The sequence below is a fragment of the Lynx rufus genome, unplaced genomic scaffold, assembly GCF_022079265.1.
Source record: "Lynx rufus isolate CCGP_SWC_20201006 ecotype Redwood Valley unplaced genomic scaffold, mLynRuf1.p SCAF_3, whole genome shotgun sequence".
Classification (NCBI taxonomy): Eukaryota; Metazoa; Chordata; class Mammalia; order Carnivora; family Felidae; genus Lynx; species Lynx rufus.
The window spans coordinates 152758964-152863639 of NW_025814845.1; the positions used below are offsets into that span (position 1 = coordinate 152758964).

Here is a 104676-nt window from a genome sequence, read left to right on the forward strand (position 1 = left end):
TCAATTTAATTCAGAATAGGGTGTGAAAACTAAATTGCTAAGTGCCAGCTGTTTAAAAATAATAGTTTTTTAAATAATGAAAAAGGAATATCGTTTCTACCTTTTTATCTCTTGAAAAAAGGAGAAGGTGGTGTCACTGTCAATAAAAGTAAAATGAGGAAAGCTATTGTCTATAGTATCAATGAGCAGAGCTGGAAGATAGACAGGACTAGCTGGGAGGTAGAGAAAACTGAGGCTTGAACACAGAATCTTAAGAGTGTGGGTGACGGACATCTAAGATGCTCCTGACACAGCTCTTGAACTGAAAAACACAGGATCAGCAAGACCCTGACTTCAATGACCCAGAATTACAAATGACTAGCTCCCCTCCTCAAAGTCACTGAAAATATACGGCACTTTCAGACATCACATGCATTCAGAGAAAGAGCAAGAGATGCTTAAGTTAGGTCACTTAATGGTATCTCTTGCCTCAAAAGAATCCAACCAACACTATTTCCATTTTTGTTTTAAAGCTCAATATTCCAATTGATAGTAATTTGTGCTAATAGCAATGTGTTTGTCTTTAATGCAGATTTATCTTTAAGCAGGTTAAAAGGGCTACAGTGACTAACACACTTGAATACAAATTAAAGCAAATTTCCTTCTTCCTAATGCTTGAATATAGATTATACTTCGGAAGTATTGATAAGGAAGACTGGGGATAGAAGGCAGGTAGGAAGGTCTTGAGGAATGTAGCATTAGAGGAATAGGCCAGATGGAGAGTGTGTGTACCTGGGCAGGGCTCAGGGTATCTCCTAGAAAGAAGTATACCAAGTGATTACTGAGAGATCTAAGTCAATTTTCCCCACCATAAAAGTATAGTCAAAACTGAGACACTAGATTAATATGAAGTGTACCAGATCAGCTCTTGTTGGCTAATGTGTTGCCCTTATTATTCATAATATTATTTATATGAGATGTAGTGTGAGTTTAGAACAATCCAATTTACAACCTCTTAGATAATAGCTCTTCTAAAATTCTGGATTTCCTGTGTAGGAGATTCATATTTTTTACATGCATTTTTAAACCCATATACTTTGATTCTTATAAGTTGAAACACAGGTATAAAGAAAATCTTTAAATGGCATTTTAAGGCAAATCTGTTGACTCTATAACATAGTAATATCATTTCAGAATGCCTACCAAGAAGATAAAATTCTATAGCTAGCAAAATTTGAGTCCATAGTAGATATGGAAGGGGGGGGGGACTTATTCTGCCTCTAATGATATTTACACACTAGTCCTTTGATATATGATAATATCCCAGGTTATGAAAGTTTTTATATAATTTACATATTCCCAAAAGGTATTTGCTTTCAATTACTAAAATCATTTTGACTACATATCTTTAAAACTAGGCAATTTAACTACAAAACAAAGCAGAATTTTCTTGATGGACCTATGGTTATCTATAGTTTGAATCTCCTTCGTAAGGTCTCTGATAGGTTAATAAGAGGAATTAGAATGGAAAGTTAATATATTTATCCTAAAACACCTTTTGTTTGATTGTTTCTTGAATATATATTATGAAATTGCAAACATTTGATCACTCTTGATGAACAAAACCAGCAATTTCACACAGTTCAGGATAATACTATCCAACTATGATGACATAGTATAAATCTCTTTAAATTGTTCTTTCTGAGAATCAGGCTATCTAACAAAGGATTTTCTGCTGAGAGGACCATAATAACCTAACACACAACACTAACAAAACAAGACAAAATAAAGGCTTACCAAAAAAATTAAAAAAAAAAAAGTTCACATTAAATAAATTTAAGCTTCAGGTATCACAATATTATAGAGAACAAAATAACTCAGAACTATTATTAGTTGTAGACACATATATTTATATAAACAATCCCCTAAATTCACTATCAGATTAAAATACAGTAAAGTCAGTATTTTCTTGAACAATTTTAAATTAGAAGAAACAGCTTCCATAGCTCTTCCAAATAAAAAAAATAAGACAATTTAATAGCTTTTGAGTGTCAAATGAACTCTTCTTTCTGGGTTTCGGAGAAAGCAGTGGTAGTGGTATTATCTTTATCATACCAAAGTAAATGTCTAAACTGCAGTCACTCCTTCACATATGCAATACTTTGAAACTTCAATGAAGAAATAAAACTCAAAAATAAAATTTGGCATTTGAAAACAGAAGCAGAAAAGTTGTTTGAAGTTGGTGTTAAAGACATGTGAAATGGAGTAATTCTAGAGAAGTTAGTTTTTTAAAAAGATGAATGATAAAGAATTCAGATTTACTCTGATAAGGTAGAAATAGCACCTAATGACAAAAGAACTTCCAGACTAATATTTTCAAATCAGAGACCCCTTTTTATAATTAAAAAATAATTTTAAGTTCACATATTAAAAAAATACAGTATTTTCAAGTACATATTCACCTCAGTTCAATGCAAAGAACTTTTTTGTTGATCTTGTTCCAGAAATATAGAATCATTTCCTATTAAATGTTTCTGCTGACAAGAGTAGTTAGGGAAAAACTATGTGAGGCAGGGGCTAACTAAGGGAGTGAAGGAAGACAACTCTAAACGTCCTTTTCAAAACTGGGGAGGGGAGAAGTAGGTAGAAAAATGGTGGATGGATAAATATAAATTAAATCACACTAGGATTATCTGCTTTATCTTCTAGAATATCCTATTATCAAAACCCAGAAAATCTTCAATGAAATGTTTGGACCTCAGATTCAAGTTTAACAAGTGTAATAACAAAACATGCAGAGCCAGAGAACTGAAAATAAAGGTCTGGTGTTTGTTGCTGTTGTTGTTGTTTTTCTTTACAGGCAATCAAAATAACACTGTAATATAGCTGTGTCTGAATGAGAGAAGCTAGTCATCTCATTTAATTTCTGAAAGCCAGGAAAGTTGATCCATTGGACTGACCAAAGACAAGGAATCAAGTATAGCCAAAGACATCACACCATCTTCCAACATCAACCTTCCATTATTCTTCTCTACCTAGCCAACACCAAACCCAATACCTGGATTATAAATCTATAGACCAATGTGTTCAACAGATTGATATGAGCTAATGCAGACAATCAGAGAGAGGCAGTGATCTCTAAAAGTAACAAGTAACTTCCTTTGCTCTTCCCTTGTTCTCAGAGAGCACAATTAAATCTGTAAGAGAACTCTGCTGAGACATGGAACTAATGCAATCTCTATTTTATTAGACAGTTAAGGAGGCTTTATGAAAACATCTTCTGCATAGCCAGAAAAAAAAAACATTTATCTCTAACATTTTAAAGTAGGACAATGCTCATGGCAATCTGGCAATTACACTTATTCAATGAATCTAAGAACATTTAAGAATAATTGTTAAACAGAAAAATTTCAATCCACTTCTCGAAATTCCTTTTACATTTGATAATTATATTAATGTTGGTAAAAGCCAAGGGCTTTTTAATTAGCTATATGGGCCAGTGCTATCACCGCTTTGCTCACTAATTTTATCATGAATACATTTTGTTTAAAGTTAAGGCTAAATAGCTATATTCATATTTAAGAGAACAAAGACCACAGAATTTTGTCATTTTTCTCCTATATATCAGTTTTAAGGTGCTTATGTTAGTGCTTTAGGAGACTTTTCCTATGGAAAAAAAAAAAGGTCGTGTCAATTATTTGTAACCTTTCTTTTATTTTTATTATCTGTAATATAATTTCCTCCTTAAAATTACTCAAAATTATAAGTGGAAAACAAAGTTAATAACATAACTGAATCCTAGCAATTTAAGCATAGATTTCATTAACAGTACTGGCTGAACTAGTAAATATAGTTCATGGGAAGAATAACAAGAATAAAAGTAAGCCAGAATAATGATTACAAAATGGTCAAGCGACACCCAAATTACAGGCAGGTGGAATTTGAGACACTACCTAAACTAGTCCCTTGTTTCTTCACATCTATTCACAGATGATAAAACCTGAGGTCCCAAGAGGTAAAATTCTAGTTACAAAGCTCACTGAAAACAGAGGCAATACTAGAAACCAGGTCTCCTGACTCAAAATTCTGTGGTATTTAAAAAATAACATAAGGTATTTTTACTAAGCATTAGGGAAAGAAATCTGCCAATTCTGAAAAGAGAAAATTATGAAGCTCTAAAGCTTTTTAAGTCAATAAGCACAAGACAATTAAAGAAATATTTGCAAGTTAGCAATATAAACAAGGTGACATATAACAAAAACACCAGGGCTACAACAACAATAAAGTAGTTCACCCTACTTCACGAAATATAAAATAATAAGTTTAAAAATATCACTGTCTTATAAATACTAATATTACTAGTAAGTGGTAATCATCAAAATAATGGAACACCGAATCTTCAAAATCTGAATTATTACAAGGTAAAAAACTTATTTATCAGGAAAAACTGGTAACAGTAGCCAATAAAATGAAAATAAATTAACAGCAATGCTAGCATACCAATGAAAATGTCCAAGAAAGGACATAATAGATTTCCTGAGATAAATAATTATTAAAAAAATAATAATCTGAAGGGAACTATTCTTTAATGCATTTATATAGATGGAACTACTTTCTTTTATAGGATGTAATGTTGTACTGCTGTGGGATTTGACTAAAATATAAGTGAAACTTTACTTTCTTTTATCTTTATGGCAACAAAATTTTACTTTCTAATTAGAGATCACAGAATAGGAAATATGCTTATTAACTTAGTATATTACATCTTTGTGAATCCAATAGAAACGTCTAAGAAATGGCTGGTTTTAGGTAGACCTTAGTATTTTCTATCCTAGAAGATTTTGGATCCTGGGAGAAAATTATAATCCTATTTCAGTTTGACTATTAAAGAAGTATAGGATTAAAATTAAATTAGAAAAAAGTCCCAGGAGACTGTTTACAGTCAGATGAAGGGTACGGGATGCTTAGTCTCCCTATTCCTTTCCCTAAACCCATACAACTGGAACAAAAAAAGAGAATTAGTTAAATTATGAAGAGATGTCAACATAATTCTTTTCATATAAAATAGAAATGATACAAGAATAATGTATAAATGTGGCTACTAGGAAATAAATGAATATAAACACTTTTTCTTATTTTAGTCAGTTGTAAAAAGGTATAAAAGAAATTAAAAGAAGCATGAGTTCCTTTGTAAATCTAGGTTCCATAAAAATGCTCTTTTGTGTGTTGATGTGTGGAAAAGAATGGAGAAATCCTTACTTTATGTAGGTTTAAAAAAATTATATATACAAACATACAATTAAGATAATTTTAAATAACTTAAAATTTCAAGTTTTGCCATGATGAATATCAGCAAGTTACAGCTATTACCTTTTTAAAACTTGTTCTTAATCAGAAATAGGCACATGAAAGTCCTCAAAGAAAAGTTAAAGGGCCTACACTCTTCTTTGTATTTTTCTTACAAGTTTCAGTGAAGTCAAGCTCATGTACTTACATAATTCCATCAAAAGAATAATATAATGGAGATTGACCTGCAAATTTAATTGTATACAATTTGAGAGCACACACTGGCTATATATATACTCAAGAGCTAGCACAGTTTCAGGACATACCTACTCTTGAAAAAGAACCTCATTTTCAAAAAGTTAATTGGATTGTTGATTTAAAGATTGTACCAAATTGTATCAAGATTGTACTGGTCTAATTGCCTATTTTGTTGTTGTTGCTAAATACTACTGAAGACCATATCCTTGTTTTCTACAACCCCCAAATTCTAACAAAAACAATATCAGAGCAATTTATAGATTAGAGAGCATGATAATACATGTTATCTCATTTGTTCCTTACAACCAAAGTCCAGTGAGGTAGGTTTGGGGCTCAACAATTAACTTATCCTCATTTTACACTGAAGAAATTGAGACTAAATGACCTGTCCTGTTCACATCATAATTATGGGTCTCTGAATTCCAAGCCTAAAGGGATTTTCACTGCACTAGATGATGAAAATCATCCAAGTGATAATACAGGAATATACCTTTGGCATGTCAAAAGCAGTACAAATATCATCATAATGAAATTTTGGTCTGTTACTGTTTTCTAAGCTCTGGCCACCATTTTCTAAAAACATTTTAAGTAGTTCCTTTTATATCACAGGGATATAGCCTCAACTAAGATAGGTATAATTTGTTATATCCAGCTCTTATCACAAAGAAACTAATGAGGTAGGCTAAAATGTAGGAAATTTTTCTAATTTAAAAAGATTTTTAGAATTTTCATACATTTGCTCTAAGAAGCAGCAGAAAAAGAAAATCACTACTAATAAAGGTTTACTTGAATATTTGTTTACCCAACTAGTATACAAAGATTTAATTTCACATAAAGCAACAAGAGCTTAAATACTTCTAAGAATTGGTGTCACCTTTTAAAATTAATATCAAGTTTTGGTACAAGCTTATGTAAATATTTCTTGTGTAAGTTATGTATTTATTACTTGCCACATGTTATTCTGGTAAAGCAGAGACTTCATTTCATTCAGTTTAAATTTAGATACTTCAAATTCCTTTGAGGTGAGATTCTCACTACTAAGGGTAAATGTGAGTTGCATAACATGAGTTGTTCATTCGTAAATATTTATTGAAAAACCTACTCTGTACTTAGCCCTGTGCTAGTTGTTATTAATCAATTGTTCTTTCAAACCAATTATTGTTTTGAGCTTAGTATGATCTTTTGCTTTAATTATTGAATAAATTAAACACAGTATTGCTAAAATCAAAGTACTTTTTGAAAGCTCTTGATTATATATTAACATCTTGGAGAAACTATTATTTTCGCAGTTGTCAGCTGAACAAATAAAATACTAAACATTATCACATGCCAATCAAAACACAAATTAAAGTTAAACATATGGTAAGAAAGCTGTCTCGACTTGTTCAAGTTGGTTTAAGGGAACTGAGACTTTGAAATTGCTGGTTTGCTATAGTTCTTTAACAGTTTCTTAAAAATATTTCTTAATTTAAAGCACCAGTTTGATAAATAACCTGACCCAAACTAAATACTGTTATTTAAAACAATGGACTGATGATATTAAGTAAATTTCATGGAGCAAAATTAAGATACTGAAAGTAAATGAAAGATCAATATAGCATTTACATATATGCCAACAGGGAGTTTAACAAACAAGAGAAATGAATATATAAAAATCAGGAAGCACAAAAATTAAGATTTTCATAGGGATGTGCACTTAACTGTCTACACTTGGCCTACTTGCACAAGAAAATCAATTAACATTTTGGCAATTGATAATATAATGCAGATGGCGATGGATGACAACATCTTTGAGCTCAAACTGGTACCTTCTATTTTAACTTCTTATTTTTGTTTCTGAATGTTTGTTTTGGTCTTCTCATGCTGTTCTCAGGAGAGATTCTCAGAAAAAAGCCTTATGAATTATTGATTTATTGTATAAATGAGTTGTTCTAAGTCTGGCCTTCAGAGAAACGGTTTACTAATTGTCAGTTATGAGGGAATTTCAAATTCTGCGTATCTTGAGTATGAACTCCAGCTCCAAGGAGAAACACAATAAAGACAGAGGAAAAAGAAAAACACTTTGGGGCTAAATGTTCAAATATGTCCTATAAAGAGTCAATAATAAACAATAAGATATATGTACTTTGAAAGAAATATGATATACAAATTATTATCAGAAAACTGACTTTTTTTGCATGATGAAGCCTTTTTTTCAACACCTAATTTCTTGGTATTTTTGTTTTAAAGGAGAGAGAAAAAAGTACACATAAATTAAACATATGTCAAGGAATGTACAATAGTAGCCCTCAAATCTCTTAAATCCTTAATCTTAATCCTTTATATTTCATAATGCTTTACAGTTTTCAAAGAGCTTTTGTATGATTTTTCATTTGATCCCTATTCGACAACTTTGTGAGGTAGGTACTTCTCCTCTATCTTCATTTATAAACAAGGGAACTGAGGCTCAGAGCAGTTTACTTGTTAAAGGTAAAAAACTGGCATATGGCAAAGCCAGGCCTCTCTAGAGTCTAGAACATTTTTCAAAGTATGATTCTTGCATTACCTGCATTAAGAATTATGTGTGATATTTTTAGAACTCAGGTTTTAAAGTCCTACCACCTTTGACTTACTGAATAAGAAACTTTAGGAGTGGGGCCCCAGATTCCACATTTTATAATGGAAAATAAAATGGAGAACAATTGCATATCAGGTAATGATATATAAAAGCACAATATTGAGTCTGCCTAGATATTCATGTGATATCATATGATGCCATCAGATCACTATCAGGGGGCAAGTTAGTTCAAAACAATCTGCAGTCTGGCTGCAGATTAGAATAAAACATAGAAAACTTAAAAAAAAAAAAAAACCTACAAATTCTCCTCTGAAAGAGAGGAAGGTGTTGGGCATCAGAGGTTCCCCAAGTGATTCTTGTCTAGTTAGGGCTGAGGACCACTTGTTTAAATACACTTTACTATAAAACACATCCACCATTTTCCAGAATTTTTCTTTCCCTTCTGGTCAATTTCATGCCTAATAAAGTTCACGGTTTTATTGTAAATTATTTAAACATTACACAACAGAATGTCAAACATTTTTGAATTGATATTGGTAAGACTAAAAGATACTTCACAGCAAGACTAATCATGCTTCATTTAGTTACAATGGTTTCCAAATACCTCAAATTAATCACCACTTTGGACTTAAGTTATATATATTTCAACTGTAAGGAAAGAATGATCCAGAATCTGAAAATAAGAATCTGGGGGCAGAAAGCTGTAGTCTAGTGGCTCCTGGGCAATGCAAATGCAGACAATCAACTCACTGTTAGGAGGGGCCTGGTGGCTTTGGCAAGATCACATCTCACTGTAGAAAAATACAACAATGAATGTAGAGAAAACATTTTGCCATTTTGTAATTGTGGTTCCCACAAAAAAAAGCTTATAATGTGTGATGCTTATCTTATTACATGCCTCCACGGAACAGATCTGAACATGAAGTTCTCTATGAATCAATACTACTACATGGAAAAAGGTGGCTACAAATTAAACTTTTTCCACCATGCATATGGTTAAGTTATAAAAACACAGCCAGTAAAAGTAATATTTACAAAAGTAATAAAGACAGCACAATCACAGGGGAAAAAAGATCCATCTCTGTTTTTATTCCATTGCTAATCCTAATCCTGTGTGTCTCTGGATGAAGATTATTTTGATAGAATTTTAAAAGAGCCTTCAATAGACTATTCAGTTTCTTCTGTTGATCTTATATCTTATTAGCTAAAATACCCTTGCTGATTTATCAAATTCTCCTACAGTTTAAAAACACAGTTCTTTTTCACTTAGTGGAAATAAAACTACAAAGTCCAACTATTCATCTGAGAAATAAACCTTGCATAGAAAATTTCCTTAATTCTGAAATTTTGTTTTATTAATACAACTACCAGAATGTTATCTCACAACTAGTTGATATCATATGAAAGTTTGCTACAAAGCAGTCACCACACATTTAGGATTTTTCTAAATATAAAATAAGTAGGCTTATAAAAATGCTTACCAGACAAATAATCTCTTCATAACCTAGAAATAAGAATTATTTATGTGATGACATAATTATTAGCATTTTTGATGCCTTGATGTTCTAAGGTTGATGCAATATAAAAAGCAAAAATTTACTTTCCCAATGGACACAATCTGCACCTGACTGAAAGCATGGTAACGGTTGAGTTACAGCAATCAGTCATGCAAAGGCAAAGAATAAAATCTGCTTTTTAAACAGCACAAGTTCTCCATCTTAGGACAATTTAAGCACTGGTTCCATCTTCTTCAATAACCCGATTCATGCTGGTACCATGTGTGATGTGAGTCATAGGATTACTACTGAGATCTCTGATGCTGCTATGCCGTGACTGTTCATTGAGCCGATGAGAACTACTGTGTCTGGAGTGATCGGTCAGTCGTGATGTGCTGCCATGAGGGAGCCTCTCTTCCATTCCTCTGTAACTGCAGGGTGTATACCTAACACAGAAGAGTTTATTTTGAAGTAGGTAAGACAACACACTAGAAAATAAAACTAAAAATCTCATGAAAACGTCTCATTAAGCAAAATGATTAGGAAACGAACCAGTGAAAAAGTAACCATCAATTTTTGATGATTTATAGTAATTTCAAAAAGTAGACATTCACACGGCTAACCTGAAAGGGGAAAAACCCATCTCATTAAATTCAGAATGAAGGTCTTACTCCTTGCACAGGGACAGATATTAAGGTTAAACAGAGCTGGCTGTTACAGAGCTATGCTAAGCATGGATACTTTGCTCATTCAAATGGGAGAGGAGGAACAATGATAGAAGCAACATGGCCTTGTCCCAGGGAGTCTATGAGGGTGGTTATAATCAGTAGTACAACAAAACAAATTTTATTGAAAGACTAGGGTTGGAAGAGGGAGCATATGAAATTAGAGGACAAATTAGTGTAACCTAAAAATAAAAAGGTGAATGAATTGGTAAGCAATGATGACGGTTATGTGCCGACAGCTTCTTTCCACATAGCCCAGCTAATGGCTGAAGAGCTACCTGTAAATGTCTTAATTACTTTTCATTAGGGCTTGAGGCTGTGAACATCTATTTCATAGAAGCTACATTTACTTAAATATTCTAGTAACATCCTCTGAACATTTGTAGCTATATTCCAGACGAAGCAAATTCTTCCCTTACACCTAGCCCAAGACCCAGCTTTTGAGTAGTACAATGTATGCTAACTGAGCTACACTGGTTAGTGCAGGCAGGCAGTCTTCTCTCCATCACTGTGCTTATCTTGAAAGGCAACAGTGGGAACATCAAAGATAAGAAAACACACACACACACACACACACACACACACACACACACACACACACCTCTTAAAGTATTTAATTTAGTAAAACAAAGCTCAAAGAAAATGTAACTGCATATAATTTATAATTTTAATATATACTAAATTTTACTTCAATACCTCTAAAATTAAAAAGGATTCAGCAGGACATTCCATCTTAAAATAGTCAGCAAAAGAACGAATCCTGAGCAGCTGAAGATCTACTGGCTGTCAAAAATCATTCCTTTGTCATTCCTTCATAATAATTACAAATTTCATGATTCAGTAAGAATCATTTATAAAATTTAAAGATTTTAAAGACTGATTCATACACTAGTGAGGTGATTTAGTTTTATAGAAGTGCTTATCAAATAAAGTTTTCATCAGATCACAGAGTTTAACAATTGAGAAGTCCTTTTATTTATTTTTATTTTTTAAAGATTTTATTTTTAAGTAATCTCTATATCCAACTCACAAGCTGGAGAGTCATATGTTCCATCTACTGAGCCAGCCAGGCACTCCAGAAGTCCTTTTAAAATGATAAAAAGAAAGCATGTCTTTTGCTTCCAGTTTGAATAAAGCAAAAAAGAAAATATGAAAATGAAACGATGCATTGCGGCAACTGAGTGGCTTAGTTGGTTGAGCATCCCACTCTTAATTTCAGCTCAGGTCATGGTCCCAGGGTCATGGGATCCAGCCCCTGTATTGGGCTCTGTGCTCAGTATGGAGCAGGCTTAAAATCCTCTCTTTCTCCCTCTGCCCCTCTCCTGCTCTCTCTCTCACTCAAAAGAAAAGGAAAAAGAAAAAGAAAGAGAAAGAGGAAGAAAAAGAAAAAAAGAAAAAGAAAAGGAATGAAAAGATGAATTTTAAATATTTAAAAAGCTTCTTATGCTAACAGGTAAAAAAGCATTTAATTCTTATCTATTAAAAGATATTTCACATTCAGGGCAAACAGTTTTAACTTTGATTTGCATGTTTGGGTAAAATAATTACATTGTTTACAAATGAAAATATTTCAGAATGAGCTTGTTATTCTAGTTAATAATTATTATTTGACATCATGATTATTGTCCTAAATCAAGTGAAAGATTATTTCCAAATATAATTTGCCAGCTAACTGGAGATCTTTCACCTCTCAAATGATTTCATAAGCATCTATTTCAAATGAATTGGCAAACAAAAAAAGCAAAGTATGATGCAGTGCTTAATAAATGATATCAAAGTAGTTAAAAAATGAAAACCAACCATTATTTAAAAATATGAATTGAGTATTTTCTAAAATAAAACTAAATCTTTGAGTTTACCAAATAAGACTCAAAGAATACATTTTTCATAGAAAAAGTTACCATACTGAGTTCTTTTGTCTATTTAAGTGAAATATAAGGCTATCCATGAAATTCTAGAATATGAACAACCTGCCCATGGATAATTAGGAATCAACTACACAGAAAAATAAATTTAATTATAGTGTTTCATCTCAATTGTATATATAGGAATTACCAAGTTTATTTATCTTTTGCCAGTCATTTAAAAAACTGTAACCATCTACTCTAACACACAATATAAAAATGTACATTAATTTTAATATAAACTTAGGCAAAATAATTAATTTGGTTAATTTGCTGAAAAGATAATAAGGTATATTTCCAAAGTCAAAATGAGAGAAACTTAAAGATGATTTATTCTTTTTGGTTCTCTAAACTAGTTGCTACCATTTATATAAATAATTGAATTCATTTGGGTTTAACCAGTATCTCATTATTCATTCTCTAGCTTTCCCTTGTCACCCTCTCATGTCACCTACTTATCACCACATCATTCATTTCCAAACCTCAACCTACTTACTCTTCCACTTCCTTTTCTACCCATCCTCTAATCCAACAATACTTATAATACACATAATAACAATTACTTATTCTTTGAAGCTGACATACATGTGTAGGTGTATTTACTTCAGGCTATTTTATTTCGTGGAGCACTGAGATCAATAAGTATCCATCAAGGAGTCTACACTAGAGTGAATATGGAGAAGCAGGTAGGTGTGTGTGTGTGTGATCTCATAGTCAAGATACCATGAGATGATGAGAAAGTGATGGCCAAAAGATAGTGTTAACATGTAAACTTAAAAACTGACAGTTAAGAAAGAAATCTCTATGAGATGATTTTTGTAATTATGAAAACCCCTATTTAGACTTTTAGGTTCAAGATGGCCTTGGAATCTTTCAGATCTGCTATTTTAAAGTTTTTACTTATTTATTTTTGAGAGAGAGAAAGAGAGCACAAGTGGGGGAAAGGCAGAGAGTGAGGGGGACAGAGGATCTGAAGTAGGCTCTGGGTGGACAGCAGAGGGCCTGACGTGGGGCTCGAACCCACGAACTGTGAGATCATGACCTGAGCTGAAGGCAGACACTTAACCGACTGAGCCACAAAGGCTCCCCCAGATCTGCTATTAAGTTCTGGCTATGGCAGAGGGCCTTGCAGTATGAATATTCGTGTACCACACACAACACCCTTAGTAGACTGTTGTTTTAGTTTTGGGCCCTAAATTCCTGGGAAATGTGACCCTTCGCTTCCCTTCCTTTCCCTCCCTCCCTCCCTCATTCATTCATTCATTCATTCATTCATTCACTCATTCACACATTCAAAGTAATCTTTACCGCGGGGCTCAAACTCATGATACTGAGCTCAGCATGCTCCACTGACGAAGCCAGCCAGGTGCCCCTAAATGCCCACATTCTTTCTTTCTTTTCTTTCTTTCTTTCCTTTTCTCTTTTCTTTCTTTCTTTCTTTCTTTCTTTCTTTCTTTCTTTCTTTCTTTGTTTTTTTAAAAACAATTTAAGTGTTTATTTATTTTTGAGAAAGAGAGACACAGAGCAGGGGAGGGGCAGAGAGAGAGGGAGACACAGAATCCGAAGCAGGCTCCAAGCTCTGAGCTGTCAGCACAGAGCTAGTCATGGGGCTCAAACTCACAAACAGTGAGATTATGACCTGAGCTGAAGTCGGATGCTTAACTAAGCCACCCAGGTGCCCCGCCTACATTATTTCTAAAGTCATCTATTCAACAGATTTATCTCGATAGATATAGATAGACAGACAGATACAGGAAGATAGATATAGAAGATAGAGATATATGCCTAGAACTGTGCTAGGTACTGTGGGGAAATACAGAAATGTCTGTCATCTAGTTCTCATTCTCTAGAAGTTACACATTTAGCTGAGGAAAGACTGCTGTATGGAAAATAGGTCATACCATAAAAATGATTAAAAAGCAATTAACTGCCATGGACATGGGAATTAAGCAGGCCTTAAAGGATGGGTATGATTTTGATTAAGCACAGAGGTAGGAAAGGCCATTACAGGAAGTCATAATCTATCCTCTGGTTCTCATGACAGTATACTTTTATAGATTCTTTCATATGCCAATAAGCTCTTTCTTTGATTCACATCTTGGCTATTCTTCTTGTATTATTATTACTGTGAGTATTTATTAAGGTCTTGTTCTTGGTCTGTTCTTTTTTTTTTATTATGTTTCAAGTAATTCTATCTCACAATTTTAATTATCAACTACCTTTTTTTTCTTTTTAATTTAAATTCAAGTTAGTTAACATACAGTGTAGTATTGGCTTCAGGAGTAGAACCCAGTGATTCATCATTTAAATATAACACCCAGTGCTCATCCCAACAAGTGTCTTCCTTAATGCCCATCACCTATCTAGCCCATCCATTCCCCCACTCACCTCCCCTCCAGCAATCTTCAGTTTGTTCTCTGTGGTTGAGTCTCTTATGGCTTGCCTCCCTCTCTGTTTTTATCTTATTTTTGCTTCCCTTCCCCTATGTTCATCTGTTTTCTTTCTTAAATTCCACATATGAGTGAAATCATATGCTATTTGTCTTTCTCTGACTTATTTCACTTAGCATAATATATTCTGGTTCCATTCACAATGTTGCAAATGGCAAGATTTCATTCTTTTTGATGGCCACGTAATATTCCAGTGTATATACATACTACATCTTTATCCATTCATTAGTTGATAGACATTTGGGCTCTTTCCATAATTTGGCTATTGTTGATAGTGCTGCTATAAACATTGGTATGCATGTGTCCCTTCCAATCAGCACTTCAAATTGGTTTTTATTTTTAAACATTTTTTAAAAGTTTACCTATTAATTTTGAGAGAGACAGAGACAGTGCCAGTGAGGGAGGGGCAGAGAGAGGAGAGAGAGAATTCCATGCAGGCTCTGCACTGTGAGCACAGAGCCTGATGTGGGGCTCAAACTCATGAAACTGTGAGTGACCTGAGCCAAAACCAAGAGTCAGATGCTTAACCGACTGAGCCACCCAGGTGCCCCAAATTAGCAATTTTGTATCCTTTGGATAAATATCTGGTAGTACAATTGCTGGGTCGGGTACTTCTATTTTTAATTTTTTGACAAAAAGAAGTAAAAAGCATACAAATTGGCATAGAAGAAGTCAAATTTTCCCTATTCACATATAACATGACACTCTGAAAATCCAAGACTCCACCAAAACACTGCTAGAACTGATATGTGAATTCAGCGAAGTCAGAGGATAGAAAATCAATGTACAGAAATCAGTTGCATTTCTATACACCGATAATTAAGCAACAGAAAGAAAAATCAAGGAATCAATCCCATTTACAATTGCACCAAAAACCCTAAGATACCTAGGAATAAAGCTAACCAGAGGTAAAAGATCTGTACACTGAAAACTATAGGAAGCTTATGAAAGAAATCAAAGACGACACAAAGAGATGGAAAAACATTCTATTCTCATGGATTAGAAAAACAAATATTGTTAAAATGTCAACTACCTTAATGATTATAAATGTCCTTACCTAAGTTCCAGTTCCATTCAGATTAGAGAGACTGAATACCCTATATTTATTTGCCTTCAGAAATTCTCTACTCAGTATCAACTTATTTATTATTACCATTCATTCACCTTCCATATTTCCTCTAATGTTCTATAATGTCAATTGTCTCTAACAATCACTGTTTTAATTATATGTTGGCTTGCACTGTTATGTAATTGGCTCCTAGGTATATGTCTTCTCTTTCTTATAAGATTATGCTCCTAGAATGCAGAAATTAGCTTTCTTCTATATATCCCTTTACACACAGAATGCCACATGCATAGGAGGTGTGTTATAAATAATTGTTCATTCCTTATTGAAAAGGATGAGGCTAATAATGTCCAATGTCAAATAATACTGATAGTTCATAGAGGGTAATGTTGACAAAACATATTCTAAAAGACTCTCAGATCCCCTCCCTCCTGATGAGTATCTTAAGATAGGACCCATAAATTACTGCAGAAACTTCTCAACTGTGATTACTTACAATCTCCTCTTCTCCTATGCTGTTGCCAAAGTAATCTTTCTTAAACACAAATCTGATTTTATTATCCCCAGGCTCCAAATCCAACTATTAAAGAATAGTTTCTTATTGCTGTCAGGAAAAAAATCCAAATTTCTCAGCATGTTTCATCTGCCCAAGTGTACAAACTATGCTCTAGCCGTACTCTGGTACCTAACTGCCTGCTTGACCTCCTTGCCTCCACATATGCTATTTTCCTGTCTTTAATTTCAGCTGCCTCCTCTGCATCCTATTCCAAGTAGAAATGCTATCTTGTTTGTGGGGTTTTCTCTGACTTTCTATAATAAGTTAAATGTTTTTCTTCTCTGGGATTTCAAAGCATTTTGTATATGATTTTATTATACCCATTAAAGTGTATTATAACCGATTGTTTACTCTTCTGTCTTCCATCTGTATGTCCTTAACACTTAGAAGAGCACTTCTCTCATACGAGTGTTGAACGCAAGGAAAAAAGCAAAAAAGTGAAAGGATCTTTGAATGTGGTTAAAACAGGTCATTGGTGATGTTAGAAAGTACAGTTTAAGTGGGTAAGAAGAAAAAAAAAGACTGGATATATAAGAAATGAAATATTCAAAATATTCATTTAAAAAATTTGGCACGAAAAGAAAAAAGCAATGGATAAAAGATAGAAAAAATATCACAAAGACACTGCTATTTTTTTTTTAAACACAGAGTAGCGGACCAAGTTAAAAGGCAAAAGAAAGCAAGTTGAAAGAAAAAACCAGAGGTTTAAAAAGAGTACATATAAGAATCGTGACCTATGCTCAGAGGACAGAGAAGACTTGGAGAAAGGCTGGAATGAGATTGAAGGATATAACACAGTTGTAGAAACAGGTATTTTATTTATTTATTAAAAAAAATTTTTTTTTGAATTTAAAAAAGTTTTAAAAGTTTGTTTATTTATTTAGAACACAAGCAGGGGAGGGGCAGAGAAAGATAATTTCAAGCAGGCTCCGAGCTGTCAGCACAGAGCTCAATGCAGGGCTTGAATCACGAACCACAAAATGAACCATCTGAACTGAAATCAAGAGTCAGATGATTAACCAACTGAGCCACCCAGGGGCTTAAACTGTCTTAAAGTGAGCATAGCCTGCTTTCCATTTCAGGCATTAGAATTTTCATTCTTTCAGTTTCCTAAACTAGAAATCTTAAAAACACAAAAAACAAAACCAAATAAACAAAAGATCTTTTGGCACATTTCTTCTATCCAGCTGTTATTAATGTGTAATCAACTACTATCATTTCTTCTTTCTACATATTTTTCAAATCAGCTCTTCCTCTCTTCCCACTGCAACTACTCTCCTAATATAAGCCTTCATCAACTCCCAACCGAATTATTGAAAAGCTCCTAAGAAGTTTCTTTTTTTTTAAATTTGTGTTGTTTTAAATGTTTATGTATTTTTGAGAGAGAGAGAGAGAGAGAGTACACGTGCATGAGTGGGGCAGGGGCACAGAGAGAGGGAGCAGAAGATCCAAAGCCAGTTATGCGCTGAGAGCGGAGAGCCCAATGCAGGGCTCGAACTCACAAACCATGAGATCATGATCTGAGTCCAAGTCGGAGCTTAACCAACTGAGCCACCCAGGCCCCAGGTCCTAAGAAGTTTCTAATTCTGGTGTCTCCATCATCTAATTTGAAAAAACACATCCAGCCTTCTCTCAAAGATTCTCTGTGAAGCTATCTGACCCTTTCCCCGACCAGATTCACTCCCTCCTCCATGCCACTACTGCTCCTACAAAATGGGTTGGCAAACTGGCTCAGTGGCCAACTCTGGCTCTTCCTATTTCTATAAATAAAGCTTAATTGAAAAACAAATAAATAAAAGGAAAAGCTGTTTCCATTTGACTGTACACATTTTCTATGGCTACTTTCATGCTACAACAGAAATGAATAGTTGCAACAGAGACCGTGTGCTCAACCCACAAAGCCTAAAATATGTACTAAGTGGCTTTTTATAGAAAAAGTTTGCCAAGTTCTGTACTCTGCCATCATACTTATATTTTACTTTACTTGTTCATTTACAGTAACAGAAGTTGATATCAGGTATCTACTGAGATAAGCACTGTTCCAAGCAATTACCCATATTATCTCATTTACTCTTTACAACATTCCTAAAGGGGCAGATAGTTCTATTTCCATTGTACAAATGAGGAAACCGAGGATTTTCATTCCAGACCTCATGTTTTTAACTACAGCACTAATACTGACTACACTATCTTTCTTGAGCTTATTAAGAACAAAGATTATACCTAAATCATCTTATTCCCAGAGTCTAGCATAGTGTTTAACATAGTATATGCATTCTGTAATTGCTTGCTAAATATATCTTACTAAAATATCCACTTTCACCCTGACCTTCTCCCTGCTCAAAACCCTTCAATGCCTCCATTATTTGCTTACTGCATCAGGTCTAAATTCTAAACTCCTCTGAGCGGCTTTAAGTCTGATGGACATAATCCAGGGCAACCGTACCTAGCAAAGTTTAAAAGCTTAATAATGTCCAACTTCTAGGAATTTTATGGTTTCAGGTCTCACATTAGGTCTTTCACCCATTTTGAATTTATTTTTGTGTATGGTGTAAGAAAGTGGTCCAGTTTCATTCTTTTGCCTATTACAAAAAGTCCAGTTTTCCCAACACCATTTGTTGAAGAGACTGTCTGTTCTCCATTGTATATTCTTGCCTCCTTTGTCATAGATCAATTGACCACATATGTGTGGGTTTATTTTTGGACTATCGATGTGTCTATTTTTGTCCTAGTACCATCTTGTTTTGATTACTACAGCTTTATAGTATATTGTGAAATCTGGGATTATGCTACCTACAACTTTGTTCTTCCTTCTCAAGACTGCTTTGGTTATTCAGAACTTTTGTGATTCCACTCAAATTTTAGGATTATTTGATCTAGTTCTGTGAAAACTGCTGTTGGTATTTTAACAAAGATTGCATTAAATCTGTAGATTGTTTTGGGTAGTATGGACATTTTAATAATATTGGTTCTTCCAAAACTTAATCATGGAATATTTTTCCATTTGTTATGTCCTCTTTAATTTATTTCATCAATGTTATATAGTTTTCAGAATATAGGTCTTTTGCCTCTTTGATTTATTCTTAGGTATTTAATTATTTTTGGTGCAGTTGTAAATGCGATTTTTTTAAATTTCTCTTTCTGCTACTTCATTATTAATGTAAAGAAATGCAATAGATTTCTGTATATTAATTTTCTATCCTGTGACTTTACTGAATTCATTTATCAGTTCTTACAGTTTTCTGGTGGAGTCTTTAGGGTTTTCTCTATATACCATCATGTCATCTGCACATAGTGTTAAGTTTTATTCTTCAGTACCAATTTGGATGTTTTGAACATAGGCCAGAGAAACATTTTTCTAGATCTGTCTCCTCAGGCAAGGGAAACAAAAGCAAAATTAAACTATTGGGACTACACCAAAATAAAAAGCTTTTGCACAGTGAAGGAAACTGTCAATAAGCAACAAGGCAACCTACTGAGTGGGAGAAGATATTTGCAAATGATATATCCAATAAGGAGTTAGTATCTAAAATATATCAAGAACTTACACAAGTCAATACCAGAAAAACGAATAATCCAATTAAAAAATGAACAGAGGACCTGATTAGACATTTTCCCAAAGAAGATACATAGATGGCCACCAGACACATGAAAAGATGCTCAACATCACTAATCATCAGGGAAATACAAATCAAAACCATGAGATATCACTACATGCCTGTCAGAATGACTAAAATAAAAAAGGCACAAAATAACAAATGTTGGTGCAGATGTAGAGAAAAAGGAACCTTAGTGCATTATTGGTGGGAATGCAAACTGGTGCAGCTACTGTGGAAAACGGTATGGAGGTTCCCCACAAAATGTAAAATAGAATTACTGTATGATCCAGTAATCCCACTAGTGGGTATTTACCAAAAGAAAATGAAAACACGAGTTTGAAAAGATACATGCACCCTTATGTTTACTGCAGCGTTATTTACAATAGTTAAGATATGGAAGCAACCCAAATGTCCACCCATATATGAATGGATAAATAAGATGTGGTATATAGGGGCGCCTGGGTGGCTCAGTCGGTTAAGTGTCTGACTTTGGCTCAGGTCATGATCTCATGGTTCATGGGTTCAATGCCCAAGTTGGACTCTGTGCTGACAGCTCCAAGCCTGGAGCATGCTTCGGATTCTGTTGTCTCCCTCTCTTTCTCTCTGTCCCTTCCCTGCTCATGCTCCGTCTCTCTCTCTCTCTCTCTCTCTCAAAAATGAATAAACTTAAAAAAAAAAAAAAAAAAAAGAAGATGTGGTATATATAAAAAAGGGAATACGGGCACCTGGGTGGCTCAGTTGGTTAAGCATCCAACTCTTGATATTGGCTCAGGTCATGATCTCATTTGTGGGATCAAGCCCCATGTCAGTCTCCATGCAGAGTGTAGAGCCTACTTGGGATTCATTTTCTCTCTCTCTCTCTCTCTCTCTCTCTCTCTTCTCCCGCTCAACTTTCCTCTCTCTCTCTCAAAATAAATAAATAAACTTTAAAAAATAAAAGGGGGTAGCATTACTCTCAGCCATAAAAAAGATCTTGCCATCGGTGACAACATGGATAAACCTAGAGGGTATAATGCTAAGTAAAATAAGTCAGACAGAAAAAGACAAATACCATATGATTTCACTCACATTACATTTGGAATTTAAGAAGCAAAATAAATGAACAAAGAAAAAAAGAGACAAAAAAAGATTCTTAAATTCTTTAAGATGGGTGAAACAGATAAATGGGATTAAGACTATAGTTTTTATGATGAGCACTGAATAATGTATAGAACTGTTGAATCATTATATTGTATACCTGAAAGTAATATAACACTCTATGTTAATTATACTTCAATTAAAATTTTTTTTAAAAAATACAAATGATGTCCAACTTCTATTTCAGATTTGGCTACTCTTCATTCTTAAGATGTGTGACTAATTCAACTTATGAAATAAACTAATCTTCCAAAAAAACTCACCTGCCATCACGGGATCTGTGGAGACTGCCGTGGTAGCTGCTTACTTTGCTGTGGACACTCCCTGCTTTGCTTCTCTGATCATCCACCATAGCAAGCTGGGTTGAAGAAGCATGTGTGGATGTTCCTTGAGTGGAAGTTCCCCTTGATTTTCTTATAATAGGAGTATTTGGATCCCTCAGGAGAGACTGAGCAAAATCAGGTTCCTGTAGTACCTGTCGGCTCTCATTCACTATCCTAGAAAACAAAATACTAAGTTTAAGATACAGACTAACATTCCCATAGACCAATAAACAACACTTTTGTGACATACTGACATTATTCTTGAAATTAATTGCTCTTCAAATAATGTCTTTAGCAGAGATATAAGGTAACATCGTTGACAGAGGAAAGAATACAACAAAAATCCCTATCAATCTGTACTCTAAAGTGGTATGATGGAAAGAGGCCTGCATCAAAATAAGGAAATCAGGATTTTAGTTCAATAAATACACGATCTTAAGCAAGTCATTATTCCCTTTCCTTCATTTTTGTCATCTATGAAATGAAGCTATACAATTTTATCATTTCTAAAAGGTTCCTTTCAATTAAAGAAGTTTATAATTCTAGGAGTGCCTGGGTGGCTCAGTCAGTTAAGTGTCCAACTCTTGATGTCAGCTCAGGTTATGATCTCACAGTCTGTGAGGCAGAGGAGCACAGAGCCTGCTTGGGATATTCTCTCTCTCTCTCTCTCTCTCTCTCTCTCTCAAAATAAATAAATAAATAAATAAACTTAAAAAAAAGGAAATTTGATTCTCAATCACACTGAAATATTATAAAAGATTTTATAATAAAGTAGAGAAATTTGTTCTTGCATGGTTTATGGATGTATCAGAGGCCTCATTGAACACAGCTATTTTTTGAACTTGTAAGTTCCAACAGTTGTTTTCAGGCTACAAGTTGGTTTTATGGTAAAGCAGTTGTTCAGTGCTAGATTAAACATGATTGGTCATAATTAAACAAAACATATGAAAAATTAAGTGAACATAAAATTAACTACCGGATATATTAAAGCCTTAAGGAAAAAAAAACTAAGGAGATGAATTACTGTCAAGAGCAAAAGTTTTTAACTGCTATGGAAAGGTTAAAAACATTTATTTATGATGATAAACAAAGCAGTAATTAAACTGATAAGAAGAGCCAGTGAAATAGTTGCAAAGATCAGTGTCAGTTTATGTAAACAAGCAACTATGAGAATCAGGCATTTAAATTAAAATTAGATAAACAATTTCATGAAAAAAACAAAACTCTAACATATAAAGATTGGATCATACATTAACAAAGTGCATATATTCTAGGGGCGCCTGTGTGGCTCAGTCAGTTAAGCGTCCGACTTCAACTTAGGTCATGATCTCGCAGTTCATGGGTTCGAGCTGTGGGGCTCGAGCCATGGGTTCATGTGGGGCTCTGTGCTGATAGCTCAGAGCCTGGAGCCTGATTTGGATTCTGTGTGTCCCCCTCTGTCTCCCCCATCCCTTGCTCATGCTCGGTCTCTCTCTCTCTCTCTCAAAATAAAAATGAATAAAATTAAAAAAAATGAAAATGAATAAAAATTTTTTTAAAAGAGTGCATATATTCTAAGTTTTCAGATTACAAAAGGATTGTTGTTACTGTTACTGTTTTAGCAGTGAGGTAAAAGGGCTAAAGGAAGGCAAATATCTGTTGAGTACCCACACTGTGCCAGGTATTTTACATACACTCTCCTTTGATCCTTCTTAATAATGTTTTTATTTTATTATGGAGATCAATGTCCTAAGAGGGTATCTCTAAGAGAGTATGAGTTATCTGTTATGAATAGGTATCTATTAAGAATAAATACTGTGATCTCTATTTTATAGATGAAAAATCTGAGGTTCTAAAGGATTAGAGAACTTCCAAAAGTCACGCAATAAAACCAACAGTTGAGGATCAAACTTAATGATAAAACATAACATATATGTGTGTGTGTATGTGAGAGAGACAGACAGAGAGAGAGAGAGAGAGAGAGAGAGAGACAGACAGACACACACACACACACACACACACACACACCCTGGAAACAAAGTGTCAAAAACTGGATAGAAGAAAGAACAAGTCAAAGATAGCTGAAAAAAACAAACAGTATTTGTTTCTCCTTCATCAGAGGCCCTACTCATATATTCATAAATCCCAAGTCAGTCTTGATTGCTGACTTCATTTTCTAAACTTATTTTTAAAACTTGGTTCAAACTGACATCTGGTTATGCCAAAAATTTAATCCACCTTGAAATGGTAAAGGTTTGTCCCCTCATTTTACAGAGAAATTAGGTGATATGATCCAGATAATTCCAAAAGAAGATTTCTAAAAATATTTCAATCAGTGTCAGCATTACTAGTATAAGCACAACCTTAAGTGTGGCTTCACTTAGAGGGAAAACACTAATTTGATTAGCACAATTTTAGAAACTAGTCTCTTTGTAGCACAGTACATAACAAAGAGGTTGAGAGCAAAGACTAGAGCCTAGAGTCAGAATGCTTGGTTCTGAATCTCAATTCTAGCATTCACTATGAAACCCTGAATCCATGCCTCAGTTTCCTTATTTGTAAAATGATGATCTTTCTTACAAGGCTATTTGAAGGATTAAATGGTTTAATAATATATAAAATGTTTAGAACAGTGCTTAGAATATTAAATGTGCTCAATTAATTGGTAACCATTATTACAATGACTTTACAGTTATTTCTCAAGGCTAAAATAGAAGAAACATGCTAGAAATAGCTATGGGATGCTCATACCCTTGAGCTCCAGCATAAGGAGCTGCCCTCTAGCCCAGGGCACAGTCCTGGCTTGGAGGATTACAATGGCTTTGTTAGGTGGGGATCCATGGTCACAGAAAACCAAATAGAAGGGTCTTGGGAGTTCTGACCAGTTTCAAAATGATTCTGGCCCAACCAGGATCCCCCAAATAATTAAGATAATTCTCCATAAGAGTAGCTTGGGTTTAGTTCTACCTAGACTTTCTAATATAACCCTATTACAGAACTGTTTGTATAAGGTCCAGAGGTGACCAGAAATGTTTTATACAAGACCTTTCCTCAGTATTATCTCTTAGTGTGATTAAAATATATTTAAAAATGTCAAAGAATATACAGATAAGTCACAGTAAATCCCATAGGGACAGATATTCCATGAAAGCAGGGACTCAGCCTATTTGTTTGCTGCTGCATCCCTGGTGTTGCAACATAGTTCACGGCACATAGTAAGCATTCTATAAAGACTTTCTTAAAAAATGAATGCCCAGGAAATAGGTTTTTGTTGTTATTGTTGAATAACAGTAGCAGTCTCAGATATAGTAATAAGAAATGTACATTTTAAAACTGTGCATTTTTATCTCAATCTAATCTGTGTAATAGTAACGCCTAATTACTGTACTTAAGAAAATACAGATTTTGTTAATGAGGCATTTTAAGTTGTATGGGAAAAGTACATTAACCCATGTATGGCACAACATTAAAAAAATTTTTTTTAGTGTTTATTTATTTATTTTTTTTTTAATTTTTTTTTTCAACGTTTATTTATTTTTCGGACAGAGAGAGACAGATCATGAACGGGGGAGGGGCAGAGAGAGAGGGAGACACAGAATCTGAAACAGGCTCCAGGCTCTGAGCCATCAGCCCAGAGCCTGACGCGGGGCTCGAACTCACGGACCGCGAGATCGTGACCTAGCTGAAGTCGGACGCTTAACCGACTGCGCCACCCAGGCGCCCCTTGTTTATTTATTTTGAGAGAGACGGAGTGTGAGTTGGGGAGGGGCAGAGAGAGAGAGGGAGACACAGAATCCAAAGCAGGCTCCAGACTCTGAGCTGTCAGCACAGAGCCCAACTCAGGGCTTGAACACACGAGCTATGAGATCATGACCTGAGCCAAAGTTGATACTCAACCGACTGAGCCACACAGGCACCCCAAGGCACAACATTTTAAATATAACCTTAAGAGCTTCACAAACCTTCTCCCAAAACCCATTTTCCATGGACCTTAGTTTAGGTAAAATCATAAGCATACAGACTCAACTTAGAATTTGTGATAATTCAGGTATAGTATACATGTAAGATTTAGACTGAATAAAAGTTTGAAATGATTTGTTCCTTTGTGAATACTGTAGTCTTGTTTTCCTTTTGCTTTATGATTAAAGATGCTGTAAATATATTTTACCATGACATTCTAATATGCAGTGTGGCCAACAATGATTTAAAATAATTTCTTTAATGTATTTCATTATCATTTTATAATGCATTTAATATCATCTGTTTTGGCTTTAACATATACTTTATCATAATGGAATAACATGTTATCTCTTTATATCATTTCTGGTATACTTGGAAGAACAATGGGCAACTGAAAGGAAAGTCTAACCTAATACCTGTGATTTTGGCCAAAGCATTTAACCTCTCTGTGTCAGTATTCTCATCTGTAACACAGAAATAATACATACCAGCCCTCACAAGAATACTGAGAAGATCAAATAATAATATACATAAAAGCATTAATTTGTTAATTTTAGTTAAAATTTAAATTTTTGAAAATAAGATTGGCTTTCTCTCAAATATTCTGAATTAGTAAGGCATAGACCTCAAGTCTGGTTCTACTTGGCTACGTTGTCAGAATAAACTTTTAGCTTTTAATTTTGACACACTACTGTGCTAAGTAGTAGCAGCTGAGGTTATAATCATGTCGAAATACATCCTCCAAATCCAAAGTGTTTTAACATAAGCAACGTAAAACTTTTATGTGAATATGAGGTTTGTGAACACTGTGATAATTTCAACTTACTCTTTTTTCCTACGACCATGAAAAAAACTGGCCCATTCAAAGCATGTCTTTTTGCTTCCAACCCAAAAAATGGAGGGAATACCAACTATGAGAGCCATCAGGTATTTCATCAGAAAGAGAATCAGGTCTGGACGACTCATTTGAGTAACCTACAAGAAGAGAAAGAAAAATACCTTAAATATATAGAAAGAACTTTCTATCAAAGGCCATTATAAATCCTTTAAATAAACAACAGTAAAGTAATTCTACAATTTGATATTTTCACTTACATAGTTCTACAGTTAATTTTGTTATATGTAAAAGATACACACTCTTCAACTAAGTTTCTATTTTGTATTTTGAGTCCTATATTTTTCTTATTAGCTCACAATGGTATCTTCTAAAGAAAAAGATTATTAATATAGAAAATAAGCCATGAATAGGAATAGAGCCTCAAATATAATACCTATATTCTTCTTGGCCAATTCTGTTAGTCCTATCATTGATCATTACAATATAAAATTAGGGAAGTATTAATCCCCCCCTCCATTTTATTAGTTTTTGTGCATATCTTTTATAGCCCTTCCTTCTACCTACCTGCTGGCTGTTTTCAAGCTTCCTCTTTAACCTATGAGTTATCTGTAAGTACATTTTCTAGTTTCTATTGATATGAGTTTTTAAAAATCTCTTTTAATTGTTGGTTTCAATTTTAATTATTGTGGTTAGAGAACATGGTCTATATTATTCTGGTTACCTTAAATTTTGGAGACTTCCTTTGTGATTTAGGACACGATTTTTCTAAGTATTCCTTGTGTACTCGAAAATAGCACATACTCTCTGTTGGGTACAAAATCTCCTCTGTGTACTATATCAATTAGTTCTGTCGTTCAAATTTTCTATACATTCAATTTTCTGTTCACCTGTTTTAATAGAGGTATGCCAAAATCTATCATAACCGGGGACTCATCAGTTTTCTTCGAATCCTGTCAGTTTTCACTTTCAAGCCTCTGTTAGATGTTATGTAAATTCAATAATGCTCTAGTTGCTCATTTTGCTTATTAATGCTCTTCACCTTAAACTGTATTTTATCTGAGATTAATATTGTCACATCAGCTTTTCACTTCATCACAGCAATAGATATTCCAGGTGCATCCTTTCCTGTCTACCTATGTATTCAAGTCTGTCTGTTTGGGTTATACTGTTTCTTTTAAGCAGTATACAGTTTACTTCCACTAAAATATACACTCCATGAAGAGATTATTTTCTCCACTGTTTTATCCCCAGAATCTAGACCAGTGCCAGCACATAGTAGGTACTCAATAAACACATACATTTAGAAAATATACTTCATTTTATTAAAAAAATTATAGCTAAAATGATCAGCACCTTCATCTTTTTGAATACTCCTAGCACACTTTAGATTATTTTCCAGAAATTCAAAGCAACCTTTACAAAAATAATTATTTTTATTATCTTTAGTTATACTAAAGACAATAGTCTTTTTTGTCAAAATTACACCCTATGCCTACCTTTGGATTCCCTTTTCTTCTTGCTAAAGGATGACGTTTAGAAATTCTTACAGATAGGGTATGCCAGCGATAAATTATTTTAGTCTTTGCCTGAAATGTCTTTATTTTGCCCTCAATATTGAATGGTGGTATAGATGGGTAAAGTTTCTCTCAGCATTTTAAAAACATTAGTTCATTGCCTTCTAGTTTCTATTGTTTCTGTTGAGAAGGTTAACTGATAATGTTTTAGAGATTTATTTCCTCTCTCTGGCAGCTTTTAAGTTTTTCTTTATCCTTTTCACTTTGTAGTTGCACTGAATGTTTCTCATTGTGATTTTTATTTCTTCTACTTAGTATGCAGAATGTACTTTTAATGTAAGGACCCAAGTTTTCATTTCTGGAGAATTTTCAGACATTAGGTCTTTGGTTACTGCTTCTTAGCCATTCTTATGGCCTCTTCTAGAACTCCCATTAGATGTATACTGAAATTCCTCAATCCTTATTTTTCATGTTTCTTAACTACATTACATAATTTTTTACTATTGTATGTCTCTCTATATTCTGTATTCTGGGTGAACTCTTGAGAATAACTTTCTTCTTCCCTAATTCCCTCTTCAACCATGTCTTATGTGAGGGTTCATTCTATCTACTGATTTAATTTTCATAAATTCAATTCTAAGATGTCTTAAAATTGGTTCTTATTTGTCTATTATTATTTCATTTCTGCTGACTTATCATAATTTCTTATTCTTTTAAAATGGTTTATATTGTTTATCTTTTGGAGAATCCTAAACATTCTTATTCTTAAGTCTTTAAAAAATTATCTTACTACTTTCATTTCATCTGGGAGCAAATCCATCTTCTGATTGTTGATTTTGTTAGATGCTTTCTAAGTTTGGCCTTTTTTTTTAAATTGTGCTTTGGGATTTTAGTTTGCAGATCTTGAGTGAGAATTTTCTCTCTCTCTCTCCCTTCCTCTCTCCCTCATCTCACCCTGTCTTATGGCTTTTGGTTTGTCTTCACCAGTGCCCACAGGAACCTCATCAAAAACCAGGTTGTGTATTATTGGTTACTGGAGATTCAGGTATGGAGTCATTACAGTTTGGCTTAAATATTGAATGTCTTAAGGCTGTGCTGGCGCTCTCCCACATCTCTAGATAATATTTTTATATTAACTACAGCTTCAAGGGACAGGTGGTATCACTATACAAACTTCCTTTCAAGAGCAGGGAAGCCCCATTTCCAATTCCTTTTTTTTTTTTTTAATGTTTATTTATTTATTTTGAGGAAGAGAGAGAGGCAGTGTGAGCAGGGAAGAGGCAGAGAGAGAAAGGGAGAGAGTCCCAAGTAGGCTCTGCATTGTCAGTGCGGAACCCAACATAGGGCTTGATCTCATGAACCATGAGATCATGACCTGAGCTGAAATGAAGAGCTGTCCACTTAACCAACTGGTGCACCAATTCTTATTTTTAACCAGTGAGCCTAGTTCTGGTCCTCTGACTTCCATGTGATACTTTTGCTTTTCAATACTCCCCAGAAACGGAACACCAAATCACCTCTGGCTACTTCATACCTGAAGTCGAGTAGGCCCATGTTTTTAATCACTGGTCATCAGTTTGCATTTCTATTATATAAATCAGTTTATTTTGTCTTTTATATTGATTTCATTTAGAAATTTTGTTATGTTTTATCTGTAACTGATTTTATGTTTATGTTTAGATTTTATGTTTATGTTTATTATAGTAGCCTGGTAAGCTCAAAACATAGAACTTATATTACAATCATAACTTAGAACTAAGGTGTGATTCCTTTAGGATTTACCTAAAAATCAAACAGCAAATATTTATAGATCATCCACCACTCTAAGAATAATTCTTTTCAAAGTCCCATGAGACTTATAAAACAGACATAAGGTTTGATTAATGTTTCCATCAAGCTGATAATCTAAATGAAAATACAAATTAAAGAAACTACTGAATAGTTAAGAACTATAATTAAGAAGCAGATGGAGACGCTAAAGCAGATCACAAATAACCTCCTCATTAAAAAATACAACGGCTTGTTGTTGTTTAAGATTTTATTTTTAAGTAATCTCTATACCCAATGTGGAGCTTGAACTCACAACCCCAAGATCAAGATCAGTTGCATGGTCTACCAACTGAGCCAGCCAGACATCCCTGTTTCACTTTTTCTTAATACTTCTATGTAGCATCAGTTATTAATGACTATCTCACATTTTACAAAACTTTTATCTCCCCTGGCTTCTAGAATACTGTATAGTCATGATTATTCTCCTAATAAGGCATTACATTCTCACTTTCATTACTTTCTTCTTGACTTCCTACTCCTGTTCTTCTACCCTTTGCGCCCCCACTACCTCTATACAAGAGTTCTTAAAGTCACTCCTTAATTCTCTCTTTATACTCTCAACTATCATTAAGACTTAGAAGTCGGGGCGCCTGGGTGGCGCAGTCGGTTAAGCGTCTGACTTCAGCCAGGTCACGATCTCACGGTCCGTGAGTTCGAGCCCCGCGTCGGGCTCTGGGCTGATGGCTCAGAGCCTGGAGCCTGTTTCCGATTCTGTGTCTCCCTCTCTCTCTGCCCCTCCCCCGTTCATGCTCTGTCTCTCTCTGTCCCAAAAATAAATAAATGTTGAAAAAAAAAAATTAAAAAAAAAAAAAAAAGACTTAGAAGTCATCTAGTCTTATTCTTTACCTAACAAATTAATTTGCTTTCAACCTAGTTATTGTATGAATATAATTAGACAGTGGTATTGATGATAAAATACAAGCTTGCTCCTTCCCACTTCCCTCTTCTAGCTATTCTTTTTTTTTTTTAATTTTTTTAACGTTTATTTATTATTGACAGAGCATGAACAGGGGAGGGTCACAGAGAGAGGGAGACACAGAATCGGAAACAGGCTCTAGGCTCTGAGCTGTCAGCACAGAGCTCGACGTGGGGCTTGAACTCACAAACCACAAGATCATGCCCTGAGTCGAAGTCAGACGCTTAACCGAATGAGCCACCCAGGCACCCCCTCTTCCAGCTATTCTGGCCACCTGTCCTAGTTTTGTCCTTTGATGCTATAAAGAATAAGGCTACCATTCCAGAAGTTCTTGTCAGTTCAATAAGATGCCGTGCCAGAAGCAACACACACACACACAAAAACACTGTAAATATTGGGAACAAGGAGACAAAAGACTATCCAGAAAATCCAAGAGAATCAAAGGGTTCAGTAACTAAGTTAGGTAAGATCATACAAAAATCAAATGTTTTCTTATATACCATCAATAACCAGAGAAGAAACATAATGAAAACAATTTCATTTATAATGCAAACAAAAACTAAAAAAATATCTAGAAATAAACCTAGCAAGAAATACAAAGAAAATGATAAAACTCTATCAAAGGACACAGAGAAAAACTGAAGTACATAGATAAACAGTTCACGTTTCTACATGCAAACACGCAATGTTTTAAAGATATCAATTCAATTATCCCCCAAATTAATCCTATAAACTTGGTACAATCCAAAAAGAGCAATAGGATTTTTCATACAATGTTGAAAGTTTAGTATATAATAAAAGTATTTCAAATAAATGAGGGAAAAGATCATATATTGTTTAATAAATAATGTTGGGATGGTTGGCAATCCATCTGGAAACAAAATAATTTAGATGTCACTTCATATAGGAAAAGGAAATTCTAGGCAGATTACAATAAATCATAAAAGTATGAAAAAAATGAAGAACATTTTTATAATGATGGTGCAGAAGGCCATTTTAAAAAAAGTAACACTAAGGGGCACCCGGTGGCTCAGTCAGTTAAACGACCTACTCTTGATTTTGGCTCAGGCCATGATCTTACAATTTGTGAGATTGCAGCCACGTCAGACTCCATGCCTGCTTCAGACTCTTTCTTCTCTCTCTCTCTGCCCTTCCCCCTGCTCATGTGCTCTCTCTCAAAATAAATATTTAAAAAAAAAATTATAAAAAAAAAAAATTAAAAAGTAACATGAAAGAAGCCATAAGAGGAAAAGACTGACAGTTTTGATTACTAAAAACTTAAAATTTCTGCAGAACAAGAACTGTATTCACCTTAATAGATCAATGACTAACTAGGAATGTTAACTATATTATCTATCAATAAAGTAAACTAAGGAACAGAAACTAATAAAAATAGAAGAAACAAACAAAGGGAAGAAAACAGCAAATACACATGCACATGCCTGCATTCACACAGCTACAATAAGAACAAAAATGGGGCACCTGGGTGGCTCAGTCAGTTAGGCATCAACCTCTTGCTTTTGGCTCAGGTCATGAGCTCGTGTAATTTGCGAGACTGAGACCTGTGTTGGGGGGAGGGATTCTCTTGGAATTCTCTCTCTTCCTCTCTGCCTCTCCCCTGCTTGCACATGCTCTCTCTCTCAAAATAAATAAACATTAAGAAAAAGAGAACTAAAATAGCTTTAAGAGATTACTTTGCTCAATTCCATTCAAATAAACTTGAAAATTAATTGAAACAGATGATAGTAAAATATTAACTGATTCCACAAGCAAGCATAAAGTTGTACCTAACTCAACAGACTCTATAAAACAATAAAACTATATGTATCATTTATGAATTTTTATGCAAACAGAATCCAACAGCAAATTCAAAGAATATGCCATCACCAAAATACAAAATAAAAAAATACAAAGATGGTTCAATAGGAAACCAATTTATAAATTCAACACACTGGATCAAAGGAAAAATATACATAATCATTTTCATGTACGCCAAAGGCATTTGATAAATTGAACATCCGTTTTTGTTTTTTAAAAACTTATAATAAAATATGGAGATGATGAATAAGTTCTTAAAGTAACAAAATAACTATCTCGAGGCACCTGGGTGGCTCAGTCGGTTAAGCCCCAACCTCAGCTCAGGTCATGATCTCACGGTTTGAGTTTGAGCCTCACGTAGGGCTCTGTGCTGACAGCTCAGAGCCTGGAGCCTGCTTTGGATTCTGTGTCTCCTTTTCTCTCTGACTCTGTCCTGCTCCTGCTCTTTGTCTCTCAAAAATAAAATAAACGTTAAAAAAAATTTTTTTAATAACTCTATCTCAATCTAAAAGTATCATGCTTAATGGGAATGCCAGAAGCCACTAAATATTCTCATTAACGTCGGGAATACAAGAAGAATATGTACTATACCACCACTCTTAGCCTTGTTTCAACAGTTCTAACAGATTGCAACCAAAGAAACAAATTGTGAGTATAGAAACTATAAAGGAGGTAAAATTATTATTTATAAGTAATATAATTTTATACCTGGAAAAACTAAGAGAAAGGTAAAAATTATTACAAATCATAAGCAAGGTGGCAAGGTACAAGGTAAAATACAGAAATCACTTTCATATATACATACATAACAATCAATCAGTTAGTAGGCAAAAAAAGAGGCCCTAAAATTCATATGTTGAAGTCTTAACTCTCAGTACCTCATAAGATGACTCATTTGGAGATAGAGTCTTTAAAGAGATAATTAAGGTTACATGAGGTCATATGGATGGGTCCTAAACAAATCTGACTGGTGTCCTTACAAGAAGAAATTTGGACACCTACACACCAAGGATGCACCATGTGAGAAAAGACCATATTAAAAAAAAAAAAGACTACTAGAAAAGGCCATGTGAGGAAATGGTAAGAGGGTGATCATCCACAAAACAAAGAGAGAGTTCTCAGAGGAAACCAACCCTGCTGATACCTTGATCTTGGACTTCCAGCCCCCAGAACTGTGAGAAAATAAATTTTTGTTGTTTAAACTGCCTAGTCTATAGTATACTGTTCTGGCAGCCTTAGCAAACAAGTACAAACACAGTTAAAAAAAAAAGCTAAACAACTAGGAAGGAATAAATTTAATAAGAAAAATGAGTGATATATTGGAAGAACTTTAAAATATACTCCTCTTAAAACATGTTCTTTGCTAGAAACAATCACTCTTATAAAAATGCAAATTCTCCTTGATTTAGCCATTAAATTTAACACAAGTCTAATAAAAATACCAACAGAGTTACCTGGGAATTAAACAGGATGATTCTAAAGTTCATATAGAAGAACACACAAGTCTAAACTGAAAGAGAAAAGAAATATGTAGGGGCCCCTGAATGGCTCAGTTAGTTAAGCATCTGACTTTAGCTCAGGTCATGATCTAGCAATTTGTGGGTTCGAGCCCCACATCAGGCTCTGTGCTGACAGCTCAGAGCCTGGTGCCTGCTTCAGATTCTGTGTCTCCCTGTCTCTGCCCCTACCCCACTTGCATTCTCTCTCTCAAAAAATAAACATTAAAAATAAATAAATAAGAAATAAGTAGAATTGAGCTATAATGTAATTGTGTATACTGGAAGCATAGTTTTACTATTTATTACATGTGATATTTCAAATCATCTGGAAAAGATGAATTATTCAGTAAGTGGATTCTAGTTAGGTATTTGGAAAAAAATAGCACTGAAGCCACACCATATCTCGTACCAGGATAAATTCCTAGTAGATCGAAATTCAAATGTAAAAAAAAAGTAAACAACCAAAAAGAAACCACAAAGTTCAAGATGAAAGCTTTTATATTCTCAGGATGGAGAATGACTTTCTAGTTATAACACAAAATCTACAAGCCATAAAAGTGAAGACAGATAAATCTGACTTCATAAAACCCCAACATTTCTGCATGGCTATAACTTCCATAAAGTCAAAAGACAATAAAAAAGCTGGTATAAAATTGTTACAAATGTATGGCAGATAAAGGGACTAATTTTATTAATAAATAAGTTTTATAAATAGATAAAAGTCTACTACTTAAGGAAAATTAGCAAAAGATATGGATAGTTTATAAAAAATGAAATACAAATATACGAGCTTAAGCTCACTCACAGTTTAAAAACATTAAAATTACATGACAATTCTACATTTTTAATCCATCAGGTTAAGATCCAAGTCTGATAGTATGTTGCATTTGCAAATGTGTGGAGAAATATACTCTCATATATTGGAGATAGGAATATAAATCCATACCACTTCTATAAAAGACAATTTGGTAATATTTACCAAAATTATATACTTTATGAAGCTAATATATGTCAATTGTATCTAAAAAATTATACTCTTGATCAAGCAATTCTTTTAAAAATTTATGTACAGATTTATTCACATTTATGTGAAATGATATACAAAAACTGTTTGCAATAGTAAAATATTAGAAACAATGTGTTTATCCAGTGAATGGCATATTATGAGGTCATAAAACATATTGAGGAAGACTTTTCTCTTCAGGTATTAGTCTCCAAGATATATAGTTAAATGTGAATAGTAGCTACCATTTGAGTGAAAAAAGAAAAAGGAATATACCTGCTTGTACATGCATAAGCATCTCTGAAAGGATATAAAAATTCATTGTAATATTCAAGTTACCTTGGGAAGGGCACTGGGTAGCTGGGAGACACAGGCATAAATGGGAGATTTTTTCCCCATATACTCATATAACTTTTGGGTTTTTAACTGTGTGAATATCTATTAAACATTTTTTAAGAATAAAAGTAGAGAACTTCATTTTTTTAAGTCTGAGCATTCCAAATATAAAACTAAGAGTTGGGTGTGGTATGAGGAAATATCTCCATGGAAGAGCAGTATATAAATTAGTATAATATTTCTGATAGACAATCTCACAGTACTTACTAAAAATTGTAATGTGTATACCTTTTAAGTGACAAATTCTGTTTCAAGAAATACACGCTAAAGGAACAGTAGACCAATAATAGGAAATTGTTTAAATAAAGATACATTCTAGTTAGGTATCTAGAAAAAATAACCAAATAAGTAGCCATTCAACAATGATAACGTAAGTAAAGTGAAAAAAGGAAGATACAGTGGTATGCTTATAAATATTTAACAACTGGCTTTCTGGATGGAGGTTAAATGTAGATGTTTTGTAGCATCTACAAAGTTTGTAGTGTAAATACACCAACCATGCCACTTTCAAGCTACTCACTTAATGTGGAGTCATGAAGAAAGGCACACAACTGCCTCTTGTGAGCCCGTGTGAGCAACCTCTAGTACACTACCAGGTGTAGACTAATGTGTCAAATATGATATTTATATTTTATTATTATTTTTTTTTTTTTTTGAGAGAGAGAGCGTGCAAGCGAGGGAGGGGCAGAGAGAGAGGGAGAATCCCAAGCAGGCTCTGTGCTGTCAGTGAACAGCCCCGACATGGGACTCAAACTCACAACCTGTGGGATCAGGACATGAGCTGAAATCAAGAGTTGGACGCTCAACCACTGAGCCACCCAGGCCTCCCATTTATATTTAAAAATTACATATAATATCTGTAACATATTACATACATATCAAATATGACTTTTTAGTGTGTTTTGTTACATATCACTATGCACTGTTCTAGCTATCTACTCTTGTGTAGACACCAAAACTTAATAGCTTAAAACAGGTACTTATTATCTCTGACAGTTCTGTGAGTTGACTGGGCTCAGTTGGGTGACTCTCACTTGGGTTCTTGCATAGTTGCAGTCAATTCCAGCCCCATTTGTCATTTAACTGCATCATCTATCTGAACGTAATACTGAGATGGATATACATATAAGATGGTTTCTTCACTCAAACATGTAGAATGTCAGTTAGGATTGCTGGGAAAGGTGGAAGGCTGGCTGGGACCTTTCCCTGCTCTCCTCTTCCTCCCTTCATGCAGCCTCACCATATAAGCTTATGACTAGTTTGGAGTTCCACACATTTTGTGGTTTCAGAGCAGGCTGACTTCTTACTAGAGGAAAAAATTGCAAGGCTTCTTATGACTTAGCCTCAAGGTCACACAGAATCACTTTTGCTGCATTCCACTAATCAAAAACAAGTCACAAAGCCAGCCCGATTCAAGGAAAAGAACTACGTAGACAAGAGCAAAAAGTGGGATTCACTGGCTGGAGGCAACAGAGTATATATTTCTACAGTAGCTACCAAAATGTTAGAAAGGGGTGCCAGCCTGGGTCAGTCAGTAGAGCATGTGACTCTTGATCTCAGGGTTGTAAGTTCAAGCCTTACATTGGGTGTAGAGATTAAAAATAAAATCTTTAAAAAAATGTTAGAGTCAGAGGCTTAACCGACTGAGCCACCCAGGTGCCTCTGACAGCTCAGAGCCTGGAGCCTGCTTTGAATTCTGTGTCTTCCTCTCTCTCTGCTCTCTCTCTCTCTCAATAAATAAACATTATTTTTTTAAATGTTAGAAAAATATAAAGAAAAATGTAAATACTGGTTATACTGATGGGAGGTGTGTTTTTCTTCCTAGCATGTTTTACAATAATATTTTCCTAATATTCTGGAATTTTTTTAAGTGGAGAAAACCATATGTATATAATCAACATTTACAAAACTATTAACCATGAGAACTTCTATCGTATTAATGGAATGTTAAAAGCTCATGAGATACAGTGTAAATCTAGATTATGGTAGATACCAGTAAATGTTCTACAAATGAATTGCTCTAAGAAAATACCAAGTTATATTCATATTTAATAAAGTATATAGTGAATATCGTAAGTATCTAAAGTAAGTTATATAAAGAGACCAATGATCACCTAAATAGAACACATGATGATGAGCTGTAAATGAATCAATGCCCAGGACTTATATTCAGCATTTACACACACACACACACACACACACACACACACACACACACACACACACACATCTTGTGACTTCCTTATATTCTCTACTATGGCACATTATTTCTTGAACACAGATCTTCACATAATAATAAGAACAAACGAACACAAACAGTATGTAAAATAAGTTGAAACATGTGAAGTACTTAGAACTGCACTTGACATCTAATAAATGCTCAAACATGTGGTACATGGGTACTACTGTCCCAGAAGATACTAAAAGATAATCCATAATAAGATATTCTGTGGTAAAATACAATTGGATATTATAATTCTTCCTTGGAGATTCACATGCATATTCATATATTAAAGGCTCTGAGAAGTCCTGAAGTAAACAACCATTTATCTTTGTTTATTCCAGTGTTTCCAGTGCTATTATATACAGTTAAATTTCCCCATGTGAAAATTGAGGGATTAGACTAGGTAAATTCTAAGGTTTATCCTAATAACCTGTAGCCCTATTAATCTTTTTTTTTTAACTTTATGTATTTATTTTGAGAGAGAGACAGACAGACAGAGCAAGCACAAGCAGGGAACAGGCAGAGAGGGAGGCAGAGAGAGAATCCCAAGCAGGCTCTGCACTGACAGTGCAGCCCCTAATGTGGGGCTCAAGTTCACAAACTGTGAGATCATGACCTGAACCAAAGTGAGCTGTTTAACTGACTGAGCCACCCAGGCACCCCTAATCTTTTTGTTTTTAGTGTTGTTGTTTTTTTTTAATTTATTTTAAGAGAGAGAGAGAGAGAGAGCGAGCAGGGGAGCGCCAGAGAAAGGAGAGAGAGAATCCAAAGCAAGCTTGCATTGTCAGCACACAGCCCAAGGTGGGGCTTTATCTCAAGGTTAGTATGATCGTGACCTGAGTCGAAATCAAGAGTTGGATGCTTAAACTGACTGAGACACCCAGGCACCCCTGTAATCCTACTATTCTTGAAAATTTTTCTAGGGGAATTAGAGACTAGTCTCTAATTTTTATTATGTCTAATTTTGCTCCAAAAGTTATTTTCCATGATTTAAAAATCTATCATAGTAGTTAACACATATATTTTAACCAGAACTATATACTTTTGACTCACAAAAGAGAAAGTTCCTATAAAAGTGGAGGAAGATAAGGGGAAGAATGAGACCATTCAGAAGCATGCGTCAAATCATATCAGCTTATATTCAGTGAATGGTGAGAAAAGAATGACTGAAGAAAAACAATTATTTGTAAATGTAAAGACAGGGCTCACATAATAAACAGGAAGAGGGCCAAGAACCTAAAAATTAAAACTAGTCAAAACTGTAATTAAGGTATGGAGGGAGATCTAATCAGATTTGAGTACAGAAGCAGAGCTATTATGTAATGTGAAAAGAGCACTGGCCTGAGCAATGTGACCTTGATAAAATCATTTTTAAAAAATCGCAGGCTTTAACTTAATGACTCTGAGGTTGCCTTCAATTCCAGATGACTGGTCATCTGCAGTCTAAAATACTCTTCTTCAGAGATCTTATCCAGTCAAATTCCTTCGTTTTATATGTGTGGAATCAAAGAAGGGAGGTAGACTGATTTGCTCAAGGTCATATAGCTAATTATTTCAGTCACTCAAGTACTGAGTGCCTACTATATCCTGGTACAAGAGATTTAACAGTAAATGAGTCAGAAAATTCTCTGCTCCACTGAGCTTACATTCTAGGGAGAGGTGGGGGCAGGGTGAGGGTGGAGTGCTGTCAATTAACAAGGAAATAAAGAAATCCTGTGATATCAGGTGGTAATAAAAACTCAGAACTAAAGAAGAGCAGGGGATAAGGTTTTGGAGGTGGTGCAAATGCATGGGCCACGTATTTTAGATCAAAATAGTGAGAAAAGGCATCTCCGAGAATACAGTATTTAAACAGGGATTCGGAATATACTCTGCAATGAGAGTATTTCAAGCAGTAGGAATAGCAATGACAATAATCCTGAGAGAACAAATCTGGTGTTTCTCAAGATCAATAACAAGGAGACCAGTGTGTCTAGAGCAGAGCAAGCAAGCAGAATGGCAGGCAGTAGGTCAGAGAAGTAGGCAGGAACCACATTATAAATGGCCCTGCAGGCAATAAAGAAAATGATGACTTTTTTATTAAGAGTAATAGGAAGTCATTTGAGGGTTTTGTTTGAAGGCACAATATGATCTCATTTATGTTTTATTTTTTTAATGTTTATTTATTTTTGAAGGAGAGACAGAGTGTGAGTGGGGGAGGGGCAGAGAAGGAGGGAGGCACACAATTGGAAGCAGGTTCTAGGCACAGAGCCCGATGCGGGGCTCAAACTCACAAGCTGTGAGATCATGACCTGAGCTGGTCAGACACTTAAACTGAGTCACCCAGGCACCCCTCATTTATGTTTTAAAAAGTTCACCCTGGTCACTTATTGTAAATAAATTGTAAAGGAACAAGAATAGAAGCAAGAAGATGAACTGGAAGGCCATTGTTGAAATATCAAATAGCGTGGACTAAGGTAGAAGTGAAGGTGGTTGGAAGTTGATGGGTTGGGTGTGATGAGGTATGTGAGAAAAAGGGGGTTCAAAATGGCTCCTAATTTGGGGTGAGAGCAACTCATGAATCATAACATAATTTACTAAATGGGGGAAGAACTGGGGATGTGACACAGGAAGCAGGTTTTAGGAGAAAAACAAAGAGTTCTGTTTTAGACATGTTAAGTTGCAAATGCCTTGTAGATTTCTGAAAGGAAATGTCGTGTGTGTGTGTGTGTGTGTGTGTGTGTGTGTGTGTGTGTGTCTGGAACTCAGAAATGAAGTTGGGCTATATAGTCTAAAACATTGGACTGGACAAGACTATCCAGGTAAGGGGAGGGAGGAAAAAAGATATCCTAAGTGAGAAACCATGTCTTCTAACTTCTTTAGTGTTTTAAACTGCATTGTACTGCCTTTTATGAATCAGAAATACTGTCCACATAACAGAAATGCTTGAATTAAAGGGAAGAAGTGCTGAAAACAAAAAGCAGTAAAGTCAACAACAACAAATCAGTAAAAACAGCAACAACCAAAATCTTCAATCAGGCAAGGCAATACAGTGAGGAATTGAAGGACAGAGGGATATAACATGGAATATTTTGTATTATAAGATTCTGGTTAAAACCAAAATTCCAGGGATGACAAATCAGCACCTGCCCATGTGCAGAATACAGTGACAAAGCAACTCAAGAAATACCTTTGTGAACGTGCCGTATGCAAAGAGTGCTGGAGCAAGAGGGCCAAGACTCTGCAAAAGAATGGCCAACCTATTGCTGTAAGGAAAGGAATTTTCCCTCATACACGAAGAAAAAGAGGAAGGAAAATGCATTATTATCTAGCTGTAAAACGCACAAAAAATTCAGGCAGTTAGCATGTAAAACAGGATCTGTAGTAGCTAGAAAGACAAAACTCACTAAAGAAAAATATTTAAATAAAGGAAAAGGGGGGCGCCTGGGTGGCACAGTAGGTTAAGCTTTCAACTTTGGCTCAGGTCATGATCTCACAGCCAGGCCAATGAGTTTGAACCCTGCTTTGGGCTCTGTGCTGACTGACAGCTCAGAGCCTGGAGCCTGCTTTGGATTCTGTCTCCCTCTCACTCTGCCCATCTCGCACTCACACTCTCTCTCTCATAAATAAACATTAAAAAAAAATAATAAAGGAAAAGGAATACAATGTTCAGTTTTTATTTTAAAACAGCCCTATATTGAGCTGAATGCTTACAGATTTTTTTTTTCTTTTGAGGAAAAAACCCACCAAATACCTCAGTTCCTGGTATAATTACAATAGACAAACAAGAAATTTTACTGTCTCGTTTATAATTGTCCTTTTAAAACACTATATTCCTGGGACGACTGGGTGGCTTGATTTTGGCTCAGGTCATGATCCCAGGATCATGGGATCAAGCCCCACATCAGGCTCCATGCTGAGTGTGGAGCCTGCTTGGGATTCACTCTCTCTCTGCCCCTCTCCCATATGTACATGTTCTCTCCAAATATAAAAAATGAGTAAGTTTTAAAAAGTTAAAAAAATAATAAAATGCTATATTCCTACTGATGCTAAAATAAATCAACTTAATAATGCAAAAAACTGACCTGACATATTTCTTTGGTCTATTTACTGGGAACTAAAGGAGAATCCCAGGAAGAGAAGGGAGACAATCAGCATCTACTCTAAGCCCCTGTATCTTGATTACTATAATTTTTCTACAACAGCCTGGCTAGCTGTGAAAAGCCTACATTCACTCTCTTCTGAATAACTGATCTCCTCTATCACCACTCTAATTTCAACCAATAGAACGTTGCAATATGATATTATTCAACCATAATATGAAAAATATTTTTCCATATTTTGTTTTTTTCAAAATTAGAACCATAATCCACCAAAGACCCCTGAACTTAAGTTCTTTTTAATTATATAGAAAAAATTATGTTATGGGAGAAAAAAACCTCACAAAGAAAGAAAACCACCAAGGGTGTATTTTTGGCTGTTGTGGTGACCTAAATTCAATTATTGTTTTTGAGACTTTGGATTTGAATCAGGTTGCAGAGTCTTTGGCCACTTTCCCTATCAAGTGGAATCTATACTAATGGAAACACATATTGCATTAGGTTTGCTTTCATTTTATTTATTTAATGTCATCTTATATAACCTTCTTTTACGTTATTTTCTGCCTGTTTTGCTTTCATTTTTAAAAAGATTCATTACAAATGTTGACTTACATTAAGCCTGTGGTCCCCTAAAGCCCACATAAAAATAAACTATTGATCAGGCTCATGCAGAATCTATCATGTTGATAAGTGACAACAGTTTTAGAATACAGGTCTTCTGATTCCAAATTTTGTGCACTTATACACTACATTGCTCTATCTGCCTTTCATTCTGCTTTGAAAAGTCACCTACTTGCCCCATCAGATATAAAGACTTATGGTAATGCTATGGTAATTAAGACAATGATAGAAAATAAAGGACAGAAAACAAACCATGGAATAGTGAAATAAGTTTCACACATGTAACTTAACATATGACAGAGGCAGCACTACAGATCAGTAGATAAAAAGATGGACTAAATAAATAGCACTAATTGGATATCTATATACTTAAAAAATAGTATTTCCCCTGCACACCAGATATAAAAATAAATTCTGTAGTTTAAAAATCATAAATCTGGAAAGCAAAACTTTAAAACTGCTAGACAAAAACACAAATGAATATTTCTTCTATTTAAAAAAATTTTTTATGTTTATTTATTTTTGTGAGAGAAAGAGAGAGACAGAGCATGAGCAGGGAAGGGGCAGAGGGAAGAGAGGGAGACACAGAATCTGAAGCAGGCTCCAGGCTCTGAGCTGTCAGCATAGAGCCCAACGCAGGGCTTAAACTCACAAATGGTGAGATTATGACCTGAGCCGAAGTCGGACACTTAACTGACTGAGCCACCCAGTTGACCCCAGATGAATATTTTTTATGACCTTCAGGTAGAGATTTCTTAAAATACATTAAAAAAAAACAGCAAAGAAAAAATGGATATAAAAAAATGGACATTAAAATTTTAAACTTCAGTTCAACAAAGGACACCATTAAAAAAGTAAAAAGCCAAGCTAGATGGTATCTGTAATGCATAAACTGACAAAGAATTGTAATCCAGAATATATGTGTGCATAATTGTGTGTGTGTATAAAAAAAAAGCAATTCACAGAAGACAAAATCTAAATAGTTAATGAACATAAGAAGTTCAATCTTACTAGCAATACAAATTAAAGAATTTGAGGAATTCTCAAATTAGGGAAATACAAATTAAAATAGCAATGACTACAATAAGATTGCTCAAAATTAAAAGGTCTGATGACACCAAATGATGGTGAGGATGTAAAATAATGAAAACTTTCTGTACTTTCATATGGGGGGTGTCTAAACTGGTTAAACCAGGGGCACCTGGGTAGCTCAGTCAGTTAAGCACCCAACTTCAGCTCAGGTCATGATCTCACAGTTCATGGGTTCGAGCCCCACGTCAGGCTGTGTGCTGACAGCTCAAAGCCTGGAGCCTGCTTCAGATTCTGTGTCTCTCTCTCTCTCTGTCCCTCCCCAACTCGTGCTCTGTTCTGTCTCTCTCTCAAAAATAAATGATTAAAAAAAAAAAAAAACCTTTAAATTGGTTACAACATTTTGGAAAGCAATTTGGCAACATCCTAGTAAAGCTGAAGAATCACAGATTTTATGACCCAATAATTCCATTTTTAGGTGTATATTCTAGAAGCTCAAATGGATATTCATAGCAGCATTATTCATAAGAATATTCATAGCAGCATTATTTATAATAGAGGAAAAAAGGTACAACCTGAATATCCAGAGTAAAATAAACAAATGTGATATAGTCATACAACAGAATACTGAACAGCAGAAAAAGCAAATAAATCCCTATATATTACCGTATCTCACAAACACAATGTATGACAAAAGCAAGCTGCAAAAAATGCATAGTTTTGACACTATAACGTTATGAAATAAACTAATACTATATATAATTTAGGAAAAAATACATGTAAGTAAATATCTAAGTAAACATACAAAAACACCGAGTTCTAAATAATGATAGTTTAGAAGAGAGTTTCAATCAGGGAAGGAGATCTGAGGTTTTGGTAGTGTTTTATTTATTAAGTGGTTGACAAATCTATTGGTATCTGATGTTTACTCTTCATATATCTCTGTATGTCAGAAACATTTAAAACTACTTTTAAAAAGAAAAGACAAAAAGGAAGTCAAGGATCCTATAATTACAATACTTTGTTCCTCTCGGGGTGGCAATAGTTCTAAAATTTATTTATTTATTTTTAAATGTTCATTTATTTTGAGAGAGAGAGAACGAACACAAGCAAGGGGGGGTAGAGAGAGGAGAGAGAATTCTAAGCAGGCTCCACACTGTCAATACAGAGCCGGACATGGGGCTCAATCCCACAAACCGTGAGATCATGATCTGAGCTGAAATCAAGAGTCAGAAGCTTAACAGACTGAGCCACCTAGGCACCAAAGCAGTACTATGTAGGATAAGTAGAGAGCTAATTAGTAATTCACTTCTTTCATTAGATCTGTATCTATGCATCTTCCTTTTACTTTCCAAGCTTATCTTTTCCAATCTTTGGCCTATTGACTTATTTCTAACCCTGTGAAAATAAATACAGTAAGCTGATTAGGAAGGAATTAACTAGTAAATGCTCAGGAAGGTAACCACAGAGTATTATTATCTCAAAAATTTATCATGACATCTTGATATATTGTGCCTATTATTTAATTAACTTCATAAAAACCCACAAATGAGGTTAAGGCTTAAAGCCAAAATCTATCCAATAACTTAAAATGAAAACAAAAATAATTCAGTTATCTCATTCCAGTCTACCATTGTTTTGCCTTGATGGCATTATGAAAATTACTTCTTCAGAAGTTACACTTGATTAATAAAGCACATCATCTTGAATTTTCATCCAAATTATATCTGAGAGAAAAAATAATCACTGTGATGTCACTTTAGTCTTACAAATTAGAAATAACTAGAAAATGGAAAGTATACTATATACATATACTTTACAATATGTATGCGATAACTGGGAAGCAAATAATTAAAAACTTTGTAGAATTTACACTTGATCTTGATGCACATAAAGAATTCTCATGTTCTGGGGCGCCTGGATGGCTCAGTCGGTTAAGCGGCCGACTTCGGCTCAGGTCACGATCTTGCGGTCCGTGGGTTCGAGCCCCGCGTCAGGCTCTGTGCTGACCGCTCAGAGCCCGGAGCCTGTTTCGGATTCTGTGTCTCCCTCTCTCTCTGACCCTCCCCCGTTCATGCTCTGTCTCTCTCTGTCTCAAAAATAAATAAACGTTAAAAAAAAATTAAAAAAAAAAAAAAAGAATTCTCATGTTCATTCACAATATAATGATGCCCATTCATCTTGTGAAAAGCATAATCTTTCTTTTTTAGATTAAAAAAATAAACTAGTTTTCTCCCCCCAACAAATAAAGGGTAAATCATTCTAAAAGTTCCATTCTCTCTTCCAAAATATTAACTAAAGAAACTAAATTAGTATGTCATTAAGTATAAAATAATGTAACAGAAACATGGTTTAGATTTTGCCAAGCATTACTACAACAGATCAACTTCCTCAGCCTTGCAAAAACTATTTAGGGGATAGACCATGTTCAGAAATGAGTTATTTGAAACTCCTCAAAATTGCTCTGCAATCTCATGATTTACAGATTAATAAAACAAGACATTAATGAAAGAAATGCAAGACAAACAAATGGAAAGGTAACTTGTGCTCATGAATTAGAAAAATTAATATGGTTGAAATGTCCATTATTGCCTAAGAAAATCTACAGATTAAATGCAATCCCTACCAAAATTCCAATGGCATTTTCACAGAAATAGAACAAATAATCCTAAAATTTGTTTGGAACAACAAAACACAAAATAGCCAAAGCAACCTTAAGAAAGGAGAACAAAGATGGAGACATCACGCTCCCTGGTTTCAAACTATATTACAAAGCTATAGCAATCAAACCAGTATGGTATTGGCATAAAAACAGACATGCAGATCAACAGAACAGAATAGAGAGCCCAGAAGTAAATGCATGCATACATATATGGTCAGTTAATTTACAACAAAGGAGTTAAGAATATACAATGGGGAAAGGATAGTCTCTTTAATAAACTGTGTCAGGAAAACTAGACAGTTTTAATCCATACACAGAAAAGGATTCAAAATAGATTAAAGACTTGAATGTAAGATCTGACACCATTAAACTCCTAGAAGAAAATACAAGCAAAGCAGTAAGCTCCGTGACTTGGTCTTGGCAATAAATTTTGGGATCTGACATCAAAGGCAAAAGTAACAAAATCAAAACTAAACAAGTTGCACTACATCAAACTAAAAAGTTTCTGCAGAGCAAAGGAAAGCATCAACAAAAGGATGCTTCCATACAACCCACTGTATGGAAGAAAATATTTGCAAATCATATAGTTGATAAGGGATCAATATCCAAAATACAGAAATAACTCATACAACTTCAAAGCAAAACAACAATCAATCCAATTTAAAAATGGGCAGAAGATCTGAAGAGACAGCTTTCTGAAGACATGGCAGACATGTACATGAAAAGATGTTCAACATGGCTAATTATCAGGGAAATGCAAATCAAAACCACAACATCACCTCACACCTGATACAAGGACTATTATCAAAAAGGCAAGAATGCATCAGCAAGGATGTGGAGAAAAGGGAACCCTTGTTCCCTATGGTGCAGGCACTATGGAAAACAGTGTAGAGGTTCCTCAAAAACTTAAAACTAGAACTACCATATGATCCAGCAATTCCACTTATGGGTATTTCTCAAAAGAACATGAAAACACTAACTTGAAAAGATCTATGCACCCCCGTGTTCACTGCAGCATTATTTACAATATCAAGATACAGAAACAACCTGTGTCCACTGACAGATGAAGTGATAAAGAAAATCTGTACACACACACACACACACACACACACACACACACACACACACACACACACACACAATCTTAGCCAGCCATACAAAAGGATGAACTTTTGCCGTTTGTGGCAGTATGATTGGATCTTTACAGCATCATGCTAAATAAGTCAAACAGAGGAAGACAAATGCCATATGATCTCACTTATATGTGGAATCCAAGAAACAAAACCAAGCTCACAGATACAGATTGGTAAAACAGATTGGTAGTTAAGAAATGAGTGAAGGGGGTCAAAAGGTACAAACTTCCAGTTTTAAAATAAGTCATAGAGATGTAATATATAGCATGGTGACTAAAGTTAATGCTACAGTATCACATATTTAGAAGCTACTAAGAGTAAATCTTAAAAATTTTTCTAAGAAAAAATTGTTACAATTATGTATGGTAATAAATGTTAACTAGACTTATTGTGGTGATTTCACAGTATATACAAACATTGAATCATTATGTTGTACACCCTGTCAATTATACCTCAATTAAAAAAACCTGATCTTACATTTTAATACTTAAAATGATAAAAACAATTTTCATTTGGAATAGGCACAAACTTTTCAATTTCATGAATATATTCTGAAACACCTGAATCACTTTCCAGAAAGCCTGAGTTTCTATTAATCACGTTCACTTTAAAAAATAGTTTTCCTTTCGGGGCGCCTGGGTGGCGCAGTCGGTTAAGCGTCCGACTTCAGCCAGGTCACGATCTCGCGGTCCGTGAGTTCGAGCCCCGCGTCGGGCTCTGGGCTGATGGCTCAGAGCCTGGAGCCTGTTTCCAATTCTGTGTCTCCCTCTCTGTCTGCCCCTCCCCCGTTCATGCTCTGTCTCTCTCTGTCCCAAAAATAAATAAACGTTGAAAAAAAAAATTTAAAAAAAAATAGTTTTCCTTTCAATTAGGCCAAGGCTAGGAAAGCTCTTTGAAATTTTCATTAAGACATGCATGAAATATGGTTTTATGGTTCTACTTTATGTTTACAGGTATAAAGCAAAAGTTATGACACCTAGCATCAAAATACATGGTTAATTATGCTTTCTGGATCTTAAGGTCAAAAATGGTTAAGGAATGAAGGGAATTAAATTTAGTGACTTCTGTGTGCTGAGCTCTTTTAAGTATATTATGTCTTTCTCAAGACAGTCTCAGAGGAAAAAAAAATTCTGTATATAAATACAAGAAGCTATGGACACGGGGTGAAAATTGAGAATATGAGGAATAAAAGTAGGAATAATGCTTTTCACTATACATTTTTACTATTATTAATCATTCTAACACAGCACCTATTCAAAAAGTTTAAAAACAATCAGGAAAAAAACCCCCAAACCTCTGAAGAACAAGTGGCCAATGGGGGAGGGGGCAGGAGAGAAAGCAAAAAAGGGTAGAGAGAAGGGCATTTAATCAGGGATTCTGGAATAATTGATTTCTGATGCAACTCACTGATTGAAGCATTAACCCAATGATGGTCTATATACTTTTGTACTTTTTTTTCCACTGGATTTTAGGTATATATTTAAAAACCCCAAATTATGCAGTTACTAGGATTTTACAGAAACTGTATTTGCTTTGCTTAATATCCAATTTTATTTCCTTGTCATTCTTTCATCTCCTATCCCTCAGAGATCATTTCATTCTTCTTGAAATACAACCTTTAGAAATGCCTTTAGTACAAGTCTCTTGGTGATAAACTCTGTTTTTGTTTATACGGAAATGGCTTCATTTCATCCTTGTTCTTGAGAACAGGCTGAATTCTCTAGAAGATGCAGAATTGAATTTTGGGGTATTAAGGCATTTATGAGGAAGAGACCTGTGAAGCAAAGGGTTCCATGGAAGCAGGACTGAGGAAAGGAAAAAGTGACCTGCCATGAATTCTCAGAAAAGCCTCCACTAACTGGTAGGGAGTCCTGGAGCAAATAATGACCTTTAAAATGTCCCACTTTGGGCCAATCGCCAGGGCTTCTCAGCCCACCCTAACAATTGGTAGTTGCAGGCCATCCCAGGAAGGGATGAAGTCAGATAAGGCAGCTCTCTGCAGCTGAAAGGGTGTCTGCTAACCACACTTCCTGCAATGGAGAGTCTTTCTTTGAAGGGGATCTGGCAGTGCATCTCCATGCTTACCACAGCAGTTTCACAAGGTGCAAAATTCTGGTTGAAGTTTTTCTCCATATTTAAAGATATTATACTGTCTTCTATTTTCATTGTTGTTGTGGACTCTGCTATTATTCTGTTGGTCTTTTTTGTTGTTTTGGGTTGGGGTTTTTTTTTTTTTTTTTTTTTTTTTTTTTTTGATGAGCTGTCCTTTCTTTGTTTACAGTTTTCAAGATTTTTGTCTCTGGTGCTCACCAAAAGTTTCACAAAAGTGTTATTCTTATTTATTCTGCTAGGGGTATATAGTACCTCCTTGATCTATGGATTCACATATTTGCAGTTTTGTAAAATTTACAGCCATTACCTCCTTAAATATTGTCTCCTATGCATTATTTCAGTTTTCTCCTCTAGCAACTCATTTCCTGGGACTCTAATTTTCCTCTTTTTAAACTTCTCATTCTGTCCTCCATTTCTCTTAATATCACTTTCATATTTTCCCTGTCTCTCTTCTTGCATTCTGGGTAACTTTTTCACCTACATACACCAGTTAAATTTCTCTTTAAACAGCAGTCTAAACTGTTTTGCATTTCAAAATTCAGTTTCTATTTCAAAAATTGTTTCTAGACATCTGATTTTTTTAAACAAAAACTGTTATTTATTCCAAGTAGTTTCTTGTAGATTGGTAATCTTTGTGACTATACCTGTTATTTCTATAAATATTACATAGTTATCTATTATTATCTCACAATTTCAGTATCTGTGGTTCTAAGTTTGATGTTGTTATATGGAATGACTCAGTCATAGGAATGACTCAGTCATAGGGGCTTGTCTTCTAATGTGTTTGGGAGCATTATATTGCCAGCTATTTGGTTAATTACTCAGTGGGGATCCTGCAGAAAAGAATTTGCTTCTGCTGATTGCCAGGACATAGAACTAACTTGCAAACACTTAAACCTCTGACTCTGGTGATCTAGGCTCACAAGGAGTACTTGACTCCCTTTCTTAACCTTAACTTCCCAGCTGGCTCAGGTCTCAATTTCCACCACCAACCCTCAGACAACCCCTCCCCTTCCATTTGCCTGAGAGCCCCGGTTTGACCAGCCCTAACTTCTTACTGTGCTCGTTCCAATTTATATTTTTGAAGTGGGGAACCATTTGGTGATCTCTCCTAAATCATGTAAGATCAGTGATGTCTCAAATAGTATATTGTCCCCAGATTTTATTGGTTCAGGCTTTAATTGTTGATGCTTCCATTCAGACATATTGTCAGGAGTCTTATTGTCATTAGGAAGTTGAGTGTATTTTTAATTTTGCTAGTGCTCTACTAAGAGACAAACTTCTTAGCTCTTTCTTTAGCAAAATCTGAAAATATCAGTGAACTCAGTCACCTGATAAAATATATAAGGTCACTAATAAAACAGGTGTGATTCACTAAAGGATACAAAATGGAAGATTTCATATTTGACATAATCGGACAGGTGGTTAGTATTAAAAAAAATCACACACACAAAATATATTTATTTGGAATTAACAGCTAATCATCTGATGTAAGGTCAAGGCTTTTTCTTTAATTGCTGATCTGCTAATTAATATTTGTCATTTCTTAGATGTTACAAGCTTTTCACCATCCATGATTTCCAGTTTCTATTTCTTTAAGGTGAACAGAGAACTCAAATACTCATAAAGCAATCTATGTGCAAATCCTTGATGTTTTTCAGTCTCCTCAACCCAACCTTTAACACTTCACCTTGCCTATATTAACTTCAATCTTTTTAAAAAGCATCTTGACTTCATCAAGTCTTTCCAAAGCAGTCAACTTAAGTTTCATGAAAATAATGCTTTCTTTTCCAATCCATTCTTCACTGGTTTACCTATTATTTAATTCAATTCTGCACTGAAGTAACACATACTACTTGACATAAACAGGTTTTAGAATAAACATAATGAATTTAGAATAGACACCATTAACATGTAACCCTACTGGTAAGGAAGTCTGTAGGTATTCCAGAAAATAGTCTTCCAGCCCAAGCATCCAACACGCACTGATTATCAGTTTATTTTATAGAAGGCTTGGGAAATATCCTTCAACCTAGCAAGTCAGAAAGGTGTCTGATACAGACCAAGAACAAAATGGAATCCACAGAGAGAACAAATATGGCAGTGTACCAACAGATGAACATTTTGTAAGAGGAGGAAAATAACTGAAAAGGATTGGGTGAAAACTCTAATAATCCTCTTTGTCTTTTTTCCCTTGCTGATGTGTCCCTTCCATTGTAAGGGCTATCAAAAGTAGGCAGCGATCTGGGAGAAAACAGGCATAAAGAAGGGTAGTTTATAAACACTCAGCTTTAAGCCTTAGGATAAGTGTTATTATTTTCAGATCTTCACTTTCTCCAATTAAGGTACAAGTGGTAAACGTCAGATATGGCCAAGACCAGAAGTCGACCTAGGACAAAAATTTATAAAGCAGATCATTTGGCCTTTCTCTTGTTAAAAAAGGGCAAGAGGAAAGCCATTAGACAGATGGACGCACACACATCCCTTTGAAAAAAACAGCACTGTAAGCAGCTAGTCAAGAATTTGGGCTTTAGAATTAGAGCCACCATTCTCTATCAGCTTTGCAAAATGTACTGTAATATTCACATAAGAACATATATTTGTATGCATAGTGCTATATTTAGTGGTAAATTTAAGACATCACTTATTTTTATTTTTTCCATAGTTACCCAAAAGGGATTACTGAGACAGCTAAGTGCCCCTGTATTGAACATTTTTAATACCATTATGTAATTGAGTAAAATAATGATTCTCAGAAGCAGTAATGAGAAGTGAAACAGTGACAATTTACATGGGACACAAAAATGCCACAGTTCACCATGTTATGAAAGAGTGATAAAGAATAATGTTTGCTGTAGATCAGGGGTTGGCAAACTACAGCCTGCAGACCAAATTTGCTGCAATTCTGTTTTTGTAACTCAAGCTTTATTGGAACTTCCATTTGTTCATGTACTGTCTATGGCTGCTTTTGTATTACACCAGCAGAGTTGAGTAGTTTTAACAAAAAACATACAGCTGGCAACGCTTCAAATATTTACTATCGGATCTTTTACAGAAAGTTTGTTATGCCCTGCTGTAGACTGTGGCAAGCAAACTGAATTATTCCTAAAAAACCATTTGTACACCAGATATATCTGAACGTAAGACTTACACTAAACTCATGGCTTCAGCTATTCTGTGTAACAGAAGCCAGAATAATAGGGACTTGTATGTTTCAATCTATTTATCCAAAAGTGCCATTGTGACAGCATTTTACAACCTATATATGATAGTATTAATAGTTTTCTATAAATTTAGTATTTAATATTTTATATATGTTTGTACAAGGAATATATTTTTTCAGGGAATTCTCTTTTCCTCCACTACAGACACTAAACAAATCTGAGGAAAAATTAATTTGGTGCTAGGAAGTCACAGGCAACATTTACCACTTTAAAAATTAGCAGAAAAAAAAAGATTGGTAGTACTATATATATCTACACAGAATTACTCACTGTGGGAAGTGTCCCATATTACCCATTTCCCCTATGGTCCTTTCATAGGCATTGCTGATACCTTTGGGAATTGCCTGGTAAAGTGAAGCACTCTTATCAGAAAATGAAGCTAAAATCTTAACAAGTTAGATTTGACGTTATTCTGCTATTTTTGCATTTTTCTGGATCAAGACTAGATAAATAACAGATGGGTTCCCTTGTGTGACTGAATTCAAATACAATTTTTTGTTTGCTATAAGATTTTTTTTTCAGAATTCTACAAATGGCTCTAATGTGAAAGTGACAGTTTTAGCTAAGCTGCTTGTATAATGGTAACATATTTCTATTACCAAAACACAGGTTCTAGTATCAAAATTCCTTGAGACATAGAGCACTGAATTGGATGGATGGAAGAGATTTAAAAAAAATGAAGGGGCAGTTTAGGAAAGGACACGTGTTCTTTTGAAAATGAATGCTTAAAAGAAAAAAAATGAAGGATAGGGATAATCTTTCTTCAAATCTCAATTATTATGTACTTGTAACAGCATTACTGAAATTTTTCTTTGTGCAAGGCACTCTACTACAAGGTTTAAATTTATTGGTTCATTGAATCTTCACAGCTACCCATGAGGTAAATATTACTATATTTAACCTATTGTTTGTGTTTTACATAAGGAATTGAGCTCAGAATGTTAGGGGCAGAACATAAAGCCAGCCAATATGACTTAAAAGCCCATTTTTTAACCAATATATTATGTTCAAATGGCTTTCTAAGAATATCAACAATCTTTGAGACTTTAACTATTTTATAAAATGCTTTAAGCTTCTTTGAAGGCACTAAATAGAGTGAATTATTTTTAAAGAAAAAAACTCCCCAAGTACCTGGAAAATTATTGTGTTCTTTAAATAATACATAAGATAGAAACATATTCTAGGAATATACTCTACTGATCTTAAACTATAAAATATGCACCATTCTGACAACTCAGGCTAAATTTCATAATTAATTCTGGATTCAGGCATTAAATACTACTTTCTCAAGTATTATTTTAAAAAATTTAATGTTTATTTATTCTTGAGACAGAGACAGAGCGTGAACAGGGGAGGGGCAGAGAGAGAGGGAGACACAGAATCTGAAACAGGCTCCAGGCTCTGAGCTGTCAGCACAGAGCCCAACGCAGGGCTCAAACGCACGAACTGTGAGATCATGACCTGAGCCGAAGTCGGACACTTAACCAACTGAGCCACCCAGGCGCCCCTCTTAAGTACTATTTAATACATTTTTAAAAATCATTCTTGCTAAATAGTTGGCATAAAGTATTTTAAATATTTTAGAAGACTTTACACCAGCCCATTTTCCTTCAAATTATTTCTTCAAACTAATACACGCAATTTGCATTAAATGCAATTAGTGTTCTAAGAGAATGATCAACTACTTCACAAACCTATTGTTTAAATATTTGAAACTTCAGTAACATGCAAAATGACTATTAAGCAACCTTATTTTAACTTTTTTTTAAGTTTATTTTGAGAGAGAGAGAAAGAGAGAGACAGAGCAAGCAGGGGAGGGGCAGAGAGAGAGGGAGAGAGAATCCCAAGCAGGCTCCACACTGCCAGTGGGGAGCCTGATGTGGGGCTCGAACCCATGAACAGACAGAACTGTGAGATCATGACCTAAGCTGACTGAACCACCCAGGCTCCCTGCAACCTTACTTATCTTAGAGCCAACTTATTCAAATATTATGTTAAGTCACCTGAAGAGGCTACCCCAAGGACAACATCATTGTTTAATACATTTAAAAAACTTCCCATTAGGAATTATTATCAGAGGCTGTTAAGTATTCTTTCAGGTATGCTCAGTGATATGACTTCAAATAGGAATTTGTGATCTCCGGTGCTCAATTCATAAGTCTATATGATTCCTCTAAAGGAAAATTCTGAATAAAAACTAATACAAATTCTGGGGCGCCTGGGTGGCTCAGTCAGTTAGGCGTCCGGCTTCAGCTCAGGTCACGATCTCACGGTCCGGGAGTTCAAGCCCCGCGTCGGGCTCTGTGCTGACAGCTCAGAGCCTGGAGCCTGTTTCAGATTCTTTGTCTCCCTCTCTCTCTGCTCCTCCCCTGTACATGCTCTGTCTCTCTCTGTCTCAAAAATAAATAAACGTTAAAAAAAAAAAATGAAAAAAAAATACAAATTCTAATACTTGAATATTAAAAAAAATCATAAAGTAGGACAAATACTGTATGATCCCATTTATATGAGGTACCTAGAGTAGTCAAATTCATACAGACATAAAGTAGATGATCATTGCCAGAGGTAGAGAGGCAGGGAAAAATGGGAGTTAATGATTAACAGGTAGAGAGTTTTTAAGAAGATGAAAAGGTTTCTGGAGATAGACAGTGGTGATGGTTGCACAACAATGTGAATGTACTTAATGCCACAGAACTGTACACTTAAAAATGGTTAAAATGGTAAATCTTATGTTATCACTTATTGGGGATATCTTACCACAATTTAAAAAAAAAAAAAAAACTAACCCAGATGGCCGGTGCTATTGTTGGTCAGTGGGCTATAGTTTGGATGGGCTATAGTTTGCTGACCCCTGACACAGTTTATTAACGTAACTCTGAGTAAGTCGTATTATTCTTACTGCTTCACCTTCCTCCCATTAGAGTGTCAGAAATGAAGCCATACTATCTATTTCATATGGTTCTTGTGGATATCAAGATAACAGATTTTAACCAAAACGAAGCTTATAGTAGTAAGACTTCATATTTACAGCACTTTTTTTTTTGAACAAGCAAGATTTAATTCAACATCTATTACTTAAACAAGATTGAAAAGCAGGAGTCACAAGAGAATTAATGAGATTCACACACAGACTAAAGCTTTAATCACGCCTGCACTATGTTCCAGAATAGCCTCTAAACTATTATGCTAAATGTTTTTTGTTGTTTTTTGAAATATTTTACAGCTTTATTGATATATATATATTTACATAAAATTCATCCTTTTAAAGTGCACAGTTGAGAGTTTTTAGTATATTCAGAGTTGTGCAACCATCACCATAATCTAATTTTTTGTTATATATGTATTTTTAATGCAAGGCAGTTAACATATAGTGTAATAATGGTTTCAGAGTAGAATTTAGTGATTCATCACTTACATATAACACCCAGTGCTCATTCCAAGTGCCCTCCTTAATGTCCATCACACATTTAATACATCCCCCCCACTCTCCTCCTTCAGGCAGCCCTCAGTTTGTTCTCTGTATTTAAAAGTCTCTTATGGTTTGACTCCCTCTCTGTTTTTATCTTATTTTTCCTTATGTTCATCCATTTTGTTTCTCAAATTCCACGAGTGAAATCATATAACTTTCTCTGACTTATTATGCTTCATATAATACATTCTAGTCCCATCCACGTTGTAGCACATGGCCAGATTTCATTCTGATCACTAAGTAATATTCCACTGTGTGTATATATACCACATCTTCTTTACCCATTCATCAGTCAATGGACATTTGGGCTCTTTACACACTTTGGCTATTGTTGATAGTGCTGCTATAAACACTGGGGTGCATGCAGCATTTTTGTAACCTTTGGTATCCTAAATACCTAGTAGTGCAATTGTTGGGTAATAGGGTAGCTCTAATTTTAATTTTTTAAGTTTATCCATTTATTTTTGAGAGAGTGAGCAAAAGTGGGCAGAGAGAGGGAGACAGAATCCAAAGCAGGCTATAGGCTCTGAGCTGTCAGCGCAGAGCCCAACGTGGGGCTTGAACCCACGAACTGCAAGATCGTGACCTGAAGTCTGACGCTCAACCAAATAAGCCACCCAGGTGCCTCTATTTTCAACCTTTTGAGGAACCTCCATACTGTTTTCCAGAGTGGCTGCACCAGTTTGCATTCCCACCAACAGTGCAAAAGCGTTCCCCTTTCTCTGCATCCTTGCCAAAGTTTGTTTCCTGAGTTGTTAATTTTAGCCATTCTGATAGGTGTGAGGTAGTATCTCATTGTGGTTTTGATTTGTATTTCCCTGATGATGAGTGATGCTGAGCATCTTTTCATGTGTCTGTTAGCCATCTGGATGTCTTCTTTGGAAAAGTATCTGTAAATCTCTTCCACCCATTTCTTCACTGGATTATTTATTTTTTGGGTGTTGAGTTTGAGAAGTTCTTTATAGATTTTGGATATAACTCATTATCCAATACGTCATTTGAAAATACCTTTTCCCATTCTGTTGGTTGCCTTTTCGTTTTATTGTTTGTTTCCTTCTCTGTGCAGAAGATTTTAGTATCCCAATGAGGTCTCAAAAGTTCTTTCTTGCTTTTGTTTCCCTTGCCTCTGGAGACATGCCAGTAAGAAGTTGCTACTGCCAAGGTCAAAGAGGTTGTTTCTGGTTTTGTCCTGTACGATTTTAATGGTTTCCTGTCTTACACTTAGGTCTTTGATCCATTTTAAATTTATATTTGTGTATGGTGTAAGAAAGTGGACCAGGTTCATTCTTCTGCATCTTACTGTCCAGTTTTCCCAACACCATTTGCTGAAGAAAGTCTTTTTTCCACTGGGTATTCTTTCCTGCTTTGTTGAAGATTACTTGGCCATACATTTATGGGTCCATGTTTGGGGTCTCTATTCTGTTCCATTGATCTGAGTGTCTTGTTTTTGTGCCAGCACGATACTGTCTTGATGATTACAGCTTTGTAATAGTTTGAAGTTTGGAATTGTGATGCCTCCAGCTTTTTCTTTTTCAACATTACCTTTGCTATTTGGGATCTTTTCTGGTTCCACACAAATTTTAGAATTGTTTCTTCTAGCTCTGTAAAGAATGCTGATGTTATTTTGATGGGGATTGCACTGAACATGTAGATTACTCTGGATAGTATAGACATTTTAATAATATTTATTCTTCCAATCCATAAGCATGGAATGTTTTTCCATTTCTTTGTGCTTTCAATTTCTTTCATACGCTTTCTATAGTTTTCAGTAAACAAATCTTTTACCTCTTTGGTAAGGTTTATTCCTAGCTATCTTATGGTTTTTGGTGCAACTGTAAATGTGAAGACAAAGGTTAATACTAACTCTGGGGGGAAAAATACATACTGCAGGAAATTAAAAAAACAATGTATGTACTTGAGAATTATTAATCCATGAGGTGTTAGTGTGAAATACACCCCTTCCATCAGATTTAGGAAATTTTCAATGAAGAAAAAGAGGCCAGAGAGTCCGTAACTTGAATTAATAAAAGGTTGTCAAAAAGAAAAAAAAAAAAAAATCACAAATATGCTTGGAGCCAAGTATGAGAAACAAAATGAGTGACCAACATGGTTAATAATAGTTTTTTGGTTAAATTTAAAATGACTATGGTAATTTTTTTAAGTTTATTTATTTTGAAACAGAGTACAAGTGGGGGAGGGGCAGAGAGGGAGAGAGAGAGAGAATCTCAAACAGGCTCCATGCTGCCAGTGCAGAGCCTGATGCAGGGATCAAACTCACAAAACCGCAAGATCATGACCTGAGCCAAAACCAGAGTTGGATACTTAACTGAGCCACCCAGAAGAGCCTAAAATGACTATTAAATGCACTTAAACAATTGGAAAATATTGAAAATGTATGAGTTAAGCTTTTAAGAATACAGAAAAACAAAGTAATTCTAAGAAAAGCATTAGTAAGAAAATTAACACAGAAATAACTGAATTAAAAAGATAATCCTCTAACAAGACTGATCAAGGTAGAATAAAGAGAACATACATTACAAACAAATAAATGGTAACAATTCACAAAACAAAACATACATGAATAACTTTATACCAGTGTATTTAAAAAGTTAGATAAAATAATATTCAAAAAAGTATATAAATTAACAAAATGCCCTAAGAAGAAATAAAGCTATGGGGCACCTGGGTAGATCAGTCAGTTAAGTGTCTGACTTTGGCTCAGGTGGTGATCTTGCAGTTCATGAGTTTGAGCTCTACACTGGGCTCTGGGATGACAGCTCAGAGCCTGGAGCCTGTTTCAGATTCTGTGTCTCCCTCTCTCTCTGCCCCTCCCCTGCTTGCACTCTGTTTCTCTCTCTCTCTCTCAAAAATAAAAAAAACATTAAAAATAATTTTATTTAAAAAGGAGAAATACAACTATTACTATTTGAGAAACTGAAATAGTAATTTAAAAACCTAGTGTCTTCCACAACTTCTCTCTTCTTACTTTAAAGATATTAGGACAGTTTTTAACAGGAGGCTATACCAACTCTTTCAAAGAGCAGATAGCCCCTATTTGCTGTAAAAATTATTTCAGAGAATTAAAGAAAAAAAACCATCTCTCTTTATGAAGTTGTTATAACCTTGACACTCAGAACTGGACAATACAAGAAAAGTAAAAATTATCACAAACTATTTTACTTATGAGTATAGATGCAAAAATCTTAAAATGTAAGAACCAGAAAGCAAGCAAGAGACAAATCTGTCCTTTGCAGACAACAATTCTACAAAGAATATTTAAAAGAATCTACATGATTAGAATTCAAAAAAAAGAGTTCAGCAGAGATGGATGCTTGAGCATCCATTATATTACTTACTATATGTCTATATATTTAAAACATTTTACAATATAAACTTCCTTAAAAGGAAACACATTTTAAAAAATAAACTAGAGCTATGGCATTACTATAAATACATCTCAAAAACTAAATGTTAAAAGTTAAAAAACCAAGTTACAGAAATATGTGTAGTATAGTATCATTGTATTACATATTATGTAAAACAAAGTTACTATAGCTCATACATATTGGCAGTTGTATAGACTTTCATGGAATGGCATACTCAAGTTCAGGATGACAGTTACCTCTGGGTAGGGAATAAGAGGTGAAGAGGCCTGGGGAAGGGTACATAGGGAGCTTCAGACAAATCTGTCAAGATTTCTTTCAAAAGTCTGAAGCAAGGGGCACCTGGCTGGCTCAGTCAGTAGAGTGTGTGACTCTTGATCTCGGGGTTGTGATTCAAGCCCCGCGTTGGGTGTTGAGCTTACTTAAAAATTTTAAATAAACAAAGCGTAAAGCAAATACATTATTTGGTAAAGCTTGGTACTGGATGGTTTTAAGAAGCCCATATTCATATATGTATATATACACACAAATGCGTGTAAATAACAGTAGGAACAATAATAGGTGAAGAAAATGAAAGCTAACATCCACGCACTTATTATGTAGCAGGCACTCTTCTAAGTGTGTGTGCTTCTCTACTCCTAAGAACAACCTCAGGGGATAGATTCTACTTATATTTCTACCTAATATTATCTATCTATTACTATTTTACTACTATTACAGTCTATTATTCATTTTACAGATGAGGAACTAAAGCAGAGAGAGGTGAAGTTGGCCTAAGGTTATAAAGCTAGTAAATAATGAAAGTAAGATATGAAGCTGGGATTCATGTTCTAGGGTTTACAGCTTAATAACTATGTTATTGTTGTTAAGTCATTCTCTATTCTTTTCAGTATTCATTTCCAATGTTATTTCTATATGCTGGAAATGAAAAACACTTTTTAACCCATGACCATAAAAAGATGCATACACACATACACATATTTCTGTGTAGCTCAAACTGATTATAAAGATGCCAAGGGGTGCATGGGTGGCTCAGTCGTTAAGCGTCTGACTCGATTCTGGCTCAGGTCGTGATCTCGTCGTTTTTGAGTTTGAGCTCCACGCTGGGCTCAGCACTGACAAGCATGGCAAGCCTGCTTGGGATTCTCTCTCTCCCTTTCTCTCTGCCCCTCCCCCCGCTCGTGCTGGCTCTCTCTCAAAATAAATAAATAAATATTAAAAAAAGATGTTGACAGGGGTGCCTGCCTGGGTGGCTCAGTTGGTTAAGCGTCTGACTTCAGTTCAGGTCATGATCTCATGGTTCATGGGTTTGAGCCCCACGTCAGGCTCTGTACTGACAGCTCAGAACCTGAAACCCGCTGCAGATTGTCTCCCCGTCACTCTGCCCCTCCCCCGCTTGCTCTCTCTCTCTCTCTCTCTCTCTCAAAAATAAATAAACATTAAAAAAAAAAAAAAGATGCTCATAGGGGTGCCTGTGTGGCTCAGCTGGTTAAGTATCCAACTTTGACTCAGGTCATGAACTCACCGTTTGTGAGTTTAAGCCCCAAATCGGGCTTTGTGACAGCTCTGAGCCTGGAGCCTGCTTTGGATTCTGTGTTTCCATCTCTTTCTCTGCCCCACCGCTGCTTGCATTCCGTCTCTCAAAAATGAATAAATGTTAAAAAAATATATATTAGAAAATAAAAAAAATTTAAAAAGATACTGAAAGAATTCTAGGAATGTCTTGAAAACAGTGGCATCCCAACTACTCTAATTTATCAATTTACATGTTTCAGGTTTGGTATTTTTTAGATCATCATTTCATAGTCAAATATTATTCTTTAATAGTCCTAAGATAACATATATTTAGAATCCTAAATAAGTTATATAGAGAAGCATATATGATGTAATTCTACCATCTCTCTCTCTCATTAAAGGCAAAATTCCATTACTTGGCTTCAGGTCTGAAAACTAATATTAAGAGTTTTCAATAAGTCATTCTGCCAAGAAATTCAATTTCAATTATTATTATTATTATTTTTTTGGTCTCTCAGTAGGAGTTGTTTTTTTTTTTAAAAGCCCAGAGGTAATATTTATACAATAATAAAAATATTTTGTATAGGACTGTTTATACCGCAAAATAAAAGAAGGGGAATTGGCATTCTCAGTCATTAAATATTTATAAGCATTAAGTGCTAATCACACTTTGTCCCCAGTACCACTGTTACCAGTTCTTGAAAATGTCTTTTCTCCATCTATAGCCACATTCTCAATGTTATCATCTACTAACCTACAGAATATGAATTCAGAAATTATGCAAATAAAGGGGCGCCTGGGTGGCTCAGTCTGTTAAGCTTCCAACTTCAGCTCAGGCCATGATCCCGTGGTTTGTGAGTTTGAGCCCCGCATTGGGCTCTGTGCTGACAGCTCAGAGCCTGGAGCTGCTTCAGATTCTGTGTCTCCCTCTTTCTCTGCCCCTCCCCTGCTCACACTCTGTCTCTATCAAAAATAAACAAACACTAAAATAAAAATAAATATAAAAATATGAAAAAAGTTCTTGCTTTCAAAGAGTTCACTGTCTAGCAGGGGAAAGAGACAAGTAAACAAAAATTATCTATAATACCTAAGTACTTTAATAAAGGTAATTAAAACATAAAGATCAGGGGAGATGAAAGGGTGGCTGGTGCACTTTTAACAGCAAACCTGAAACACAATGAAGGAGACAGCAGTGGAGACTGCTGTTTCAAGAAAACCTGTCTTGAAGGGAGGATGATAGCTAGGGGCACAGGTTCTAGAGAAGGTTTTAAGATAGAGACGTAACTTAGCATCAACTATTCTGGACTACTTTCCTTGCTTCATTCCTCCCTTAGCAATGAAATCTCAGTTTGAATATAAGAAGCAAGTCATCGAACATTTCTAAGCCTCGAATGAGACAGATGTTTAAGAACTCTAAATTATAAAGGAAACAAATAAATTATCTCAAATTCTTTCTAGACCTAAAATTCTATGATTTCATGACTATGATTATCCGTTTAAATTCGAAGGTAAATCATAAAATATTCACCATGCAAAAAAGAAAAACTAAGACCAATTAAGGGATGAACTAGTTCATACAAGTGCATTCTACTATTTTCTCAAAACTGTTAAAACAATTCCTCTTCCGACCATCAGTAAAATTTTCACAAAAGACAGTGCCTTTTTATCAGTTGGTAAAGTGCTTCTTGCTCTCAAACCTGTAGACTTCTAAACAATCAACAAGCAAACTATTTTGTGAGAACAGAAGTAAACTGCTTAAAAGCCCATAGCTTAGACTTGTAAAAGTCATCTTCTAAAAAGAAGATGTTTATGGAAATACGTGCATTACATTCTTTCTACAATGTATTTGTTCATTATCTTCACTTTAAAATTTTAATGTACAGGTTGAAATTCATAAACAGTTTTGTTTAAAATAAAAAAACTAGCTAAGATTAGATCTTCATAGTAATATGCCTTCTTTCCACTATTACACATTCTGAAATTTAGAACAAGGTTTCCCTTACCTGATATGGACATGGAATGTGATATTCTCTGCAGCGTTCTTGTATCCATGTTGTTTCCCAGATGCCACGGTAAGCTTGCTCATAAAAGTAGCATCCAATTACAACCAAGAGTGGTACGAGATAGAGAATGCTGAAAACACCAATCCGGATCATAAACTTCACCAATTTATCTTGGTTCTCCTTTTCTAATGGAATTTCAATTCGAACTCTGTTTAAGGATATAATGCCAGCTAAGAGGAGAGAAACTCCAACTACCACATACAGGCAGAGGGGAGCAAGAACAAAATATCTCAATGCATCAACATCGTAGAGGCCAACAAAACACACGCCACTGATATTGTCACCTTCAATTTTATTCATCGCTAAAAGGATGATAGTTAGAGTTCCGGGGATGCCCCATGCACTGGCATGAAATAGCAATGCTTTCTTCTCAATAGCTTCACTACCCCACTTTGGCACAGCTGCCAAGAACCATGTGATGGTAAGAATTACCCACCAAACACTGCCAGCCATAGTAAAAAAATAGAGTACCATAAAAAGCATGGTACAGGCTTTATTATGAGATCCTTGTGTCACTGTGGAAGCCTTATACTGTGAAGGGCTAGATGCATTGCAGGCTACTCGGTCCTCAAGCAAAAACCCAATGAAGAAAATTAATGATACCATCATGTAGCAGACTGCATAAAATATAATAGGTCTTTCAGGATAACGGAATCTTGTGACATCAATCAAAAAAGTTAAAAAAGTAAACAACGTGGCAGAGAGGCAAATGATTGAAATCAATCCTATGAAGTATCGAGCAAACGAAAGTTCTTCTCTCCTAAAGTACATATTTGGACAAGGAGGTGAACAATCACGCACGTGTAAAAAAGAATAACCAAGATCAGGATCAATTTTCAATTCTCGAGGACACCAAAAACCATAGTCCCTCTGCACTGCCACTGGAGCTCCTTCAGTAGGATCACCAGCTAAATTCAGATCCACAAGTCGAGGATATGGCTCATCACAATCTGGGAACCTAAAAAACAAAACAAAACAAGATGAGAACCATTTTCACTTACTGGGAAATCTATGGATACCAAACAATTTGGATTTCCAAATTTAGTACTCATGACCTTATTCATTCTTATATCCTTAGAGTACAATCACATTAAGTAGGAATAAAGTAAATGTTGATATCTTGTTTATGGGTCATACAACTAGATTTTCCATTGTTGATCAAAAAAGGATATGGTTTGGGGTGCCTAGGTGGCTCAATCAGTTGAGCGTCCGACTTCGGCTCAGGTTATGATCTCATGGTTCATGGGTTTGAGCCCCACGTCAGGCTCCGTGTTGACAGCTTGGAGCTTGAAGCCTGCTTTGGATTCTGTGTCTCCTTCTCTCTCTGCCTCTCCCCAACCCCCCACTGACACTCTGTTTCTCTCTCTCAAAAAATTAAGTAAAAACTTAAAAAAAATTTTTTTAAACTATATGGTTTTATACTTAATTTTGTTTTGACTTCAAAAACAGTACTTTTTTAAAGTTTATTATCTTTTTAGTAACCGCTATACCCAACATGGGGCTCAGACTCATGACTCCTGAGATCAAGAGTCCCATCCTCTTCTGACTGAGCCAGCCAGGTTCCCCAAACAGTACTCTTTATTACAATAGTCTAACATAGCTATCAATAAGTAACACTATACAAAGAAACTATTTCTGACATTATCTATTTATTATCTCCACTACTACCGTAACTACTAGAATTTTAGTTCTGTAAGAACCAAGACTATATTTTGTTCACTACTCATCTTCAGCATCTAGACTAGTGCCTAGCACAGGGGACACATCCAATTAACATTTGTTGAGTTAATGACTGTTGAAGAAATATATACATATAGACCTAACCCAAGTAATTAGAAATATGACTAGGAGCAGTGTGGAAGACAGACTTGGGCAAAAATGGGAGCAGAGATACTAGCTGAGCCAGAATGAAAACCAGATAAGGTAGGGGCACCTGGGTGGCTCAGTCGGTAGAACATGCAACTCTTGATCTTGGGGTTAAAAGTTCAAGACCCACACTGGGTGTAGAGATTACTTAAAAATAACAAAATCTTAAAAAAATAACATAAAACAAAGACAGATAAGGCAGTGGGAATGAGACAGACATGAAACTGGTTAGATAAAAGCAACAGTTTGTAACTGATTGGATGCAGAAGCTAAAGTCAATGAAGGAGAAACAGAAGATAACTTATAGAGAATTAAAAAACAAGCAAAGGAATAAATCAATTTCAGGTCTGTTGAAACTGAGGAATTTAAGACAAATGCAGGTTAGAATTTCCAAAATGGATGCTAGATACGCAGATTTGGAACTCAGCAGAAGAGTCAAGTCTAAGATTTAGGTGTAGGAGTCATTAGCAGATGAGTAAGAGTTAAAATGAGTGAGATGAGATCATCCAGGGAAAGCACATAGAATAAAAATGAATAGGTACAGAACTCTGTGAAGCACCAATATTTAAGGTGTAGAAAGAGGAACAGGATCCAAAAAAGAAAAAAAAAATTGAGAATAACTGGTCTGAGAAGTAGCCGACCACAATAGTTCATACATGAAGGCCTACATGATTTTCATGAAAAGAGGGCAAGCTGAGGTTGAGGGGAATATAGAATAAAGGCAAAATATGGGTTTGAAGCAAGAGATATAGATTTGGCAGAGATGCTGAGAGCAATAAACAAATTATTCTGTTGATCAAACTGGAAATTTACCAAAGACAAACAGCAAATAGAACGGCTATGGTTGGCATCATTAAATATATGGCATAATTAATCTGTTAGAAATTGATTCAATGGATCCAGCTGGGGATCTGAACAAGTTTAGTAGAAGGAATGAATTGAAATTGCTAGCAAGAATGTTATTACAAGTGATGGGGCACAAAGCTTAAGCTAAGTAAGGAAATAAATTAGATTAGGAAGAGGGATATGAGGAAGGGGAAATAAAAATCCAAAGTCTGGGAGTGTCAATTAAGTTCAAGAACAGTAGGAACAAGGATTTGAGCAATGCAGAAGAATGAAAGGTTGTTAGGGGCTCTGGGTGGCTCAGTCGGTTGAGCGTCCAACTTCAGCTCAGGTCATGATCTCGTGGTTGAGGAATTTGAGCCCCGCATCTGGCTCTGTGCTGACAGCTCAGAGCCTGGAGCCTGCTTCGGATTCTGTGTCTCCCTCTCTTTCTGTCCCTCCCTCGCTCATGCTCTGCCTCTGTCTCAAAAATAAACAAACAGTAAAAAAAAATTAAAAAAAAAAAAAAAAAGAATGAAAGGTTGTTATGAAAGATCACTGTGCCAGACTTTAAGGTTTCAGAGTTAGTCATAGTCAATCCCAGACAACAGTGAGGACATAAAATAGATTTAATCCCAACAAAACAAAGAAATAAAGATAATAATGAGATGTCTATACTTGTATACAAACTGTTAATATAAAAGACTACTAAACAGTGGGAGTTAATTACAAGAAACAAAATAGGGTTCTTGCCCAAGCAATTCATAGCTGTTATAAACACCAAGAAATTAACAGACTTCTAAAAGAGGAACTATAAACACTACCACATTCTTGGGGAGAAGGTGGATGAATGGTTACATGGGGCTAGATAAAAAAACAGGTTAAACATGTGGGAAACAGAATAAACAAATACAAGAAAGCAAAATGTCCGTGAACTGACTAGGAGAAACTAATATATGTTTTATTTCTTAAGTTTTTCAAATGCCAAATGAGAGTAACAAATCCTGCTATTAACCTACCTCCAAGGGCCATTGTTAGATGGTAAACAAAATTAATTTTAAACATGAAGGAAAAAAGAATGTTCACTGCAGCATTATTGATAACAGCAAACACCCAGAAATAACTTAAGTGACCATCAACAGGAAATGGCCAAATTACCCTAGAATATTAATACCATTATGTAGCAATTAAAAGGAATGAACCAAACCTACAGATACAACTATATACACATATAAAAAAAATTAATGTTGTTTATAGATATGTATATATGTAGCAAGAGTATAAAAACAAATATAGGAATGATTAACAACACAATCATTATTACCTCATCTCTGAGGAGGAAAGAAGGGAATGAAATCAAGATAGGTACCAAGAAAGGAACTTTCAACTCTATCTGTATTGTTTTATTTGAGGGGAGAAAAAAAAAAAAAAGTGACTGAGGCAAGTAGCACAAAATATTAAGACTGGATAAAGTTAGCCAACAATAGGTCCATGCCCATTTATCTTACTATTCTTTATCCTCGAAATACTTCACAATACAGAAAGGTACATTATCATATAAGAAATACAGTATTACTGTACACATTATTACTCTCATATAAATCTGTAAGACTGTCTAGTAAACATCTTCGAATCTTTAGAAAATGCTTACAATCTATATTTGGAAGTGATCTGAAAAGTATCTGACATTTTCTGATTCTGGTTTGCTAATACATGACAGAAAAGCAGAGTTGACAGAACTTCTTTAGTCATTAACACATTTAAATCATATGGATACTTAACTTCCATTAAATCATCATTAAAGACATTTAATGGTGAGGTAATGAATGATTATTTTCTTCTCTATATTTTCTAACTGCATTACTCATACTTGTATAACCAGAAATTTTTTGAGGAAAAAAACTGTCTTGTTTTCTTCATTCTTTTAAAAAATTTCTTCACAGAAACGTTTTTTCTTTTCTACCTTTTTCATTTAGTGATTCCAAGTCCCTAAGGAAATGAACAGTTCAGAGGTCATGAAACCTCTGTTCAAAATTAAAACTAATATATGCTACATTTCAAAAGTTTTAAAAACCTGATGAACTAGAAGACAGGTAATTTTAACATACTGCAGCATACCATAAGTAATCTATGAAAATCTGATTTTCGCACCTACTGCATTCCATATCTTCAGGCCAAGGAACACCAAACATCTCCATGAGCTCCGAACACTCACTGTAAGCCCGTTGACACAGCCTACGACAGGGAAGTGTGACACGTCCATATTCCATACAAATAGGAGCATAGAGTGCACAAAGAAATGGCCGAAAATCCCGAGAACAATCCAGATTCACCATTGGGTGGAATGGCTAGGAAAAAGTTAAAATTGAATAATTAGAGAAGGAGTTGTATACAAGTTAAAGTTTACTATATAAAATATTACAAGATTCTTTTTTTTTTCCATTTTAAAAATGTCTGGAGGTTATTAAAATTTTCTGAAAAAAAGATTTTGTTTTTCTAAACAAAATCCTCTTAGCTATATCCCTGAAGAGTCTGAATTGGTTAAGACTGAGTTATATCTCAGAATCTAAATTTTAATTCTTAAAGGTGATATTAATGAAGAGGCAGGGCTCAGAATCACATTATGATCCATTTTACATATGAAAATAAAAATTCATGAAAGATATGCCAAATGCTCAAAAAAGTGATTACTGCTTGGCGACAGGATTTTAAGAAATTTTGATTTTCTTCTTTTCATGTATTTCAATTTCTACATTTTCTTCAACTAACAAGTATCAACAGAGAGCAGACAAAAGTTAAAAGAGGAAAGGGAGAGGGGGTGGAGGAAGAGAAGTAGTTATACATAGCAGTAGTTATTTTGAGCGTAAGGGAGAGGGAAGAATCTCTCACATTTGTCCATATTTTCTCGTTCTTGTTACATTAAAAATTTTATAGAGAGTTCTTTGAACTCTGGTATCGCATAATGTAAGCAGAAATAACACTGTAAGCTGATATTAAGGAAACAAGGAAAAAATAGCGGCACAAACATAAAACCATGTTAAAATAATTATAACCACAAGAATAGATCAAATATCCCAATAAATGTGCACCTGGGTTTTTGACTATCAAATACATTTCCCACTTATTTATACAATAATTTCAGAGTCATTGCTGATTTTGATCTGGTAACACATATTTTCACCATTAAGCCTTTCTACTGAGTACGAATCAATTTCTACATTGATATATAACATTTTCCAAAGGTCCGCCATACACAATGCAGTCAGAAAACCAAGAGTCACTTAAGAAAACTGATGTCAAAGAAGTTAACTGTATAATGAATGTGGTAACCAACAAATAACAATAAACTGTATATGGCCATCACTTCCATGAATGAAGGAATAGTTTATGTTATACCAATGTTTCCATCAAGAACAATTTTAAAATACAGAAAAAAAGTTTAAAAACACCTATTTAAAGCTGCTGAAGAACTGCTGAAGTAAAAGAACTAAAAGAACCAAGAATACAGAGAGCAGGGAAACATGGAGAGGTGGCCTGATAAATGCAGCCACTTTTCCAAGGAGGTATTTGTTGAAATTGGGCATAAGGCAAGAGGCCGTGAATCAGGCTTTGACTGGGCTGGTGCTAGTAAACGGAGAAACCAGCAGAACTGTGGTGGTCTTACAAGGCTACAAACAAAATTCAAAACAAAAGGAATAACACACAGGTGAGAAGGGCAAGTGCCAAGGATAGAGTCTGACACAGAGCCAATTTTCCCTTCAAGAAATTTGAAAATTCTGAAGCTGCATAAGGAAGGACACTAAGAAGCTAAGCAGAAAACCTCTGAAAAGCAGAGTGGAGATTTTGGCAGTTTTACATGCTGGATTAGAGTTCAAGTTCTGCCAGGGGAACTGAACATACCAGACTCAGCCTCTGAATGGCTATACTCGAGTTGCAGGAGCAAATTAGAGGGAGGCAGAGACCTGCCAAAACTGTAACCCAGCCTCAACTCAGCTCACTTCCTGATGGAAGTAAGGTGATCTCCCATTTATCTGCTTATCAGAAGAAAGGGTGAACCTCCTCTGGAGCTATATGACATCATCTGGAACCTCACCAATATTTTGTAATATCTAACACTCAATAAAAAATTACTAGGCATTTCTAAAAACAGGACCACATTGGGCACTTGGGTGGCTCAGTCGGTTGAACAGCCAACTTAGGCTCAGGTCATGATCTTATGGTTAGTGAGTTTGAGCCCTGCATCGGGCTCTGTGCTGACAGCTAGGAGCCTGGAGCCTGCTTCAGATTCTGTCTCCCTCTCTCTCTGCCCCTTCCCAGCTCATGCACTCTTTCTCTCTCAAAAATAAACATTAAAAAACAAAACAAAACAAAAACAGGACCATACGATTAAAACCCAGAAAAAAAATTACATTGATTTGGTGACCCAGCTATTGATCTTAATACACAAGACTGTATATAATTACATCAAATATATTCAGGAAAACAAAAATGTACTTTATCAGAAACCAAAATCTATTATAAAAGGAATCAAATGGAAATTCTATAACTGAAATATACAATCTGAAGAACTCATTAGATCAGAAGACAGAATTGGCAAAATGGAACACTAGACAATAGGAAATATTCAAACAGAAGCACACAGACCAAAAAAATACTGAAAAAATACATAAAATAAGAGACATGTAAAACATGGAAAAGTCTAAGATATGCATACCTGGAACCTCAGAAGGAGGGGAGAGAGAGAATGTGCAGAGGCAATATACAAAAAGATGATGACTGAGAATTTTCTAAAACTAATTGAAGACAACAACCTACAGATTCAAAAACTTTTACAAACCCCAAGGATAAATACAAGAAAATCACACCTAGGCAAATGTTATCTCAATTGTTGAAAACAGAAGAAAAATATCTAAAAAGCAGCCAGTGTTAAAAAAGACAACTTACTTTTAACAGAGGAACAGTTAACATTCAGAGCTTGCTTTGGAAAACCATAAATCAATAGAACTTAAAGAGCTAAGAAAATAGAACTGCAAACCCATAATTCTATAGCCAGCAAAAATATCCTTCATAAATGAAGGCAAAGTAAAGACATTTTCAGACAGACAAAAATGGGAGAAAATAGGTCACCAGCAAACCTGCACTACAAGGAATACTCAACAGTTCTTTAGACAGAAGGAAAACGATCAAAGATGAAAACTCCAGAAGTACTTAAAAGAAACAAAAGGGGTGAATATGTGGGAAAATATAAATGAATACTCCTTGTACCAATAACAAAATAATGCCTTAAAATACATACAACCCACAGGTATATTAATATATGATAATCAAATGGAAAAGATGGGAGGCCAGAGGAACACTAATGGGGTAGTGGTTTAAACAATGATTTTTATTAGAATATTATATAAGTCATGGGTACATATCAATTTCTATGATAAGCAATAAAAAAATGCACAACATGGTAAAAGAGAGGCAAACAGAGTAACACAAAAGGCAGCAAAACTGGAGAGAGAAAGAAACACAAAACAGTCTGGACATATTGAAATCAAATAGTAAGATAGTACATATTAACCCAAGTATATCAGTAATTACTTTAAATATACGTGGACTAAAAACTCTAAGTAAAAGACTTAAGAGTTTTGGACTAGGTAAAAACAAAAACAGGAAAAAAAAACCCCAACTATGCTGTTAACAAAAGACATTTTTCAATATAAGCAAATGGCTTAAAAATAAAAGAAAGAGGGGCTCCTGGGTGGCTCAGTCAGTTGAGTGTCCAACTTCAGCTCAGGTGTCATGATCTCACAGGTTTGTGAGTTTGGGCCCCGTATCGAGCCCTGTGCTATCAGCTCAGAGCCTGGAGCCTGCTTCGAATTCTGTGTCTCCCTCTCTCTCTGCCCCTCCCTCACTCACACTCTGTCTCTCTCTGCCTCTTAAAAATAAATTAAAAAAAATTTTTTTAAATAAGTAAAAGAAAAGTAAATGGTAATGGAAGAATTAGCCAAAAGAAAGAGTAGATTTTATGACAAGTGTTCCCAGAGATAAAGAGCATTTCATAAGACAAAGAATCAATTCACTGATCCTAAAAAGCAAATCTAAACATATATGCACCACTTAACATAGCTTCAAAATATTTTAATCAGAAATAGACAAAATAAAAGGGAAAATGTACAAACCCACACTCTGAGCGAAAGACTAATACACTTCTTTCAGTAAGTGACAGAAGAGTGAGGCAAAAATTCTGTAAGAATACAGAAAACCTAAACAAGCCAACTACAAATTTGATCTACATATTTATAATCATGATGCCCAACAATGACTGGATCCTATTTAACACACACATGGAATCTATCAAAATTGACCATATTCTAGATCCTAAAAATCATGCCACAACAAAACAGAGAACTAAAATCATTCATAGAAGGTTCTATGACTAAAATGTAATTAAGGTAGAAAAAAGTTACAGAAAAAGCCCAAACCCACTGTTTGAAATAGCAGACAACAAGCTTGTAAATAACTCATAATCAACAAAAGGAATCATAATTGAAATTTAAATTGTACAATTATATAGATTATATAGAGAAGTAAATAAAAACAATAAAATAACAGCAAACGCTGTACTGAGAAGAAATTTACAAGCCGATATACACATATAAGAAACTAAGAAAGCCTGAAAACAAGCAATGATATTAGCACCATCTCCAGAAGCTAGAAAAAGAGTGGCCAAACTTAGAGAATATAGAAGACAGACAATAATTAGGAAAAGAAAAGGGAGGGAAAAAAAAAAAAAAACCAAAATCTCAAATTACCAATATCAGAAATGGAGGAGAGAACATTACTAGAAAAATAATGTAGATATCATAAATAATAAATTTGATATGTTAGATGAAATAAACAAATGCCTTGGGAAAAAATTAAAATTTACCAAAACTCAAAGAAAATCCAGTCTTCTATCTACAAAGAAATTTAATCCATTATTAGCAATGGTCCCCCCCCCCAAAGAAACCTCTAAGTTATGATGACTTCACTAGAAAAATGTATCAAACATCAAAGCAAGAAGTTGCAGTAATCATACACAAACTCTAAAAAAGGAAAAAAAAGGAACCTTTCCCAATTCATCTTATGAAACCAGAGTAATTTTTATAACAAAACCCAACGGGACTACCTAAGAAGGAAAATTATTCTTCATGACCATAGATGTAAAAATCATATCCCAGTATCAGTAAATTAATCCATAATATATAAAAAATCAATATACCACACTAAATGCACTTTTTCCCCAAGGATTAACATCTGAAAAACCAGTTAATGTAATTAATGTCATTAATTGAAAAAGGGGGGGTAGGGGCGCCTGGGTGGCTCAGTCGGTTAAGCGGCCGACTTCAGCTCAGGTCATGATCTCGCGGTCTGTGAGTTCGAGCCCTGCGTCAGGCTCTGTGCGGACAGCTCAGAGCCTGGAGCCTGTTTCAGATTCTGTGTCTCCCTCTCTCTGACCCTTCCCGTTCATGCTCTCTCTCTGTCTCAAAAATAAATAAACGTTAAAAAAATTAAAAAAAAAAAAAAAGAAAAAGGGGGCGTAATCACATGATCCATTAAATAGCTGTAGTAAAAGTATTAGATGAAATTCAACATCCATTTATTATGAACTCTTTTTTTTTTTTTCCAACGTTTATTTATATTTGGGACAGAGAGAGACAGAGCATGAACGGGGGAGGGGCAGAGAGAGGGAGACACAGAATCGGAAACAGGCTCCAGGCTCCGAGCCATCAGCCCAGAGCCTGACGCGGGGCTCGAACTCACGGACCGCGAGATCGTGACCTGGCTGAAGTCGGACGCTTAACTGACTGCGCCACCCAGGCGCCCCAGAACTCTTAAAAGACTAAGAAATTTCCTCAAATCTTATGTCAAGTATATACATCAAACCACAGAAAACCTCATACTTGTTGGTAAATTATTGAAGGCTTCCTGAGATCAAAGATGAGACAAAAATAACTGTTACCACTATCTTATTTAACACTGTATTGAAAGTCCTCACCAAGGCAGTAAAAACATAGGAATAAAAGGTAAAAGAATTAGAAAGCAAGAAATATAAAAATTAAAGTATATGGATCAGAAAGAAACTATCATTCATAGAGGACTTGTGTTCTAGTTACCAAACTTTTATCTCTGTTCCACATTCACTCTTCAATATCAATGCTCTATGATAATAGATGGGATTTATGTCACCACTTCTCCTTTACAGTAAGCATGTGTTTAAACTTTCTCAATAAAGAGTGTTAGAGGAACACTGCAGGACAAAGGGGGCTTCCTTGTTGGTTGTGGCTGCTGCGCAGTCAGGCAGCAGTGCAAATGTAAAGAAATCTATGGTGCTGTGTCCCAGCCATGTGCCCAGAAAGGTCTCTTAGTAAGTAGCCTCACAATCACGACATAGCCTAGTGACACCCTTCCTGCAGCCCTTCCAATATGGACACTGAATGCTTGAGGCCTCCTACCTGTGGCAGTGCCTTGACTCCCTCTATCTACTCAACCACCAGCTAACACTTGCCTATGTATGCCCTGAAGAACTGCTTCTTGCTTGCCCAGCAACCATGGACCAGCTCTGGCCCAGGCAACCCAGTGAACGTCTCTGCCATCCACTGAGTTGCAACTACATCATCTACAATTAAGGTCTGAGCCTTGGTGTTTGGAAGTCCCTTCCAAGATTGTCCCTCTGCCCTAGAGAGCCCTACTGAGCTCTCTCTATATTTTATAAATACTCTCCTATAATGGCTTATTTTTATTATACTTCCCTTATTTAAATCATTGAGTGTGTCTGCCTTTTTTTTAACTTTTTTTTTTTAAATGTGTATTTTTGAGAGAGAGAGAGAGGCGGGGGAGGGGGGGGAGGATGAGTGCCAGAGGGGAAGAGAGGGAGACACAGAATTTGAAGCAGGCTCCAGGCTCTGAGCTGTCAGCACAGAGCCCGATGTGGGGCTCGAACTCATGAAATACAAGATCATGATCTGAGCCAAAGTTGAACACTTAACCAACTGAGCCACCCAGATGCCCCAAGAGTGTCTGTCTTCTAATAGAACCAGACTAATAAAAACCTGTCACAAAGAAAATCCAAAATAATCTATAAACCATTAGAATAAATGAATTTACTAGGAACGCTGGATACAAAGTCAATAAAGATAAAAGCTATGTTTCTACCTTTCAGGAATATACTAAAAATGAAATTAAAAAAAAAAACAATTGAAATTAAGAAAAAACTTCAGTTTAAGACCATCAAAAGTACAGCATCCTATATTCAGGAATAAAGTTAACCAATGTGGTGCAAGACAGAAAACTACGACATGTTACTGAAAAAAACTGAAGACAACCTAACAAATAGACATCCTATATTCAGGAATTAGAGGACAATGTTGTTAAGATGGCAATAGTCCTTAAAGTGATCCAGAGATTCAATTTAAACCCTTAAAATGGCATTTTTTTTTTTTTGCAAAAATGGAAAAGTTGATCCTAAAATTCCTATGGAATTGCAACAGAGTCTGAACAGATCAAAACAACCTTGAAAAAAAGAACAAAGTTGGTGTACTCATACTTTCCAATTTCAAAACTTAACATAAAGCTATAGTAATCAAAACACTCTGGTATTGGCAGAAGTCTAAACATGCAAAAGAATAAAGCTGGGGACCCTGTGTTATACCACATACAAAAATTAACTCAAAACTTGTAAAAGAAAATAGAGGTAAACCTTCATGACCTTGGATTTGGCAATGGTTTCTTAGATCTGACAACAAAAGCACAAGCACAAAAGAAAAAAAAACAGATATATCAGACTTCATCTAAACAGAATGCTTTCATATATTTCAGAACATTTTCAGTACACAGACAACTCACAAAATGGAAAAAAATATTTATAAGACATATATCTGATAAGAGTCTAGTATCCAGAATACATAAAGAACCCCACAACTCAACCAAAAGACAACCTAATTTTTTGAATGGGCAAAGAACTTGAAGAGACATTTCTTTAAAGAAGTTAATGCAATGGCCAATAAACATGAAAAAATGTTCAATGTCATTAGGGAAACGTAAATCAAAATGACAATGAGATACTATATTACACCAAGATAGCTGTAATCTATAAACAAACAAATAAATGAATGAATAAATAACAAATGCTGACAAGGATATGGAGAAATCAGAACCCCCATGTGTTGCTGTGGGAATGCAAAATGATGCGACCACTATGGAAAACAATTTGGTGATTCCTTAAGAAGTTAAACATAGATTACCATATGACCCAGCAATTTTACTCCTAGGTATATACCCAAAAGAATTAAAAAATGATGCTCAAGGGAAAACTTGTATATGAATTTTCACAGAACATTATTTGTAATAGCCCTAGAGAGCAAAATAAAGCAAAAACAAGCAAAGAGAAGGAAAAAAGAAGAAAAATTGGGGCACCCGGGTGATCAGTCAGTTACGCGTCTGACTTCAGCTCAGGTCATCATTTCGTGCGTGGTCCAGGAGTTCAAGCCCTGCATCGGGCTCTGTGCTGACAGCTCAGAGCCTGAAGCCTGCTTCGGATTCTATGTCTCCCTCTCTCTCTGCCCCTCCCCAGCTCATGCGTGTGCACGCATGCTCTCTCTCTCTCAAAAACAAACATTAAAAAAATTAAAAAATTTTAAAAAAAAGAAAAAAATCAATAAAACTGGAAACAGTAAAATAGAGAAAAATCACTCAAATAAGAGCTAGTTCTTTGAAATTACCAATAAAATTGATTAGCTTCTGGCAAGATTATTTATTTATTTTGAGAGAGAGAGAGAGAGAGGGAGACAGTGTGTGTGTGTGTGTGTGTGTATGGGAGGGAGGGAGGGAGGAAGGGAGGGAGAGGGAGAGAGAGAGAGAGAGAATCCTGAGAAGGCTCTGCATTGACAGCATGGAGCCCAACGCAGGGCTTGAACTCTCACAAACCATGAGATCATGACCTGAGCAGAAATCAAGAGTTGGATGCTTTTAACCAACTAAACCACCCAGGTGCCCCTAGCAAGGCTATTAAATAAAAAGGAAAAACACAAATTACCAATACTAAGACTGGAAAAGAAGATGTCACTGAGGCTCCACAGGCATTAAAAAGGCAGTTGGGTGGGGGGGTGGGGGGCCTGGGTGGCTCAGTCGGTTAAGTGACCAACTTCGGCTCAGGTCATGATCTCATGGTTGTGGGTTTGAGCCCCACATAAGGCTCTGTGCTGAACACTTGCTCGGAGCCTGGAGCCTGCTTCAGATTCTGTGTCTCCTTCTCTCTCCGCCCCTCCCCCAATTGTGTTCTGTCTCACTCTGTCCCTCAAAAATAAATAAATGTAAGGAAAAAAATTTTTTTTAAATAAATAAAAAATAAAAATAAATAAAAATAAAAAGGCAATAAGGGAATATTACAAACAACTCTGTGCACATAAACTAGACGCCTTACATGAAGTAGACCAATTCTTCAAAGTCAGACTACCAAAACTCACTCAAGATGAAGCTGATAATCTGAATAGTCCTGTTAAGTACTAAAGAATTTGAATTTGTGGTTAAAAACCTCCAGAAAAGAAATGTCCAGGCCAGATGGTTTCATAGCTAAAATCTAACATTTAAAGAAATAGTAACACCAATTCTACATAATCTCTTCAAGAAAACAGCAGAGAAGGGAACACATCTCAACTAATTCTATGAAACAAGGGGTGTTTAATATTAAAACCAAACAAAGATAGCACAAAAGAAGAAACTACAGACCAGTATCTCTCATGAACATAAATGTAAAAATCCTTAAAAAACAGTAGCAAAGCAAATCCAAAAATATATTAAAAGCATTATATACCACAACCTAGTAGAGTTTCCTCCAGAAATTCAAGTCTGGCTCAATATTCAAAAACCAATTAATGTAATCCCAAATTACCAGGCTAAGAGAAAAATCGCATTGTCATACCAAATGATGCAGAAAAAGCACTCATGAGGGACACCTGGGTGGCTCAGTTGGTTGAGTGTCCAACTTCAGCTCGGGTCATGATCTCACATTTCATGAGTTCAAGCCCCACATCGGGCTCACTACTGTCAGCACAGAGCCTGCTTCGGATTCTCTGTCTCCCTCTCACTGTCCCTCCCCTGCTTACACTCTCTCAAAAATAAATAAAATGTTAAAAAAAGAAAAAGAAAAAGAAAAAGCATTCATGATTTTAAGTTTTCAACAAACTGGAAATAGAGGATAATTTCCTCATCTTGATAAAGAACATCTACAAACACCCTGCAGCTATCATAATTAATGGTGAAACATGGATTCTTACTCCTAAGATTGGAAATAAGGGAAGGATGCCTATTCTTACCACTCTTATTCAACATGGGACTGGAAATCCTGCCAATACAATAAAACAAGAAAAGGAGAGACTGGAAAAAGAAAACTGTTCCTATTTGCAGGTGACATTATTGTCTACGTAGAAAATCCCAAAGCATTTACAAAGAACACCTCTTTGAACTAGTGAGTTCAGTAAGGTTGCAGGACACAAGAAAAACATACAAAAACCCCAACTATTTCTATATAGATTTGCATTCCATATATAAAGAGCACATGAAAAACTAAAACAATACACTTATAACCACAAAAGAAAGAAGAAAGAAAGAAAGAAAGAAAGAAAGAAAGAAAGAAAGAAAGAAAGAGAAAAAGAAAGAAAAAACACCTGCGTAGAAATTCAACAAAACATGTAAAGGACTTGTATGCAAAAAACCATAAAACGCTGATAAAAATAAATCAAGGAATATAAAAAAAAAGACAGATATATACTTGTGTTAGTTTGCTAGGGCTACTGTAACAAAGTACCATAAGCTGAATGGCTTAAACAACAGAAATTCACTGTCTCATATCTAAAAGCTAGAAGTCTGAATCAAGATGTCGACAGAACCATGTTTGCTCTGCAGATGCTAGAGAAGGATCTGCTCCAGGCCTCTCTCCTAGCTTTTGGTACCCTCAGATTGTGATAGCATAAATCTGATCTTCACATTGCTTTCCCCCTGTGCCTCTTCACATCATCCCTCCATGTGTGTCTGTGTCCAAACTTCCCTTTTCTAAGGATACCAGTCATAACTGAATTAGGGCCCCTTCCGACTCCAGTATGACCCCATTTTAACTAATTACACTTGTAATGATCCTACTTCCAAAAAAGGTCACATTCTGAGGTACTGGAGTTAGAACTTCATCATATGTTTTAGGGGGACTCAATTCAACCCATAACAACACTGTTCATGGTTTGAAGATTCAACATTAAAGATGCCAATTCTCCCCCAAAAGATTTCCAGATTTAACGAAATTTTTATCAAAACTCAGCATGACTGTTAGTAAATAAAAAGGAACTTATTCTAAAATTATATGGGAAAAACAATAGATTTTGAAAAAAAAGTGGAAAGAATCATGCTATCCAATTTTAAGACTTACTATATTGTTAACAGTAATCAAGACAATGTGGAGAATCAGTGGAGACAATGTGGACAATCAGTGGAGAGACAGATACAAAAGATCAACAGAACATAAAGAGAACCCAGAATTAAACCTACCTAAGAATGGACAACTGATTTTTGAGAAAAGAGCAAGAGCAATTCAATGGTGAAAGGATAGTTTTTTCAATAAATTGTGCTGGAACCAGAGGACATTAATAGACAGGAAAATGAACCATACTTTATACAGATTAACTCAAAAGTGATCATGGATTTAAATGTACAAAACGAATAAGAAAGAAGAAGAAAGAAGAAAGAAGAATCTTCTGGACCAAGAGTTAGGTGAAAAGTTCTTAGAAATTATACCAAAAGGACAATCCATAAAGGAAAAAAAAATTGGTAAATTGGACTTAATTTTAACATTTACAACTTTTGTTCTCTTCAGGACCTTGTTAAAAGGATATAAAGACATGCTACAGACTAGGATAAACTATTTGCACACCATACATCCAATAATGGATTTGCATCCAGAATATATATGGCATTCTGAAAACTCAAAAGAAACCATTGCAAAATGAACAAAAGACATAAACAGATATTTAACCAAAAAGGATACATGAATGGCAAATGAGCACACGAAAAGATGTTCACTATCACTAGCCATAAGGGAAATGTAAATTAAAATCACATGAGGTATCACTATATACATATATACTATATATATATTAGAAAAACTGAAATAAAAAACTGTGATAATACCAAATGATAGTAAGAATGCAAAGTAAATCTCTCATACACTGCTGGTGAGAATGTAAAAAAAATTTTTACATTTATTTATTTTTGAGAGACAGAGAGAGACAGAGCATGAGCAGGGGAGGGGCAGAGAGAGAGGGAGACACAGAATCAGAAGCAGGCTTCAGGCTCTAAGCTGTCAGCACAGAGCCCAATGCAGGTCTTGAACCCACGAATCGTGAGATCATGACCTGAGCCGAAGTCAGACGCTTAACCGACTGAGCCACCCAGGTGCCCCTGTTGGTGAGAATGTAAAATGGTACAACCACTATGGAAAATAGTTCAGCAGTTTCTTAAAAATCCAAATATATGCTTATCACATGATCCAGCAATTACACTCCTGGGCATTTGTCCCCCAAAATAAAAATGTATGTCTACACAAAAACCTATACACCAATGTTCATAGCAACGTTATTTGTAATAGCAAAGAACTGGAAACTGAAATGTCCTTCAATGGGTGGTTGATTAAACAAATTGTGGTATATCTATAAAACAAAGTATTCTGAAATTAAAAATAATGACTACTGATACCTGGAATAACCAGTATGGATCCCAAACGGTATTATGCTAAGTGAAATAAAACCAATCTCAAAAGATTACGTACTATATGATTCCACTTATACAACATTCTTGAAATGACAAAATTATAGAGAACAAAGTAGTGGTTGCTTAGGATTGGAAAAAGGGAGGAGAGAGAAAATAAGCATGAGGGAGTTCCTTGGTGGTGATAAAACAGTTCTTTAACGGTATATATTTTATACGTAATTTTTATATATTTTATATATATTTAAGGGAAATATATATCTGTGTATTTATATCTATATATAATTACAAAGACTAGGAGTGCCTGGCTGGCTCATTTGGTGAAGCATGCAACTCTTGATCCTGAGTTCAAGCCCCATGTTAGGCACAGAGCTTTTTTTTTTTAAATTGCAGGGGCACCTGGGTGGCTCAGTCGGTTAAGCGTCCAACTTCAGCTCAGGTCATGATCTCAGGCTTGTTGAGTTCAGACCCGGAGTCAGGGTCTGTACTGACAGTTTGGAGCCTGGAGCTTGCTTGGGATTCTGTGTCTCCCTTTCTCTCTGCCCCTCCCTTGCTCACGCTCTGCCTTTCTCAAAAATAAACATTAAAAAAATAAACATTTTAAAAAGTTGCAAAGACTACACATAGATGGACAAGTGCATATACACACACAAAACTGAGTACATGTAAAAACTGATGAAATATGATAAGGCCTGTAAATAATGTCTATAGTACCAATGTTAATTGCCTAGTTTTGATGCTGTATGCTAGTTATATAAGATACTAAGACGGGGGGGGGGTAGCAGGTAGGGGTGGAGCAGGCTAGGTAAGGTACAAAGAATTTCTCTGTACTGTTTTGTAAATTAGTATAAAATTAAAAATTAAAAACATTCCACATGCTAATGATATATGTACATATATGCACATGTATGCCTTTTAATGTATGTCTTAGGTCTCAAAACTTGCTTGGTACTTAGCAATATATAAAATACCAATCAATCCATACCAACCAATCCAATATCGCTGTGTTACTATGTTAGTTAAACCTCCACTGATTTGAGTGGCTATTCTGTGCTGCCTGCAATGAGTCTAAAGCTAAAAGTTCATGCTTTTGCCATTTATTAGCTATTAAGTATCCTGTGCTGAGTATCTCAGCTAGTTAATTACTAACACTAAAGGGACAGGCAGTGTTCTAAGTGTCTTACACACATTATCTCATTTAATCCTCTCAATAATCCCATAAGGTAGGTACTATTAGTAATCACATTTTATAATATATATGAAGAAAACGAGACACAGAAATCAAGTAACTTGCCCAAGATCACAGAGCTACAAAGAGACCCAAGAGTCAAGACCCTGACATTCCTGTCTAGAGCCCTTGAACTTAATGTTCTACATAACCTCCCTAAACTTCAATTTTCTCCTCTGTAAAATGGTCTTAGCATACAGGACCCAGCAAAAGCTTTAAAAAGGGATTAAGGAAGCACTGCAAGTTAACAGAGCAATAGCAATCCTATAAGGTGGGTGTAAGGAACCCTGAATTCCCTGTTCTCAACAAGTAAAAGTCAACTGGAATGATGTGATTAAAAAGAAAAACAAAACATGGATGAATATCAAAGTCATTATGCTGGGTAAAGGAAACCAGACCAAAAAAAAAAAAAAAATAGGTACCATATGATTATATAAAACTCTAGTAAATGAAAACTAATCCACAGTGACAGAAAACAGATCACTAGTTGCTTGGAGCAGGGTGTAACGATGGGGGTAGACTACAAAGGCACACAAGAAAGCTTTTGAGGTAATAGAAATGTTCTATATCTTGATTGTGTTGATTGGTTTCATGGGTATATAATTTGTCAGAACACTGAACACTTTAGGTGAAGTTGTGTATATATACTGTACCTCAATAAAGCAGTTATACAAAAACAAAAATATTAATATTTTTCAAATGAGCAAATTGCGTTGACTAACAATTTTAAACTCAGCAAAATCAAAATTAAATGAGGTAGCCTGAATACTGTAAAGCCGAGAATATATAAGAAATACTATTAAAGTTCTATCAAATAGAAAAACAATTTAGCTGATTAATTTTTTAAAGATTCCTACTGAGTACCTCCTTAAATAGTAATACTTTTGTTCACTAAATCAAGACCAAGGTATACGAAGTTTACAAACTGAAAAGTAACTTTCTAAAATTAAATTTCTGGTTTCTACAACAAAGGTGCAGTACATGGAACCTTCTATTCTTTGTTGAAATTCAAATCAACCAAGCCTTTGTGCTCCCATTCTCTTTCTTCTTTCAAATTTCCATTCCTGTTACCATAGGAACCTGGTAGCTGACAAGCCTTCAAGCAAGCAACAGCCCAAGCTTAGCAAGGGGTATGAAAAGGGAACAGAGTCAAAGGCCAAAATTTGACTCATGAGAATCAGAATTCCAATCTTTGTCATTCTACAAAGGGTCTGGTAACCATAGAAACTGTATCCTACTGGGTTTGGGAATATTATGACTAAATTCACTAAATGTGAAACCAAATGTGGAATGGCCTTGGAAATTCAAAAAAATGGTATTCATTCTATTTCAGATCCAAATTAGAATAAGAAATTATTCAAAAACAACTTTTTACAATAATTTTAAATGATTAAAAATAAGACCTTTAAAAAACTCCTTTTCTGTAAAAATAAATTCTCAATGAGAAAGGATCTAAAACTTCAGGAATTTTGTATTAAAAAAAGTTCTAGGTTTGAAGAACACCTTTAACCTATAAATTTGCTTTTCTTTTACAAAACTTAATTAAAAAAAAAAAGTCTTGAGATAGCGGTTTGCAGAAATTTGCCATTATGAGAGGAACATGTTTATCTTCTTAAGTCAATGGAGAGTTCCCAGAGCAACCCGTAACATTTGACTTTAAGGAAGCAAATTTTAATATTTCAAATATCATGAACAGTTCAGAACTATGGTTTCTCTCAGAGGATAAAACTTTACAAAATTCCACCACACTTCATAATTTAATTGGAAATAAGTATTTTAAAGGTATTTCTTTAAAGTGATTTGTCATACAAGAAAATCAAAGAAAAAATTTTTTAAGTTTTTCCACAGAGTCAGAAATAAATAAATGCAATTAATTCTCTACTACTTCTATGTACATTTTTCTATTTAGAAGATTCTTAATTACTGACAGGTTTCCCTGTCACACAACAGACTTTTCAAGCTACTTCACTAGATTGCTGTTTGCTTAGGGAAAACCACCTATGAATACTAACCCAAACAAAAGATAATAAGGGAAATAAATTTGATAATACATGTATTCTGAAGATATAAACCATGAATTGCAAGAATATAATCAAATTTCGTTTTCTAAAAAGCCTACCTACAAAACGTTAATTACTACTACTACACAGGGGTATATTATACTGTTTTCTTACAAAAATCAACAAAAAAAATCTTTCAAGGCCCATTCAAATACTTTCTACAACTGATCCCTTTCACATAAGATCCTTTGTTTCAGTCATTCAATCAAAATATATTTAATATACTAACTCTTAGGTACTACAACTGAGAACTAAACAAAAAAGAACAGTTTGGATTATTAAAAAAAAAGTTTCTGTACTAATGTTACTATTTTAAAGGCACAATATGTTTCCTACAGAAAAATAAAAAAATACAAACATTAAATAAGACACAGAAAACACAAATAAATTGTACTAATTCAGGAAAACCACTGTTGGCCTTGGTGAAAATCCTTCCACATCACTTACTCTGCATAAACATGCATATATATTTTTTTAAACAAAAACAGGATGATACCATACATGTTATCTACTTTTTTTTTCCTACTTAATAATGTATCAAATCCAACCATTAGAATTCTGACAAAAGATAGAGACTATTTAAGGCAGAAGGAACATTAAGGGCCTAGAGATGGGAAAGGTGGGTTGTTCTGTTCTTTTGCGTAATTACATCACTTATAAGTACAAACACATAAATGTTCAAAGTTCTGAGTCACTCTGACCAGTTGTTCCTCACCCCTGAAAAGGCAAAGTAAAATACTAGTGTTCACAGTTACGTAGTACTCTTGGTACTGGGATTACCATCCCCATTCCCATCCAGCACACTCCTATTTACAACTCCAGGAGATCAAGTGCTTAGATATAACATCATAACCCTGACCAAGTCTGACTACTATCATCTCTTAAGGAACTTACAGTTTATAAGTCCATTAATTAATTCAAACACTTATTTAGCACCTCCTATGTGTGAGGCATTATGTTGGGTACTAGGTACACAAAGATGAATAAGGACAAGCTCTGGTTTCAAAAGCAAAAGACAGAAAACCTGAATGTCCATTAACAGTAATTGAATGAAAAAAAATGAGAACAACTTAACACCCATTAGGATGACTATTATAAAAACAAAAAACAAAAATAAAAAATAACAAGTGTTAGCGAGAATGTGGAGAAACTGGAACCTTTGTGGCACTGCTGATGGGAATATAAAATGGAGCAACTGCTATGGAAAACAGTATGGTGGTTCCTCAAAAAATTAAACAGAATTATCATATGTCCCAGCAATTCCACTTCTGGGTATATATCCCCAAAAATTGAAAGCAGAGATTCAAACAGGTATTTACACACATGTTCACAGCAGCATTATTTGTCATAGACAAGAGGTCGAAGGAACTCAAGTGTTTGATGGATGAGTGGATAAACAAAATGTGGTGTGTATATATACCATGGAATATTATTTGGTTTTAAACAGAAAGGAAATTCTGGCATATCCTACATGAATGAACTTTGAAGACATTATGTTAAGTGAAATAAGCCAGTCACAAAGGAGAAATATTGTATGATTCCTCTTATTATTGGGTACTTAGAGTAGTCAAACTCAGAGAGAAAGAAGAATGGAGGGAGGGTGCCAGGGGCTCGGAGGAGGGGAGAATGGGGAGTTATTGTTTACTATGTACAGAATTTCAGTTTTGTTAGATGAAAAAGTGCTACGGATAAATAGTGGTTATGACTACATAACAAGATGAATATACTTAATGCACTAAACTATAGTGCACAATCCTTAAAAGGATTGGAATGGTGAACTTTATATGTATTTTGCCAGTTAAAACAAATATTTGTAATGAATAATATCTGTAAATATTACTATGGAATATCCATGATATTCTTGTTAAACGGAAAAATATAGAGAAAAATACTCTATCAAAGAAAGGTAAAAGAATACATGTTTATTACATAAACATTTCACATAAATATATTTATAATTTTTTAATGGAAGAATAAGCAAAAAAAGTTTTTAAAATGACTACATTTAGGAGGAAGGAAAGAACAAGGTAGAAGGGAAAGGGCCAGAAACTAAACTTCTCTGAATACATCTTGTTCTATATATAAAATTGTAAAACAATTATAAAATAAATTTTAAGCTTATTAATTTTGAGCAGGGGAGGGGCAGAGAGAGAAAGGGAGAAAGAGAATCCCAAGCAAGCTCTGCACCAGCAGCACTGAACCCAATGCAGTGCTTGAAGTCACAAACCATGAGATCAAGAGTCACTCAACTGAATAAGCCACTAAATTTAGACCAAAAAAAAATTTTTAAGTTATTCCTCAAAAAATGAAACATAGGAATCTAAATGTGTTTTGAGTTTAACCACACAGAGAAATATTTAACTTTAAATATAAAACTTTAAATATTTAAATTTTTAAATTAAAACTTTAAAGCAGAGTAATTTGTACTGTATATCAATGGTGAGTCACATCCCTAAAGACAAAAATAAGTACAAAACAATCAGCTTTCAATAATCATATTGTTAGTAATAACACTATTATTCTGAAATGATAGAATGTATGTGTATTGTAAAGCTTTAGTATAAGAGAATACAGAAACAAAAATAAGATTTTAAAATGGTAAATAAAAACTCTGTGATAGAGGCACCAGATGGCTCAGTCAGTTGTATCTAAATCTTGATTTTGGCTCACATCATGATCTCATGGTTCATGGGATCAAGCCCCCATAGAGCTTTGTGCTGACAGAGTGGAGCCTGCTCAGTATTCTCTCTCTCCCTTTCTGCCCTCCCTCCTGAAAAAAACAAAACAAAACAACAACAAAAAAACTGTGATATTATTTGATTTAAAACATCAATCTAAACTCATGATGTACTTAAAAAAAATTTAAAAAGTGGGGGAGCCTGGGTGGCTCAGTCAGTTAAGCATCCAACTTCAGCTCAGGTCATGATCTCACAGTTCGGGAGTTTGAGCCCCGTGTCAAGCTCTGTGGCTGAGAGCTCAGAGCCTGGAGCCTGCTTCAGATTCTAGGTCTACATCTCTCTCTGCCCCTCCCCTGCTCATGCTCTCTCTCTCTCAAGAATAAACATTAAAAATTTTTTTAAAACCCTGTGGAGGTTCCTCAAAAAATTAAAAATAGAACTACCCTATGACCCAGCAATAGCACTACTAGGAATTTACCCAAAAGATACAGGAGTGCTGATGCATAGGGGCACATGTATCCCAATGTTATGGCAGCACTTTCAACAATAGCCAAATTATGTAAACAGCCTAAATGTCTATCAACTGACGAATGGATAAAGATGTGGTTTACACCTACAATGGAATACTACTTGGCAATCAGAAAGAATGAAATCTGGCCATTTGCAGCAATGTGGATGGAACTGGAAGATATTAAGCTAAGTGAAATAAGTCAGTCAGAGAAAGATACCATATGTTTTCACTCATGTGGATCTTGAGAAATTTAACAGAAGACCATGGGGGAAGGGAGGGGGGAAAAAGTTACAGAGAGGGAGGGAGGCAAACCATAAGAGACTCTTGGATACTGAGAACAAAGTGAGGGTAGAAGGGGGTGGGGGAGAGGGGAAAGTGGGTGATGGGGCACTGAGGAGGGCACTTGTTGGGATGAGCACTGGGTGTTATATGGAAACCAATTTGTCAATAAATTATATATAAAAAAGAAATAAAAAGAACTACAACTGACTATTAAGTATATAAAATGATATTTTAACTTATCTATAATAAGAAAAATGCAAATTAAATCATACTGAGAAGTGAAAAAAAACAATAATAAAAATAATAAATTTAAAAAGTGTTTCCTAGTTTTGTCTACGAATAGGCCTAAAAATGGCTAACCTAGTATCAACAGGCTTAGCACCCAGATAATGGTCTCTAAATATCATTTCCAACTAAAAGGAACCAGTGCTCTCTAGGGAAATCTCTGGTTCAAAGTTTGAGGCAGAATTTTAAGAAAGGAGCTTGGATCATACCAGAAAGCAAGCAAGCTAGAGCAGTGTCAAAAACCCAGGCGCTATCTTGAAGAGGCTCCCACTACCAAAGACAGTGCAGTTAGAGCTCCAATAGAAATAATAACTCGAGTAGGATTGAAACACATCAAATATGTTAAATTCACAAGTTCATAATGATACCTTTAAAAAAAAAAAGACTTCAATGGTCACCTCTGAAGGATACTCATTATCTTAAAAACTACTAAATTCAGGAGAATGATCAAGTATATATCCTGTCTTTCTTACATAAACTGTACAAGAGTCTAACTCAGTAGCCCAACAGTAAAGACAGGAAATTTCTGTTTATAAAGCATTCCAGCTGAGAAAAGAATGACAGAATTAGAATATCACCCTATTACAAAACTTTAATGAAATTACCGATCTAAGAAATGATCAAGAATGGCTGCTAAAAATTATATAGAGTGACAACCAAGTATTATAGGCCTATGAAGTATTCTTTAAAAAAATTAAAAAGGGAGACAAAGGAACATGGTAAATCAAACCACACGGATGCAATCGGCAAAATAAAGACTATGGGAAACTCCATATGGCAAACGCATTACAAGGAAAAAAGGAGAGAGGAAAGGGAAGGAGAAATTATATGTTAAAAGAAACTTAAGAGACCTCTCAATTGAATGGGATAGATGAACCCTGATTTGAAAAGCCAACTATAAAAAATGTGAAATGATCAAAGTAATTTGAACATCAACTGGACATTTGAGGATACCGACAAAGAGATAAAAGTATGGTGTTTATACATTTTGAAAGAGCCCTTACTTTTTAGAGATTTACACAGAAATATTTATGGATGAAATTATGGTGTTAGAGATTTGCTTCAAAGTAACCCAGCTGGACATGCAGTCACAACTGAAACAAAACTAGCTGTCAGTTGATAATTTTTGAAGCCGGATGATGGGTATATGTTGTCCACTATATTATCTTATCTACATTTCTATATAATTGAGATTTACTATAATAAAAAGGTTTTTTTTTTAATTTTTTTTTAACGTTTTATTTATTTTTGAGACAGAGAGAGACAGAGCATGAACAGGGGAGGGTCATAGAGAGAGGGAGACACAGAATCTGAAACAGGCTCCATGGGGCGCCTGGGTGGCGCAGTCGGTTAAGCGTCCGACTTCAGCCAGGTCACGATCTCACGGTCCGTGAGTTCGAGCCCCGCGTCAGGCTCTGGGCTGATGGCTCAGAGCCTGGAGCCTGTTTCCGATTCTGTGTCTCCCTCTCTCTCTGCCCCTCCCTCGTTCATGCTCTGTCTCTCTCTGTCCCAAAAATAAATAAATGTTGAAAAAAAAAAATTATAAAAAAAAAAAAAAAAAAAAAAAAAAAAGAAACAGGCTCCAGGCTCTAAGCTGTCAGCACAGCTCAAACTCACGGACCGCGAGATCATGACCTGAGCCGAGATCGGATGCTTAACCGACTGAGCCATCCAGGTGCCCCAAAAAGGTTTTTTTTTAATGTTTATTTATTTTTGAGAGAGAGAGAGAGAGAGAGAGAGACAGACAGACAAGAGAGTGAGCAGGGGAGGGGCAGATTGAGAGGGAGACACAGAATCTGAAACAGGCTCCAGGCTCTGAGCTGTCAGCACAGAGCCTGATGCGGGGCTTGCACTCACAGACTGTGAGATCACGACCTGAGCCGAGGTTGGACGCTTAACCAAACTGTGCCACCCAGGTGCCCCAAAAGTTTTTTTTTAAGGTACAATTTGAGTTTGGATAACAGCAAGACTGGTTCAAACATGTTCTGTTCTTTACAAAAAAAATTTTTTTTAATGTTTATTTTTGAGAGACAGAGAGAGACAGAGCATGTTGGGGGGGGGGGAGGAGCAGAGAGAGAGGGAGACACAGAATCCAAAGCAGGCTCCAGGCTCTGAGCTATCAGCATAGAGCCCAACACGGGGCTCAAACCCATAAACCTGAGCCAAAGTCAGACACTTAACCAACTGAACCAACCCAGGTGCCCCCAAACATGTTTTGATCTTAATGAATCATAAAGAATACCAAGGATTTGAGGCTTTTAGGCTCTGTTGTTCTCAGTAGGATCTATCCCACTGCCAGCCAGCTCTCCATGCTATAGAAAATCTTTAATGCAGATGACAAAAAACAGGAAATGGAGGCAAAACACAAACCATCCCAAAAGTTTTTCCTCTGATTATTCTACAGTGGTCAAGTTTCCTTTAAAAAAAAAAAAAAAAAAAAAAAAAAGACAAGTGATCAACCTCCTAAAGAGGTAAGAGTGCTTGTTCCACATACTAACTGAAGTTAAAAGGACGACAGGGTGACAGACAACAAGGACTACTATTTTGCATTCACAAGCACTTTAACTTTTCAAAGTTTTTATTTTTATTCTTTTGAGAGAAAGAGGGCACAAGTGAGGGGGAGAGAGAATCTCACAAGGAGAGAGACAGAGAGAGAGAGAAGCAGGGCTCATCCAAAGTAGGGCTCGTGCTCACTCAAGCAGGGCACAAGCTCACGGGATGTGGGACTCGAACTCACAAACCGTGAGATCATGACCTGAGCCGAACTCAGATGCTAACGACTGAGCCACCCAGGTGCCCCTCAAAGTTTTTAAATATACAGATCACTTACATCATTTGATCTTAACAACCTTGTAAAATGGACAGGGAAAAAGAAACACTTCCTAGAAGAAACCAACACAAAGAAGTGACAAAACTAGTTAGTGGCAAAATACAAATTTCTTATCTCCATTTCAGTGCTTTTTCCACTAAACTGTCCCCTTCGTATTCAACTGCATTTATTTAGTATAGGGGGGGAGGCTCTTAAGATCTCTTTTATTACCAATGGAGTCATAAATACCTGATAACGGTGTGGTTGGTAAAGATAGTTACAATTCGTTGACAATTTGTTGTCCACACTGGACAGCTCCCAAAAATTAACTTAGCAATCCAGACAGCTCAAAATGGTTTGGAAAACTCAGGAAGGAGGAAAAAAAAAGTTGTTTTCTATCAAAGGCCACTGATACTCAAAGAGAAAGATACCAAGTTAAGAACTTACAAAAATTTAGGGTGTGTGTCTGTGTATAGATGAGTATGTTTTGGAAGGGAGGAACAGAGAAACATACAAGCAAAGATCTTTTCTAACTTAATGAATTGATACATTAACCCATTTATTTAAACATGTTCCAATTTCAATGAAAGTACTAAGAACCCTGTATCTACAATGAAAGAACAGCCAACCTGTTGACTATGAATAATCAAATTTAAGATAACCCAGATTCTATATTTCCTCTCATCTGTGGTATCCCTCTCTCACTGCCATATACTATTATATTCCAGGCACTCATCAGTACAGGAATGAACCCTAGGCAGGCTTGAAACATGGGCCTGCTAAAAGATGATGCACTTAGGAAATTATCCTTTAATTCACCAAGTCCCACAATGAACACTCAAAAATGTCCCCCAATTGTTGGCTCCAATGACTTGCTCCTGGTAAAAGCTGACATACATTTTCTGAGAGCAGAGATAGAGGGTGTCATCAGCAGATTCGAGTCCTTGTAAGGACTCAAGATCCTTACTTCCATTTGGAAGGATGTTGTGCTGACTGCTGAGTTCCCATGTCCTCTGCTATTACAGAAACTTTACACTCTCAAACTGACATCTCTTTTTGTCAGTGGCATCACTGTCCTGATATTGACAACCATGCAATAAAAAACTATCTGCAACTTTACTTCAAAGAACTGGAGCCTTCCCTTAGAAAATACTGCCCACTGAGGTGCTCTCCCTAGAACGTGTGAAATTTAAACAGAAGCAACCTTATTGCCAATAAAATACGTAGACTACACAGGCAACTTTAAGAAAAGGTTAGTGACAGTTTACTATGTCATCATCATGAATGTCCCAAGAGCCTACAAACGAATGCAAGTTCATTTGGAACAAATATATTAACTTTTCTAGTACCTTCTCTTTGGGATCATTTAGAAATGGAATTTGGAATAGAATTAACATTTGCAGATCACCTTTTGTATGCTATACACTGTGCTAGCTACTATATAAATTTCTTGTTTAATCCTAACAGCCCTTTAAAGTATTTTTGTTATTACTGCCGTTTCACAAATGAAGAAACCAAGGCTAAGGGACTTGTTAAGGGACTTGTTCAGTCTTAAAGCTACTACAAAGAAGAGTCAAAAGCTGAACCCACATCAATTCAAATATCTTGATGACTTGCTTCTTACTACCCTATCTACTTCCCAAAGGAATTACATTGATTTATGATACTAAAAACAAAGGTTTTCCTACTTCAATTTCTTTGTGAGAGAATTGATAGTTTCAAAAAACAGCAAGGACTGCTATGCCCAGAACCAAATTAATGTACTAAACCAATACCCATTTTCATATCCTAATCTGATAGTCTATACCAAATCTCTCTTGGCTAGCCTGTACCAAGCTAGTTATACCTTGTATATTCAGAAGAGCAGAAAATGTTTTGTTCAACCTCTATAATATTTTCAAATATTTAGAATATATAAGATGCCCTTCACATTTAAAAATCTATGCTGTCTCTGTCTCAAAAATAAATAAACGTTAAAAAAAAAATTTAAAAAAAAAAAAAGGGGGCGCCTGGGTGGCTCAGTCGGTTGCGCATCCGACTTCAGCTCAGGTCACGATCTCACGGTGCGTGGGTTGGAGCCCTGCGTCGGGTTCTGGGCTGATGGCTCAAAGCCTGGAGCCTGCTTCTGATTCTGTGTCTCCCTCTCTCTCTGCCCCTCCCCCGTTCATGCTCTGTCTGTGTCTCAAAAGTAAATAAACGTTAAAAAAAAATTTTTTTTTAATCTATGAACAATAATCTTTCTACCAATTTTCCTAGACACACTTATGCTAGTCTACTTGGAAGTAATGAATCTTTGGGTTTTACCATAAAATGAAAAATTCCAAAACACATAGGCCTCAATGTGCTGAAAACACTGTAACAATAGATTAAAGGCTAAAGTACAAAACATTCTAAGTATAATTATTATTAGCTCCATTTTACAAGAAGCTTTACATAGCAAAGAAACTACGGTAAGAAAGTTCACGTAATTTGCCCAAAGTAATAAAGCTAGAAAGTGACAGAGCTAGAATTCAAACCCAGGTTTGTATAAGCCTATGCTCCCTACTGCCACCATCCACGGCCTCCCTGATTCTCACCTGGTAAACATATTATCCTTGTCCACAATTCTAAAACCTCTACAGAAATGCATGCATATTTATTTAAACCTACTGTTAACTGTATTCATTAATTTGCCATAGTTTCTAAAGTAAAATCATTAGAAAGTTACCTGAAGAGTTACCACTAGAAAAATTCAAGAAAGGCAACAAATTTTCATAAAATTGTGACAGGTCAACAACATAATTTACACAACCAAACCTTCATTCATCAGGAGTGATCCTTCTTAAATTGATGTGAACAAAGTAAAATGAGAAAAATGTTTTTAAATTTTAAGAAAATTCAAATATGACAAACCACCAGCCTAAAGGCTGAACAAAAGAATTTATTTCACAAGATCATGTTACCTTCAATACTTAAGGATTGATTTGTGAATATTATTATTATTATAGTCTATTCTTTATCTGAGGTTTTATGATCAGCCAAACAGGAAAAAAATGTAATCATAACCTGCACAATTTTGAATTTCTGAATAACTATTATCTCCCATGTACCAGTGTTTCATATTTCTTTATACAAAAGCATGTCTAAAAATAGGTCAAGAGTAACATTCCCCAAACATAAATTCTTCAATCTATTAGAGTTTGAACTTAAATCTCTAATTTTTTAATGTACAAGACAGTTAAAAATAATATATTCTTTTGCTGTTATCAGACACTTTCATTAGATTAGTAACAAGACAATGTAAGAATCATTGTCTAAGATATGTCAAATAATAGAACAAGTCTTACCTCCATTGCTAAAGCAGCTGTCTGTTGGTCATAGTGATTCAGAAGATTAGGCATGAAGGTAGTATTATAAGGCAAATCTTGGCACATCCTCAAGGTAATAGGTTCGCAAGAAAACAAACTGTGCCCACCTATATGCCCCACAAATATAGTCAAGGGCCAAACGTAGAAGACAATCCAACTCATAGCCATCCTTCCTGGATCTGAATGAGATTCGGATGATGAGGCCTACTCAATATGTATTTTAGATCTTTATACACCTGCAGGTCTCAGCTTGAAAGTTTTTCTTCTATATCTTACTGTTAAGTTCTTCAAACAGTTAAATACTCTGCACCGTCAGAGGTTTGTTAGCTTGATCTCACAAAAGGCATTTGTTTTTGGTTTCACAATATGGGAAAATGACATCATCTTGTCTCTTCTTTTCATTTTATTACATAGGGCACATTTGGCCAACATATCAAGTTGATCAACCACATTCCCAAACAACAGATTCCATCTTAGGAGAAGAGCTATTTCTTCCTCTGATTGAAATATCTGAGAAGTATTTTTTAATGAAAGAAATTAATTTCCTCTCAAAATCTTTGATGAGTTCAGTGACGTTGCAGGATACAGAATCAATATACAAAAATCTGTGTTTCCGTACACCAACAATGAACTAAGAGAAAGAGAAATAAAACAATCTTTCATGAAAGATGTCATACTGACCTAATAGATAAAATACATGAGTATTTCAGAGACACAGTAAAGTTTTTCTACTTATCATTTATGCTATAGATATACTAAGACAATCCTTAACCAGAATTTAAAGGCAAATTTTCTTCCCTCAATTGCCAACATACGGTTTTATTTCTTATCTAGAATGGCAGTTTTTCATTTGTCACAGATATAACTGATCCATTTTAAAAAATGCTTATGCTATTGTCCTAATTTAAATATGCCGTAATTGGAACTATTAAATTTAAAATTTACTTTATGTGTTTTAATCATTAATAGTACATTTTTACATGAACTGGCTTGGCAGAATGTATTTGTGAAAAAGGTGAAATATAAATAAATTGAAAGATATGAATTCAAGTCCCTTACTAGCTGTGTAAGTGTAAACGTACTATTTAACTTCTCTGAACTCAGAATTTTTCTTCTGAAAATACTACCTCCTTTACAAGGATGACATATGAGTGAACTGAGATAATATATGTAAACATACTTTATAAAATGGTAAAGCAGCATCAAAGATTAGGTAATTTTATTACTGAATCACAGTTATACAAAGGCTACCTCCATCAACCAATAGTGAACTGGCAAATAGAAGGTTCTAAAGTACTATCAGGAAATTTTTCCAACATTACATCATCTTTTTAGATAGTACAAAAACTTTGTACCATAGATGTAGAAATATTTGACTAACAAATGTTTCATTGCACAGCCAGGCTGCAAAGAATAAAAATCATCCCTAAAAAAAACAACAACAACAAAAAAACACAGCAGGAATAGGATTCCCAGTTATGGTTTCCACTAAGCTTTATAGTATTTTCACTTGCTCCTACTTTTCTAGGGGCAAGATACATATCTTATTTGGGGCTGAGAGGTAGTGGACAGGGTAGAAGGTAGGTCTGGTAGGAAGAAAGCATATACTAAGTTGTTATACTTTCACTTGGCTTAATAATGATGTTGAATTTACTTTAATTTCATTTTGTTTTATATGCATTGAGTATTTCTAAGTTTGTTGTGGAAAGCCTGAGCTCGGAAAACATGAGAATGGTCAGGTTCAGAAATTCTCAGAGACACAGGTTAATAAGACAACTTAAATACTAGGGCCCATGACAGTTTAGATCTTGAGACCTGGACTGGTTTCACTGAAGCAGGGAAAGAAACTGTTCTTTGTTCACTCTCAATGCTTGGGACCTCTGCATCCCAAGCTTTAGTTATTAGGCAGAAAAAACTATTCGGATAAAATAAAGCAGTGGTTCAATCTTTCTAGTTTCTTCCTGTAGTACATAGTATTGAGTGGAGGAAGGGAAAAGGAGAGTCTAAGAATTAGAATTTGGAATATTAAGGTTATGAGCCTATCTTTGCTCCAAATGACTAATCTCTCTATACAAAATCTCTAAGTTAGAGATCTTTGCGACAGCTTCTTGGCCTGCCATATTTTTCCTTCCTTCAAACTGGCCCCAGAAATGTGGGGTCTGGCTATATAAAACTGGTAGTAAACATAATCATTTACAATTAAGCTTAATTACATGCAACACAGTAACAATCATGCATACCATTAAATGTGTGTCAAAAAAAACTACTGAAAGCTTTATCAGTTTACAACATTAAAATATCCATGTAAGTTCAGTCTTTGTAGTTTGCTGCTTGTGCAGCATGTTTATCTGCTTAGAACTTAAAAAAAAAAAAAAAAAAAACTACTGCTCCTTACTGAATATATATATAGTAATACCAAAAATTTTTTGAAGTTCATTTAAACTGAAGAGTTTTTAAAATTTCACTGTTTCAAATTTGTGGTTCAAAGACAACTACCATATAAAAGAAGGAATGAAAAATACCTCACTGAGTTTTTAAAACTAGATGAGACACCTCCTGATACTTCTTCTTCCCACTTTATTTTACCTGATTTCCTCTCGGTTACTTCTTTTCCTCATGTAGAAGTGAAGCTTCCCACCGCCTTCTAAAATGGTTTCCTTTGTGTACCACAACATCCAAATTACCATATATCAAAACACTCCTGTAAAATCTATTGTTAGGCTGAAGTAGGATGACAATCTTAATATTTTAAGACTGTAGTTTATGATTATTGAAATAAGAAAAAAGTGAACTCAATAAGACAAAAAGAGTAAAAATCTTACTTTATATTTCCTCCAAATCAGAGGTTCTCTCTAATTTTAATGTGTAGCAGATTCATGAATCCCCTCACAAGTCTAAGAAATCTGAATCTCTGGAAAATGAACTGCATTTTCTAACCAATCATCTCAGATACTATTACAAGTTAAGTGGCCCGTAAGTCATGTTTTGAGATATGCTATCCTAAAAGAGTAACAGAGTATAGGTATATTTAAAAATAATTAAATGCTTAGCAAAATACATAAAACAAATTTAAAAAATAAAAGCAAATAAAGAATAACACTTTAATAGAAAAATGGGAGAAGAACATAAACTTATAACCGAACTGCAAATAACCAACAAATATGTGAAAAGATATTCAACTTTACTCATAAAAAAAATGCAAATATGAGAGAACATTTTCACCACTCAGGCAAAAAGAACAATGAAGAGAACACAGGATGGGAGAGGGTACAGAAAAAAAGAACACTTTCAACATTCTAACAACTTGAAATACTACTGTAAACTGGTTGGTATTTTTAAAAAATGGCTACTTACATCAAAAGCCCTTAAAACGTGCACAATTTGATGCAATAAATATATTCTCTATTCTAAGTAAACACACAAGTACATATGATGCATAAACAAAATGTTAGAGTAACACTGTTTATAAAATAAAAAACTAGCTGGGGGGCCTGGGGGGCTCAGTCAGTTAAGCAATCCCGCTTTTGATTTCTGCTCAGGTTATGATTTCACAGTTTGTGAGTTTGACCCCACACTGGGCTCTGCACAGGCAGCATGGAGCCTGCTTGGGTCGGTTTCTCTCTCTCTCTCTCTCTCTCTCCCCCTCCCTCCCTCTCTCTCTCTGCCTACAGCATGGAGCCTGCTTGGAATTCTCTCTCTCCCTCTGCCTCTGTTCCCTCCCCCACTTGCAGTGTAGTGCTCTTTCTCAAAAAAGAAAAAAAAAACACCTTGAAACAACCTAAAAGCCTACCAATAAGGGACTTGTTAAAAACAAACAAAAAAACTATGGTACAGGGGCGCCTGGGTGGCTCAGTTGGTTAGGTGTCTGACTTTACCTCAGGTCATAATCTCACGGTTCAGGAGTTCGAGCCCCACATTGGGTTCTGTGCTGACAGCTCTGGGCCTGGAGCCTGCTTTGGATTCTGTGTCTCCCTGTCTCTCTGACCCTCCCCTGCTAGCGTGCTCTCTCTCTCTCAAAAATAAATGGATATTTAAAAAAATTAAAAAACAAAACAAAACACTAAGGTACAGGGGTGCCTGGGTAGATCAGTTGGTTGAGAGTCAGACTCTTGATTTTGCCTCAGGTCATGATCCCAGGTCATGATCCCAGGTCACGGGATTGAGCCCTGTGTAAGTCTCTGTGCTGAGCATGGAGCCCGTTTAGGATTTTCTCCCTCCCTCCCTCCCTCCCTCTCTCCCCCACTCTCCCAGCTCACTTCTGTGTATGTGTTCTCTCTCTCTCTCAAAAAACAAAAAAACCCACTATGGCACAACCACGTAGTGAAATATTACGTAGTCACTAAAAACAATGAGCAAGATCTGTATCTACTGACATGGTAAGACAGTAACAATACAATAGGTAAAAAATAAAATTAAAACAATTTCCTAAACAGCATATATATCCCATTTTTGTGAAAAAAAATACACAGAATAAAACTATTTCAATTACTTAAAAAATAAAATAAATGCTCTGAGATTTTATGAAAGAACCTATGGTATATTACTCTGTGTATGAAATAATTAGCTCTGCTAAATCTATAAATGTGTACTGACTGGCTAACAAGAATAAACATTGGTGAATCAATGATTTATTGGCTGCTAACTGAGCAACAAGCCAGGGGACACTCTAATGCCCTACTGCAGGTAGAAAGAAAAGCAAAAGAGCAATGATCAATTTAGTTTGAGTAAAAACTGATTTTTGTTAAGTTTATTTATTTTGAGAGAGAAAAAGAGAGACAGACAGACAGACACAGAATCCCAAGCTGACTCCCTGCTGTCAGTGCAGAGCCCTATGCAGGGCTCGAATTCACGAAGCATGAGATGATGACCTGAGCTAAAATCAAGAGTTGGACACTTAACTGAGTCACCAGGGGCCCCAAAACTGTTTTTCAATATATTTTTTTTAACATTTATTCATTTGAGACAGAGCGTGAGTGGGAGAGGGGCAGGGAGAGAGGGAAACACAGAATCCAAAATCCACACAGAATCCAGAGCTGACAGCTCAGAGCCCTATGTGGGGCCAGAACCCACAAACCGTGAGATCATGACCTGAGCCAAAGTCAGATGCTTAACCAACTAAGCCACCCAGGCAGCCACCTGATTTTCAATATTAAAAAAATCAGATGACCTATCAGCTGAATCAAATGGTATGCACATTTTAAAAGAACTCTTCAGGGGTGCCTGGGTGGCTCGGTTGCTTAAAGTGTCCAACTCTTGATTTCAGCTCAGGTCATGATCTCAGGGTTCATGGGATCAAGCCCCACATCGGGCTCTGCACTGACAGTGCAGAGCCTGCTTGGGATTCTCTCTCTCAAAATAAATAAACAAACAAACACTAAGAAAAAAACAAACAAACAAAATAAAAGGGGGCACCTGGTGGCTTGGTCAGTTAAGTGTCCAACTTCAGCTCAGGTCATAATCTCATAGTTCGTGAGTTCAAGCCCCACATCAGGCTGTGCGCTGACAGCTCAGAGCTTGGAGCCTGCTTCGGATTCTGTGTCTCCCTGTCTCTCTGCTTCCCCACCCCTGTTCCTGCTCTGTCTCTCTATATATATTCAAAGTAAATATTTAAAAAAAATTTTTAATAAATAAAAGAACTTTTGATATATATTCCAAATCTCTCTTTAGTAACAATGAGATACTGCTTCTAAACAGGATTGCGTGGGTAACAAAAGTGATTTTTCCTAAGGTTTTCCTAAAGTACAACCTAGGAAAAAGTTGCAAGTTGAAGTTACAGATCTATAGAAAATAGAGAAGATCATGGACCCAAAGAGGTCCTGCCAATGTAACAGCAACTCTTAAACAAAGATTAACAGTCATTTTGGCATTCTTACTGATATTACATTGTTTACTATAGGAATCTGCAATATCTCAAATAAATAAAGGAACCTGCTAAGTTAACATAATTGGAGTAAACACCATCAGAAGCCAGGGCTCATCAGAAAGTGAGTGATATAGCAACAGCTGTTCATGCCCTACTTGTAGGAAAAGACACACACTCCTTTGCAGAGCAATGAAAGATGCTTGGAAAACTAAGTTACTTGATTATCGTTCCATTAGAAAACAAAAGGACTTGACACATCTGATTTTTATGAAAGTGTAACATCAGAAATCTGATCTTACCAGCTTTCCTTTGAATATTAATTTTAAAAGCCCTTAAAATAGGGGCACCTGGGTGGCTCAGTTGGTTAAGCTCCAACTTCAGCTCAGGTCATGATCTCACAGTTCGTGGTTTGAGCCCCGCGTCAGGCTCTGTGCTGACAGCCTGGAGCCTGCTTCAGATTCTGTGTGTCTCTCTCTCTCTCTCTCTCTCTCTCTCTCTCTGTCCCTCCCCCACTCATGCTCTGTCTCTCTCTCTCTCTCAAATATAAACATTAAAAATTTTTAAAAATAAATAAAAAATAAAAGCCCTTAAAATAAAATAAGCCAAGTATCTGTCCTGAAAAACAGCAATAAAGGGGTAGGAGGGGCACCTGGCATAGCTCAGCTGGTTGAGCATCTGACTCTTAATTTTGGCTCAGGTCATGATCCCAGAGTCATGGGATCAAGCCCTGTGTGTGGCTCCACACTGAGCTTAGAACCTGCTTAAGATATTCTCTCTCTCTCTCTCTCTCTCTCTCTCTCTCTCTCTCTCTCTCTCTCTCTCTCCCTCCCTCCCTCCCTCCCTCCCTCCCTCTCTCCCTCTCAAAATAAAAAAAGGGGAGGGGGGTAGGAGATGCAACTTTTAGGAGGCTGTTTTCAGGCTGGCTACAAAGCCAGACCCAAAAAAACACAGGTGGGAAAAGCAGGATGCAGCAACTGAAGAGGAAAGCAGACTGAATCCAGAAATACCGACAAAGTAGACCCTGAGGGCTGTCAAGAGGGTCCCGCAAAAGATTATGTTCAGTAATTCTATTTCAATTCACATTGTCTGTACAGAAAGTGATCCATTTCATCATTCTCAGTTCAGATTTAATTTTCTTGACACCTTATATGTATATACAACGTTTTGCATTTCCAATTCAGAAATACCATCCAAAGGTTGTCTCACACACAGGGGCTACAGTGGGAACAGGAGGGATATTCTTTGTCTTCTTTCAGTTTCCCAAGAATGCACTGCAAGGACCAGCAATGACTATTTCTTGATAATGAAGTTCCTCCTCCAAGGAAAATTACTGTATTGTTAGAGAAAATATACAGTCAAAGCATATTCACTGTTCTAAGTGTTACTTTCCTTTTCCTAAAATCCGTATGTCCTTTGACCATTTGTTTTCCACATCTTATTATCTAAAAAATAAATTCAGTCTCAAAATTTTGTTTCCTGGTTGCTGAGTTTATATAATTTCATATTTAATTCAAGGGCCTCAATTCCTATTAATCTCAGAATGAGGATTTCTTTTCACGTCTATTTCATCTAATTTTTAAAGTCCATCTGTGCCACAAATAACCTAATCATACAATGTACTCAGTGATGACAGGGTTTAAAAACCCAAACAGGAAAAACAAATACATTTAGGTTCAAAGTCAAAATGAATGGTAGACATCAAAATACAGTCTAAAGAAAACGGAAAAGCTTTTACAACCAACTTGAAAACAAAATGGAAAGTTAAAGGGGTGCCTGCCTGGTTCAGTGGGTAGAACATGTGACTCTTAATCTTGGAGTTGTGAATTCAAGCCCCACATTGGGTATAGAGATTTTTTTTTTTTTTTTTTTTAATCCAGGGGTACCTGGGTGGCTCAGATTAGGCATCGACTTCAGGTCAGGTCATGATCTCGTGTCTCATGAGTTCGAGCCCCATGTCAGGCTCTATGCCAACAGCTTGGAGCCTGCTTCGAATTCTGTGTCTCCCTCTCTGTCTCTCCCCTGCTCACACTCTGTCTCTCTCTCAAAAATAAAACAATTTAAAAAATTTTTTAAATTAAATCTTTAAAAAAAGGAAAAGTTAAAAGATGGCCAGATTCTGAACTAAAAAAAAAAAAATCAGATTGCAATTCTAGCCCAGTTTCCTCTTCCAATTAAAATCTATTAATCAGAAAACTCTCTAATATAAAGCCCGATTTTTCCCCTAGCAAGGTTGTATGGTTTGTATGATTTGGCTATAAAATTATTTCAGTAAGATAAAATTTAGAGACCAGGATTTCAGTTAAAACCTCTTTCCTGGCCAGTAAAGAGTTGTCACTTTTTTTCCCAAATCTATATTGAATAATTTCTTCAACATGTACTTTCCAAATCATTCTTTTTATTTGATTTATTGCTCTTTTATGTGGGCAGCTACAGCTTTAAGTAGCCATAGTTCTAGAGTTTTAGGGGTTAAAAATACCATAAAGACAACATCACCTCTGTGAAAAGTAAAGATGTACCACATGTCTCCTAAAGAAAATAAAATCAACAGCAGCCTAACATCAACAATTAATATGCTCAGAATTACTTTTGAGTATACAATCTGATAGTTTTACTAACAAACTAATATGAAATTTAAGATAGGTAGAGTTTCTCCTGAAGCCAAATGGGAAACAGAGGACTTATTATGAGTTAAACTCCTTTCTCCTTCTCTGATGGCAAAGCCTTCCACGCTGTACAATACAAAGGAAGAATGTGCACTTTATTAAGTTGCTCTCAACATTCCCTACTTCAAATATTTCAATCATGGAACTCCCAAGAAAAACCCACCTAAATAAATGCCCAAAGCACAAAATAAAGCTCAAAGGAATACAGCAGCTAAAATGGGGAAAGGAATGATAGAGCTCACAGTCGTTTCTTCTATTAATGGGACACTCTTACAGATTTAGAAGAGGTGTAGAGGTAGAGAATATTAGTAAGTGGATGAGATTAAAAAAAAAAAGTAGGAAAGGAAAGGGAGGATGGTAGGTTTTATTATTTACTTACTCTACTAATAGTTTCAAAACATTTGGGGGGCTGAGGAGGAACATGTTATTTCACTAAATAAAAGGTAACAGGGTAAGAAAAGGGCTGCATCTTAATTAAATCTTGAGCTCCATCCTTCCAAGCCAGCCCAGTTAAGCTTTCACACCTCTTTCCTACACTCCCTAATTCTGAATCTTTTTACCTTTTTGTGGTAGCTTGTGGCTTAGTAGTTCACGTAAATGCCTTGGTTTTTTTTTTCCCCTGGAGGAAAAAGATAGTATTGATTTGCTTAAAAGTATGTATGGAAAGCATTATCTTTCTTCTTAATAACAGAATTAAGGATTTGTCTATTCCTTAGACTGTCAGCACACCACTGAAGACTAAAAGAGGCTGAAGAGGGAGGTAACATCCCTCATGTCAGTCAGGTCTTTGTTTCCTTGCTCTTGTGGTGTTGGCTCTGCAAAGTAACCCAATTCCCATAAATAAACATTACAGGTCTATCAAAGCTACTTTTATGAAATAAGATTTTAAGATACTTTTATTTTTTATAGCTGTTAGTCTGCTCTGCTGCTGCATCTGCCCAAATTTAGGGAACCAAAATTAAAAATTTCATTTTAATACAGGGCAAAAAATTGGATTTCTTTTATTGAGTAGATAACTTTCAACTTCAAATCTCTCCCGTGCCTAAATTGATGGCATGCGCTTTTGTTCTTTAAAAAAAAAAAAAAAAAAAAGGAAAGAAAGAAAAGAAAGAAAAAAGAAAAGCTTTCTCCTAGAGAGGAGCCGCCTAACTCCAAGTCTCCTGAGATTTAACGAGCCTCTAGGAAGATGTTAAAATGTCTTGAAACGTTTTTACAGCACCTTTATTTGCGAGGCCGTCTATTAATTACCCAGCAGTACCCCCACGGCAAATGCACATTAGCATAAAAGAGGGCAGCTGGGGGAAGCGTTGGGGAGGGAGCGCAGACTTTGCAAACTGATGGGATGGAGGGGACAACTTTTAGGCACTGGAAAGAAGAGGTCGGCCAAATGCCAACACAACATCTAAACCTGAAGCAATTCTAACGTGGGTCTCCGGCCGGCCCCAGACGCCCAGGGCGCCAGAGCCCTGGATGCATTGTCCTCCCCCCGGCCGCCGCCGCGTCCTCCACCCACGCTCCGGCGAGCGGGGAGCGCCACACGCCCCCGCGGCGCCGACCCAGGGAGCGGGCGCCTATCGCGGACGCCCTCCTCCACCAAGGATTTGGGCAAGGGGGAGGCGGAAGGGGAGCCGCGGTCCACACTCGCACAGGTTGCCCAGCGCGGGCTTAGGACACTGAGGGTTAATAATCTCCCGGGCGTCTGCCCACCTCAGCCCTCACCCCAAACTCGGCTCCTCCGCACCCCCTCGGCCCGCCGTCGGTCCCAAGGAGCCCCTCCGACGCCCCGCCACAGCCTGGCGCCGAAGGCTTTTGTTTTGGCCGCGACGAGAATAACGATCCCTGAGGAGGAGGAGGTACCGGAGCTGCTGGTGGCTCCAGCACAGGGTTAGGCAGAGGAGCGGGCAGCCGCGGCGGCACCTCCTCATTTCCCACACTCCCCGCGCCCTTTTCTAGCTAAGCGGGACTGGGGAACCGCTCGCCTCGTCGCTCACCTCACATCTCGGGGCCGGGCTCCAAGGGGGCTGCAGCGCCGGCCGGGGGCGGCCACGGGTCCCTCAGGTAAACGGAGCCAGCAAGGACCGCCGACGCGCGCGCCGCTTCGGAGCAACCGCGAGCTTTCGGGAGCGCCGGAGCGCGCGGCCCAGGGAGCAAGCGCGCGCGCGCACGCACGGCGCAGGCGCGCTGCGCACACTCGGCTGCACGCTCCCATTTTGAGACCCACTTGGAGGTGCCGGCTCGGAGCTCTCGGCCGGTCTCTGCCTCGTGTTTGGGTGACGCCTTGCGCTAGTTATCCCGCTCCGGCGGAGTGGTTTCGAGGTCTGGAAGCGTTTCTCTGAAATGCGCTCAGCCCTCTTTGCAAAGCCCTCCCTCCCCCGCTGAAAAAGCGTGGCGACTCTTTACCCAAACTGGGGATTCTGTTATTGCAAGACCACCAAAACCTGTTTTACGAACGAGGGTGCTGACCTAGGGATCCGGGGTTGAAGGTGGTCAAGAGTAGGAATACAGGTGTTGAGGGTGGCACTGGGTGCAGATAGGAGTAGGCATCTGACCTGTTGCAGAGCTTCACGCTTAAACAACAGACTAGACAAGATACTTGCCTAGGAGCAGTTTATATCCCCTTTGCCAGCACCTTAGTGCACAGGTGGAGATTGTGGTTATTGGTAGCATTTCCCATCTTTTTCTACATAAGCCATTTCAGAACTGAAAGAGTTCTTAAAGATCATCTAAACTCAACCTCTCATTTTTCAGACGAGGAAAATAGCACTCAGAAGGGTTAAATGACATCCAAAGTCACGCAGCTTTTTAAGAAAGTCTGGATTCATTCAAGGCCAGGCAGTTCTTTTTTACTATACTGTTTTCCTTTTTGTCCCTTTTCAAG

General features: G+C 35.8%; 1 protein-coding gene across 1 annotated transcript; it reads right to left on the reverse strand.

Moving 5' to 3' along the window:
* Nucleotides 1-9808: 9808 nt before the first annotated feature.
* On the reverse strand, nucleotides 9809-93877 carry FZD3 (frizzled class receptor 3). Its single transcript, XM_047091746.1, has 6 exons — nucleotides 93252-93877; nucleotides 67443-67639; nucleotides 62544-63561; nucleotides 26102-26250; nucleotides 21277-21510; nucleotides 9809-10022 (listed from the first exon to the last, which is right to left on the reverse strand). The coding sequence occupies exons 1-6, from the start codon at nucleotides 93438-93440 to the stop codon at nucleotides 9809-9811; spliced, it is 2001 nt and encodes a 666-aa protein (XP_046947702.1). The 5' UTR covers nucleotides 93441-93877.
* Nucleotides 93878-104676: the final 10799 nt, after the last annotated feature.

What these genes read in the sequence shown, in the direction of transcription:
- FZD3 (XM_047091746.1), bottom strand. Translation starts at nt 93,440, where the DNA reads ATGGCTATGAGTTGGATTGTCTTCTACGTTTGGCCCTTGACTATATTT. An exon ending in GAAGATATGGAATGCAGTAG is followed by an intron (nt 63,562 to 67,442) that starts GTGCGAAAATCA and finishes TTTGTTTTTTAG; the next exon opens with GTTCCCAGATTGTGATGAGC. An exon ending in ACATTCCATGTCCATATCAG is followed by an intron (nt 26,251 to 62,543) that starts GTAAGGGAAACC and finishes CTCTTCTTGTAG; the next exon opens with GTTACTCAAATGAGTCGTCC.